Source organism: Pinus tabuliformis, chromosome 2_1 (assembly GCF_031772625.1).
Source record: "Pinus tabuliformis cultivar Carrire ecotype Pingquan chromosome 2_1, CPIR1, whole genome shotgun sequence".
NCBI classification, from domain to species: Eukaryota; Viridiplantae; Streptophyta; class Pinopsida; order Pinales; family Pinaceae; genus Pinus; species Pinus tabuliformis.
The window spans coordinates 322,872,596-323,016,774 of NC_142299.1; the positions used below are offsets into that span (position 1 = coordinate 322,872,596).

The 144,179-nt window shown below is 38.3% G+C and overlaps 1 protein-coding gene and 1 long non-coding RNA gene across 3 annotated transcripts; both read right to left on the bottom strand.

Moving 5' to 3' along the window:
* Nucleotides 1-48,381: 48,381 nt before the first annotated feature.
* On the bottom strand, nucleotides 48,382-114,646 carry LOC149200146 (uncharacterized). 2 transcript variants are annotated; one of them, XM_089402614.1, is made up of 4 exons: nucleotides 114,482-114,646; nucleotides 53,357-53,873; nucleotides 51,397-52,489; nucleotides 48,382-50,612 (listed from the first exon to the last, which is right to left on the bottom strand). In XM_089402614.1, exons 3-4 carry the CDS (start codon nucleotides 52,468-52,470, stop codon nucleotides 48,894-48,896), a joined length of 2,793 nt encoding a protein of 930 aa, XP_089258740.1. In that variant the 5' UTR covers nucleotides 52,471-52,489; nucleotides 53,357-53,873; nucleotides 114,482-114,646; the 3' UTR covers nucleotides 48,382-48,893. The 2 variants fall into 2 exon arrangements, with proteins under 2 accessions (XP_089258740.1, XP_089258739.1); XM_089402613.1 differs by lacking the exon at nucleotides 53,357-53,873.
* Nucleotides 114,647-128,535: 13,889 nt separating this feature from the next.
* On the bottom strand, nucleotides 128,536-129,304 carry LOC149200147 (uncharacterized). Its single transcript, XR_016253340.1, has 3 exons — nucleotides 129,209-129,304; nucleotides 129,031-129,106; nucleotides 128,536-128,930 (listed from the first exon to the last, which is right to left on the bottom strand). It is a non-coding gene; the product is annotated as an uncharacterized LOC149200147 (long non-coding RNA).
* Nucleotides 129,305-144,179: the final 14,875 nt, after the last annotated feature.

Here is a 144,179-nt window from a genome sequence, read left to right on the forward strand (position 1 = left end):
AACAGGTCATCATCGACTTTTTGCTATAACTATTTTTCTACGAGGTTTCCAAATATGAAATTAAAACCCATTTGAACTGAAATCTTAATGAAACTCGGTTCTGAATTTCCGATCTTGTGTTGCTATATTGTTGGAGATATGATCCAAGGAAGTTAGGGTTTTTGTAGGCTCCCGAATTATATCTCAAACATGTGACCTGGGGAAAATAGTCATAATTTTCTCTCTGAGAATCCGGTTAAAATTTCATAAAAAGTTTCATAAAGAGTACAGACTGTGATCTTATTTGTATCATTTCTTGTTTCGAAGGTCGAAACAATGACGTGTGGAACTTCGTACAATTTCGCTCTGCTGAACTGGTCTATAATCAGACCATCATGGGATATTTAGAATAACTCTTTCTTGGAGAATACAATCTTGATCAGACTTGTGGGGTTGGAAAGAAGACTCTTTCGGACCTTGGAAATCCCAAATTACAGATATACAACAAATACAATATCGAGCACCTACAAAGCGAAAAAGGTGCGTAGTCTTTTTAAAAAATTTCATAAGTTTGGTTTGAAAAATTAGTTTGAAGTAATTCAAAGGGAATATTGAAGCATAATTATCATTAGTTGATGCCCTGAAGAAAGAAAATGGAAACACCTAGGAAGCAACCTGAAAGCTCTACCATGAATCATGAAGAAGATGAACAAATGCAACATGATATATCAAAAAACAAGACCAAGTGCAACAAATTTTACTCTCACAAAAAGTAACAGAAGCTAAGATGGATGATTTAAAGAAAGGCGTGGAAGCTAAGATGAATGGTGTGGAAGCTAATATTGCTAGTGTGGAATTTAATGTGGATGGTTTAGAAGTAATCATTGAAGATTTTAAGAAAGACATGGAAGGTTTGAAAGGAGGTTTGGCAAAGTTGCTTCAAGAAATGCTTCCTAATGGTGAAAAGGTAGTAGAGGAAACTCATCATGAGAACAAAAGAAGTGTTAATTTTGATCCATAGAATCTAATGTTGTAGTTAAGACCCACCATGTTACAAATATCGATATGAGGAAGTTTGATGGCAAGGATCCCGTAACATGGATACTACAAATCGAGCAATATTTTGATCTCCATAATGTGCAAAACACACAAAAGGTAGGCATTGCAACTTTATATTTAGAACCCAATCAGTTTGTATGGTATTGATGGCTTTTCTCTTGTAAAAAAATTGTCACTTTGTCAATTTTTATGGAGGAAATGATAGCACATTATGAGGATACAAAAAGAAACACCTTCTTTAGCCAATTGATAAATCTCAAACGAAAGGGTTCAATGATGGAGCACATTGAGGAATTCCAAAAATTTAATATAAGGGTAAAAGATATTCCATAGGATCCTATAATTGATGTGTTCATAGGGACTTTAAAGGATAGCATCCAACATGAGGTTCACCTTTGGGAACCTGATTCATTGGAGAAGGCATTCAGGTTGGTAAGAAAAATTGAAAGCAAAATTATGGAAACAAGGAAGTATACCACTCACAACTATAAAGATGGAAGTGTTGCTTCCCCTATCCTTCCACAACCTACAAGGTTGACACCACAAAAATTGCAAGAAAAAAGAGCAAAAGGGCTTTCTTACAGTTGTGATACCAAATACACTAAAGGTCATAAGTGTGCTGAGAGGAAATTATTTTACATAGATAGAAAAGGAATAAGAAACATCAAAAGAAGAGGATATACACTAGGAACCAACCCTAAAGAAGGAAGAAATGAATCCGACCATATCTTGTAATGCATTGGCAGGAATTACCACTCCTCAAACTCTCAAGATAGAAGGATATATCAAGAAGAAAAAGGTAATAGTGTTAATTGATTCATGTAGTATGCATAATTTTATTCATTGTAAGATAGCCAAGGAATTGATTTACTTCCTATATCCAGAACTAGAGTGTCAAGTGATGGTTGCAAATGGAGGAATCATAAATTTCTCTGGAAAGTGCCATAATATCAAGCTATCCATGGGAGAATATGCAATGAATAGTTCAATGTTTTCCATTCCAATGGGTGGTGCTGATATTGTATTAGGAGTCCAATGGCTACAATCTTTGGGTACGATAGCTTTTAATTTTCAAGAAATTTTCTTAAAAAAAATTGGGAAGGAAAGGAAGTTGAATTAAGGGGTATCATATGGAAACTGGGAAAGATAATCAATTCTAACATCATGACAAAGCTTATAAAGAAAGAACAACGGGGCGTAATTGCACAATTATGTTCACTAGAGGTTCCCACATCGAAATCATCTATTTCTCCAGATCTCCAAAAAGTTTTGGACAATCATTTCAAGGTATTTGAGACTCCCAAAGTCCTCCCACCTATTCGTGATCATGATCATGCTATTCATTTGATTCCAGGAAGTGTTCCCCCAAACACCAGGCCTTATAGATATACATATGCCCAAAACAATGAAATTGAATGTATGGTTGCAAAAATGATAAAAGTTGGTATAAGTCAACCTAGTCAAAGTTCTTTCTCTGCTCCAGTGGTATTGGTACACAAGAAGTATGGATCATGGCGCATGTGTCCGGATTATAGGGAGCTAAAAACCCTTACTATTAAACATAAAATTGTCATTCTTATCATTGATGAATTATTGGATGAATTACATGAAGCAATTTACTTCACCAAGTTGGATCTTTGTTCAGGATATCATCAAATCAGAATGAATATTGAAGACATTCCAAAAACTGCATTTAGAACTCATGAAGGTCATTATGAATTTTTGGTCATGCCTTTTAGCCTTACCAATGCAACTTGTACATTTCAAGGTTTGATGAACTCCATTTTCAAACCCTTCCTTAGAAAATTTGTGTTAGTATTTTTTGATGATATACTAATATACAACAAGTCTTGGAAGGATCATGTTGACAGGGTGCTCAGACTCTTGGAGGAGAAACAATTATATGTAAAAAGCTCCAAATTTTTCTTTGGAGTACAAGAGGTGGAATATTTGGGTCATATTGTATCTCATGAAGGTGTTAACGTAGACCCTAGCAAAATTAAATCCATTAAGGAATGGAAAACTCTCACATCCATAATGCATCTACGAGGATTTCTCAGGTTGACAAGGTATTATTGGAAGTTTGTTAAGAATTATGGGAGAATCGCAACACCTCTAACAACATTACTAAATAAAGATGCATTTACTTGGACTCTCAAAGCAACGAAGGCCTTTGAAAATCTTAAAGAGGCAATGTTCCAAGCTCCGGTCATAGCTACATCAAACTTCACAAAAACCTTTATTGTGGAATGTGATGCCTCGAGAAATGGAATTGGTGTTGTTTTAATGCAAGAAGAAAGGCCCATTTCTTTCGAAAGTCGTCCAATTAAAGGAAAGTATTTACACAAATCTATTTATGAAAAGGAAATGTTGGAAATACTATCTACAACTAAGAATTGGTGACCTTACCTAATGGGAAGACACTTCAAGGTAAAAACAGATCATGATAGTCTTAAATACTTTTTAGAACAAATATTATATTTAGAAGAACAACAAAAAATGGTCACAAAGATGTTGGGTTATGGCTTTGAAATCATCTACAAAAAAGGGAAGCAAAATGTTGTTGCAGATGCACTCTCAAGAAAGGATGAGGATATGGAAGTATTATTTTTTGCCATTTATATTATCCAACCAAATTGGATAAACGAAGCAAGGGATGAATGGAAGAATGGCGAAGAAGTGTGGGCACTCATTCAAAAGTTGTAGCAAGATCCTAGTACATCTGACACATTTAGATGGAAAAATGATTTGTTATGGTTCAAATATCACTTATACCTCTATAATAATTCCCAACTCAAACAAAATATTCTTCTAAAATTGCATACCTCTCCCTTAGGAGGGCACTCAGGATTTTTAAAAACTTACCATAGGGTTAAGAAGGATTTTTTTTAGGATGGCCTTAAATCTGATATTCAAAAGTTTGTGGCAGAATTTTTGGTTTTCCAACAAAAGGAAGTTGAGACAATTAAGACCCCAGGTCTGTTACAACCTTTATCCATTCCAATTCAACATTGGGAGGAGGTTTCAATGGATTTTATCATAGATTTACCTAATTCTGAAGGAAAGAATGTCATCATGGTGGTAGTTGATAGACTTACCAAGAATGCACACTTTTGTGCATTATCTCATCCATTTAAAGCTAGTACAATTGCTATTGCATTTATGGAAACAATTGAAAAGCTACATGGAAACCCAAAGATTATTGTAAGGGACAGAGATCCCATTCTCACTGGGAAATTTTGGAGAGAATTATTTTCTTCTCTGGGTACTCAATTAGCTCATAGCTCATCTTATCATCCTCAATTTGATGGGCAAACTGAGATAGTGAACAAATATTTGGAAGGATATCTTCATTTCTTTGTATCTGGTAAACGGACATAATGGGTCAAGTGGTTGCCTATGGATGAATGGCAGTATAACAATTACTTCCATACTACAACAAAAATGACTCCATTTATGGCACTCTATGTATATCATCCACCATGCATCACATCATCTTTAAAAGAAAATTATAGGGTTCAAGTAGTAGAAGATCACATCGAGCATCAACAACAAGTTCTCAAACTCTTAAAGGATAACCTCACTTTGGCGTAGAATAAAATGAAACAACAGGCAGATCAACATCGCAGCGAAAGAAGTTTTGATGTAGGTAACTGGGTATTTCTACAACTACAACCATATAAACAAATGTCCCTCAAGCAAGCTAAGAAGGATAATAAATTATCATCAAGGTATTATGGTCCGTACAAGGTGTTACAAAAAGCATACAAATTGGAGCTTCCTGCATCTTCCCAAGTGCACCCAATTTTCCATGTTTCATGCTTAAAGAAGGTTATAGGTGAGAAGATCCCAGTTCAAACAATATTTCCAAAACTTGATGAGGAAGGAAAAATCATATTGGAACCAGAAGCAGTCACAAAAACAAGAAATCGACAGCTACGAAATCTATCAATTTTAGAGTATCTCATTAAGTGGAAGAAATTACCTGTTGAATATTCCACATGGGAGGATGAGAATTTTACATAAGCATCAATAACTACTCAAGTGTTGAGGACAACACTTTTTGAAGGAGAGGGGCATGTTAGGTCCCTATACTACTAGTGTAACCCCTTATTGTTATTATTACAACCCCCTTATTACACTATTGTGCCCATATAGTCCCCATGTTGTTATTATTGTGCCCCATAGAATCCCTCTATTGTTATTTTTGTGCCCCTAAAATATTATTGTTATATAGGCTCTGATTGTATTGGGAACCCTTAGACACCTATATATAGAAAGGATGTCTTATCATTTGTATCATCAAAGAATTGTTCATTTGTGTAATGTTAAGGAAATTTCCCCCTCGAAGAGGCCGATTTTGAAGTCATTGATCTATCTTTTCTTCTATTTTGTGAGATGGTTGCATAAAAAAAGAGGAGTCTTGCAAAGATCCAAGGTTTTTTGTAGAGAAGAAGTGAATGTGTTCAAGGAGGAAGGGTGCATGATTGGGGTCCTAGAAGAGGAAAATTTATGGACTTTGTTCGCAACCGAGAGGAAGGGTAATTATAGTGTTGGATTCCCTATGTTACTAGTGAGCAGATCATATGCCATGTATTGGAAACTTGTGGTCTATTGGAGGGAAGCATGCGAATGGACCAAGTGTAGGCCTAAGAGAGGAAATTTGTTGGAGCTCATAGGTCTGATCAGCTAGAGGAGAAGTTTGTTATACCATGTGTTCATCATTGGAGAAGCACCATTTGATGGTGATAGGTGGCAGACCTCCTGCCCTATGTTAGACTTCATTAGAGTAGCGTAGGAAGACTATAGTGGGAAGAAGTCTCTGAGTAGTCGAACAACTCAACAGGAGTCTCGATGTGTTGATGCATTGATGGATGAACGATCAACGAGAGAACAGATTGTTCAATCGAGATTTAGTGGCTAGATGGAATTGGAATATTGATAGAGGTAGATGTTGGAGATGGGGAGCCAAAGGACCTGGCTTATGTGTACAAAGTACGACCAAGGTAGCTATGAGGACATCTACATCAGCTAGACGGTAAAAGTATCTTGGATTGGGTAGATTGGTGGTCATTATGACAAACACCAAGCCCTAGTTGTTGTATTATTTTACTAGTGGATGTATGAGGGATATTATCCCTGGTACGAGAGTCATTGACTATTGTATTATTCAGTTGGATTAATATAATGAAGTTGGGTTATTGTACATAATTTGTGTAAAAAGTTGTGCACATTTTTTGCACTAATAGATTTACTACAGTTTATGTTTCGTTGTGCAAAGTAGACTCATTTTGATACTTGGTTTGGTAGTGCCAGTGATTTAATATTCTATCTTAAACACTCATATTGTGGAAAAACAACATACTACGTGCCACATCTCTCACAATTTGTGCTTCCTATGAGTTGTACAATTTCAAACTAGTGTGTTAGTGTTGTGGGAAATCTTTTCTCAAATGTTTTTCGCCACATATCTTGCACCTATATGGGCCTTCCCATAACTCTTTCCTCCTTCATGTGTAGAATAGTATTTTCCAAGAGTGTTGAGCCTTCATTGATTCTCTTGAGTAGCAGGGATTGTATGTGATTCATTAATCATTTTTTGCCTCTTTCATTTGAACTCGGAATTGTTTTTAGACTTCTAGTCAAATTTAAACTTGGGCCTACACTTGAACTGCTCATAACTATGTTTCAACTTTCATATTTCATCCTCCAATGTTTTGGGCATGTTGTAATCAATCTTATCCTTGAAGTATGGTGGCAGTCCATTGACATATCTTGGAATCTTTGATTTTCCTCTTTAACGTAAGAAACATACCTTAATAGTTCCAAAAATTTGGTGGTGTATTCATCATTTGTCATATGGCCCTATTTAAGCTCATAGAATTCATTTTCCTTGCTCTCAAAATATCTCTCGGATATATACTTTTTCCTGAAGTAATCCTTGAACTCCTTCCACGACAACTCCTCTTCTCTTGCGCCTTTCACATTATTCAAGTCTTCCCACCAGATGTTGGCCTTGCCCTTTGGGCTAAAGGTAGTGATCTTGGCTTTCATGTTCTCTGAATAATCTTGGATTCAAAAGAATTTCTTCATTCGTACCATCCAGGCTTCTGCATCCTCAAAATTATTTATTTTACGATCAAATGTGGGAGGTTTGGCTTTCTTGAAATCCTTTGCATAAATTCCCTTCCTCTCTTGTCTCCTTGATGATTATAGTGGTGGCGATGATGATGATGTGGCCTCTTGTATTTATCTTCATATTGTTGTGTATGGATGCTTGAACTCCTTTCAGGAGTTTACAAAAGAGTGCCTCATTTCACCATGTCTTCACATGACATTTTGTGTCTCTTCCTTAAAAGACTTTCATCTGCTCCATTAGTCCTTTCCTCTATGCAATAGACTCTTCCTGTCCCCATGAGAAGTACCCAAGGCCTATGGCCTTTGACTTTGCAAGTATGACATGATTTTCAATATGCCTGTGTTAACTTTTGCATGTTTATCCTATGATTGGACAAGATTTTCATTGTCAACCTTGTATCTCCTTATTTTTGCCCTCAAAATCCTCGAGGTACCCATCAGGTCAAGAGAGTTTGCTCCTCCCCCTTGGTCAACTAATATTTATTCTTGCCCATGTTGTGTGTAATCAAAACTATATCCAACCATCTTGATCTCCATTTCTTGGTCTTCAAAATTTATGTTGTACCATCCTATGTTGTTCTTGGTGGTCTTCATCTGATGTTATGCACACACACACACCCGTGTTAGACTTAAGAAAATCCAATATACTTAGTGAAAGTTATCACATTGATTCATCTTAGGAAGATGTTGATATTTGGTTGGCTGAAACTATTCCTATTAGATTAGAACATAAAACCATGATTGATCATTAACACATATCACAATAAGATCAGGTCACACATTAGTATCATGCTACATAATTAAATCGCTAGGTAAGCATATCACTACACAAGAAATCAATCAATCAAACACTGAATTTTAACACCTAAACATTTGTTTTATCCATTTTCAAAAATGTAATATGGAACCCCTATGCTCTGTTGGCTCTGCAATAGAGCATCAACTTGCTCCCAAGGTCTTGGGAAGAACCTTACTGTTATTTTTCCCGTGATAGAGCCCATTTAGTCCAAGTGTTAAATATGGATTCTCTGATACCACTCTGTAACATAGCCCTTACCAATCCCAACCCCTGCTAATTTTAGAAGGAGGTATTTACTTTGATGACCCGACTCAGAAAGTCACATCATGGAAATGGGGTCTAAATTTTTGCTTTCTTTTACCTTTCTGAAATTCGAAACAAATGATGCCATTATATTCATATCATCGAGATGATTCCGATGATATAATTTTTTTCCCAACTCAGCTCCTAGATCATAAAATATGGTCGATTGAGGTAATAGCCAATTAAATAGCGTCATGACACGTGGTGCCCACACAGCCCCCATGTGGAACCCTTGCGGCTACCCATGTCATAAGTCACCTATTAGTTGTCGACTCATTCATACTCTGGGTCACAAATTGACCCATCTTTTCAACTCATAAGGCTCAATGGGAGAACTTAAAACACAAATATAAATTCATTTGAAATGCACGGATGTGGGCCACTCTTGCCACCTCACCCCTAGACTTCAATCTCGGGCATTCCCTTATAATATTCGTCCAAATATGCCGATATGACGAGGATCAGGCATATGTGGCAACTAACAGATGTGGAAAAGATGTTTTATGTATTAAATGACAATGGGATGATGAGCCTATTAGAATGCCACAAATCGTTAGAAGACAGGAATGGAAACTTTCTCGTCTCCCCGGTGTATGTCTCTCAAATGGTTCAATGGTGTTCGAAAGGAGACTAGTCGAGGTAACTAAACATCTGGGGGGGGGTGTGTGGTGTGAGGGCCTAGTTGTGTTCAGGAAGGTCAGAGATTGAACTCCAAATGGAAGCAACCCCCAACACTTCTCATGTCATCCTAGAAGGAGATCCCCAAAAGGAATAAGAGTGCATTTTTACGAGTAGATCGAGGTTACGAGGCTCTAGGCTCACTTGGAACGCGAAGCATGAACACCCAACAGAAACCACTGAGAGAGGCCATGCAATATTTGAGTTGTCTAGCCGCTTGAAGGAATAGCCAGGATGGGGTAACGTGTCCCAAAGGGCCACGATCATGGATCTTGGTCACATGCAATTGGAGTTAAGGCATCACGGGCACTGAAGTTAGACTCCAAGATTGTATGGCACAACCAAAGGAGCCATTGAAAGGAACTTTGATAAGAGATAAGGTTGTAATACTAAGCCCACACAATGGTTAATAGGTATAAGGAATTCTTCCACCATGCTCTTATATGAGTGCTCTTCTTGTCCCATAGTCATGATTGTTGCCAATATGAATGGTATTCAACCCATAATCGGGTGAAGGAAGTGCCTGCATGTAAATCATATGTAAGTGTATAAATTCATGTACATAACCACATTCACAAGAACATTTTCCTTCCAAAGCTTGAGAAAGGAAAAAATGGATAGGACTTACAACAATTTCTATAAGAAATATGGAAAATAGGATAGGGACTTTCCCATTCATAATCTCTAAGGCTATTTAGTTGAAATTAAAGCTTGCAATAAATCAGAGGTATGCAGGTATCTTAGATTGATAATAATAAACAAATAACAAGTTTGAAAAAGTTTGGATTTTTACCAGCCCCCTTGGAATGATAATAACATAAAATGAGCTCGTGAATGCATACAAGAATCCCTTCCATTACCCAAATTTCTTATATGAATTCAACACTCCTCAATGATGGAAGCAATCGCATTCCTTATTATGTCACAAACATAAAACAACACATTAAATCAATAACAATACAAGCTTTAAGCCAACACAGTAAACACATTTGAACATCAAGTGCAAGAGCTTGAGTAACACTTATCTTATGGTCTGAAAGGTATGGAAACTGATATCAGGACTGCAACTCTCCACCCAACCATAACAAGCTACAAATACTATAACTTGTAGTTTTCACCCCCAAGCCAGACGCCAAAACTTGAGGTGGAGTGATTTCAGAGGACCACACTACTGAAACAGGATATCACAAGGCCACACTACCTTCATCCACCAACTACACACACATAATCTTTCACATTCTTCAAACATATTCACATCCATGCCAACATACCCAATCGTAAAGAACTTCAACTCACTTTTAGGAGAAGAGAGTCCACAATAAGGAAGGTTCGTCAATGTATAATTTATGGATGGGTAAAGAGATCACTCTCCATATGGTTTGTCAGTGATTCAAACACCAAAGCTTCATCCCCAAGGCAAATCCTAGTGGTTCTTCAACCCTCACAAGCACCAAAGTGACTCTCCCCAATCAAATAAATTCATCAATCCAAGGGCTCCCAATGGGTTCTTCAACCCTTCAAGAAATCCACTACTCTCTATGATGCTTATGCCCAGCAAGCCTCTAAGAAGGTTTTTCAGCTAGTGTTTAAGTTCTCTCCAACACTTATCAACAACAATTTGAGATGTTGCATTCTCTATGATCTTCCACAACAATTCTCGATGCTCTTCTCTGCATTTTTCCTTCCTCTTTGTAGCTGCTTCTACAAAAGAGAGAGATATTACTCTGTGTGTTCTCTTTTTTTTGTAAAAATCCTCGCGTGATTTTTCCTTTCTTATTCAATGGCTAACTTCCTACCTCTTCCCTAGTTTCCACACAACCCATACCTTGGTCAACACAACCCATTATAAACTTGAATTATTTTGTCTTCTATTGTTTACTATTGGAGTCTAAGGACACTTGGGCTTATCCTTTTTTTTTTGGTTAAACTTATTGCACAATCAACTCATTTAATACCACTTCAACCAACCCGTGTCTTCCATTAAAATAACAAACTCCTCAAACAATATTCCTGAAGCCATCTCCTTCCTCAAGCGACAGAATTTATGCCCCTCTCTCAACCACTTAATTAATTACAATTATCTACAATGAGAGAAAATATTGCCCAAGGGATGTCACAATTCTTTCATTTTTCTTTCGAGTTTTTTTAGACATAATTCCTTTACCATTTTAGCATAAATTGGAATATCTTTTATTGCTTGAAGTAAAGGTATGTTAATTTTCCACGAAAATTTTGCAATTTCTATGATGAACAATCTAAAACTAATTTCTTTTCACCAAGACACAAAATTTCTTAGCAATAGATAAGCAATGGAATAAAACACAAAGATAAAGAACACAGTCACACAAAATACACAAAACTTTTCTCGGGAGAACCCACTTCTTGCTGTAGAATTTTATTGATAGAGTTTTGAGAAATTAGATCAAATACAAGGAAAATTGTTTCACTTGAAAACTCACTCGTTCTCACTGCTAAACTAGCTAGAAACACCTTGCAGAACCTTGACCTCTACTCCTACTTCCTTGCAGCCTTTCTAGACCAATTCCTTGTGAAAATATCTTCCTATGTCCTAGCACAATCTGACCCTTATTATTTATGACAAAACTCCTAAATCATAGTGTAAGCTTTCCCTATTTCTTAGCACTGATCTCCACAAGAAATTCTCTCTATTCAATGTTGTGTATAGGCTCCTCCTAGATACATTGTCACAACATGACTCTCTCACACACAAACTCGTGCATACAATAATGAATAAATATATGCCTTCTTTTATAGCTTTGATCCATGCTAAATTGGGCTAGTTCAAATTTAGAACTCAAGATCTGATAGTGAGTTTGAGAGTGTTACTCGCTTTCCTTCCAATCATCACTAGAGTTGTTAACTCATTCTCTCGTCAATCAACATTGAATATCTAATTCACTCTTCCTTCAATTAAGATTGAAGACCCAACTCATTCTAATTGAACTCAATCTACCAACCATTCTGGTCATTAAACTGATGAAGACTTCCACTTAACTGAAGCTCCAACTCTACACATGAACTCATGATGATTATGCCCATAAACTAGAAATGAACTCACCACAACTGAAGTCTATCTCCTGAGGATAACTTGAGGTATTCACTAGCTAAGACACAAGCCATAATACCTTGTTCGCTACATTTTCAACACTCCCTCTTAGCGAGGAATGTAATTCTAGAAGAACCTATTCCACTTGGATCTATCTTCAACACTACTACATCCTTCATTTTTGCAGTATCTCCCTCTAAACCAGAAGACTTCCCCATGGAACACAATCTAAAGACATGTTCTTTCTAACCATGATCTATAAGTCTATCACCTCAGTCATAAGTGCCATGTACCTTGTTTATCTCTCTAGCTACTTACTCTAGTTGAAGGTGGTACGGGAGATTCAACTCTCTTCTGATTCTCCCTAAGAAAATATTTTACACACTTGGATCAAACTCTCCCCATATTGGGAGTCACTGACTGGGTGAATGCTTGCACTCGCCCTAGGCTAAGCTCCTCATCATCCTACTAGTTGGCCCAATTTCCAACTAGTTGAGACTCAACCTGAGATACTAGCTAAGGCTCCATCTTGAGAGCTCTATCTTGCTCTCACTCAACCATCACTTATCTACCCTGAGAGATTATTTGCTTACTTCTCAAGGATACACCCATATCAACCTGTAATAAGCACATATTATTCTTCCTTACACTTATTTGCTTCTTACATCCAGAAGCTAAGTGCTAGAGGTAAGCCTTACCTTTAGAGGAGATGACATCATAACTCTTGTCCTCAAGGGTAGCTACTGAAACAAGATTTTTCTTAAGGCTTGTAACATAGAGGAAATCTCTTCGATGAAGAGGATTACCTGAATCCCTCTTAAAACTGACAGTACGAACTCCTCTAGTTGCATACATACCATCATCTCCAAGCTCGATCTAAAACTACATGTCCTTCTCCTTTAGGTGTTTGAAATACTTTTTGTCCTTAGTCATATGGAAGGAGACTCTTGAAGCAATATATCACACTTTGTTTTCTATTGATATTTCCATGCAAGCAATCAATGAGAAATCTTTCTAGAACTAGGCAAAAAAGGCATCTTCCTTTGTTGATGCAGCTACATGATCCTTTCTAGACTCCTCCTTCCAGTTGGGACATTTAGTAGCATAGTGCCCAAACTCATGGTAATGGAAGCACTTGATATTACTTAGATCCTTCTTCTTCTTCTCTCCCTTCATACTAGACTCGGCCTCTCCTTGGCTTTACCTGCCAAGGCAAAGTTCTCCTCGTCCTCTATCTTTGTTGATCTACCATATCTGGTCCCTCTCTGGATTTCTTCTTGAATGCAATCACTCCATAACCTTTCCCAACTAGGAAAATTCTCTCTATCACTGACTGCATCCTTGAATTATGCCAGGACTTATGAAGTCCTAGTAATGCAAGACTCACAAGGTCACTTTCTGGTAAAATCACACTCGCACCACCTAGCTCATCTCAAACTTGAGTGAAATTTGAAAGATATGTGGTGATGGGCTCATCTTTTCTCATCCAAATACTTCTTAGCTTCTCTTTGAGAAAGCTTCCTCGCATCATTGGAACCGTGATACATATCTAAGATGGCTTTAAACATCTTATATGTTGTCTTCTTCTCATGGATATGAAGAATAATATGGTCTCTAACCCCCTCTAGACTAATCCTCTTCACCTTGGTGTCATTCTTAGTATGTTGGGCCAACTATTGAGTACCTTGAGGTGGCATTATCACTTTCTTGATAAACTCCCCCACCCCATTATCTTCCAACACTATTGTGATTCACTCCTTCAATGCATAGAAATTTGAGGCTCCCTCTAAACTGTGATCTAACCTTAGTCCTAGGAAAGCCAAACTACTATCTAAGGAACTTCTCTGCTCTTCTCTTCAAAAAACTCACAAACTAATCTATTTTCTTCACAATTTTATCTCTTTTCTTCACAAACTAATCTCTGTGTGCTAGTCTTTATGTTGATCCCTACTCTAATACCATGTTAATTTTCCACGAAAATTTACTGCTATGATGAACAATCAGAAAATAATTTATTTTCACCAAGACACAAAATTTATCAACAATAGATAAGCAATGGAATAAAATATAGAGATAAAGAACACAATCACACAAAAGACACAAAACTTTTCTTGGGAAACCCAATTGGGAAAACCCATTTCTTGTTGTAGAATTTTACCAATAGAGTTTTGAGCAATTAGATCAAATACAAGGAAAAGAATTTCACTTTAAAACTGACTTTTTCTCACTACTATACTAGCTAGAAAAACCTTACAAAACCTTGACCTTTGCTCCTGCTTCCTTCTAGCCTTTCTGGATCGATTTCCCTACGTTCATATCTTCCTGTTTGCTAGTGCAATCTGACCAATTTAGGACAGACCTCCTAAATCCTAGCACAAGAATTCCCTATTTCTTAGCGTTAATCTCCACAATAAAGTCACTCTATTCATTATTGCGTATAGGATCCTCCTAGATACTCTCTCATAGAAAGTTTATCACACGCACAAACTCGTGCATACAAGAATGAATAAATATGTGTATTCATTCTTTTATAGATTCGATCCATGCTAAATTGAGCTAGTTCAAATTTCGAACTCGAGCTTTGAACGCGAGTTAAATGAGAGTGTTACTTTCTCTCCTTTCAATCATCATTGGAGTTGTTAACTCATGCTCTCTCTAATCAACTTTGGAGATCTAACTCACTCTTCCTTCAATCAAGACTTAAAACCCAACTCATTTTAACTGAACTCGATCTACCAACCAATCATGTAGTCAAATTGATGAAGACTTCCACTTAATTGAAGCTACAAGTCTACACATGAACTCGTGATGATTATTCCGATAAAATGGAAATTTAATAACAACAACTGAAGTCTATCTCATGAGGACAACTCGAGGTCTTCATTGGCTAAGGCATAAGCCAGAAGACCTTGCTTGCTACATTTTCAACAAGGTATACAATGCAATCATTTCTTAACTCATCCAAAATATCAAAATCAGATGGTATTAATTGTTGTTATACATTTAATTGTTTCTCCACATGTAATATTTTTGGAAAAGGAGGATCTTTAGACGTAGAGAACTGATTTACTATAGGGATAGAGGAAGTATGTTTTATTGTTGGATCATCTATTACTTTAATGGGAATTTCTTCCTCATTTTTCTCTTTAATGATTATAGGAGATTCTTTATTAAGTACCATTTATGATATAAGATGAATGTCATTTAGATCTATAGGGGTAATCATGTAAGTTGGAAAATTATGTAACTCACTATTGTAAGCGGGTTGAGCTACTTTATTATTTGGATTATTTGGATTCAAAATGGCTCGTGCAGATAGTTGATTGGGTCTATGAGGAGTTTATGTAGAATGAAAATGTAATTGTTGTGGTTGTGGGTTTTGTGTTTGCAGAGGAAGTTGATTTGGTTAAGATTTCTAAGGGTGTGGAGGATATTGAATATGATATGGTGGATATTAAATATTTTGGGGTTATTTTGTGGATATTGAGGAAAATTTGGCATACCTCCATAATAATTCCCTCACCATCCTTGTCGACAAGGTTGGTTTGTGTTTCGTGGTGGTCATGTTTGCCAAGGTAAAGGGGTATTCCAAATTTGTTGTGTATATTGCTAATATGGATTAAATTGCTAAGTAGGATCTTGTGTAATACTTGGTTGTCATGATTGCCATGGTCTTCTTGGTGTGACATAGTAAATCTTCTCTGCAATCTCATTTGCTCCATTGTCCTTTTGAAACTGCCTTTACTCCTGGTAAGGATGGGAAATCCTTTGTTGCATGATTTTATACACATATAACACATATTTCAATGTTATCTAAAGGAAATTCACGAAAAGGATGTTTTTTCTACATCTTGGACAAAACATTGACAAGCCTATATTCTTAAATTTTTTGTGTACTATGGATTTTTAATGTACCTAATTGCTCACTAAGAGTACCAAGAATATCAGTTTTAAAACTTTCAAATAAGTTACTCATTTCAACTCTACTTACTCCACTAGTTGTTTATTTAGTTATAATAGAGATGTTGGTATCTCTGGGTCCCTTACCATATTTGGATCTTCCTCTTGAAATATGTTTGAATAATTCACAAATAACTGCAAATTTTCTCCATTTCCCATTAGATTCAAAATATCTATCCACTCATCTCTAATTCCTCTCAGTAAATGAATTTTTAAAGTATCAAGACTTAAACTATGTTTCTTATCTCTTTTGAAATTATAATCAAATCTTTCTACATAATCCTCAAGAGATTCATCTTATTTTTGACTCATTTTAAAAATTTTCTCTTTAAGATCATGATCTATGCAGTGGTCTTTATATTTTTTGAGAAAAGTCGATGCATGTAACATCCCTGGTCAATAATCCATGTAAAAATATATATGACCAAGGTCATGGGACACATATTCCAAGTTGAATGGTGGAACAAACATCCTAGTGGGATGTCACTTCAGTTTATTAATGGCTAAGGAAATTGGCAAAGACAATGGAAAAGGCTTTGGAAAGGCATGAGGCATTACATTTTATTTATGAAAATAATAGAAATTAGGAGAAAAGGAAGGTGAAAGGTCACATGTTGCATGTGAGGAGGAAATTGAAGGAAAATAATGGAAAATTGAAGAAAATAGAGGCTTCATTAATAAAAAGGCTTCTAAGTATCAGTTGACATACTTTTGTCAATTCATTTTTGGAGCTATCTCCTATTCTCTCTCTCTCATACTCTTGGACACTTAGAGTTTTCTTGGAGCACTCTTGGAGGATTGTGGCATACTTGGAGTTTTGGAGCAAGAAGGCAAAGGAAGAGCATGAAAGCGCAAGAGGACACCGGGATCAGCAACTACAACAGGTTTTTCTTGCAAGTACCGAGTTTCATGTATGATTCCCTTGCTATTTTTGGCATGCATGGCATATGCATGTGGTTTCTTGGTTATGATATGTCATTGGCATGGAGGAATTCATGGATTGACGGTGTGTTAATTAGCCTTTCCATTTCCTAGATAGCCATGGTGTTTTGGGTTTCTTTCCTTTTGTTTCTTGGTTGGTTCTCATGTTCCTTTGGTTGTGGTTTGAGTTACTAGTTCCTAGAAGCCTTGGTTGGAAAAACAATTTGGAAGCCCTTGGTGGGTTGAGTTAATAGTCCTGGAAGCCATGGTTAGACAAATGCTATGGAAGCTTGACGACAACTATGGGTTGAGTTACTAGTCCTGGAAGCCCTTGTTGGAACAAATGCTCTAGATCCCTAGACAGCTTGGGTAGAGACAATTCTAGTGATGGTTAGTGATGTACGACCATGAGGTGGAATCATTGGTTGAGGGTTGAGGTGGTTGGCCTCTAGAAGCCCTGGTTTGGTTTTGTTGGATTTGTTCCATGAGATACCACATTTATTCTTGGAATATGGAACAAAGGTGAATGGCTGAAAGAGAAGCTTGGTTTAGCCTAGTCTATGGTCAAGTGGTTCATGTAAGTCCCAGACCTAGTTTCATTTTGCATATGTTAATAAGATATTCCTTCCTCTTGTATTTGATGGCTAAATAGACTTGTTTATATGTGGTTTTTATGGCTATTATATCCTTGTTATTTATGTTGATTATATGTTGGTTATGAGCATGTTTTATGATAATGATGATGTATGTCTCTCATCATGTTTTGATTTGTAAATGAATGAACAATGAATATGTGACCTAATAGATGATAATGCAGCTAGTGTGATAAGGCATCAATGTTTCTTAGCGATTCTCAAATAAGTATGAGACCCCTACGCTCAAATCTATTGTTATGACCTATAGAATGCATATTTGTGACATGTTTGATGAAATGTCTGTCATGGCTAGTAGGGGTCCAGTAAATTATTTGTTCAAGCATTTGAATTTGTATCATTATTACTTTTTATTTATGGAAGTTTCAGGAAGTTTTGGGCAATGATCTGAGTCCTGGCCCTGAAAAAATGGCATAGATTATGGGGTCGCAGGCTCTGAACTAGCTGAAAAAGACCCCAATTGCTCACATGACCTTGCTATGAAATCAACTAGAGGGCCCCGGTCGCACACATGCCCATGTCATGGGAGTGACTGTGGCTATAGGGTATTGAAGTGTCAAGTTGTCTCAAGGGTTGATCACTTGGAAGGGTTGGTTGGCTCCTATAGGTTCTGTGACATGTGCAAAAGGTTAGATTGGTTGTGTTGTGTCGGTTCCACTTCCTTAACTGTACATGGGGAGTTGAATCATATCGCAATAGCCTCTCATCACATCTTTACCCCAATGGACCAGTTAACTTGGGTAAATGTGTGAGGAGGGTGTTACAGAGTGGTATCATAGCATGGTTCAACACTTGGACTAGATGGGCAAAGTTTGTTTGTCATGTATGCATGTAGGTTTTATATGTGTTTGTTATGTATGCATGTTAGTGGTCATTGTTATAGTTGTGTTGACATGTAGGATTTGATGTTGTTGTTGATAGGATGTGGTTGTCATGAGTATATATCGGTTGTATACGCATTTGTTATGCATGTCAGTTTTTTTTTTTATGTTGTTATGCGTGCATTGTCATGGTTATAGTTATGCATGTATAGTAGGTAAGATATGCATTGTGATGGTCATTGTTGTGGTATTCTGTCATCATGATTCTATTGGTTGTTATGATGCTTATGTGTTGACAAATATGAAGCAAGAGATGCAGATCATCAAAGTGAGGTTGCAACACTAGACTTTGGGGTATGAATAGATCATCATATAGGTTTGTATGTTTGGCATGTAGGTATGTGGTTAATGGTTGTCATAAGAATTAGGGTCACTTATATACATGTTTTTCATTTTATTGTAGTTGTGGTTACATGTATGATAAATTATAGTTGATTAGTGTAGTCATATGCATGTGTCAGATAGTCAAAAATGATAGCAACTTCTTGATATATGCATTGTTTTTTTTTATGTTAGTTAAATTGATTATTATGTTATATGTTGTTGCTGAGTATGCTATATATTAACTTGTTGATGTTATATGTTAGTTAACTTGATGATTAGGGTTATTGCATTAAGATTTTGATGTTATATGTATCGTGTTGATCTGGATTGGTTTGTGTCAATGGTTATGGTTCTGACATCCAGGTATGAGATGATATACTTGTGATGTTGTGTCGTATTAATCTGGACTGACTTATGCAGATGTGATAGCCTCCCTTGAGATACATTGAGGTATATTTTTGATTATGTCGTCAATTTGGTTTATCTAGCATGGCATGTTTACAAGTTGATTGAATGTTTGATTAATTGCATGATATGAGTATGTGTCTATAAGATTGCATGAAGGAATGATTTTGTTTTAATATGGTTATACTAGCACATTATGTGCTAAGACAGTTGATATGTACTTGAGTGCAAGTGAGTGCTAGTTGGAGTGTTATGATTTATTACTATGAGTTTATTGTTGATTATGCCATGGTTAATAGTCTTGGTAAAGGATGATTTCAATTACTAGATATAATGTCTTGATATTTGGAACATGTGGTTGACATGTGTGAGCAGTTGCACGAAAACATGCTTGGCATTAGTGTGACAAGGTAATAGTTGATTTGTTTATATACCTAACAGTTAGGTGAGGTGACAGTACATTGTTAGACTCAATTGTAGCAAGGAAAAGGTAAAAGAAAGGAATTGGCTGAAAATTCCTTTGGGCCATGTTTGGAAACCACAATTCAAAATGAATGAATGCTTTAAATGCAGGAAGTCTTCTTAACCCTAATCGTGTCTGAAATTATGTGGATATATGCTATATTCATGGACATGTATTTGACACATATAACAATTTGCTTCCAGTTATAGCTTGATTTGTCAAGGAATTGGAATTCCTTGAGAAGTGTACGTGTTCAGTTACAAGGCAGCGTGTTTGGTGCAACAAGGTAAGGTAACAAGTGTATTGTTATGTTTATTTGTGCAATGACAGTTATGTGTTTATGGCAGTATAATGCAAGGGATTTTTTCGGAAAGGTTGAATTGAGTTCAACCAAGGGTGAAACTGATGTTGTGGTTGAGGTGAATGGTATGGATAATATTGATATTGGTACTGAGGATAGTGAGGGAAAGATTGAGGATATGGTGGATTTCCTCTATAATTCCCTTGCCAACCTTGTTGCCAAGATTGGTTTTGAGATTGGGATTGAGATGGCCAAGGTTGCCAAGGCAAGGGTGTTTGCCAATTACTTTGAAATTATTGTGCATATCCCTGAAATTGCGAAATAAGATCTTGCATCATAGTAGGTTGATGAGGCTGCCATGGCTTTCTTAGAGCAATATAACAAGATTGTTCCAGTGTTTGATATTCTCCCTGGTAAACTGCTTTTAACCCTGCTAATGATGGACAATCTTTAGTAGTGTGTGATCCTGCACAGATTCCACAAATTTTAATGTTATCAAGTGGACATTCATGAAAATCATGTTTCTTTCTAAATTTAGGGCAAAATATAAATGAAGTAGCATTCTCAACTTTTTGTTGGTTTTGCATTCTTAGCATACAAACTTGTTTATTTAAATTACCAATAATATTTAGCAAATTTTTAAGTTCAGTTTGACTTACCAATCCTGATGTCGATTTACTTAATCTTGTCTTAACTGGATCTTGAGGGAATCTTCCATATTTTCTTTTCCTCTTGATAAGTTCTTGCATAGTTCACAAATCTCTTGAAAATGACAATTGATAGACATCTCCTTTTCCCACCAGGTTAAGAAGATCAATCCATTCATCCTTTATAGCATTTAGTAGGAGAGTTTTTAATGTGTCTGATCCTAAATTATGTAATTTATATCTTTTGATATTATAAGTAAATATCTCCACTAAAAATTCTAGGATTTCATCCTCTTTTTGGTTCATCCTAAAGACTTCATTTCTAAGGTCATGGTGTATGAAATAATCTCTATATTTTCCCAAAAATACTCTTTTCATATAATCCCATGTCCTTATAGAATTTGTTCATAAAGTCATGAACCATCTAAGAGCTTTATCCTTCAATGTTGCCGGAAACAGATTCAGTTTTTGAATGTGTAATGAGTAGCCATAAGATCTACAAATTATTTCAAATTCAAAAAGAAAGGTTTCCGGGTCTTCTAATCTCATACCTTTGAAGTTAGGAAGTACGGATGGATGGATGTTCTTCATATAAACATTGATATCAATTTCTTGAATGGGAAAATGAAAAGGATCTTCCTCATTATCATCATCTTCAGTCATTTCTTCTAATTCCTTTGTCACTTCTTCTTCTACCTACAAAACTAGGAATTCATGATGTGGATGTGTGGCTCTTACTGCACCACATGATATAGTGGGGGTGGTAGGTGATTGAAGTTGTTGTTTTTTTTTTTAAGAAATAAAAAGGCTCCTATTTACACCTCCCTGACAACAATGCCAAAATGTTTGTCAATTTAATTGTCTTAAATTGCTTACATAAATTATCGACCAGAGTTGGTAAACTTGTGAAGTGTAAGTGCACTATATATGCTAGAAGCCTCTTTTATTCATTTATTTTATTGATGTGATGATTGAGTTTTTGGAGATTACTTCTAAAGATGCTTATATTTTTATGTCCCTAATAAAGTGAATGGATTCAATCTTATGACTAAATTCTTAATCTTGATGAAATTAATAAAAACTCAAAGCAGAATCTAATTATCCAATCTAATGTTAGTTGTTAAAAGCAGAATTATTCTAACTAATGTCCTAGCATTCTTTTGCACAAAAATGGAATTGAATTCTATTGATGAAAACCACACATCTTTTCTCTCATACTTCCAAAATGGAATTTTCAAGAAATGAAAACTTGTAAAGAAATTACTCTTTATGGTAGAAAGAAATCACCCATAACTAATCACTCAAATTTTTGAAAATGAAATCACTCATAACTGGCAATAAAAATTACTCTAATTGTTGAAAAGGAAATCACACATAACCTATAATGAAATCACTCAAAGACTTGCAATCAAATCATTGATATTCTGAAAGGAAACTGCTCATAAACTGAAATGAAACTTATGAAGAAGTCTATAAAAACTATTATGCATTTAACACTTCAAGATAAAATACTTAGAAAAATAAAAATGATTCCACATCGTGTGAGAAACTACATTAAAAGATCAAAAGGAAAGCTACAACAACTATGTCAAATGATGAAGGAAACATGTAAAATTGGCTAATTCAAACACATAAATAAAAACATAGAAATGGACCTTCACTGTTTGCAGGGGCCCTCCACAAACAGGAGGTTTCAAAGCACTACACAGCCAATCAACTATGCATCCAGATCCTCAAAAGCATTTCTTCAATTAAAAGGATGAAAACAGAGTTTTAGCATGTCATTGTTGCATTCAAAAATTACACACACCTCTATGTTTCAGTGGAGTGTTTATATAGTGATTACAATGTAACTTCATGGAGATTCATATGGCTAAAGATCAGAATTGAATGGGAACCTGGTTTCCATGAATCTGATGAAGCACATTCCATTCCAGCCTTTGTTTTCTTGACTCGGTGTTTATTAACACATGGGTGCAATGTTTGCTCACACAACCCACAAAATAGGGCTCCAAAGAACCTGAAATATCTCCCAAATGGTAATGAATTCAGGAAAACTATTCATAGAGAACTTAATTGGGCCTGTTCTGAACAAAACTCATGTTTTTGTTTTCCAAGATTCGCTTTCATTTGCTCAGAAAACATGTTTGAAGTTGATTGGTCTAATTTGTTGCTATTTTCCCTTGATCTTTGCCTGGAGGTCCACACGTGCAAGCTGGGTGGAATTTGACCAATACAATTCCATATTGGAGCTTCTAGAAACCAAGTCCAAGTGTAGGATTTCATTCTAGAGTGGTTCTACTACCTCAACCATGGAGGTAGCTACAGAAACTTGACAAATTTGTAGCAACTTGAACTTGCTAAACTGTCATTAGTAAAACCATGCAAATTTCTTCTTAATTAATTAAAAATAATGGAAATAATAATAATAAACCATGTAAACATGTATGTGGGAATTTGGTGCGTTTATGAAGAAATACGGTTAAAAATGATGACAATGGGTGAATGGGATGGTGCGAAAATGGATGGTTTCATCAACAAAATTATGACAAATTGGAAGCCCAACAAGGTTACATGGCAAAGAGACTGCCATGAAATATCGAAGAAGGCTTAGGTTGAGATTTCCCTTGGAAGCGTTGGGAACCCATGGGGATTGAGTCATGGTGTTTGTTGCTAGTCTTGTGCTTTCAATGTTTTGGTGATTTCTTGCGCTCAATTTGCAATTTTGTATGTCTGGTGCATGGCCATGCCACTTTATTTGTGGTGTCGTATTTCTATTGGTTTTTCATGGTTTCTTTTCGTTCTTCCCTTTTATTTTTTGATGGCCTTGAGTATGTCCCTATGAACACATCAATCCTATGCTCCTCTGGAATATCTTTTACCCTTATATTCAGTCCTCAATGTGCTCCACCATTGTACCCTTTTGTTTGAGATTTATCAATTAGCTAAAGAAGGTGTTGCTTTTTGTATCACCATAATGTGCTATCATTTCCTCCATAAAATTTGACCAAGTGACAATTTGTTTACGAGAGCAAAGCCATCAATACCATACAAACTAATTGGGTTCCAAATATAAATTTGCAATGCATACCTTTTGTGTGTTTTGCACATTATGGAGATTGAAATATTGCTCCATCTGTAGTATCCATGTTATGGGATCCTTTCCATCAAAATTCCTCATATCGATCTTTGGAACATGGTGGGTCTTCAATCCAATGTTAGATTCTACAAAATCATGATTAGCATTTATTTTGTTCTCATCATGAGTTTCCTCTACTACCTTTTCGCCATTAGGAAGCATTTCTTGTAGAAACATTTCCAAACCTCTTTTCAAACCTTCCATGTCTTTCTTCAAATCTTCAATGTTTACTTCTAAACCATCCATCTTAGTTTCCACGCCATTCATATTAGCTTCCACACCATTCATCTTAGCTTCCATGCATTTCTTTAAACCATCCATCTTAGCTTTTGTTACTTTTTCTGAGAGTGAAATTTGTTGCACTTGGTCTCGTAATTTTTATTTATCATGTTGCATTTCTTCCTCTTATTCATGATTCATGGTAGAGATTTCAGGTTGTTTACTAGGTGTTTCTATTTTATTTCTTCATGGCATCAATTAATGATAATTATGCTTCATTGTGCCCTTCAAATCACTGCAAACTAATTTTTGAAACCAAAATTATGCAAATTTTTAAAAATACTCAACATCTTTTTTCGCTTTGTAGGAGCTCGATATTGAATCTGTTGTATCTCTGTAATTTCAGATCTCCAAGGTCTGAAATTTCGTCCTGTGATATCCCTTTGTGTACTCTTTCCAAAACCACCAGTGTGATCAAGATTTGATTCTCCAAGAAAGAGTTATGTCAAATCTCCCACGATGCCCTAATTATAGATTGGTTTAGTAGAGCGAACTTGTAATACATTCCACGTGTCACGTTTTTGAACTTCAGACCTAAAAATAATACACAGAAAACTACAGTCTGTATTGTTTCTGTAATTGTTTACAAAATTTCAATTTGATTCTCAGAGAGAAAGTTATGACGATTTTCCCAAGGTCACCTATTTGAGATGTAATTCGGGATATTGCAAAGACCCTAGTTTCCCTGGATCATATCTCTGAAAATATAGCGAGACAAGATATGAAATTCGGACCCAAGGTTCATAAAGATTTAGGCTCAAATGGGTTTTAATTTTAGCATCTGAAACTTCGTAAAAAATAAATTATAGCGAAAATTCCACGATGACCTGTTTGAAGCAGCGAAACCCTAGAATCGAAATCTCTGATACCAAATGTTATGCAACCAGCTCACAAAATAGAAGAAAAGAGAGATCAGCGACTTCAAAATTAGCATCTTCGAAGGGGAAACTTCCTTTACATTACACAAATGAACAATTCTTGGATGATTCAAACGACAAAACCTCCTTTCTATATATAGGAGTCTAAAGGGTCACAATATAATGAGAGCCGACATAATAAAAATAAAGTAAGGCACAACAATAACATAGTGGGCTTCTATGGGGCACAATAATAACAATATGGGGACAACATGGGCACAACAATAACAATAAGGGGCAACAATGAATATAATAATAAGAGAATACACTAGTATTATAGGAACCTAACATATGGTGTTGTGTGCATGATTGTACATGTAGTGTTATGTGCATGTGGTGTTGTGTACATGTTGTACATGGGGTGTTGTGTGCAAGTGGTGTCGTGTACATGTCATGCATGTGGTGTTGTTTATGTTGACATAGATTGTCATTGATGTCAATATGGCAATATTCGAGGAGCAAACAGAACTATTGGAGGAGCCAAGAGGAGCAGACAGAGCCACCAGAGGAGCGAACAAAGAAAACAAAGGAGCAAACAGAGCAAATAGAGGAGCGAACGGAGCAAACAGATCAAAACAGATCTATCAGGAGATATCGGGAGCTATATAGTGTATATGCATGCCTCTACACTATCAGAGGCCAAAACCCATACATATATGCATTTAACACTATCGGCGGCCAAAAACATAGTTATATGGCAAATACACTATTGAGCGCAGAAACACTAAGTTATATGGAAAATACACTATCGGCGCAGACTCATAGCAAATACACTATCGGCAAATACACTATCGGGGCAGAAGACTTAAGTATAGTGGAATACACTATCGGAGCAGAGAAGATTATGTATATAGGCACATATATACATATATATCGCCGACAGTGCTAATCGACGGTTCGGCTATGCGCCATCACCCCAAACCCCCGACTGCGATACATATATGCAAACTCGACGACATATATGTCTGGATATATAAACAATGTAGTCCGGGTAGTATTTCATATATATGGTTATGTATGTGGGCCTTAAGCAATTGCAACATATATCTATATATATATATATATATATATATATATATATATATATATATCTATATATATATATATATATATATACATATATATGTGTATGTATATATATATATATACATATACATATATATACATACACATATATATGTATATATATATATATATATATATATATATATATATATATATATTATATAATGAACCAGCTGCGCATTATGATACATTGTATTATATATCGTGTCTGCCTATCAGACCTTCCAAAGCGCCAATTGCGATAAATCATGTGGACCCGCCTAAACATTGTAACATGTCTTCATATAATATCGCATCCAGTGGAAGATCGGCCGTCGGCAATCAGCGATGCCATGGTCTCGATGTATAAAGGACCCCCAGAAGCCTTGAGCGCCGATTACGATTATACTGTGGAACCGATACAGTATAGATGAGGGTGTATTGATTCTTGAAGTCCTCCCTTTAGCTTTTTTCCTATTTTTGCTCATATTTCCTTTGTATTTGTATAGTTGGCTTACGCAGGGTTTGGAGGCAGAAATATGTTAAGGAATGCTCCCGATAGTTTAGAAGGCAAGAATCAAGCTGATTGCGATTGCGATTGGGACATGGCATGCCCGTTCAACATTGTTGTCTCTGTGAATGTCTATTATCATGAAAAAAACGGGGCTCTATCATATTTTTTAACACACAACAACCGAAAAGCCAGGAAGCTGAATGGAAAGCCAGCGCAGAGGAAACCAAAAATCCAAATCAATGGAGAAGAGGGAAGGACAAGCCAGCGAAGAGGAAGCTGAAGCGAGCATTGAAGAAGCTGAAGAGTCAGTGGGAAGCAGAAACGAACAGTCAGAGGCTACAGGAATACAAAAAAAAACAGGAAAAACAAGGAAATCTGTGCGAATAATTAGAGTGAGAGGAAGAAAAATTTTAGGCAGAGGTAGGAGAACAGGAGTGAAGCAGAAGCTGAGTAGGTTTGGGAGCAGAGATCTACAACAAAAACAGTTTATACCAGGTTTGGGTTGGAGCCCACAGGGTTGGAGCCTCAAAACTGAAAGGATTGGAATCCTTGGGAGTTGGTGCTCCTAAGTGCAAAACTATTGCCTTGGAAGAACAGAGTTGGTGCTCTGGAGGTTGGAGCCTCACAAAAGTCCAAGTTGGTGCTTGGCAACTGATTGCAACCAGCTATATATTGTATTTATTTCATTGCACTGTTTGTGTTAATAAAAGCATTCATTTCAGCTATCTATTTCTGTGTTCCATATATATATATATATATATACATATATATATATCTACATACATATATATATATATATATACATATATATATATGTATATACATATATATATATATATGTATATATATATATATATATATGCTTTGGTGATAAAAAAAAAATACTGATTCACCCCCCTCTCAGTATTTCCAACAATTGGTATCAAAGCGGGCTTCTTCATATTAGCCTAACAGCTTGAAGAAGGATTCATAGCCATGATGAGAAATCACGAAGCATCAGGAAGACCTCCTCTGTTCGATGGCACTAATTTTGGGTTCTGGAAAAAGAGAATGACCTACTACTTAATGTCCCTTGGACCTGAAGTCTAGCATTTCGTTCAAAATTAGTACCAAATTCCTCCCACTCTTTCAATAGATCAAGACGAGAGGAAAGCGTACATTGCAAATGCAAAGGCCTTAAACTCCATCACTAGTGGAATCACTGATTCCGAGTTCACAAAAGTCATGAATTGTAACTCTGCCAAAGAAATGTGGGATAAGCTAGTTGGCTTATACGATGGAGACTCAAAAGTCAAGAAGGCAAAGCTTCAAACTCATAGAAGGCAATTTGAAAGTCTGAAGATGGAAGATGAAGAAGATATTTCATCATACTTACTCCGATTAGCGGAAGTGGTCAACTCCCTTAAAGGATTGGACGAAAATATTGAATAAAGTACCATTGTTCAAAAGGTATTAAGATCTCTTCCAGATAGATTTGACTCCAAAATAAGTGCCATAGAAGAAGCAAAGGATCTAGATACTCTCAAGATGGATGAACTCCATGGAATCCTCATTGCCTATGAGATGAGGAAAGGTGGCCCAAGCTCCAAAGATGCAGCATCCAAGGCTTCAAAATCAAAGAAGGGGAAAGAAAGGAAAGACTGTAGTGATGACTCTGATGTGGAATCCGAATTGGATCAATTTGTATGAAAACTGAAGAGAGGATCTAAGCTAAAAGGTAAGTACCCTCTTCTGTTTCAAATGTGGAAAAATAGGTCATTATGCTGCAAAATGTCCTCATAAACATGATAGTGATGAAGAAGGAAATTCTAAAAGAAGGGTATACAATAAGAAAGGGACCAATAAGAAGAACTTCTTCTTGAAGCAACATGAGTCTGATGAGGATGAATTTGTAGTCATCAAAAGGAAATCAAATGAGGAAAGTGACCATGATGAAAGCCAAGAAACATTATTCATGGCATTCACAAATGAAGATGACTCAGGGCTAGAAGGAAATGTAGATGAAATTTTAATAAGTGCCATTGAAGAAAATGAGAAATTACGGAATAAAATCATTTCTCTCAAGGTAGAAAATGAGGAAACAAGAAGAAGAGAAGATCTCTTGGAAACAAAGCTAAAAGAAAAAGAAGAGACTTGCAAAGAAAGTGAAGCCAAAATAGTATCTCCGAGGAAAGAATTGGAGCAAGTCAAAAAGGGTTGGAAAAGCTCTAAAATACTTGAGTCTATCCTAAAAAGTCAAAAACCTCAACATGACAAGTCTGGAATAGGCTTTAAAGGAGAATCATCAAGCACTAAGAACAGTGTGAAAAGCTATGTTGATGCACTTTCCAGCAACCCAAAAGAAGAAAAAGTATGTCATCAAAGGCACATCCCAGATCCAAAGAATGAAGAGAGAAAAACACCAAAGAAGAATGTGGACTCGAATCATGGATACTACAACAAATACAATCCAGTATTCCATCAAAGGCCCATCTCAAATCCAAGGAATGAAGCGGGAGTAATTCCAAGGAAGGAAATTGACTCAAACCTTGGCTACTACAATAGGTACAAGACTATCTTTCTTGGACATTGTTTTCATTGTAAAAACTTTGGTCATCAAGCCAGACATTACATGGCTGGCAAGAGTGAAACACCAAAGCTAAAGGATCAAATAATCAAACCATATGGCCACAAAAGGCAGGGACAAATCAAAACCTTCAATTCGTTTAATCCCTTGACCAAATTTGATCTGATTTGCTCATTATGTTACAATAATGGACACTATGAACAAAACTGCCCACTCAAAAGGAGAAAAGCAAGGAGTGAGAGTCCCAACATGGATAAATGCGACCTGGCTCTATATGCTCAAAATAATGAAAATCATTGGTTTGTGGATAGTGGGTGCTCTAGACACATGACAGGGGACAAAAGGAAGTTTGTCTCATTAAGCAAAAAGGAAGGAAATGTGTCCTTTGGAAGTGGATCTAGCAGAATTGCAGGAAAAGGAACTGTTACCCTCATCAATGGAAAAGGAAAAGCTCAAGATGCTCTACTAGTAGATGGGCTCAAACACAACCTTCTGAGTGTCAGCGAAATCTGTGATCAAGGACATAATGTTGTCTTTAGCACAAAAGACTGTGAAATAAGGAACTCTTCCTCAGGGGAACTTGTGGCCAAAGGGGTTAGAACACCAGACAACATTTACATTCCGAATAAGATTCAAGAGAATAAATGCTACCTGAGTCAGACATATGAAAGTTGGTTGTGGCACAAGTGACTTGGACATACAAGCTTCGAAAATCTGATCAATGTCAGCAAGATTAAAGTTGTACGAGACATCCCAAGGCTATTCAAACCAAATCGAGGAGTATGTGGTCCCTGTCAACATGGAAATCAAACTAGAACCAGCCACAAGATCAAAGAGCTCTCTACATCAAAGCCCTTGGAGATCATCCATGTGGATTTATGTGAACCAACTAGAAATCAGTCACTCCAAGGAGAAAGGTACTTTTTTTTATTTGTGGATGACTATACTAGAATGATGTGGATATATTTTGTAAAATATAAATCTGAAACATTTGAGTGTTTTAAGAATCTAAAAGCACTTGTATAAAATGAAAAGGACTCAAAAATTAAGTGCCTCGGAACAAATAGAGGGGGAGAATTCACATCAAAATAATTTAATGAGTTATGTAACATACACGGAATTAAAAGAGAATTCTCGGCTGCTAGAACACCCCAGCAAAATAAGGTAGTTGAAATAGGAAACCGAACAATTCAAGAAATGGCAAGAAAAATGTTATTATCATCAAACTTGCAGCCAAAATTCTGTAGAGAAGCAGTCGAGACAGTTGTCTATACTTTGAATCGAACTCAATTAAGACCGAATTGTGAAAAAACTCCTTATGAATTATGGAAAGGAATACCTGCTTCAGTAAAATACTTTAAGATATTTGGAAGAAAGTGCTTCATAAAAATAAATGATGGCTCACCAGGAAAGTTTGATTCTCAGGTTGATGAAGGGATATTCCTTGGATACAAACACTTAGCAAAGCCTACAAGTAATACAATTTTCGACTAAAGAAAATCGTGGAAAGCATTGATGTAAATATTGATGAATACCTTCCAGAAAAATAAATTGAAGAACATGAAGATGATCTTCTCATTGAAGAAGAAGAACATAAAGAAGAAGAAATAGATGAGAAGGAAGAAGAAGAGGAAAAAGAACCACCTCATACCCCTTCAAAGATGAAGTTTATCCAGAAATATCATCCAGAAGAGCAAATTATTGGCAATAGAGATGAACGGATGAAAACCTGAAGAAGGATGACAATTACACCAAAGAGAAATGTCATTGCTCTTCTATCCATGATAGAACCAGAAACATTTGCACAAGCAAGGATCCTCATTGGGTAAAATCCATGGAAGAAGAAATGTCCCAAATTGAGAAAAATGAGACATAGGAGTTGGTACCTCGTCCAAAGGAAAAAAACATAATAGGAACCAAGTGGGTATTCAAAAATAAAATGAATGAAGAAGGACAAGTTATCAGAAACAAGGCAAGGCTTGTCTACAAAGGCTATTCACAAATTGAAGGAATTGATTTTGAAGAGACATTTGCCCCAGTAGCTCATATGGAAGCTATCATGTTAATTTATGGTATGTTCTATGCTTATAGCAGTTTACTTATCTTTCTTATTATTATCCACAGATTAGCAATCACATGTACATAAAGTAAAGTGCAGATAGAACATTAAACAACTGACAGAAAACAAACCAAGACAAGAGACACAAGATGTGGCGGCTAGCCAGGGACAAACCCCAATGTGGGGAAACCCTTTGATCAAATCTTCCTTTATCTTCAATAATTCAGTAGAGAGAAATAGTACATAAATCTGATTTACATCAGCAGTAGCAAACCCTAGGTCAGCCAAACTAAGACAAACAATATCTTGAAAACAAACCGTCAGATCGACTTGATTCCTTCACCAAAAAATGCAGCCTTCAGAGGAGATCCAGATTCACCTACAGCGCAGTTCTAAGAGGCAGACTGATGGTCAACGCTGGTCAAACTTTGGTTCTGCAGTTGCAGCCCTAAATTCTGCACCTTCCTTCCACATGTGTGAGAGAAGAGTCTCTTTCTGCGCAGTAGGAGAAGAGCCTCTTTTCTGCGCAGGAGAGAGAGAGATGTGATGAGTGAGTGAGTCCAAATGAGGAAAAGACCTCCTGTATTTATACACAACTGTTGATGATTGAATAGATGCGATTGTTGGGCTTTTGAGCCTACATGAGTTGTAGGTGGGCTTGATAATTATTCCATAATCAAAATAAATTCATATCTCCATAAATACTTATCAGAATCGGATGAGATTTAGATCAATCCTACACCTCTCGATGAGAGGAATATAATAAAAATATTATCAGCCATGAATAAGATGACCCATATGGAGTTTGGACCTAGTTGCCAATTTTAACATATCAAGATTTTCTTGGCGTTTGCTTGCTCAAAAGGATTCAAAATCTATCAAATGGATGTAAAATCAGCATTTCTAAATGGGGAACTCAAGGAAGAAGTCTACATGGAGAAACCAGAAGGGTTTGATCTAACAAAAGGAAAGGACTTAGTCTATAAGTTGAAAAAGGCTTTATATGGGTTGAAACAAGCTCCTAGAGCTTGGTATGCAAGATTGGATCACTATCTATAGCAACAAGGCTTCAAAAAGGGAGTGGCTGGAAGTAAACTATACATAAAGACAGATGAAGGTAAGTTACTAGTTACTCTTGTTTATGTCGATGATCTGATTTTTGCTAGCAATAATGATGAAATGAGCCATGAATTTTCTCAAAACATGTCAAAATAATTCGAGATGTCAATGATAGGTGAGCTATCTCACTTCCTTGGAATTCAAGTATCTCAAACCAAAGCAGGATTATGTATATCTCAAGTCAAATATCTAAAAGACATGCTCAAAAGATATGGAATGGAGCACTGTGCACCCATGAGCACACCTATGACCACAAACTGCAAATTGAGCAAAGATGATGACTCCCCTCCAGTAGATGCAACTCATTACAGGTCAATAATTGGAGCCCTTCTGTACTTAACTGCTACAAGACCCGACATAATGCAGGTAGCAGGAATGGTGGGAAGGTTTCAATCTACCCCTAAACAATCCCATTTGTTAGCTGTAACAAGAATTATCATATATCTGAAAGGAACTTCTAATTTCAGTCTTTGGTACCCTAAGAGTTCAACACTGACTGTAACTGCATACACCGATGTTGATTGGGCCAGAAGTGTGGATGATCGGAAGAGTACTAATGGAAATGCATTCTTCCTGGGAGGCTGTTTAGTATCCTAGCTTAGCAAAAAACAGACATCCATATCATTATCCACCGACGAAGCCAAGTATATAGATGCAGCAAACTATTGTACTCAAATACTATGGATGAAGGAAGCTCTAAAAGATGTCAACATAGGTACAGATCAACCAATTACCATCTATTGTGATAACACAAGTGCTATCAGTCTCAGCAAAAATCCATTGATGCACTCAAAGACCAAACATATACCAATCAAGTATCATTTCCTCCATGAACAAGTAGCTGAACAAAACATCACTTTGGAATATATCAATACTAAGGAGCAGATAGCTGATATTTTCACGGAACCTCTTCCTCGAGAAGCATTTGAACATCTTCGTCAAAAGATGGGGGTTATTTATTTAGCATCACTTAAGATCATTCATAAAGATGATGCAAGACAGGGGGAGCAGTTCTACAGGGGGAGTAGCTCGACAAGGGGAGTCTATATGCATTCCTTTGCCATTGATGTCAAAGGGGGAGAAAAGAAGAATATTTCCATCAATAACAAAGGGGGAGATTGTTGACATAGATTGTCATTGATGTCAATATGGCAATATTCGAGGAGAAAACAGAACTATCAGAGGAGCCAAGAGGAGCAGATAGAGCCACCAGAGGAGCAAACAGAGCAAATAGAGGAGCAAACAGAGGAGCGAATGGAGCAAACAGAGCAAAACAGAGCTATCAGGAGCTATTGGGAGCTATATAATGTATATGCATGCATTTACACTATCGGAGGCCAAAACCCATACATATATGCATTTAACACTATCGGCGGGCAAAAACATAGTTATATGGAAAATACACTATCGAGGGCAGAAAGACTGAGTTATATGGCAAATACACTATCGGCGCGGACTCACGACAAATACACTATTGGAAAATATACTATGGCAAATACACTATCGGGGCGGAAGACTTAAGTATAGTGGCATACACTATCGGAGCGGAGAAGGTTATGTATATAGGCGCACATATACATATATATCGGTGACAGTGCTAATCGGAATTTCAGCTATGCGCCATCACACCAAACCCCCGATTGCAATACATATATGCGGACCTGACGACATATATGTCCAGATATATAAACATATGTAGTTCGGGTAGTATTTCATATATATGGTTATGTATGCGGGCCTTAAGGAATTGCAACATATATATATATATATATATATATATATATATATATATATATATATATATATATATATATATATATATATATAACGTACCCATTGCGCATTATGAAATGTTGTATTATATATCGCGTCTGCCTATCGGACCTTGCAAAGCGTCGATTGCGATAAAACATGTGGACCCGCCTAAACATTGTAACATGGCTTAATATAATATCGCATGCAGTGGAGGATCGATCGTCGGCCATCGGCAATGCCATGGTCTCGATGTATAAAGGACCCCCGGAAGCCTTGAGTGTCAATTGCGATTATACTGCGGAACCAATACAGTATAGATGCGGGTGTATTGATTCTTGAAGTTTGCCCTTTAGCATTTTGCCTATTTTTGCTCATATTTCCTGTGTATTTGTATAGTTGGCTTGCGCGGGGTTTGGAGGCAGAAATATGTTAAGGAATGCTCCCGATAGTTTAGAAGGCAAGAATCAAGCCGATTGCGATTGCGAAAGGGACATGGCATGTCCGTTCAATGATGTTGTCTCTATGAATGCCTGTTATCATGAAAAAAACGGGGCTCTGTCATAGTTTTTAACACACAGCGACCGAAAATCCAGGAGGCTAAATGGAAAGCCAGCGTAGAGGAAACCAAAAAGCCAAATCAATGGAGAAGAGGGAAGGCAAAGGACAAGCTAGCGAAGAGGAATCTAAAGCGAGCATTGAAGAAGCTGAAGAGTCAGTGGGAAGCAGAAACGAACAGTCAGAGGCTACAAGAATACAAAAAAAAACAAGAAAAACAAGGAAGTGTATGCGAATAATCAAAGTGAGAGGAAGCAAAAGTTTAGGCAGAGGCAGCAGAGGCAGGAGAACAAGAGTGAAACAGAAGCTGAGCAGGTTTGGGAGTAGAGATCTACAGCAAAAACAATTTATACCAGGTTTGGGTTGGAGCCTCAAAACTGAAAGCACTGGAATCCTTGGGAGTTGGTGCTCCTAAGTGCAAAACTATTTCCTTGGAAGAACAGAGTTGGTGCTCTGGAGGTTGGAGCCTCACAAAAGTCCAAGTTGGTGCTTGGCAGCTGATTGCAACTAGCTATATATTGTATTTATTCCATTGCATTGTTTGTGTTAATAAAAGCATTCATTTCAGCTATCTATTTATGTGTTCCATATATATATATATATATATATATATATATATATATATATATATATATATATATATATATATATATATATATATATATATATATGATTTGGTGATAAAAAGAACAACATAATAAAAAAAAATATTGATTCACCACCCCTCTCAGGATTTCCAACAGTGTACACGTTGTGTAGGTGGTGCTATATACATGTGGTTCTGTGTACACGTTGTGCAGGTGGTGTTGTGTACAGGTGGTATTGTTGTACATGTGGTATTGTGTGCATGTGGTACATGCTATGTTGTGCACATGTGGTATTGTGTGCATGTTATACATGTTATTTTGTGTATGTGTGGTACTTTGTATGTGTATTGCGAGGTCGTGGTACCATGACATGTGTATTCGTTGCGTTGTACTCGATGTACGTATATGTATTGTGTCGTGTTGTACACCGGATGTAGGTGTATGTATTGTGTTTTGTTGTACACTAGGTGAAGGTGTAGGTGTTGTGTCGTACATCATATGCATATTTATGTGTTGTGTTGTACATCGGGTGTAGGTGCATGTATTGGATGGTGTTGTATGCCGTGTGTGGTTGTATATGTGTGATGCACACTATGTGTATATGTACATGGTTGAAGAGAAGGCACTGGGTGTTTGTTGAGTGTGGCAACCGATCCGATGTGCCTACGAAATGGACATAAGATAAAGGTAGAAGCTAAGGATCGATTAAAGGATAAGTATCAATATTTTAGTTTAGTTTTAATTATGCATGTAATCTATGATTCTGGTTTATGATGATTACATGTGACTTATGACTCTGATTTATGATAGTTACTTGTGATCTATGATTTTGATTATGATAGTTGTTTTTAAGCTAATTGGATGTGATATGTTTATATATGATGATTTAACAAAACAACTAATTTGACTTGTGACAAGAAGTGAACTAATTGCAGGTGTACCTTATCAACGAGCCACCAATGAGGTATGATTTGAGTTTATTCTAATTCGTTTTGAGTCTAATGGAATTTATGTGCTTGGTATTGGAAAGCATGAAAATGCCTGGTTGGGTGGTTGAATCCGACTGTAAGATTAGTAGCATCAGTGAAAGGAATTGAACAAGAAGCAATATGTTGGTAAAGCACTTCAAGAGTAGGGCCATTGTGGGCCACTAGTGCCTAATAGTGTCCATTGATTTCCATGAGCATGCTATGACAGGTATGATGGTTTTGAGGAAGGGATATGCCTTGGTTTTTCGACCTTCCGATGCAAGGAAACCTTGCCAAGGGAGGGGTCGCCCGAGGGATTGTGTAACAAAGAAGGGGATGCACGCAGAACTTGGAAGGTGTATGACTACATGGAAGGGGGTGACAGGATTGCTCAAGGAACTATGTAGCAGAGAAGGGAAGGCCGAGGATGGATTTGTTTTGGTCATTAGCATTGCTAGATGGAATCATATGCACATTGGAAGTGTGCCCTCAAACAATGAGTCGGTAATTGTTCACTCATAGGACAAGTGGTGCAGGATTGTAGCGCTAGACATTGGATGCAACTTTGACTTTGGTGGTGGATTCTGGACTTCCCGGGAAGAAGGTGAATCTTGATATTACTTTGAGAGTGGAAGTGTGAGCCTCTAGATTCCCTTGTTGCAGGTGCAAACATCGTATCATTTTATTTGTTGGTTGAGAAAATGTGCATATGTGTGTGTGTATATTATTGTAAATGTTGTATCAAGGTGGATTTATAAAGCTCCATAGACAGTATGATTAAATTCTATTTCAAGCAAATGTGTATGAGCGTATATGTGGTTATTATTGTAAATATAGTAATGAGTTGTGTTATAAATCTCTAACAAATGGTATGATTGTCATATCTTTAGCAGTGGTCATTTTAAATACTGCAACGAGCTGTGTTATAAAGCTTCATAGGCAGTGTATTTTGTTTTCAGTGGTTTGTTGGTTTATAGGTGTCATTGAACATTGAGGACGGTGTTCCCCAAGGGGGAGGGTTCTGTAACAACCCTGGTAAAAAATCCATGTAAAAATATATAAGACCAAAGTCAAGAGACACGTATTCCACGTTGAATGGTGGTAAAAACATCCTAGTGGGGTGTCACTTTGGTTTATTAATGGCTAAGGAAATTGGCAATGGCAATGGCAAAGGATTTGGAAAGGAATGAGGCATAGATTGACATTTTTTATGAAAATAATGGAAATTAGGAGAAAATGAAGGTGAAAGGTCGCATGTTGCATGTGAGGAGGAAATTGAAGGAAAATAATGGAAAAATGAAAAAAATAAAGGCCTCATTAATAAAAAGGCTTATGAGGATCAGTTGACAAACTTTTGTCAGTTCAGTTTTGGAGCTCTCTGTCATACTCTTGGACACTTAGCGTTTCATTGGAGCACTCTTGGAGGGGTGTGGCATACTTGGAGTTTTGGAGAAAGATGGAAAAGGAAGAGTAGGAAATCGCAAGAGGACATCGGGATCAACAACTACAATGAGTTTTCCTTGTAGGTACCGAGTTGCGTATATGATTTCCTTTCTAGTATTGGCATGCATGGAATATGCATGTGGTTTCTTGGTTATGATCTATCATTGACATGGAGGAATGCCTAGATTGGCAGTGGATTGCTTAGCTTTTCCATTTCCTGGATAGCCATGGTGTTGTGGGCTTATTTCCTTTTGTTTTCTGGTTGGTTCTCATATTCCTTTGGTTGTGGGTTGAGTTACTAGTTCCTGGAAGACTTGGTTGGACAAATGCTCTTGAATCCCTGTAACAACTTAGGTTGAGTTACTAGTCCTAGAAGCCTTGGTTGGACAAATGCTTCAAAAGCCCTTGGTGGGTTGAGTACTATTCCTAGAAGCCCTTGTTGGACAAACACTTTGGAATCCCGATGGCAATTGTGGGTTGAGTTACTAGTCCTAGAACCCTGGTTGGAACAAACAGGTTGGAGCCTTGACAGCTTGGGTATAGATCAATCTGGAAATGGTTAGTGATGTCTAACTGTGAGGCGAAATCACTGGTTGAGAGTTGAGGTGGTTGGCCTCTAGAATTCCTGGTTTGGTTTTGTTGGGTGTGTTCCATGGGATCCCACATTCATGCTTGGAATATGGAATGGGGGTGATTGGCTGAAAGGGAGGTCCAGTTCAGCCTAGTCTATGGTTGGGTGGTTCGTCGAAGTCCCTGACCTGGTTGCATTTTGCATATGTTAATAAGAGATTCGTTCCTCTTGTATTTGATGGGTAAATATACTTGTTTATATGTGGATTTTATGGTTGTTATATCCTTGCTATTTTTGTTGATTATATGATGGTTATGAGCATGTTTTATGACGATGATGATGTATGGCTCTCGTCATGTTTTGATTTATAAATGAATGAACAATGAATATGTAACCTAATAGATGATAATGCAGCTAGTGTGATAATACATCAATGTTTATTAGCAATTCTCAGATAAGTATGAGACTCCTACGCTCAGATATGTTGTTATGACATGTAGAATGCATATTTGTGACATGTTTGAAGAAATGTCTAGCATGGGTAGTAGGGGTCTAGTTAAGTATTTTTTCAAGTATTTGCAATTGTATCATTGTTTCAATGTTACTTTTCATTGTTGGAAGTTCTTGGCAGTGGCCTGAGTCCTGGCCCTGAAAAAGTAGCACGAATTCTAGGGTCGCGGGCTCTAAACTAGATGAAAAAGACCCTAGTCACTCGCATGCCTTTGGTGTGAGAGTGACTCGAGGGCCCCAATCACATGCATGCCCATGTCATGGAAGCGACTGAGGCTCTAGGGCATTGAAGTGTCAAGTTGTCTCGTCATGTTTTGATTTATAAATGAATGAACAATGAATATGTAACCTAATAGATGATAATGCAGCTAGTGTGATAATACATCAATGTTTATTAGCAATTCTCAGATAAGTATGAGACTCCTACGCTCAGATATGTTGTTATGACATGTAGAATGCATATTTGTGACATGTTTGAAGAAATGTCTAGCATGGGTAGTAGGGGTCTAGTTAAGTATTTTTTCAAGTATTTGCAATTGTATCATTGTTTCAATGTTACTTTTCATTGTTGGAAGTTCTCAGCAGTGGCCTGAGTCCTGGCCCTGAAAAAGTAGCACGGATTCTAGGGTCGCGGGCTCTAAACTAGATGAAAAAGACCCTAGTCACTCGCATGCCTTTGGTGTGAGAGTGACTCGAGGGCCCCAATCACATGCATGCCCATGTCATGGAAGCGACTGAGGCTCTAGGGCAGTGAAGTGTCAAGTTGTCTCGAGGGTTGATCACCTAGAAGGGTTTGTTGGCTCCTATAGGTTCTGTCACATGTGCAAAAGGTCAAATTGGTTGTGTTGTGTCGGTTCCACTTCCTTAACCGTACATGGGGAGTTGAATCAGATTGTAGTAGCCTATCGCCACATGTTTACCTCAACGGACCAGTTAACTTGGGTAAATGTGGGAGGAGGGTGTTATAATGTATCGCATCCCAAGTTCTAACAGAGTTTGTACATAATCCCATAAACCATCATAAAGAACCATCTTTAAGAGTAGCAAGAAATAACTTTAAATTTTCATAGCTTCGACACTAACTCAAATTCAAAGAGAAAATATTCAGGATCTTTAGTTCTTAACCCATGAAAATTTGGTGGCGCAGAGAGTGAAATATTTTACATGATCACATTAGTTGTTGGATCCTAAATGGGGAAGCCAAATTATTCTTCCTCGTCTTCTTCTTCTTCTTCTTGATGTACTTTTCTTCTTCCATTTCCTCTAGCTCCTTTTCTAGTTCTAGCTTTTGTGCCAGTTCCAACTCATGTTTCTCCTATCCCTTCTCGCCTATTTCATCCATTGATGATTCTGATGTATGAGAGTATGGTGGTTCTTAAACTGGATTTTCTATAATTGATTGCTCTTCAAATGAACTTTTCCTTGTTATAGTCTCTTCAATTGGTATCTCCAAATAATGTTCATGAAGTACCTTTCATGTTGGATGTGAGTAGAAAAGCATTGCTTCTAGTGAAAATTATTCTTTTTCTTGAATTCTTTTAGTTTCCTCTAAGTACCTACTTCTACCTACAAATCTAGGGATGCGTGATGTGGATGAAGTTGTGGCTCTTACTGTGCAATGTGTTGAACTAGTTGTGGTGGTAGGTGGATGAAGTGTTGAAGTGATTCTACCTCTAACAAATCTTTTTTCCTATTCATGCATCCTAATTTTCATGCTCTATTTATGTAGCTAATTTTATGCCTAAATTAGAAACCAAAGTCTATGTACACTTCGCCAACAACAATGCCAAAAATGTCAGTGAATTCTATTCCTTGAGAATTATGTTACATTTAAATCATCAATCCTAGTTGGTAAACTTGTTAAGTGTAATACACAATATATTTAGGTTCGGGTTTCTAATAATCTATTGAAATTTTACGTGAAAGCAAAGTCTAATCTATGAAGAGTAATTGCAATTTAATTCAACATAGTCATGGTCCTAAACACTTTCAAACACTCGCCATGTAAAAAAAATTCATGAGACAATCATAAATTCAATTGGTCATATAACTTATAATTTTAATTCTACAATTGAATATGAACAAATCTTTATTCAATCAAATGATTCATATGAGTAACCTACACTGCACTGACACAACACACCAAGTTGTAAGTAATGTAAATGAAAGTTGTATATTAACAAGAAGTTAAAGCAATGGAAATTCACTGCAATAAACAAGAACTAAAAACATTAACTAAGTAAAGGAAATTAAAACTCATTATAATGAACAAAAATTAAAAATATTAATGAGCGACACCTCAATTGGCGATCGTCTTGTTATGAAGTATGATGTAAACCATGAACTTCAAAGTTCAAATCCCTCGGGGTGAAGCCAACAAAAAATAGAAAAAATAAAAATATTAACTAGCATAAAAACTAACTACAATTACACAAAAATGAAAAGGAAAAGAGCAATGCCTTCCCTCACACATGGGGCTCTTCTCAACTTGGTTGTGCACTGCTATGAAAGTCGTATAAACCTTGGAATTGCTACAACATTACACTATCAAATCATTTATAAACTAATAGCAACACTTGCACAAGGAATTACCTATCCACCAATAGAGTTTATAATAAAAATATTAGAATGTTTCCCATAACAAAGACATACCTCCTATCATTGAAACAATGAACATTTATACAACTTGAAATAGAGATCATTGAGATCTTTATTGTGGGATTTTAAAACAATGAACCATAATTTGGATCTTGTGGATCCATAAATTAAAGTTGTCAACTATTATGAGAAATTCATGGTTACACAAATGAATTCTCATATGTAATCTTGAGATCCTCTAGTTTGATTCTCATGGATTTAATCCACAGCCTCTGTCGAGAACTTTGTTCCAAATTGTGTGTCCTGCCACCGTTGCGACTTACTCTACCATTGCCTCACTATACCTTTGACTTAGCTCTCGTTCTAACGTGGAAAGCGTCAAGTATGATAGGCAGAGGAGCTGGGGATCACCATTTTCCACATCTTCCAACTTATGCTTTCATTATATCATTCGTGCAACTATGTATACCTACGACTCAACTATAGAATCAAAGACTAGCTATAAAATGATCTTATTTTTGTAGCTACAACATTTAAATTGTTTTCTCAAAAGAATATATGAAATTATAGAAAAATGGACACTTATGTATTGAATTTCTCTAATATGTAACCCTTCGTAACTCAAGACGTGATTTTATACTAAAATGATAGCATTGGATTGTGAGATGATGAATATGGCAGACTTCTAGACATGATAAGCAAAACAAATGGTGAAAATATGACAAAATGAGTTCATTCTTGAGACCCAACAAAAAATTATATTTAGATGGATGTATGACCATTTATTAAATCTTTTGTCAAAATAAATATTCATACTTTTTATATCAAAAAGATGTAAATATTTTTAAGATTGGTGAATGCATGAGCATGTCTTTAATATTTGTGGATATACTCTCCAAAATTTGAGGGGATGTTGTAGAGATCTTTGGTATCCTCGATATTAATGATTTTACTCATATATATATATATATATATACACACACACACACACACGATTAAATTTACATAATAAAACATCCCTCTCTATGTAAAATTAATCCCGAATTTTGAAATTTATAAGCAATAAATGCATCAATATTCATGATTTAATTGATCCCAACCCCCCCCCCCCCACACACACACACACATATAATTTGAAGAGTTGTATTCAATGAAAAACCTCATGTTGACGTTAATTTGAGTGCATTCGTAATATATTTGAAAACTTGCTCTCCATAAAATTCCATCATTAACCTTGGTGTTGCTATTATTGAACTATTGACACAATGAGATTAGTGTTCAAGTGAGTTAAACAGCGAAGAAATTAGATTAGGAAGAACCAAACACTTTTTATTTGATTTATGAGGAAACAATATTATTTATTTATTCGGATATTAAATATTTATTTGACTTTTAGACTATTAGAATAACCATATGTACACAGTTTTAATACACACACAAAAGATGTGGGACATATACACAACCACCACAAGCATTAGTGAAAACCATCACACTAAAAAATGTAGGTTGTCTTATGCCAAAACCCTTAGATACATAGTGTTGTCATATTAAGTCCAAACTAACATGCACTAAAGTCTAGGAACCATAAGGTACATAGTTGATCATAAACACTAAGAAATAATCATCCAAACAATTGGCAGGTAAAGAAATATAAGAAAACAAAAGAATAATATCATAGACAATGACACTTGTGGAAAATGTTTTAAGCCATAATGTATATTCACAATTGTATATTGGTATTCCAGTGATACAAATATATAATACAATGATGATACCACCTCATATGTTCTCACTTTGACACCTCACAAAAGAGATAAAAAATGATAAGAGAAATAGGATCTAGAAACTCTAGAAACATACCTACGATAAAAACTATGTCCTAATATGTGAAATGACTAAAGGTGGTACATTAGGACTTAATGATTATTTAATTAAGAGGCTAACATCCACACCCCGACCCCCCTCCCCAATTATAAGCCCATGCAATAATACCAGAAACACAATGTAAACTAGTATTATCTCCAAATATTCATACTAAAACTCATGTGTTGAGTTGCAATGAAGAATTGCCTGAAAAACCACCAAACTAGATGTTAAAAACTTCAATATGAAGAGAATGAACCAAGAGAAGCGAATCGACTACAAGTTTGATACATCCCTGAAAATGCTTGGCCATTCAATCTAATGCCAAGTTGCAATGCAAAAGGATACATCTATCCATTGTTAGGTCGAATGACCATCCAAATGAACAAAAATGTCTACAATATTGCTCTCAATCATATATCCAATGTATGATTCAATTGCTAAATATTGAACCATAGCTTTTGCAAAATTTACTTGCCCATTTGGCAAATTTTGATGACCACTGGAAAATTTGATGCCCATTTGGCAATTTCATTGTGTTGTTGTCGAAACTTTCAGCCTAACAACCATCTTCAATTCCCCCCTTTGTAAGTTGAAAGGAGAGACCGCAAGCGGTTTTTGTTTTACCACTAACCATTTGCATTTGATTTTTGGACTCCCCCCTTAAGATGTAGGAGGGTGTCGCCATTGTACTCCCCCTTCCAGGCTTATGAGAGTACCATTTTCATTTCACTTTTCGCTGCACCATGTCTTTACTCGAGATTGAATTCTTCGGTAAGACTTATATAATCGTTTGATTGTTGACGACCACTCAAAATGATCAATCCATCCATAGTCAATCTTCAATCTTGCATGTTTTTTTCTTTTGGAGCAACTCTCTAATGGATGATTCATCTTGCCATAATGGTGACAAGGATGGAGATCAAAACAATGAACTTCAATGTGACCAATGCAATTGCAATGTTTACAATTATCTTTTTCCTCATTGTTGCTTGATGTTTTTTTTTCCAAAAAACCTCCACTAACAAACTTCATTGGCCTTGAAAATTTGGAATATCCAATTTGTTGTTATCTTTGTAATATCTTAACCCATGTCAATTTTTGTTGCACTAGATTTCTTCCCATGGTCTGATGATTTTCTTGCAAAGAGAAACTGGATATTCATCATGTACAACTTCCAGAATGCATTAAGGTTTCATCATTGGTCATTAGAGGTGGGGTCTCATCCAATCAACAAGGGATCCTCATCCACAATATGCTCCTAGCCATAATTAGTTGGGTCAAGAGGCTTTGGGTTCCCTAAAATGGCCAGTCCTAAATTCATAAATTGATATCCGTTTCTAGTTGTTGAAAGAGGAAAATATATCCACACTCCCACCTCTAAAATTTACTTGCCTACCAAATGTTGAGCCCTTCTATCACCTTAGTAACATTATGCTCATCGAGGCCAAGAATGGCAAGTGGTTCCCTACAATTTTGCAAGGGGAGACAACCCCAAAAGTCCAAAAGTAGTTGTAAATGCTTTATCTTCCTTCGAAGCTTCCATACTTGCACAATAATCTTAAGGATAAGTTGGAACATGTTAATACATTATCATATCACAAGAAACTCCATGAAATATCTCTAGCATTAAACAACACTTTGTTGTCTAAGTTACCGGGAACGCAGATCCCCGTTTTCGAAACGGAAACAAAATATGATCCTTGTCTGAAACGTCGTAAAAACGCTTTTTGCATCGTTTCAAAAAATCAAAAACTTCGGATTTGGAATTGTATATGTTTCCAAGGGTTTTAAATGGATCCACCAAAATCATGATCGGAATCCATCCTTAAAATGTTAAAAAGGATTAAAAATTGTATAGCCATAAATAAATAATAAAAATGAAAAAATCAGATTTGCAAATAAACTCACTATAAACACAGTCTCATAACGTCTCTTCTAAATCTTTAGAAACAACACTCCATATATTTATCAAGGATTCTTACTACTCATAAAAAGATAGATGTTCAAAAATACAAACATAAAGATTTGATGAATGTCTTCGTAAAGAGATTTATTTGAGCAATTAATTTTCAGTTTTGTTAATTGTAATTGATTTTGTTCTTGGTTTCATTAATCCCTCCAATATAACACATCTTCTCTAGCCAATCTTTTGTTTGCATATAGTCAAGAGACCAAGTTGACATTGAGAAGATTGAAATGTTCAAATAGGTCTTCACATAATATCCCAATGGTCCCATGGGCCTTTTAATTGCCATGCAAGGAACATAGATACCATCAGCCATGCATGACACGTTATTTAAAGGAGTTGGATCCGAAAGCACAAAGGTTGTAGCATTTATGATTACATTACTAATGAAGATGATAATATGTTGAATGTTATAATAATCACTAATGATGGTGATAATGTTAACGTTGAATTGATGATGAGATTAGTTTATATTGAATTCATGATGATGATTATGTATTTTTAGATATAGAATCTAGATTCTAAAAGATGAATGGTAATATGAAATTCTTATATATGTCGTTTCCTTGCCATATTTTATCCCAATTTTTGAAAATTTGCCATATCTGTTCCAAACCCCGTATCTATATTTGTTTCAATGCAACTTAGTTTGTTGTGCTTCTTCCATAGAAAAAAAAGCTTCAACTCAAACTAGAATCTAGGGAGAATGGATTTATATCACCTATAGGAGATAGTTGCTTAACAAGAAAGTTTTCCATGAAATGGACATATGGAGACATCATTGACATAGAGACTATAACTAGGCCCTTGTTGACTTGGCTCAGGTACAAACCAAATGGAAATGTTTAAGGTTTCATTTCCTCACATTGGGGGCAACATAGATTTTGCACCTAAGGATGTTAATCATTTATCCTCAAACCTCCCACAATAAAGAACCATGTAAAGAGCTTTCTTCAGCTCCAAGGTTGGCTTCAAAAGGTTTCACAAGAAACACAACCATGTTTCCTTCTTGGACCTAAGTCACCAAAGCTTATTGAAGCTATTTTCTAATGCTAGTTTGAGACAAATCTATTTGTAGCCTAGAGCAAGCTTATAGTTAATGAACAATGTGGCACCCTCATTTCCAATCTCACCACCATGTTTGCAGAACAAGAAGGCCCAACATAGGAGGAGTATCACTTTGAGATTAGGCTTTGTAGATTGGCCTGTCTGATTTTATGTTTATTTCCATCTAGGGGATCCAGTCTCTGATTTTGTTGTTGAAGAAGTCCTTGGCTGTCTAAATAGCCCTTCTATACATTTGCAAGGGTAAAAATCATGAAGACTTCACTAGGAGCAACTCATCATGGACAAGGGGAGACTACCATAAACAATGTTCATTTAATGACAAGTCAAGGTCATAAGAAGACATCTCTCCATGTTAGCCTCCCAGGTACTCTGAACCACAAACATATGAACTATCTTAACATGCATAGGAGTGTCAACCAAGTTTTGCAAGGAAATACACTGCCAGACACACTTGCCTAGTGGGAAACCTTGACTAATGGTATGTTTGAGTATAACTTTCAAAGCCTTATTCCCACTCATGCCCTCACCAACCATTTGGCACAAGGAGCTTGGCCCTGAATCCAAGTTTTGATAAATCCCCAACCAGCATATTCAGGAGTGTCACATATATCCCAAGTAACGCTATGAAACGCTTGGCCATTAGCATTGTTGGCCCAAAAGATGTACCTCGGAGCCTTTTCCATGCACTGTTGCCCCAACATAGAAAATACCCAAAACAAACAGTAATGAACGTGAGCCACAGCCAAAAATTTTGTTCAAATTTGTAACTTAGCTAATATCACCAAAGGATTTGTGACCCATTCATCGATTTTTTTCAACACTCTGCATCACCACTTCTCATAAGTCTTTGAAACCCTGAAAAGAGAAAAGAATACCGAGGAATTTAAATTTCTGGCCCAATGGAAATCAAGACAAATTCTAAACAACGTACTAATGTGGATCTGGGCGTTGACTTTGTCTATATCACCGGATTTTATGTCATCATGTATTTGAGAACGAGGCCAAACAAAATGTATCCAAACACTATATCGTGCAGTCCCAAGAAATCTGATACTCCAAAATAGTAAAAAAGAGTCATCCCCTGTGGTTGTTCACCATCTAGCTATCATTAAGTTCAGGGATTGGATACCTTTAACAAACCCTGCTCCAACCTTATGACAGATCAAATGGCTCAGGACTTTGACAACCAACACATACAGGGTTCGAGCTAGTGGACAACCTTGCCTAATGGATCAAAACAAACCACCTCAGATTTGCATTAATGGACAGGAGCATTCCACAAAGAGGATATCCACAGCACCAGTGAAGGATGAGCCAAAGCACGAGGCCTTAAACATCGGAATGAGGAAATGGCCACTCAACATGGTCACAGGCTTCCCAATTCCACTTTTTTGTTATTAACAATTTTTTCGTACAGGTCATTGTGGGAGATGCATCCAAACCCCGTGGTATTAGGGAACTCCAATGATACTCCAAAACTCAAATAGTACGGAGATGCACCCCTCATGGGGTTGCCATCACATTTCAGACAGTTAATGATATTGGAAACTAAAGTTATGGCTTGATGGATTCAGTACATACATAGTTGTCCACTTTGAACATGAGGTTCTAGAACTCCAACGATACTCCAAAACTCAAATAGTACGGAGATGCATCCCTCATGGGGTTGCCATCACGTTTCAGACAGTTAATGATATTGGAAACTAAAGTTATGGCTTGATGGATTCAGTACATACATAGTTGTCCACTTTGAACATGAGGTTCTAGCTGGGATGAGGACATTGATGATAATGACAGATTTCTTCCACACGGTTAGCAGTAAGCACTATGTAGACGATGTAGAGATCATCATCAATAAAAATGGACTTATCATCAAGTAAGAAAGTGAGAAAGGAGAATATGAAATTTCAAGTTTCTTGACAAAGCCGAAAATGTGTTTTTTATGGCTTAAGTTGGCATGGTTCCAGAGTCCATTGTGCCCGGCTTATACAATTTGGCATATATCAACATGCATGCACATTGCACAACTGCATCTAGTTGGACTCTGTAATGTGGATTCCATATCTGAATCTCCACTGCGAAGAGCCGTTTTCTTAATAAATGCTTTCTGTAGTTTCTATTAATAATAATGTGACAAAATTTATAAGCGTTCATAAAGAACAACAAAGAAAAAATTAGGCAACAGAAAAGCAGATCTTAGAAACTCAAATAAGCGTTAGAAACTGAGTTACAAATCGCTGGCTACAACAGACCAAACCTGGAACGAGAAGCAAAAAGATAAAAAAAAGTCCAAGAACATTAATTTGCCATGCTGACGGTCACTAGAACCAAGGTCCATAACTAATCATCATAAAAACATAAAAGATATGCAGATGCAGGGGGTTCATCTTTATCATCTGTTAGACAGCCATTCCCAGCCTTTGCTTGGTAGGTCGCGCTTGAGAACAGTGAATTCCCAGCCATCATCGTTCTGCTGCTGTTCTTCCAGAGACTTCTCTGCTTCAGAATTTCAAGTGCCGATGGAGGGAACCTGTCCTTCAGTAGCTAGGGAACGAGACTACGTGCAGTCCCTCGCCCGCCTGACCTTTTGTGTGGCCACTCTGCACTCTGAAATTGCTGGGATCAAAACATTTATTCTGTTTCCTTCTACATCTTTTTGATTTTCTGAGTAGAAATATGTCTTTGGGCTTTCCCTCAAAGGGTAGTTTTACCCATTTGTACATCACCTCCGACTTAACACCTACTTGACTGTTACTGTGTCATCATCCTCGACAGACTCCAAACTAGTATTCTAGTGACCTAGAAGAATGTCACTGTTTTCTGAACTATGAGTATTCGGAGAACGCATTAGGTCATCTTGAACCAGCCTGGAGATAGATTTCATGCGGCAACCATCTGGATTCAAAGTTTTCTCACTACCCTTTCTCCGCCGTTTAGGAGAGAAAAAACCATAAGCAAAAGCCTCCAATGCTTTTGTAGTCAAGGGGCGGACCCTTGTGCTTTGTCTTCGTACATTTTCCTGTAGAGTACTTTCATTCTTTTCTTGTGGCTTGATAGAATGGCTTTCATCTGGATCAGGACTTGAGGACTGTGCAACTCCTGGATTATTAAACACTTCCTGAGAATGCCCAGAATTTGCCTCAGAATAAGAAGTTTCTTCAGACTTTGAAGCTTGTGACACTTGACTGCTTATATCTGAGACAAAATTGATCGTCATGTTTATTGGTTGATCATGGGGTAAGTTCAAATCAGGCACTATATCAGGTGTCAATTTGCATATCCTAGAATTCTGAGAATTGTTGTTGATCTTATTTCCATAAAGCGAATCTGTACTCAGAGAAGTAGCATTGATGCTTCTCCCGGCACTTGCTTGAGTTGAAGATAGTAGGGATATGCTTAATTCTGATGGACTGGCACCTAAAAGAGGTTCAGGCTTAGGAGATTCTTCCTTGGGGTCAAATTTCAGCATTGTTGTTTGATCTTTTGACTCACAATATTCTACCAAACTAGCAGTACTTTTATCGTCTTTGTATTTTATACAGGTAGTTAGTTCTCTCTGCTTCAAGGGAGAGAGCAGGCAATCCCTCTGATCAGGGGTTGGTACCTTGCACATTCCAAAAATCTCATTCCTCTCACCCGAGCTTTCATGATCAACCACAACACGGGCTGGCTTTTCCAAATTACAGTTCAATGAATCCCCCTCTGCGTAATGTGTGCAATGTTTCCATTGCTGAGATGGTAGTATTCCTAAATTGTCTGTATCTTCTGTTTCCCACGACACAGTTTGAGACCTATCAGAGCCATCATCCAGAGGCAATGTCACTCTTTCTCGTATCCTAGGTGTTCCTACTCCTTGTGATGTTAGACTGGTGTCAACAACTGTAAATATAAAGGATTGTACTTGTTTAGGTTGAAGATAGGAACAGGGATGGCCTGCATGCCCATTTTCTTTATCTGCATTCTCAGAAGTATGGAAGCATTCTGGCTTCACTTCGACTCCTGGTATACCATGCGTGTCTAGTTCAAGCAGCCTTGGATCTGATGCCACCCAGCTTAAAACCTCACTAACAGAATCAAAATAATGAATTCCTCTTGTTAGATCTTTTCTTGAAAACTTCTGTACACCAGGGATCAGAAACACTAAAGGCTGCCTCAATTCATAGGCAGCTTTGTCGGGTTTCTCAGAATGCCATCCCTTTGCCAAGAGACGAGGCCACACTGCTTCCCAAAATAAGTCATATGCTTGAGCTTTGCTAAGCCTAAAATATCCAATTACAAACTTAATAATCTCTCCGGTAGAAAGGCTGGAACATGCCTTGCCTGTAGGAAATTCATAATGAGAAGTGCTGACTGGGTTTGTCTTTGTTGGGTGTATGACCACCGCAGTAAGATCTTCCTTGCCTTTGCCAATTCCCACGGCTTGAACAAGTGCATTTGGTCCTGCTAATGCTTTCAGCTTTGCAGCAAACTCTTCCATTGAAACTCTTCCATCATTGAATGCCTTTGTTACCTGTTTATCAGAAAAACCTGTGAGACCCTATAGCTGTAAGAACATTCAAAATATCATAATAGCAGTAAGGCAATATACTTTGCAACTGGGAGACTTTTTTTTTAAATGTGTTTCATAATTGTATTGAGCAAAAACATAAATCGAGAATATTACGAAAATAAGGACAGCAGATGGCTATCACTACAAAATTGGATCAAGGGATAAAATATTAAAAGACAAAGCCCAAAATCTAAAACCAGACTCCCAAGAACAGCAAATCCCAATGAGAGACAAAACATGGGAGAGGCAAATGAGCTTCCCTTTACAAATCCCTGGGATTTCATACAAGGAAGAAGGCTGAGCCTGGAAAAATTAAACAAAAACATCCCTTTACAGCTTCTTGGGCAACATACAAGGGAGTAGCATGTGCCTACGCAAGAAAATTCCTTAAAGTTCATAACGCAGATCTTAAAAAGCAACTCTTCTTACTCAAAGAATTGAGTTCACTTTTGTGAATGCTGTCCACATGTTTCTCATCATAGGTTAATTTGTCATTTAGGTTAAATCTATTGCAGAACCAAGAAGATTAATCTGGTCCAACTGGATTATTAAATTCAGTTCATATCTATCAGTTACAAGATGTATCATCACATCATAATGCAAACTCTGTTTGCACCTCATTTAAACTAAATTGGTGTCATGGAAATTAAAATGTCATATCAGCATTCCATTGATGTATGATTAACGACAGCAAACCATTTTTACATTTACACAACAAATTGAATTTTTGATGAGAAAATTTTACCTCTGGGATCTCATGTTTCAAATGCTCAGGTATGTCAGGAATAAGGCGTGCCAACAATTCCTGTTGCCGCCATCCAGAGAAAATGCGCTGGCCTTGGATACACTTTCTGCTTCTTGTCTTTCTAGATTCTTCCCATCTGCAATATGACTCTGTATTGAAGAACTTGCCATAATAGTGTGATAATATATCCCCCATTTCTTTAGTTTCCACAAATCCTTTCACTGCTTTAAGATTTTTCCCAAAAATATACAGCCCAAGTATGAATAAATCTTCCTCACTTCTACTCCAGGATGCACTTGGGCTGCCAGGCACTATCATGTAACCTTTTGAGCTTGCATCTTCCCCCATATTATGTATTCCTTTCTGCTGAACCTGGCAATTGGAATCAATGCAGTGCTTGTTTAAGTCCAAAAAACCAACTTTCATCTTCTTGACCATCTTCCAACCAACCCTACCCCTTTTTCTTCGACACCCATGACAGCAGGAAGAAGTATCAAGCACGGTCTTAGCTGCCCCAGTAGATTCTGTCAGGGTGTCCTCTGGTCTTAAGAAATCTGTCTTCAAACCTGTAATATACCTATTGTCTTCTCTGAGTTGGCCACTGTTACTGATCGCATGGGTACATTGATCATTTTCCAGTTCAGATAAATCAACCTGACACAATTCACAATCTTTTTTTATGGCTCCAACTGGGGAAGACTGCTTTGAAGGGAACTCATTATCTGAGAGTGTTCCATTTCCAAAAGGTGAAAAACAACTTATCTGCATTACTGGCACAGGTAATCCCTCCACAAACAGTAGCTCAAATTCATCAGCCTTGTCATCCTTATAGTCCCTACTGTAATTTATTCCCAGTTGATCACAGCCCATTTGCAGCTTAAATGGTGACACTTTGACTTGATAATTATCTCCAATCCGGGGGGTAATATGTGGACTATCAGAGTCATCACTGGAGTAAGTAGATGCTGATGACAGTAATGGACTTCCACATATTTCATGAATTGGCTCACTCCCATCATTGCTTTCATGAAGAGATGACTGCATTTCCTCTATTGTGAAAGCCAGTCTCTTCATCTAATGACAGTATAGAGATCTGAACAGACAAACAGTTTTTTTTAGGAGCCCAGCATTATCAAGTTCAAGGCCATAAACAGCAGTAGCGACACACTCAAGTACTTGAAATGGGAAATTGCTGGATAACAGAATAGACAAACTTAGATTCAACACATCAAACAGTGGTTTCCTTTTCCTTTAGTCCTAGCCAAATCTGAAAGCATAATAATTGAGTTCAGAGTTAATCTACGTTTGTTTCATCATTAACATAAGATAAGCTTATTATGGTACAAATGTAAGGATCAACTCAGAAATTCCTCTAATTGATTGATTGCACAGCTCATAAATCTTGGATAGACTGAGGAAATTCAATACCAAACACTGCTGTAAAAGAAGAAATTCATCTTGACTAGTAACCATGATTTCAATCTTGCAGATGACTTGGAGCTAAGAGATTGAGGGTTCTGTTGAAAATTGAGATACATAGACAGAGGTTTCAGTATTAGGGTTGGGTCCTCGGAATATAAACCCATGTCATGATTCATATGACTCCATAATAATGTAATGTCCTAGGGTAATTTTAGCCATTAGGATTATATGTTTATCAGGGTTACAATAATTCAACAAGATTATACAACAGCAGTGTTCATTTTTTCAATAGTATACATCATTGAAATAGCACAAATATTTCCACCGTAATAAATATCTCTAACAGCAATATGATTCCTAAGTTAGGGATGAATGCCCAACAAAACAGTAGATTCTTCCAAACAATTATCACAATATAATTCTGATTTTCAAGATCAATACTCAGCAATTCAACTACTTATCCAGTCTTACTGTGACTACACCAATCATAGTCACTGCCTAATGTCTAAGAGCAAACAGCACACTAATTACAACTCACTGTTTGATGCCCTTGGCCAACTGTGATGGTATGTGCTGTTCCAGTGGGATCCGAATTACTGCCACAGAGATGTGGCTCCTTGTTCTTTACTCCAATGACTCACAACATATCATATCTCTGCTGTTTGACTCGCTGTGACATTAATCGGAATTAGGGATGACGGCAGCTGGATTTCACTGGCTCATTGTTGCTGGAGATGGCTGCCCGAACTTGACTGATTGTAGAAGACCCTAGTTCATCCTTGATCCACAGAATCTGAGTTGTCCCCTGAACATAGCTGCAGAAACAGTCTGTAATAGGATTCGGCTGTCTGAGGATACCTGCAACATAAAATTTGTCCCTGCAGCCTGGAGTCTGCCTATGGCCCTGCGGTCTGCAAACAAAATCTCAAATGTCTTGCTGCTGTACCTCAGACTGGATCTCAGTGCCCTTCTGCTGCATTGAGACTTCCTCAGCCAGAAATCATGGTAACCAGCCCACCGAAATTCACAGAGAGATTTGCTGCATATGAGTCTTCCTAGAGAGATTTGATAACCAGATAAACCATCAGACCAAAATCAGAGATGCTCCAATGCTATTGTTGTGCCAGAACAAGAAAAAGAGGTGTCTAGGTTTACCTTGATAAATAAATATAAGGGAGAGAGAGAGAGTTGTTCACTCTCAACATGAGGTGGGATTGTGAAGCAAAGTACTTGAACAAGGTGAAATAAAATATGCAATTGGGAAATTGGGTATAATCTATAAGCTCATGCCTTGAAGTGCTTGAGAAGTAGAGGATACTAGAACTTTAGAGAAAGGATCTCATTTGGTTAAAAGGAACTTACCCAACCAAAAAGAAAAGGAAGTTTGAAATTTTTCTTTAGTTGAGTCCATGTGATCCAATCTTTTGCTTCTAATGAGAAAATGTCCTGGAAGGTTCTAATTTCATTAAAAAAATGCACAGACTAGAAACAAGGGTTATTATAGAGAGGATTTCCCTCATCAAGAATGACAAGTCACCACTAACGGGAGTTGAAGTGGATGGAAGGTCCAACTCTGAAATGGTCCCCTTTTGGAAGGGCTTGACAGTTTATGAGGCTTTCCAAATACTCTTTGCAACACATGAGCTTTCAATTTTAGAAGTAGATGGGGTAATGAGTGCTTGAAAGTTAAGGCTTCACCACACTTTTTGTTCCCATAGGAATTTCCTTGAAATGTAGTTGTGAAGCAACAGCTTCCATTATCCATCATTCAAGGGAAATGATTATCCATTTGAAAAACAAATCTAGACCTTCTTTGAAACCAATGATGATCCCTAAGCCTCCATGATCCTTTCATGTGAAACAAAAACTCCAATTAACCTAATGGAATCATCTTTTCCCTTTCTACTTAGCACAGAGAAAAGCCCAAAGAAGCTTCTCTCTTCTTGCATAAATAGCAATCAAAGGCACCCAACAAGAGGAATAATAAGCATTGGTCACCACTAGCACCTTGGTACAACTCTAATACCACATTTCTAAGAATAAAGGCCTTGTTACCCACCAAAACTGGGTGATCCCTAGGAAAAGATTTTCTCCTATTCATCTCTTCCAGCTGGCAACCAGCGAACCCTGAGACCCACTTTGTAGTTGATGTGATGTGCCATTTATATCTCTTCCACCTGCATCAGTCATGTGTCCCCTTGCCCATTTGTCAAAAGCGCATGTTGGAAGGTGGGTTTCTAATCAATAGGTTCTTTATTCATTCAGCAATCAGGTGCTTATGCTTGTTTGTATTTGGGCATTTTGGCATGGATTATGGGGTAACTTGGAAGAAAGAAGGGTCTTGGCCATAGTCTTGTTCCCTCACCTTAAATGGGGGATTAATTTTCAATCCTAGTCCAGTGCAACCCCCCCTAATGGCCCTTGGCTTTAGGAAAGGGCATTGGGAAACCATGATTGAGATAGCACAACCCCATCTATCCCTATTCCATACTTACCACTTTCCATCTTACATTATAAGCCCTTATTCCACCTCCCTTCTTTGGGTCAACTAACCATTAGTTCTCTGGGATTTGGCACCCACACATCTTTATACCTGGGTAGTGCCTGGAAATGCACCTTGGGAAGTTGATGCATTTAAAAGAAATAAAAAAATCATATAATGGCCGCAAGAAAAATGAAAGAAAAAACAAATGCAAAATATGTCTAGGACTTACAAATTAGCACGTGGGCAAAAGCCATGCATGAGCTCTACCTCTATCATATGGCCATCAACCAGTTCCTAGGCCAATATTTCCCTATCTCATAGAAGACAAGGAACCCTTGCATGTCCCAACCCCTGATGGGCAATGCACTGATTCATCATAAAGGGGGTAATAACTGCTATACATCATACAAAGAAAGCTCTCATTCCTCGAGCTACAAGTAGTAATACAAAGAAAAATCAAGAAAAAGTAAAAGGCAATATAAAGGGGTGGAAAAACAAAGGCCGAGGTAACTCATGCATCCATGATTTCTCCCTCCTCACATCCATACACCCAAGATGAGGTATTCCATCATAGCCAATCCCTTTGACCATGGCACTTGGCCATCGAGTTCTTTCCCCTCTGTTCCATCATTATTCACATGGCACCTATCGATTGATGGGTAGACCAAGGACAAGTCATTTCCCTTTGGAGGTTGGAAACACATGATAGGGTCGTCTATTAACGTCCTCCAAAGGAACATATTGACACCTATAGGTGATGCATTAAGAGCCATGGGACTCCAAACAATTATAGAGCATCATTCATAGCCATGGGCACCTTCAGCACCCACAACATTCCTGCATTTTCTTTATTATTCATGGAATTATGCACTCTGGACTAGCATACCCCTAGCCGACTTAGCAGTAATTACATGATGTGGCAATTGATCCTGGGCCTAGATGAGGTTTGTCTCATGCCTTGAGACATGGGAGGGCTAGCACCATCTTTTGTTACCTTAATGTTGGAGCAGATTTAGGCTTATTCATCACTTGGAGACCCATGAGGCCTAGTTTTGTGCCCCAAACCCACATTTGGGGGCTATAGGATGATTTGCAGAGAGATTTAGGGGCCAACCCCTAGACCTTGATTTTAGGAGCCCTCTACACTTGTCTTGGCACTAGAGGAGCTCAACGCATGCCCTAGAAGGGCTTACGATAGCATGACGTCAACATTTCAACCCTCTTATTGGAGATTTATATTGTTTTTACATTAGATACAAGGTTGGCTTGTGACCTTGACTATTGATTGCCCATTATTTTATTATTTGAGGGGCTTGTAGGCTATAATAGACATTAGTAGGACTTGTATATATTAAAGATCATTTCATTTGATCTGTCATCATCATCACAATTGGAATTTGGCCTATCTAGTGAATTCACACTTGTTCTCTTGTGGAGGATTTGGATCTATTGGATGCATTTTGACATTTGGAGCTTATTCTTGGATATTTCTTGGAGCTATTCTTTGGATAATGGAAGGAATTCTTGCATGTTGTCTTGTAAGTGCACTTTATTGTTGAATATCTATTTTTCTATGTCTAATGTATGGAATTATTGATTCTAGGTCATGGTAAAATTGTGCCCTAATTTGTTGAAAATTAATTGAATTGCTATCTAGATGAATATTGCATACATTACTCATGTATAACATGTGATGAATAGTCCTAGTGGTGAAGTCATTGTAGATCTCCCATAAAAATGCATTTTTCATTGAGTGGGTAAATGCTTGAAATTTGCTTGCTAGGGCATTAAATTCCGGCCTCCTTAAAAACAAGTTTAGCTAACCTAAATCATCCTAGACTCCATTCTCCCAAAGAACAAGGCACTGCTCCAAGTGACAGAAGTATTCCACGGTGAAGTTGCGCAGGGGTTGCGCAATAGCTTCAGTGAGCAGTTTGATTCAATTGAGAGGAATCTCGATTCAGCTTCCAAAGGCTGGAAAATTTTTCCAGAGGGCTCGAAAGTTACTTCTAGTAACAGAGACAGGTAGGAAAGATTCATCAGAGGATGAATAGAGCCACACATGCGAGGGGCAACGCAAGGATTTCCCAAGGGTTTGGATGGACAGTATTTCTGAGGTAGCCAGTGCTAGGATTGCTTGTGGAGAGAGAATTTTCTCTTTAGTATTTTTATCAGATATTTGTTGATTGGATAGGCAACTGGGCATCCATAGATTGTACTCAGATTATTTCATTGTTGCATAATTATAAAACCCTCATATGTTGTACCAGTTTTCTCGCATTGGGTTTTTCCGAGGACATTTTCCCAAAAATAATTGTGTCCAATTTTTGCATGTTTGCTCTATATTTCTCAGTTCCAACATTTTTATTTTCCGCAACATTTTGTAGTGAAAATTGCAGTTGTGATTTTATCCATTGATTATCGTAGCAAATAAACTACACTTAATTTTTAATTAGTTAGAAGAATAATTTCCAGTTGCTACAATATATTAGAAATTTCACATGGTATCAGAGCAAGTTTGATAGATCAGAGACAGAGAGGGAGAACTTTCGCAATTCAGGGGGAGTCTGAGCGAATTTCTTCTGGGTTTAAGCAAAGGCTGGCCAAGCAGTTCGAATTGCTAGACAGGGGTTCGATTTGTTCATAAGCAGTTCCAGCAGGCAATAGTGTAGCTGGGAAGCAGTTCTGGTGAGCAGAACAGATAATTTGTGTAGCAGATCTGGGCGCAGTAATTTTGCAGCAATGATTGCAAAAGAAGAATCAACACCAAGAGGAAGATAAATAACACACACAGAGATTTTTCTCAGAGGGTTTCTAGGTTCAGTTCTCTGGAGGAAATCCTTGATTTCTAGTTGCAGGGGGCAGTAGCAGCTAACAAAACTGCACATTCCAAGAGTGAGTGCAAGTAGCTGAGCAAGCAACTGAGCAGGAAAGGTGGAGATTCCTGTTTATTTTCCCAGTTGTGAGTTTTGCAGAAAATGGCCTCGGCAAGACTTCGAGATCAGGATAGGCTGGATGGAGCCTCGAATTGTTGTATCTGGAAAGCTAGGATGACTTTCCTGCTAGATGAACATGGTCTGAAGACGTATGCAGAGAGAGATGCAGCCATACACACAGACCCACAACAACTAGAGAATTACAATAAGGAGATGGCCAAGGCAAAGCGGTTGATCCTTGATGGCATTCGGGATCATATAGTCTCACACTTAGCGGCCAAGAATACGACCAAAGAAATGTGGGATGCTCTCACATCACTCTACCAAAATCCTTCTAAGAATCAGAAGATGTTCCTGAAGGAGAAGCTGAGAACCACTAGGATGCAGAAGGGAGGAGTTACTCCCTACCTCACCAGTATTCAGGATGTCCAGAATGAGCTTGCCGCAGTTGGAGAGACACCTCAAGACAGTGAACTGGTGCGTGTATATTGGTTAGCTCTTCTTTTGAAGTTAGAATTCCTAACATAGAGATAAGGACTCCCCAAAATTATTCCATAAACATACAATGGAATGATATATGTTTCTACCTCATCAATGAAGTTTGCACTAATAGAAAATTTGAACCAACATTTTTTGCGGCACAAACATACAAAGGAATGACATATGCTTCTACCTCATCAATGATGTTTACAGTAATAGAAAATTTGAACCTTTAATACTTGTGACTTCATATACTGCATATCCATCCCAATGGGTATGGATAAGGATAATCATGCACCTCTAGTACAGTGTTATCGAAGCCGATGGAGCAAGTCAGCCCAACTATTCTACTACCTAAATCAATCTAACTAATGGCACAAAACGTGGAAAATATTGTTTCATTATTAAACCAGCCTTCTTTCACTGAATTGGTCGACTTTGTACAAAACCATCCAGATTATACAATGCAACCAACTACCCTCTCAATGCAAATTTATAAAATAAAAAAAACAGTGGGGCAACCAAATATTCAACCCTATTAATGCTCTATAATTAATGGTATGTTAAATTCTTAAAGTAAAAGTGTTGAGAATGCCACTTTTACTTAAATTTTTAACATTACCATTAATTGTTTCACGATGTTTCAGTGGTTCCAACCTCATTGAATTTCATATGGAGAAAGTAGAATTTTAGATCCCACTAAAAATACAACAGACTTGACAGTTTTTAGGATTTCAAGATTGGTGGGATTACAAAATTTCCATTGGATTGTCATGTACGAGGGTATGGGCCCAACATTTAATCAAGGGCACCAAGCCCTCCATGTACCTCGATATTAGTGTCATTGATTGTTAAACTCCTTGATCATGACCTAGTAAAAATGTACCAATCACTCAAACAAAATCTCAATTTGACATTTGTTTGCCAGCTACTATGGTGGTCAGAATTCGAAGAATTCGAGTTTAGAATTTCATACACAGTCTGTAGAAATTTTGAATAATATGACACTTATTCACAAAGATTATCCCGATTATACACTATTGTGGAATACATGCATTATACATAACCTCCTCTACGTTGATCATCAATTTAGCAACATTAAAAACAACGAAACATCAATCGCATGCGCACATTAACACAGTATGTAACTCAGGGAAAGCATACAGCTGAAAACCCCACACTATCTGTATATTATAATGATTGAGAACATGTAACAATACATAGTACAATACTCCTCACAAGTACTCAGTACTATCTCCACCTGTTACACACAAAACTAGCTCAGATCCGAACAAGTCACAGGTTCAAATCTTCTCCGCTGCTGTGCCTGCCTCCACTGCACAATCCAAAGTGAAAATCACGTGAGCACAAGATACAATTGCCTTGGTATTGGCCCACACTACACAATCCTCATTGGCATTACTCAATCCATGCATTGTGCAAATCTCATGCACAACTGATAGTCACAACTCACCCTTTCACTTACCTCTAACACCTGTCTCTGTTGAACTGTCCATGCACTGAGTTAACTGATGTATTCTTTAGTTTCTTTATGAGTTAATAATTAGTGAATTAATTAATATTTAATTCACACAACTCATCACTAGTGTATTCTTTAGTTAGACTAAATACAACTAGTTCAACTAAGTCAAACTGAACACAACTCCATCAACTCCACATCCAACTCCACAGAACTCACATGCATGAGTTCTAACTGAAGTCCTCCATGCAATAGTTCAACTAACACATAAAAAACCACGTGATTCCTTTTGTCAGCTGCATGTGCCACATCTGTAGCTCGAACTGAAGTGCTCCAAGAGAATAAGATAATGTTTAAAGTCCAAATATTACTAAGGTCTAATATTATTTGACTGTTTCTATTTTTAGCCTGGCAGTCTAAAAATAGACTCTGATCACTCCGCTGTGAACCAAAAATAGAAGTCCATCTATTTTTCCCAACATGACCAATCATCCATAAATAGCATCGTGCAACTCATAGACCATGATCCATATGTCTTAAAATAGACTTTGTGCCAAAAATAGCCTACGGGCCCACTTAGTGAAGGCGACTCCTTTCCACTAAGCTCCATCATCTTGTTGCATTTTCAACACTCCCTCTCAACAAGATATGGATTATCAGCAACCCCTATCCTGTAACTCTGGAATGTTCTGCATGCAACACATTTGCCTGGTCCACTTGCTCCAACAACACTTGGAACAAAAACACTTCCAAACGACCACTATGTTGGGCTAGAAACATACTCTGATGCTGAAGCTCTACCTGCTACTGACAAGTGCTCCCTCTCTGACATCTGTACTACTGCAACATCTCCATGCATCTCGCACCATTGCACACCTCTCTGTGCCACCTAGCACTGTGCAAAACACTTGTGCCTCTCGCATTGCTGCAGCCTGCTAGCTATGCGTTGTCCTGGGATTCCCTACACTGTCGCTCTCTCTGCTGCTCCATCCGCATCTGTCTCTACCTAATCAATCAGTTCCTGCTACTCCACATCAGGGCTCCCGTAGCAAGGTCTCATCCAAGAGGTTGGGTACCTCAAGGATCCTGCCCCTCCTCCTTGGGACGATCAATCCACATCACCCCACCTCCTACCTGGAGGTATGGCTGCATGCGATCCCTCAGCCCACTTGACTCGAAGTTTCCCCCTACTGGAGGTCTCTGCATGAGTAGATGTCTCTACTCGATCTCCTCTCAGCGTCCCTTGTTGTGGCTGCTCCACAACCTCCTGAAGTTGTTGCACCAATCATGGCTCCTCCACAATCGTCTGAGACTTCTTCTGGCTCTGCATGTTGAGAAGTAATATACGCTCCCTCTCAACCACCAAGTCTCCATCAGTTGCCTCGCTGCTCAAGGCTTTGCATGCATCTTGAACCTCAAGAGCATACAGGTTCTTGACTCGTGAACCAATCTGCTTCACCTGTCTAGTGATGATGTGTCTAAGGAAAACCTTTCCCTTACTGAAGACTACATCACAGCCTCTGTCTTCCAGCGTCGCGATCGACACCAAGTTTCTCTTCAGTCCTGGTACATACTTGACATCAGTCAAGGTAAGGCGAGCTCCATGCTCCCTCTGAAAAATAACCGTGCCTACACCTAAGACACTATACTTCTCATCATTACCCATCACTATGAGTATCTGGAGATTTTTCTCCTCCAAAGTACTGAACAAACTCTTGTCACCGGTCATGTGGAAAGAAGCTCCACTGTCAAGAAACCAACCACTTCCCACCATGGATGAAACCATGCATGCGAAGAGTGTGAAATCCAACTCAAATTGTGAAGCAAGTGCCTCACTTTCAAATCCTTCCCCGGATCCCTTCTTGGACTTCTTCTTTGGGCAATTAGTAGCATAATGGCCCAACTCATGACAACGAAAGCATCTCACCTTCGACTTGTCAACCTTCTTCCCATCATTGGAAGAACTAGATTCGGAAAGAGAACCCTTCTCCTTCCCCTTCTTCGCCTTACTCGCTAAGGCACAGTTCTCCTCATCATGCATGCATGAAGAACTGTCTCTGGTGCTCCGTCTGGTCTCCTCTTGCACAAGATCCGACCAAAGTCTCTCCCATCCTGGCAATTTCTCCCGACCATTGACAGAGTCCTGATAGGAATGTCAACTCTTCAGAAGACCAAGGAGAGCCAAGCTCACCAAGTCCTCATCATCAACAGTCACCCCCACACTTCCCAGCTCATCCCGGCACTGGGTGAACTTCGTGAGATACCTGGGCATATTGTCTCCATTCTCACACTTAATGTTTCTGAGTTTATCCTTGAGCGCCAACTTTCTCTGGTCGCTCTTGCTTTGGAATAGATCTGTCAACGCTTTCCACATCAAGCATGGAGAAGCCTTTCCATGCAGGCTGGATACAATGTGATCCTTCACGCCCTCCAACAGAATCCTTAGACACTTTGCTGTCTTCTTGTGCCAAACCTCAGCTTCGGCAGCATCAGTAGGCTTTGGGACCTCAGCCTCTATGAACTCCTTCAGCCCATTATCATCTAAAACCGCCTCCATCCTGTCCTTCCATGCAATATAGTTCAAGCTGCCCTTAAGAGCATACTCCAATCGCAATCCGTTGAAAGACATTGCAACGTTGACACCAAGAAAACATTGCTGCAAATTCGAATTCCACCAACTCAACAACTCAACCGCCTCTGATCTAGAATTCGTAAGAACAAAGTATTTCTTGTACAGAGATTGACTGTATGGGCTTTTACCGAATATCTCACCTTCCAAAGGAAGGATGAATCCAGAGGCTACCTGGCCCGATTACAGACTCTGCCTGAAGAAATAAAATGTAAACACTTTCTGAATAATAGATCTGATGATCAACAGCTCCGATACCATGTAGAAATTTTGAATAATATGACACTTATTCACAGAGATTATCCCGATTATACACTATTGCGGAATACATGCATAATACATAACCTCCTCTACGTTGATCATCAATTTAGCAGCATTAAAAACAATGAAACATCAATCGCATGCGCACATTAACACAGTATGTAACCCGGGGAAAGCATACAGCTGAAAACCCCACACTATCTGTATATTATAATGATTGAGAACATGTAACAATACATAGTACAATACTCCTCACAAGTACTCAGTACTATCTCCACCTGTTACACACAAAACTAGCTCAGATCTGAACAAGTCACAGGTTCAAATCTTCTTCGCTGCTCTGCCTGCCTCCACTGCACAATCCAAAGTGAAAATCACGTGAGCACAAGCTACAATTGCCTTGGTATTGGCCCAAACTGCACAATCCTCATTGGCATTACTCAATACATGCATTGTGCAAATCTCATGCACAACTGATAGTCACAACTCAACCTTTCACTTACCTCTAACCCCTGTCTCTGTTGAACTGTCCATGCATTGAGTTAACTGATGTATTCTTTAGTTTCTTTACGAGTTAATAATTAGTGAATTAATTAATATTTAATTCACACAACTCATCACTAGTGTATTCTTTAGTTAGACTAAATAAAACTAATTCAACTAAGTCAAACTGAACAAAACTCCATCAACTCCACATCCAACTCCACAGAACTCACATGCATGAGTTCTAACTGAAGTCCTCCATGCAATAGCTCAACTAACACATAAGAAACCACGCGATTCCTTTTGTCCGCAGCATGTGCCACATCCATAGCTCGAACTGAAGTGCTCCAAGAGAATAAGATAATGTTTAGAGTCCAAATATTACTAAGGGCTAATAATATTTGACTGTTTCTATTTTTAGCCTGGCAATCTAAAAATAGACTCTGATCACTCCACTGTGAACCAAAATAGAAGTCCATCTATTTTTCCCAACATGACCAATCATCCATAAATAGCATCCTGCAACTCATAGATCATGATCCATATGTCTAAAAATAGACTTTGCGCCAAAAATAGCCTGCGGGCCCACTTAGTGAAGGCGACTCCTTTCCACTAAGTGTTTAGTCAATTTAGTGTTTCTAAATTGATGTCATTAATTGTCAACCCGGGGCTCGTAAGCTGATGAAGTGAAGGTGTACTATATGTACTTAAGCAACCTCTTAGAGCTTTTGTCATTTGGGGTGTTGTTTGTGGTTAATTTATATTCCTAGGATGGAGTGATGTTTTTATGAACAGATGAGTGATGGTGTGTGTAAGGTGAATTCTAGATGAGTGAGAGTGTGTGTAAGTGGTTTCTAACTACTTGCTGAAAAGGAAAAGCTTGAATGAAATAAATAACTTGAAATGACTTGAAAGCAAAGAACCACTTTCTAATGGCATTAGACACCATTCATGCTGCTGCAAATAAAAGGTAAGAAAATCACTTAAAAGACCAATGATAATGTTTATCTCTTCCTAACTCTCTGCCTTTAACACATAGTACTGTGTAAGACACGATTAGGGAGTAGCTAAAGATAAGTCTAAGAAATGATAAAAAAATGAGAAAATCTACTTTAAAGACTAGTTATGATGTTCAGCTCTCTCTAACTCTCTGCCTCTACCACATAGTACTGTGTAAGACACGATTAGAAAGTAGTTAAAGATTAGTCTAAAAAGCACTCAAAGCCAGCTGCAATGTATCAGTATTCTGATCTCTATAAGATAGACAATTTATGATAAAGAGACCATTCATATGTTAGCAGACAACTGTGAGAAATAAAACTAAAAATCAGCTATGAAAATAAAGTAAAGGCAGCAACTTGAATCTGTCAACTGAAACTACCACTAGATATTTAAGCAAATACACAAACACAAAATCAATCCCGGGCTTAAAAACCTGCAAAAGAACAATGCTGATCAGCGTAAAATAAAGGCTGGAAATGAAATAACAAGAAAGTAAAGCAAGCTGTACATGTTTCAACTAAAAGAAATGCTGAATAGAAATAAGGAAATGCTGCACATAAAATACATAAAATATTTTACAAGGCTAACATGAACAGGGGCCCTCCATTCATATCATCCAAAAGAGATTCAAGGAATTGTAAACTTCAAAACAGCACTGTTTCTATTACTCCATGTGCAGAAAAATACAGTCCAGAGTGCTAGAACAGCACTATAAAAACAGAGTCTTCGAATGCTCTAAAATAACAACAAGTTTATAAAATGCAGCAACTAAAAGTAACCTTCAGCGTATGCAAACGCTAGTTTTTATAGGCATCTGAAGAACAGCCTAATGTGTACAGCTAAAACTGGAAAACTAACTAACTGTCATGCGTAATTAAGGATCAAAACACGTCATAAGTCTGCGTGGATGAGCTGGAGGTTCTGGTCGTTATGGGCATTGAATCCAGAGTTGGATTATGTCCCCCACGGCCTGCATAAGACGGACAAGTCACCTTTTAAACTGACGTGACCCAACAGCTTACGTATCACCGTTAAGCTGCCTTTGTTGACCGTAACTTGACCCTCGTTGACCGGAGGTACAGATGACGTGGATGGCTGAACAGATAGCACAGGAACCTCGAGCACCTTGATTCCTAAGTGCCCATGTGGTTCATTTGACAAAATGACACGTGGAACCTTGAGATTAACAAAAAGGCTGCGGGATCATCAGATGGCTGCGGAATCAGCAGATGGCTGCGGAATGCCTGTAAATACGTCAAAATCTAAACAAAACAGTCACACATTAGCAAAATCCCTAAATCATGCTTAATGCCATCATATGTAATGATCTTGGTGAGTTTATGCAGCAAAATAGAGCAAAAGGGAGAGATGAGTGAGGGAAAACTGTAGGAAATGATGGATAACCAAGTGTAGAGACTCTACATACCCCCACTGCGAGGGTATTGCATGTCCTCATGCAATCAAAAACATGGTTCAGTCCACCTGCTGGGATGCCTCTGCTAGGACATCCAGCCTTCTCTTCTTTCTCTGTGTGGCCACATTGACCCTTGGTCTTTTCATTAAACACCTGAATTTCAGATTGATTAAAGCTCTGTTTAATTTGCTGCATCTCTTCTTGAGCTTTTTGTTTTCCTTCTGCCACAGGCCCATATGAAGCATGGTGTTATCTTGAACCATCTTGTCCACATTGCTCTGTATCTTCAGTTTTTCATTTTCTTGTTTGATGTGGCGATTTAGTATCTCTAGCTCAAATATTTCCTGCTTCAGTGATTGGACTTGCTGCTCCAAGGGTTGAGCAGTGCTTGGCCCAGCAACTGCTTGCTCCAGCGTCTCCAGGTAATTATAAACTTTTTGTTGATCAGGGTCAACCTCAGGTGACCGCCTTGGGCTATGCTCATACTGAAATTCGAATCCTTGTTCAAATTCAGGCTCATGCTCAAATGGACTTTCCTCACGTGGAGGACTGGTCTCAACATACTCAGCGTGTGGAGAACTTTTCTCAAAGTCAAGTTTTGTGGCACCTTTTTGAGGTGTGCTCAAATCAATGAAGACTGACTTTTTGTTCTCTGTGGCCCCCTTTTTGTTTTGTAATCTGCTGCTCCTTCTCACGGAGGGGGTACTCTGTTTTTCTTTTTGTGCTTTTTGCTTTTGTTTTTCCACCTTTTTGGAAATGGCAGTTTCATGGAGTTGAGCCAATCTTTGTGCTAAGGGCTGAGTGTCTTCCTCACTAGAATTCTCAGGAGTGAGGTAAGTTTCTTGAGCTATGGATTTCCCTTTATCTTTCTTTTGTTTCTTCTTACTCTCTTTTCTCTTTTGAGCAATTTCTTGGGCAAGGTTTGAAAGAGTTTCTGTGATAATTCCTTGAGCTGTTTGACCAATGTCCACAGCAGGCTCAGGGTCAATCTCATGTTCAGAATGATGTACATCAGTTTCTTCTACAATCTGCTCTTGAACAGTTTCCTCTTGGACAACAGTTTCCTCTTGGACAACAGTTTCAGGGGTAACCTCCTTTCGTTTTCTTCTACTCTTTCTAGGCACAGAAGTTTCTCCTGCTTCTTCAAAATGGTTTCTCACAAGAAATTTCTCCCAGGTATCTCTTTTTGCTTTCAACTGTTCCTCAACTAGCATCTTAACAAGACCATGATGGTACAGATGTGGTTCAATGTTATTTGGGTTCCTTTGGGCAATTGAACACATTTTTCTAAGACTTGAGAGTAGAAAATATGGAAGGTTGATATCATCTCCTAAGAAATGCATCATAACTTTGGCATGGTAAACATATAAAACTCCAAACCTTCCCTCACAAGTAAAGAATTTTTGCACTAATAACAGTAAAGTTGTCCATTCTTCCTTGACATAAGTAACAGGAATCCCTTTTGTAAAAATGCTGGTATCCATACCTGGGTTCTTCAAGATTTGCTTCCACTGTTGGTCTTGTACTGATCGGTTTTTAAACCATCTTTCCCCAGTTTGTGGGAGTGAAGTGGCTTGTGCTATACTGCTCTCAGTGACTGTAAACTTCAGGTCCCCTATCTCCACTTGATTGTCTTTATCTCTAAAGGAACGTGCAAAGGCCTTCGTAACCTCTCTGTGGTAACCTTTGAATTTCTGGATGCATTGGAGCCAGTTTGCTTTCTGCAAAGCGTCTTTAACTTGAGGATATCCCTCCAGAAATTTTGAACCCTCGGGTTCTGCCCTTAAAAGTTTACCCATTGGCTCTACGGCTCTGTTCTTAAAAACTTTTGGAAAATGAAGGTTACACGGCTTCAACAGTGACCTTAACACAGTGAAATTACGGCTCTGTTCTAAATCAAAAGGCTACACGGCTTCAACAGTGGCCTTAACACAGTGAATTTACGGCTCTAATGTAACATCCGTAACACTGATAACCTGAATTAGCAGAGAGGAAGACGTAAAAAAAAACAGAGTATGACTGAGGTAGCAGCGTAGTGAGCACAGCGGAATAAGGGAAATGAGGAAATGAAACAGCGTGAATGGAATGGAATGATACGAGCGTATGAGGGTTATGAAATGATGGGTATAAACGGTTAGGTCCTTAGGCTTCGGTCATAGGTCTACACTTGGCTGCGGGATTATGACTTAGAGAGACGTAGTACAGCAGTCTACGTCACTTAGGTACGAAAACCTTAATGGAAGAGCAGCCGCAATCCAGTTTCAAAATCGTGATGAATCATGACCGATGAGTGGGGAGATACGTGGATTTTTGGTCGCATGATGGATAAAAACTGGTAATCATTACATTAAATGGCAAGAAACATAACCCCGGAAACTTTGCAAAATGAGATAACCGTAAGTTTAGGATTTTAGATCATACCTCAGGTCCGCGCTTGGATTGCCTTTGATTATTTCCCACTAACCCTTCATGGTTTTATTGTTGTTGCATGACTCTTTTCCACTTATTGTTGATGACTTTTGAACTGTAAATTTCTTTTCAAACAGGCTGTGTTTTTTTTATGCAGGTGCAGAGAGCTGCGGAATCGTTAGATGGCTGCAGAATCTTCAGATGGCTGCGGAATCTGCAGTAGTACCCTCCGGCTGCACAAAATAACTTTAGTTGTCTAAAAAAAATACTTTATTGATGGAATGAAATGTAATGGATGGATGGATGGATGGAAAGAAATGAGGTGAAGTGAAAGTGATGAGATGGTGAATGAGGTGGATGAAATGGCGAAATGAGATGGAAGAGAGAGAGATTTCTTTTTTTGTTGGAAAACATGAGGTGTCAGGTGACCCTGATTTTCACCTCAGGTTTTCTGCATGAGACTGCCAATCAGAGATTGGTTTTCAGGCTCATACATTTATTTATTTATTTTTCTTTTTTTTTTCTTTTTTTTTTCTTTTTTTCAAAAACCAAAGATTAGGCTGATGGAGGAGAAGAATCCTTCTCCACCAACCTGATTGCAGAATCTTCTTTGAACAATTTGAAAGAACTCTTCTTTTGAGAATGGCTTTTGGTAGATTTTTAAGCGATGGCCATTCACAATAAGAGGAGTATGAAATTCATCAATAGTTTTCACTCGAACTGCTCCATTGCTAAAGACTTCATCAATCTCATATGGCCCAAGCCAATGAGTTTGAAACTTTCCTTTGAAGTCTTTGAATTTTGAATCAAACAATAGAGCCCAATCTCCTCTCTGAAACTTTCTTTCTTTGATATGACGATCATGCCATTTAGATCTTTGGTGCTGAACTAGATCGGTCCTTAGAATTGCATCTTGTCTTATTTCATCTAGCTCATTTAGCTGGTCCATTCTGTGTCTTTGGGCTTCTGAGAGGCTCATTCCCAATTGGACTGCCATCTTGAAGGTCTTGATTTGGAACTCAATGGGGAGCAGGACTTCCTTCCCATAAACAAGTTCATAGGGAGAATGCCCTGTTGTATTCCTCCATGTGGTTCGATAGGCCCATAAGGCTTCAGGAAGCCTTTCCGCCCAATCTCTTCTATGAAGATGAACATTCTTGGTGATAATGCCTTCAAGAACTTTATTGGTAGATTCCACTTGGCCATTGGATTGCGGATGGTAGGGAGTAGATGTTCTGTGCTTGATCTTATATTCCTCCATCAGCTTCTCCATCAATCTAGATGTAAACTGGCTGCCCTGATCTGTCACAATTTCCCTTGGGACACCAAAACGAGTGAAAATATCCTCAAAAAGAAATTGAACAACTGAATTTTCAGTGGCAGAAGGCAATGCTTTCGCCTCTACCCACTGAGTAACATAATCAGTACAAACCAGTATATACTTCTTTTGCTTTGATGGAGGATTAATTGGTCCAACGAAATCTAGAGCCCATTTCTCAAAGGGTTCGATGCATACCTGAGGCTGTAGTGGCATTTCATTTGAAGGAGTTGGTCTCCCAACTCTTTGGCAGCTGTCACACCTTTTAACATACTGCTTTGCATCTTTAAAGAGAGAAGGCCAATAATATCCTAAAGAAAGGATTTTATAAGCTGTCCTCTTGTCCGCAAAGTGCCCGCCGCATGGTTCATCATGACATGCCTTAAGGATGTCAGGCATTTCATCTTCCCGAACACACCTTCTGATTATACAATCTGGCCCTGTTCTGAACAATTCATTAGAAATCCAAGAATAATGTGAACTCTCCTGAATGATTTCCCTTTTTTCATTAGGAAATAAGTGTAGAGGAAGCTTTCCTGTAACTAGATAATTAGCCATATCTGCATACCAAGGAGTCTTGGTAGTTACTGCAAACAAGTATTCATCTGGAAACTTATCTTCTACTGGAGAATCCTCATTAGTGTTTTGGATTCTAGACAGGAAGTCAGCTACTGTGTTTTGTTTTCCAGGTCTATCTACCACAGTAATGTTGAATTCTTGCAAGAGTAAAAGCCATCTTGTAACTCTACCATTAGTGACAGGTTTGTTCATTAAATATCTTATGGCAGAGTGATCAGTGTGGACAAAGGTTTCATAGCCGGTTATGTAGTGTCTAAACTTATTGATCGCATGTACCACAGCTAAGAACTCTTTTTCTGTAACAGTATAATTTAACTCAGTGGGAGTCAAATTCTTACTTGTGTAATAAATGGCATAAGGGATCAAATCCTTTTGTCCCAAAACAGCTCCTAGAGCTGTATCTGAAGCATCAGTAGAGATGTGGAAAGGGAGTTTCCAATTTGGCCCCCTTAAGATGGGTGCTTCAGATATTCTAGTCTTTAAAGCTTCAAAGGCAGATTGACACTCAGGATCCCATTTAAACTCACAGTCTTTGGTAAGCAATTTAAAAAGAGGAGATGCTATCCTAGTGAAGTTTTCAATAAATCTTCTGTAATATCCCGTAAACCCAAGAAAACTTCTAACATCTTTCTGGCAATTTGGAATAGGTAACTTAGAGATGACTTCCACTTTGGATTTATCAACCTTAATTCCATCTCCCGAAATATGATGTCCTAAAACAATCCCTTCAGTAAACATCATAAAACACTTTTCATGACTTAAAGAAAGATTTGTTTCCTTACATCTTACCAGTACTTTTTCCAAATTTTCCAAAGCTTCTTCAAATGTATTACCATAAACTGTGAAATCGTCCATGTATACCTCTACACAATCATGAATCAGATCTGAAAAGATTCCTAGTACAGCCCTTTGAAATGTAGCAGGTGCATTGCACAATCCAAAAGGGAGTACTCGGTAGGCAAAAGTTCCCCAAGGACAAGTGAATGTGGTTTTGTCTTGATCTTCAGGTGCTACCTGAATTTGATTGTACCCACTAAAACCATCCAAGAATGAGAAATACTTTTTACCTACTAAAGTGTCTAGGACCTGATCAATAAAAGGTAGAGGAAAATGATCCTTTAAGGTTGCCTTGTTCAATTCTCGATAATCAATGCAAACTCTCCATTTACCATTCTTTTTGGGCACTATAACCAAGGGAGAAACCCATTGGCTGTCTGAAATGGGGTAAATGAAATTTACCTTGAGCAATTTCTGAAGTTCTTCTTTCACGATTTCCCTAAGGTTTGGATTCATCCTTCTTTGTGGTTGCCTAATAGGTCTGTTGTTTTCTTCAATATAAATGTGATGAATACAAGTCTTAGGATCGATTCCTTTCATGTCAGTGTATTCCCATGCAAAGGCAGTGGAATGTTTTTGCAACAGTTTAGTTAATTCTTCTTGTTGTGACCTTTCCAAGTTTTTGTTAATGTTTAATGGTTTTCCTGGAAGGATTTCAACTGTAGAACTACCAAACTCTTCCATTGAGAAGAGAGACATCTGTCTAGAGGAGAGATATTCAATGTCTGCATCTATCTGAAAATGTGTAGAGTCATATTCTAAAGATACTTCAAAATTTTCTAATGTATTTAGAATTTGACTGTCTTCACTAATCTCAGAGATGGTTAGAACAGGTTGAATAGTATCTTCATCCTCTACCCATTCATCTTCTCCTATTTCTGTTATAGCTTTTGCTGGGGGATACAAGTTGAATTTCTTGGTGGAATTACCATCTGATATATACATGTCTCCAGACCTACAGCTTATGAAAGCATCAGCTGTGGCCAGCCAAGGTCTTCCTAAAATAAGAGGATGTCCTCCTAGATTATTCTTGGGAGTTAAAATCATAAAATCAACTGGATATTCCCAAGAATCTAGAGAGACTGGAATATCTTCCAATACACCATCAGGTTTAATGATTGATCTATCTGCAAGCTGCAGCAAAGTAGGTGTAAAGAGAAGGTTAGGAAGTTTTAACTGATCCATGGTCTGTCTACTCATGATGTTGATCGCGGCTCCTAAGTCAATCAGAGTATTTGGGATCTCAACCCCATTAATATGAGTTTTGACAATAGGGCTACCGGGATCCACATATTTTTGCATGGTAATCTTACCCATCATAATGTCTGCAATTTTTCCAACTAGATGTATCCTTTTGGTATCTCTGGTTCTTTTTCCTGTTTTCTACAAACTCAACTCCTTTATTGTCTTCGCTAGAATGGGAATTTCCTTAATGGCTTGTAACAAGGGGATCTTGATACATACATTCTTCAATTCATCTAGGAAGCTATAGTCAGGCATCCATATCTGCTTTTCCACTCCTTTGTCGATTTGTAGTCTTTCAGGGAAAGGAGGTGTAGCTACAGGTGTAGGTTGCTCAACTATGGGAGTTGTAAAGGTTGATTCTTTTTCTTTTTCTTTTTGGATATTTTGGTTTTGAAGTGATACTTCAGAACCTTTATTGACTTTGAGAGATTCCTCCTCAGAAATGCTTGGTTGTTGAACACTTGTAGAAGGTTGATCTAAGATTCTACCTGATCTGAGTTGTACTTCATTAAGAGGAACAACCATATAGGTAGGGAATGGTTGACCTTCCATCATGTAAGCATTTTGAGGGTTCCTATTATTTGGATTTGGTAATGGCTGAGAGGGAAGTTGATTTGATTTCTGCTGGCATTGAAGCGAGAGTTGAGAATTTTGATTTTGTGGAGGAGGTTGTTGTTGTTGAGGGTATGGCAATGATAGTTGTTGACCTTGGTTTGGAAGTTGTGGAGCTTGCTGATTCTAAAATGATGGAGGATATTGATAGAATTGAGAAAATCTCCCATAAGGATTTTGCATGCTTTGCATCCATGCTTGGAAAGTATTTTGAGGTTGAGGCCAAGGTTGTTGCCAAGGATTCCAATTTGGTTGGGATTGAGAATTCATAGAGTTGTTAAACCCTTGATTCTGTTGCCCTTGCCAAGGTCTCCTTGCAATGAAACAGAGAGATTCAAGTGTACTTGGATCCTCTTGAAACACTGCTTTGAGGCCAGGTATTGAAGGACAATCCTTAGTCTCATGAGTTTCTGAGCAAATTACACATGTTTCTACAACGTGTGCCTCTAAGGTACATTCCCTTAAAGCATGCTTTTTTCTACATTTCGGGCAAAAGATAGCCAAAGCCTCAGCTTCTGCTTGTTGTTTATTGTGAATCTTAAGGGTATCAAGTTGTTCACTAAGACTCCCTAAGATGTCAGTTTTAAATTCATCAAGCATATTGCCGATTTCAGCCCTACTTACTGATCCTGTTGCAGATTTATTTGCCTCTCGAGAGATGGATACAGAGTTCTGCTATATCATTGAGTGAAAGTTGAGAAATATCCCCTTTCCCCATCATGTTTAGGATATCTATCCATTCATCCCTAATGGCTTTTAATAAGAGGGCTTTTAAGGTCTCTTCATCCAAGGTATTCATTTTTGCTCTTTTTAAGTTATACTGAAATCTTTCAAGTAAATCTTCTAAGCTCTCATCTTCTCTTTGCATCATTTTAAAAACCTCGTCCTTGTGATTAGTAGGCATACAATAGTCCAAATACCTATCCAAAAATGTCTGTTTCATTTCATCCCAAGTCCTAATGGATTGAGTGAGTAACCCCATGAACCATTTCAAGGCTTGATCCTTCAGCGTTGAGGGGAACAATTTTAATTTCTGGGAGTCATCCAGGTAGTCATAAGTTCGACACACCACTTCGAACTCAAACAAAAATGTTTCAGGGTCCTCAGTCCTTAACCCATGGAAATTTGGGAGGACAGATGGTGATATGTTCTTCATAGTAGCTCGGGAATCCTCATTAACAATGGGAAACCCAAATGAATTATCCTCATCTCTATTTCCTCCTCCAAGGGGACCTCTACCTCCATTATTATTGTTATTGTTGTTTCCTCCTCCTCCTCTACCTCTACCTCTACCACCTCCTTCTTCCTCGGCCATAATGGTTCTCCTAGAGATTTCAAAATCTTCTGGTTCCTCTACAAAAGGTGAATGAGAAGAGATTTCTCCTTCTTCTTCAGATGATTCCAGTTCCTCAATGACAATTGGTCTTCCTGTAGGAGAAAGAGAAGAGTTTCTTCCTAGTTCAAACTCAATAGAAGGTGTAGGAGAGTCAACTTTTGGCTCTTGAATTCCAGGAGTGCTGGTTGGAGATAAGGGAGGTGTCTCTTGTCTTTCCCTTGAAGCAGATGGACTTGTAAAAATTGAACTTCGAGCTCTAGCTAAAAACCTTCCTCTAGAATCTCTAGCTCTATGCATGTCATTTTTTATTTTTTCCTTCAATTCAAGTTAATAGTTCTTTTTCTGATCTTCCAGTTCACTCTAGGTGCAAGAAGAGAGCATACTCAAGAAACTATCAAATCAATAACTTTCTCTTTTCTGATCCTCCAGATCACCTTGCAATGCAAGAGGAGAGCATACTTTGATAGGTTATCAACTTCTTTCCTTGAAATCTTTTTTTTTTATGTTTTTTTTTTCTAAGAATATGGCTACTTAATTTCACTTCCCCGGCAACGGCGCCAAAATGTTTAGTCAATTTAGTGTTTCTAAATTGATGTCATTAATCGTCAACCCGGGGCTCGTAAGCTGATGAAGTGAAGGTGTACTATAAGTACTTAAGCAACCTCTTAGAGCTTTTGTCGTTTGGGGTGTTGTTTGTGGTTAATTTATATTCCTAGGATGGAGTGATGTTTTTATGAACAGATGAGTGATGGTGTGTGTAAGGTGAATTCTAGATGAGTGAGAGTGTGTGTAAGTGGTTTCTAACTACTTGCTGAAAAGGAAAAGCTTGAATGAAATAAATAACTTGAAATGACTTGAAAGCAAAGAACCACTTTCTAATGGCATTAGACACCATTCATGCTGCTGCAAATAAAAGGTAAGAAAATCACTTAAAAGACCAATGATAATGTTTATCTCTTCCTAACTCTCTGCCTCTAACACATAGTACTGTGTAAGACACGATTAGGGAGTAGCTAAAGATAAGTCTAAGAAATGATAAAAAAATGAGAAAATCTACTTTAAAGACTAGTTATGATGTTCAGCTCTCTCTAACTCTCTGCCTCTACCACATAGTACTGTGTAAGACTCGATTAGAAAGTAGTTAAAGATTAGTCTAAAAAGCACTCAAAGCCATCTGCAATGTATCAGTATTCTGATCTCTATAAGATAGACAATTTATGATAAAGAGACCATTCATATGTTAGCAGACAACTGTGAGAAATAAAACTAAAAATCAGCTATGAAAATAAAGTAAAGGCAGCAACTTGAATCTGTCAACTGAAACTACCACTAGATATTTAAGCAAATACACAAACACAAAATCAATCCCGGGCTTAAAAACCTGCAAAAGAACAATGCTGATCAGCGTAAAATAAAGGCTGGAAATGAAATAACAAGAAAGTAAAGCAAGCTGTACATGTTTCAACTAAAAGAAATGCTGAATAGAAATAAGGAAATGCTGCACATAAAATACATAAAATATTTTACAAGGCTAACATGAACAGGGGCCCTCCATTCATATCATCCAAAAGAGACTCAAGGAATTGTAAACTTCAAAACAGCACTGTTTCTATTACTCCATGTGTAGAAAAATACAGTCCAGAGTGCTAGAACAGCACTATAAAAACAGAGTCTTCGAATGCTCTAAAATAACAACAAGTTTATAAAATGCAGCAACTAAAAGTAACCTTCAGCGTATGCAAACGCTAGTTTTTATAGGCATCTGAAGAACAGCCTAATGTGTACAGCTAAAACTGGAAAACTAACTAACTGTCATGCGTAATTAAGGATCAAAACACGTCATAAGTCTGCGTGGATGAGCTGGAGGTTCTGGTCGTTATGGGCATTGAATCCAGAGTTGGATTATGTCCCCCACGGCCTGCATAAGACGGACAAGTCACCTTTTAAACTGACGTGACCCAACAGCTTACGTATCACCGTTAAGCTGCCTTTGTTGACCGTAACTTGACCCTCGTTGACCGGAGGTACAGATGACGTGGATGGCTGAACAGATAGCACAGGAACCTCGAGCACCTTGATTCCTAAGTGCCCATGTGGTTCATTTGGCAAAATGACACGTGGAACCTTGAGATTAACAAAAAGGCTGCGGGATCATCAGATGGCTGCGGAATGCCTGTAAATACGTCAAAATCTAAACAAAACAGTCACACATTAGCAAAATCCCTAAATCATGCTTAATGCCATCATATGTAATGATCTTGGTGAGTTTATGCAGCAAAATAGAGCAAAAGGGAGAGATGAGTGAGGGAAAACTGTAGGAAATGATGGATAACCAAGTGTAAAGTAGAGACTCTACACTAAGCTCCATCATCTTGTTGCATTTTCAACACAGTCATCATTTTTAATCGACATTTTGAGCCCAGAACAAGACCCGCCATGTAATGTTCCCAATTTTGTGAATGCAAAATCACTAAGGAGTTTTGCCAATTTTTGGTAATATTAAATAAAAAGGGGAAATTATTATTTTGTGGGAGAAAGGTGGAAATTATTATTTTAATGGAGAATGGCAACAAAATAATATTTTGTTGGAGAAGGGAGGAAAATTATTATTTTAATGGAGAATGGCGGCAAAATAATATTTTATTGGAGAATGGAGGAAAATTATTATTTTATTGGAATGGCGACAAATTATTATTTTATTTAAAATGGCGGCAAAAAGTCTCCTAGTGGAAAATGGCCCCCACCAATAAAATAATAGGAAAAAGGAGAATCTAGAAGCTAGAGGGAGGCTCCATGAAGAATTATAAAAGGAGGAACTCAATTGCAAATCATTCTATTCCTATCTATCTCTTGACATAGAAAAGAAGCTCAAGTGAGTTTCAAGAGTTTCAAAAAAAACTCAAAGCTAATTTTTGTAGACTTCGAGTGCCACCCGAGTTAGCTACTTCGGAAGATTATTTCAGATCATCCATTGTGTTTATTGCAGGGATCTAATTATCATTGTTGCAGGAGGCTCCGACATTGTGGTTATAAATTGATTGTAGGACTATAGAAGCTACAAGAAGGCTAAGCTCATCACCATCAAATGGGACAAATACTAAGGGTTCAATGATTAATTTCTGAGCGAGAATCAAGGCCAGATTTCATCCAATCCATCACAGATCAGCTGGGCCAAATAGAACTGGCTAAGGCCATATTGTCTGCCATACTAGAAGGAAGTCGAATTACTCAAAACTAAGGAGAAGGTCCTGCAAGCCATTTCCAAATTTAATCTTTCTCAGAGATCAGAAGCACCAAGGGAAGCGTCTGTATTTCTCCTTTGACAGTTCATTGAGGCTATTAAAGGGACTATGTCATCTTGTATCAGCATTAGAAGAGCCGAATTTAATTTTTACTTGCTGGAGGATCGAAGTGATAAGGAGGAGGCTGTATTTCTGATTTAAATGTGCTCAGAGTCTTCAGGATGACCAGGACGAGTTTCTATCCCAAAACTAGTGCCAAGACCGATTTTGATTAAGGAGAAAACTCATTGAAGTTGAGGCCATATACTCATTCTTCTTATTTGCATATTTTCCAGGAGTATAGAAGCCAAACTCTTGTGCAAAGGAACTTGAATTCTGTCCTAGTTCTGTCCTAGTGGAGAGCTGAGTTGCCTATAAAAAGGGAGGATTGATCTTCTAGTCTACACACCAGATTTCCAAAGAGACCGAATAGTATGTTTGTAGCAGTGATCATAGCTTCCAATTTAATAAGGGAGACCAAGTTCTGAATTGAAGGAGGCTATCGTTATATTCAGTGTACAGATTTGGAGACTTTTGCCAAATCCTGTAGTAGCTTGCCTACTCAGAAAGTCGAGTTAATTTCAGAGGTGCCTACAATCAGTGAGTTAATTTCTTACCAGATGGAGCTTGTTCCAGGTGTTTCCTTCCCAATGGCATTGTAGAATTTGGAATGTTTGCCCTTAAAAAAGATCAGACTTTGCCTTGATAAACAGTGACTTCGCTCTCAATTAAAGCTCTGATTTGCTATTATATCAGTCCACTAATTAATAGTTTATCACTGTGTATTTCTGAATTGATTATCTCTGTAAAATGCCTAGTTTGATTTGGCATGGTACCCAATAATAATATATTCATTGCTGAAGTTAAATCTGAAGTTTATTTTGTCACCTGAAAGAGTTTGGGTGTGCTTTGACAGTACTATAATAATGCATTGGGAATTAAGTGAAGAAAATGAACCTACAGCCTTATGTTTCTAAACTGTTTGATGAAACTCATCTAAGACAAATTTAGTGAAACCAAAGATTTCAGTGGCAAAATTGGGAATTTTCCAAAGGGGAACATTACACATCATCAAGATAGATTCTAGAATGATTGACATGCAAAGTTTTTTCTATCTTATTTTAATGCTTATAGGGTGATATTGATGATGAGGATCCCAATATACGCAATGATTTTGATGATACATAGGTATTTGTTGTAGCATGATTTTTTATTTTTTTTACTCTAAGACCTGTTACCGCTCAAACTAGGAGGGGTCCTATGGAGCTACTACTAGGCCAAGTGGCAACAATGGAGCAATAGCCCACTGTCACCTCAGCTACAACTCCCTGCTCTTTACGGACTTTCACCAATGGGAGGAGACCTGATATAAGAGGAATTACAAGGATAAATAGATCAATGAATGGCTGGAGAGTGATTCCTAGAGCCTATTTACAAGAGAGACTCAATTAAATGGTTTACTTGCTTAAGAAGCAAGGTGGCGGGCTCTCTAGGAAGGGGTAAGAGGATACTTAAGCCCAGGCTTGGAGAATATCCCTTGACAAGAAGCTTCCTTGACCTAAGAATCCTTGTGGAGAATTGGCTTCTATGCAATCCTTGTGGAATTTGAGTTGTAAAGTTATGGGACCACAAAGAACCAAAGTGGACCCAAACTAGGTCAAGGATATGGAGTTAATCAATACTATATGGGCTTGACCTGTTTAGGGATGAGAATAAGATCAAAGGACAAATTTTCTTTGATATTGAAAAGAAATAACCCAAGTGAGGACACTAACCCAAATCAACCTGGGGAAAGAGATGGTCTTATGGCTAGGGTTTGCTATATCTCGAGATTCCACCGTCGGATTTTCCTCAAACATGAAGGACCTCTTAGGAAAACCCTAGCGCAGTGGTGGACCAAAACTCAAGGGTTTTGAATGGCTACAAAGGATTTCGTTTGATGCCCTAGGGTTAGGCCTAGAATTAGAAGAGATGAAAAAAAGAGGGGCAATTTAGACCAGCAAAGGGATGTGAGGATCAGTGCCTTGCTTCTTGGGCTTAATGGAGTCAAGATACACCTAGATCAAGAATTTTCATGTGCTAAGGAGTCCTAGGTGACTTTCACTAGCCTTTCTAGGTGCAACAACAAGGGCATTTAGGGATTTATACTTCGAATTGCGTAATTGGTGAAGTTTCAAGGCTTTCAACCTATGAGGCGCCACTAGGAACATTCACCCACTCCCTCAAAGAGCAACGCATGCACTAAATCACTTATTCAAGGTCTCCAAAAGAATTTCACATTATTTTAACCCATACAAGAATAATGTTAACAATACCATGCATTAGACAAGTAAGATAACAAGAATAGCATTAAATTTCAATTACATGAGAGAGAGAGTATATCCATTCATCAACTTTGCATTACAAAGAAGCTCCAAAGACAATAGAAAAATTCCAAACATCATAGTGCATCAAGAAACTCCAAAAATTTCGTCCCAGAAACAAGTGCAAAAATCTCTCAAGAGATACTAATCCAATCCAAGTGATGATGAGAGAAATGAATCACCTCATTAATTTATACCATCTCTAATGAGTTCGATTTGGCTAATTGGCCTAATTAAGCCCCAAATAATAAAATAATGTGCAATGATAACATCCCTTGGTGACAAGCCCACCAAGATAGCTCAATAACATAAAAATAAGCCTCTCAAGAGAGCAAACTAATTAACATGATGAGTCGTTGGGCCATTGAGAAGGCCTAATGAAGTCCAAAGTGTGCCATGGTGAGAGAATAGACTCCAAACATAGTGGACAAGGGGTTGGCCCTTTGTTTTCCAAGCAAGTCACTGTGGTGCTCCCAAGTGGGTGTGGGGTACAAGGACATCCTCATGGATTTCCAAGTGGATCGAAAGTGCCCGCAAACCATCTATAAGGGCTAGGATAATGACATAAGCCCTCCCTTTGTCTCCTGTAGTGAAACACATCCTCATCTGAACCCTAGAACATCTGCCAAGTGTATGGTGCAAGTGTGGAGCCGGCTGGACATGGTGAACCAGGTGCATCATCCTCATCCAAAAGGTGGAACACGAGCAAACGATGAGTGGTGTTGGGGATCCATGAAGTAATCCCTGTTATGGTGGAGTAATCTCTATTATGATGAAGGCCCATGGCTCTCAACCCTCACCCTACAAGTACCAATGTGGCCCTCTAGAAGGCTAAGGCCCCGTATAGGGAAACCAAGCCCCAAATGGAGACCCACCTGCAATCCTACATAAAATCTAGTGTGTCCCCTTGCCCTTCAATACAACAAATCATTAAAATAATCAAGTAAAAGAGCTTACAATTCATGGAACCAATGGGGCACTTCATGGTGGCATGCCCATAGTGGGCTTTGGGATGTACAAGTGTCTCCAAGCTCAATAAGGGAGTTAATCAAGGACCCTATTAGGTAGTTTCAACCTTTAAAGGGGGTGAAATGTCCATGGTACATATATCAGGTGGTCAGTGGCAAATGATATAGTGATGGAACTGAATGGGGATCAAGGTAATGCTCCAAGCCACATGCCATGGTACAAGGCTAGCGATAATAAGGGCATCCCACACTTGGGTATATGAGTGTAGGAGGGAGAAAATCGTGGTACATGTGTTACCCTGGCCTTTGTTTTTCCACCCTTCTTCATATGCCTTTTCCTTTGATTGATTTTTCTTCATAACTACTTGGGGCTCCAGGGGATGAGAGCATGATGTGAAGTATGTAATAGTAGGTACCCATTTTTAAGGTGGGGCATTTCATTGCCCACCAGGGGTTGGGACAATCATGGGTTCCTTAATGATGGAGGGGGCTCATCTAGGGCCCACAGGAACCAATGTGATGGCCATGGATAAGGGGTGGAGCTCATGTTTTGCTTTGCCCACGTGCTAAATTTGTATGTCCCAACCATCTTTTGCATTTTGTGGTACATTTCCTGTTGAGAGTGGCAAAATCATGCTTTTTCATTTCGTTTTAGCTGCAACAACCTCTGAGGCATCGTTCCAAGCCTAACCCAAGGTGTAGACAAGGGGAGGGGGAGACTAACCCTATGTGGACACATGTAGACCCGAATGGCAAAAGAGATGAATGGGGCTAAATTGAGTGGAAGGGAGTGATCTATATGGTGTCGGGAAACGGGACCATGCAACCAAAATCAGGATTTCCCATGTAGTGTCAACCCTTAAGCTAATGGATAGTAAAAGAGATCCCATGGGACTAGGGTACAAGGCTAACCATGAAATTGGTCAGTGGAGAAACGAGTACAGACCTAGCCCACTCTTTCCGTCGAATCCCCCACCAATCCATGCCCAAAAAGGCCCATCACAAGTAAGGAAAATTAATCAACTATACCAATGAAAAGCCATAATTTTGGGGTCTGGAGACCCACCTTGAAACATACAATCATAACAAATGGGCAAGGGACCACATGGTTGGCTCAAGTGGACGAGATAACGGCACATTGAACTATCTGGTGGTTGCAAGGGGCTGCTAGTTGCCAACTAAGGATCATCTAGAAGAAAAAAATTCTCCTATACAAACTATCCACAAGGTAACAAGACCATCTAGCCTCTTTGATGATGTATTTTTAGTTCAGAGATGTATAGCACTAAGTGCTATTTTTTTTATATGCACTCTTATTATACAAATGAGAACTTTTACATATTTGTGTATAAATGGTTTGGATTCATATGGATGCACATGAATATATATGTTTTTCTTTAAAATTTGAATTTTTTATGTATTTTTTGGTCGACTAGTTTTTTGGTTCGATTTTTTGATTCCAAACTAGTTCCCAGTTCGCGGGGTTGACCAATTTGATGACAGATTCAATTTTGATAACATTGCTCCAATCCAAGCTTCTCAATCAACCAAGCTAAAACCAAATTTGACTATGATCCTAGGTCAAAGTTTCAAACAAGCAATATATCATAGTTTAATCCACTTGAATCTAAATGTGAAAGAGTTAAGTCATCTCTCTTTCCTCACTTGGGTTGATCCTACTCTAGGTTACCTCTCTTTAAATAATAGCATAGGTCACCTTAGCTCAATTTCTAAGTTTTCGTCCACCCTTTGATCCCCATATACAACTAACAAAGTCTTTTGTTCTTCTTCTACTAATGTTTTGACTATTTAGGCCTCAAGTCAAGATGTAGTTTCCAAAATTTCTCCTCTATGAGGCCATCCACATTACAATGCTTGTTAGGGTTTTATTTTTCTATTGTAACTACAACTATCTTCTTTCCTTTACCTTTCCCCTTCTTTCCACCTTTTAGGTGTTCTTGCAGCCATATATGTTTTGGCCCACTAAACTATCATATCTTCTTATCTCCTTCAACTTATAGTGGTTGCACACAACTTCATCAATGGTCTCATCTTTAAATATCATTACTTGTATCCTAATGTGATTGTGCAAAGCTCCCAAGTACTTAATAAGCACCTTGGACTCTTAAGATATATCTTTAACTAGATTGCTCTTTTTTCAAAACTCCATTGTGAATTCTTGATCTAGTCGTCCTTGTCTTTGTCTAAGGTAAAGTATCTTACATTTTGTTCCTCCATATATCTAATAGGATAGAAGTGTGACTTAATCATGTACACCTCCCATTGTCATCGATGGACCATTTCATAACCTTCTAGCAATGGAAATACTTTCCTACCATGGCAGAGCATTACCTTCTAATTTTAAACAAGCAAAGGAATTTTTTTGTGTTTCATTAACCTCATGCACATTAAGATCAGCTTATAATTGTTGCAAACATTGATTCAACTTATGCATCTATCTCACCTCATATGGATTGATGTCAATCTTTTCCACTAGTGTAAAAGGTGCTTGAGTCTCATTACATTTCCTTGTCGTCTTCTTTGGTTTCTCCACTTTATCTTTTTTGTCGCCTCCACTGTCTTCATTCGAACTAGAGTTGATTCTTGAAGCTTCTTTTCCATCTTTATTTCTACCAATGTGGAAACCAAGTTAACAACATTATTATTCATATGAGTCACCCCTAACACCATCTGATACATATCCACGACCAATTGGGTCATTGATTCTCCAAATAGCTTATCCTAGATTATCCTATGTTGGGTCTCATTGGTCTCTTTTTTATAAACCACGGTCTAGTCTTGAGTTTGTTTTCTTCCTCAACTAGAACTGATTACAGGTTTTAAGGGAAATAACTCCATCTTCTTTCATCTTAATTAGTTTTTTCAACATTCATTTGTAAATCTCCCCAAGGTTAGGAGTTGCATTGTAATACCAATATGACCCATAATCATATGGCCTATGGCCAAAACAATTCATCAATATAGATTTTGAAATATGGAAATAGATACTGTAAAACACTATCAATATTTACTTCTTGTTCATTAATAGTGACTATTATTCTTTGACTATGTCAGCAAATCTATTACACAATCACACAAACACAAAAAGCACAAGAGATACGTAGGAGAAACCCAAATGGGAGAAATTCAACTTTGAAACGCTTATTTCCTTAATATTGCTTTTACAATTACAAGGCTCTCTGGATTATAAAAACTAATGAAAATACAAACAATACAAACTTCCAAAAATTACTACTACTATCTGATTGTTCTTTCCATCTTCTACAAACCATGTCAAACGTGGTGCAATCCAACATGTGGGTTCTTCTATTGTTTCTTTCATATATTAAACCTTTACTGCAACCTCTACTAACTTCAAATGTAGAGACCCTCTTCCATTGCTCCATGCAACCTATATCATTGTGCCTATAAGCAAGTGGAAGGCCAACAACCTCAAGAAATGGTTCAACACCATCTCTGCAAGAAGCAATTGCAATATTCTTCCTAACCAATTACAATCTTATTGGTTATTTTAAAGTTGATTTTGTTAACATAGTTTTTGTTTTGAGGCTCATTTTACCTCAAAATTTCCCTAATGAAGGACAAAGGGCTATATGTACATGAAATACCTATGCATTCCTAGAATCCCATCTGATAGTTATGTGTTGTAAAGGGAGAATAGGATATCACAAATGAGCTTGACATAAAACATGTGTGTGTAAGGAATTCTCTTAAGACTAGAACATCCTCCGATGCTACAAAAACTAACATCATTCATATCATTGTGTTCAATCTTACATTCACTCTTGAGTTGAGATGTGACATAGAGGAGTACGCATTAGTCTTCTATCTTGGAGTCGCTAGGGTTTCTTGGTCTTTTTAGAGCAACTTGGAAGCCTATGGTAAGGGTTTACTAGTGTTCCACGAAGATGCATCCCCCAGAGTAGGGAGCACGCTCCCCACGTTTCCCATGCACCTGGGATGGTTGGATGCCTTGGGAAAAGCTTCCCCATGCCCCTCTTCTGGGGAAACTCACAAACATTCAGGGGGAAACGCTTCCCTAATGTGGGGGACATGTTTTCCAAAAATGGGTGCTTATGGACGTCCCACACCTCAAGAAGGGCTTGGTGCCCCCCTGAATTTTGTCTAAAAACAAGAATTTATGATTGGGAAAGCCTATTATTCAACCCTATGCCCCTACTAATGCTATGTAATTTATGGTAATGTTAAATTCTTAGAGTAAAAGTGACTTAAATTTTTATTACAAATAATTGACTCAGTATGTTTGAGAGTGGTTCCAACCTCATTGGATTTCATATGGAGAAAGTAGAACATTAGACCCCACTCAAAATCCAACAGACTTAATAGTTTTAAGGATTTCATGATTAGGGGATTGTAATGTTTCTATTGGATTATATAATGTATGAGGGTATAAATCGAAGATTTAATCAAGAGAACCAAGCCCTCGATGTGTAATGTCCCCATTTTTTGTTTCACTTATGATGCGGTTAGGGTGGATTCCCAGGGTTTGTGTCAGCGATGTCACAGGAGCGAGTTATATCATCAATGGGCCCAGAGGGTTTTGGAGGAGTTTTATGGGGTCTGACGAGGTTCGCTTGCTATATTTCATCATCAAGGTCAGTTTCACACAGTTCATTCTTGGTTCCATTGCATTCTAATGACTCTTGTAAAACAAGGTTATTATCAAGCATATTTTAATTAAATAGGCTAAATGTGTTATTCAGAGCGAATTATTCAAAGAAACACCTTAGTGTAAAAATCCTTGGAACCGAGAAGAAGAGATCTACACAATGGGATGATGAAAAGTGACTTTTAGTGGCCACGGGAATCACAAAGGCAGATTAATCATTTCATGGGATAAAAAGAGACTTAAATAAAATAAATGAGAGTCACTTAAATAAAATAAAAGGGAGAAGCTTCTAGAATGAAAATGAAATAATGTTGAAGACAGATCCATCAAGTCTTTAAAAGAGGGGAAAACAAGTATTGAGATATCTTGGATTTGGAATATTTTCTTTTGGGAAGTTTGAGAACTTGGTTTCAGGTTCAGAGAGCCCTATGACAAAAACCCTTGGGTTTCTTGTGTTGGAAAATCAAGGTATTTAAAAAATTAATATTGCTTCTCCTTACTTGATAATTATTTGTGATATTTGTTGGCATTTTATTATTTTGTTTTACTTCTTCATCAAGCAATTATCAAAAACCTGAAGATCAAAAAACACAAGCAACACAAGATATAGGCTTCACGCCAGGGCAAAACCCCACAACTGGGGAAAACTCGAACAATCCTCTTCTTATAGAATCAGATCAAAATGAGACCTCCAAGACCCAAAGACCAAGTCCAAGACCTCCTCAAGCCTCAAGTAGGCGCTCCAAATGATCTCCTCCAAACAAGACAAAATCTACTAAAGTCTCGATCCTGCAACTTTAGGTTTGCAATTCGGCCTGCAATTTTCAACTTGCCCAAAACACCCTAACTTCTCGCACATGTGAGAAAAGATAATTCAATTTCCATGACTTCTTCCTTCGCGCTTGAATTGTCCTTCTCTCCTTGACTTTTGTTCTTGAAAAATCTTCTTATCTTACTATAGATCGAACTTGTGCAAGTGCTCCAAATAAGTCGAAGTCTCATGCTATATATACACTCTTCACGAGGTCGACAACCCTCTTCTAGGCTAACTTCGTCTTGGTAGGGTCGACTTGGTATTGGGAGTCCAAATAATGTTTCTTTCTTAATACAAATTTGCCCAAAAGGGTCTTTTACATATGACAATAATTCTTTTGACTCTTGACAAACTCTAGGAGCATGAAATGCATGCTTAACGTAGATGACCATTAAATGGAGCATGAAACCCATGCCTGAAAAACAATATTTGCTTTCTTCTTTTGCTTGATACATAAAATATACATAATGACATAAGTACAAAGACAATTATGAAGACCAAACCTAGTTACTTTTCCAACATCTTGGTGTGTTGGACAAAACACCAACTCACTATTGTGGAGATTTCATTCACAAATCTCATAGAGCTTCATCGACCTCAGTTGGTGAGCAGATCGGAAGCAAATATTTGGGTTGCAAGTGGTCATCAACCAAATCTCAAATTTGGGCTTCATTTTCAGTGATGTAATGGAAGATCAGGAGTTATTGTCAGCAATTTGCTGGTATTTGTAACAGATTCTCAGAACCCTATTTAATATAATAAGGCTGAATTTTGTTGAGTTTGTTTTCATTTCTCATGTGTATTTTTGAGTTGCAGCATTTCATTTAATTTCTGGGTTTTTATTGCAAATTTGATTAATTTGTTGGCAATATCTATCGTGTAAAATTCTACACATTTTGTGGTGTTTTTGGATGTAATTCATAGAATAATTTTGTCGAGGTAAAACCCCTAACATTTTAACGAAAATGATAAAAAAAGGATATTACAGTGGTATCTGAGTTGGTTTTGCTGCTAGCCTTAGGGTTTTCTTGTCAATTTTTTGGGATCTATCAATTGTTGCAGGAGTCAAAACCGAATTCTTTGAAGCCAAGTTGCAAAAGTTGTGGTTGATTTGTTGGGCTAAATTCATTTGAGGACGATTTTTATTCCAACGGCTATGGTAGATCAAAGGTGCTGAGTCGGGTAATTCAACGTCAACTGACCATATTCTTGGCAAAGACACAAAAACAAGACATTCCAAATCAAGCCAAGTCTCTAGTTTTCACATCAATCTTGTCATGCCCTATGTTTTTTGTTGGACGCAATTCATTTTGTTGTGCATTAACTCCATGATCAAAGTGTGTTAGCAATGACAAAGCAAGAGTATGGTGAAATAATGCAAGTGAAAAGTGCATTAAGTCTCTCGTGAAAAGATGTTGTGTGCATTTGTGGCAGAGGTTGAGTTTTTGGTAGAGGCCAGATGCAGTACCTGTGGTGCGATGGTGAAGTCTGAATATACTTGTGCATTGGTTCAAAAGTGCTACAAACAGAGACTATGGAGTATTGTGCGCATGTGCTGAGCACTGAGAATTTGGTCTATCAGTATGATGTATGAGACAACTTTGAAATGACATTGGGTATTGAAGTTGCTGCTAAATGTTATGATTCAAAGTGTGTATTGATGTTAGAAGCAGAATTGTATTTGCATTACAGGTGTTATATTGTTATAGCCATCTTATGCTACACATTTTTGGGCATGTATTTGTCATAGTATTGTCATGAGGGGTTATCCATCTTAGTTGTATGGGCAAAGGTCTTGCAGAGAGTTCATTGCCAGTGTTGTCATTATATGTTAGGATTTCAAGCATGAGCCTCGTATTGTCAATACATTATTGTTGAGTGCTGACAAAGATTTTGCTACACATTAAGTAGGGAGCAATACAATGAATTTTGGAAGGAATTTTAATGGATGTTAGCATAAGAGGAATTTGAAAATTTGCAAATTTATTGGCTCATGGACAATGGCAACAAGCCTTAGAAGGCCTCACAAAAGCCATAAATAACTTGGAGAGAAAGCAACATCAGTTTAGTACATCAAGTGTTTCTTTCAGCAAAATGTAGCAAAGAATAAAACAAATCAGTAGACCTTTCTCAAGAGGATTCCATGTTATTCTACAACTAGAGTAGCCAAGGGATATGCAAAAAGAAAAGAAAAATAGGAAATTTTCTTTTTGCACTTGGGTCAGACTTGAAGATCATGAAAATTATAGTGAATGCCCTTCTTAAATTGGGGAAATTAGACTCACATAGTTTTGAGGTGAACCAATCAGATTGGAGGAGTTTAAATTGGGCCCTAAAACCATCCATACTTGCCTTGATATAGCACAAGTTCTTGGAGCACCCTTGTGAATGAGTAAGGCTTATGGTTGCTTACTGTCTTAATGAGAAGATAAGGTTAATTTAACCTATACCTCCTTATAATGATGACATTATGAGGAAATTTTTCCAGTTGATAGTAGAAAGCTTTCAGGGATCGCATAATACCATGGGTCCTACATGGGGAAAGAGGCTCAATATTTTAGAAGTCATGGTCAGAGCTATGGGTGACCATGATGCCATTTGCAAGCCGCTACAATCCAAGTTATTGGCCTTTTTGGAGGGAGGACCAGATTGTCTCACCTATTGCTTATGAACTAGCAAAAAGGTTGGTTGAGCAGAACATAAGGCTAATCAAAAGACAATTGACCAATGAGGAACTAATGAGGATGAAGGAGCAAATTTGTTCATCTAATCACTTGAGTGGTGTTGGTGAAGACAAGGATGCAAAGGTTCAAATAGGTAGCAAGAACAAATTAAAGAGGAAAAATCTTTGCTTCAGCTGCAAGGGACCTTGGGAGCCTAATCACTCATGCTTGGGTAAAATGTAGAGATGACAAGGGTAGAACAAGAGGGGATTCCTTTTGATAATTCTGATGAGAATGAGATGGGTTCTTCTACTATAGTTGAGTCCATTGATCATGTTGACAGTAGTTCACTTATGCATCCATGTTTGATAGTTAAAATGGCTAGCATGAGGAGGAGATAAATGAAGCTCCTAGTGACCAACAGATTGTTCCCATGTGTGAAGAAGGCCAAGGAGAAGACACTAAGGAAATCCCAACCATAATTCATGATGAATGATAGTGGGGATGAGCCACTAATGATGATCAAGCATCAAGAGCACTCAGAGGTGAATGAACATGAGGAGTATGATATACATAGTGTGCATTATGAGTCATCTTTGAAGAGCCCGTTGAAGGCTCAAGTTGGAGCCATGGTCGAGGGAGTTAAGCATCCATCTTTGGGGCCAGCCATTGATGAGGTGAAACTTGAAAGTAGATGCAGAGGCATCTAGCATGACTACAGAACTTCCATATGATAGCCCCAAAGGAAGATTGAGAATTTCAAGACAGATCTTATGGCGATGAAGAAGACCTAGACACTCTAAGGCACCATCTTGCAATAGATCTGTAACATAAGGAGCTTGGAGTTGTGTGTACCAAGTCAATGACCAAGCTGTCTAGCATTGGGGAACAACTAACGTCCCTAACTAGGCAGCCAGGGAAGCATATTCTAGAGTTTCAACATAGCCCTTTTTAGGAGTACATAGACAGGGCTTATAACACTATCATCCTACCTCTGTACATTCGAGAGAGAGGAGCAGAGTTTTCTAAATGGATCTTATGGGTTGACCAGGCGAAGCAACATGAGTTGAGCATGGGGCAACATTGCAATAGTGGACTTGTTCCATGTACAGGTGTTCATGCATTCTATCCTTCCCACAAGATGGATTGGTGAGAGATTATGAGTTGGTATTCTATTGATGGGGCGATTTTGGGGAGGATATTGTTAGTCAGGAGCATAGCATAGCAGGATCCCTTAGACATGAGGGACACGAGATGTCCGAGTTGGCATTGGGATATAGGTCGACTGTTCATCAGCGTTCCAATTGCACTAGCCCAACATCAACATGGTGAGATTGACTCTTGCATGAGAACTTATGCATAAGGTCCATGTCAGGGGATGGATTGGAGAGAAGTGATGCACTGGTATCCTACTGAGTGGATAATTTATGGAGCAACATCCATAACCAGGGACAAAGTATAGTTGGAGCCATGGGACATGGGCGATGATTGATGGCCAAGGTGGCCTTGAGATCCTGATGGATCTATTGGTGGCATGATGAGTCAGAAGTTTGTTTGGGATCTAGGTATCGAGGGATCCATTCATGATTGGGTGGGACAGAGGCATGATGCTACACAATGGTTCATATGGGATTATGGTATTAGTGTACAAATGCCTTTACAATTGACAAATGTGGATTGCTTGAGGGTATGAGGATTTGTAATATCCCCTTTTTTAGTTTCCCTTATGATGCGATTAGGGTTGATTCCCAGGGCTTGTATCAGCCAAGTTACATGAGCGAGACTACACCATCAGTGGGATCAGAGGGTTTTGGAGGATTTTGATGGTGTCTAATGGGGTTCGCTTGCTATATTTCATCATCAGGGTCAACTCCGCACAACTTGTTCTTGGTTTCGTTGCATTTCAACAACTCCCATAAACGGGGTTATTATTAAGCATATTTTAATTAAATACACTAAAGGTGTTATTTGGAGCAGATTATTTGGAGAAACACCTTAGTGTAATAGCTCGTTGGAACCGGGATGAAGAGATCTACAGGATGGGATGATGAAAAGTGGCTTTCTATGGCCGAAGGAAACATAAAGGCAGATTAATCATTTTCCAGGATTAAAACTAACTTAAATAAAATAAAATAAAAGAGTCACTTAAATAAAATAAAAGGGAGAAGCTTCTAGAGTGAAAATAAAATAATAAATTAAGAGCTTTTAGAAGGTTGAAGAGAGATCCATCAAGTCTTTAAAAGAGGGGAAACAAGTCATTGGGATATCTTGGATTTGGAATATTTTCTTTTGGGAAGTTTGAGAACTTGGTTTCAAGTTTAGAGAGCCATAGAATGAAAACCCTTGGTTTTCTTAGCGTGTTGGATGAAACCCCAACTCACTATTGTGGTGATTTCATTCAAATATCTCATAGAGCTTCATTGGCATTAGTTGGTGAGCAGATATGTGGGTTGGAAGTGGGGATCACGCAGATCGCCAATTTGGGCTTCATTTCTAGTGATGTAATGGAAGATCAGGAGCTATTGTCAACCTTTGGCTAGTATTTGTAACAGGTTCTTAGAACCCTATTTAATATAATAAGGCTGAATTTTGTTGAGTTTGCTTCCATTTCTCGCATGTCTTTTTGAGTTGCAACGCTTCATTTAATTTATGGGTTTTTATTGCAAATTTGTTTAATTTGCTGGGAATATCTATCGTGCAAATTCTGCACATTTTTATGGTGCTTTTGGATGTAGTTCACGGAATAATTTTGTCTAAGTAAAATCTCTAATATTTTAACAAAAAATGATAAAAAAGGATATTACACTATGTACCTCAATGTTGGTGGCATTGATTGTTGAACTACTTTATCATGAACCTAATAAAATTGTTCCTATTACTAAAACAAAATCTGGATTAGACATGTTAAGCTTTTTCCATTTTATTTTAATGTTAAGAGGGTGATATTAAATATGAGGATCCCAATATAGGTAATGATTTGATGATATGTAGGTATTTTTTGTATCATGAATTTTGTTGGACTATAGAATCTACATAGAGCCTCTTTGTTGATGTATTTTTGGTTCAAAGATGGATTGTACTCGGTGTTATTTTGGTTATATGCACCCTTGCTATACATATGAGAAACTTTACATATTTGTGTATAGTGGTTTGGATTCACTTGGATCCACATTGTAGTGCCCTGCTCTAGTTGATAGGAGATTTACACCATCTTGTGTTGGGTTTTCCATAGGCCCTAGATCCGTTACAAGCACTTTGCACAGTAGAAATCTACAACAATGAAATCAATAAAGTACACAGAGATATTGAGCCCAAAGCTCGATTTTTTATTAGTCCATCAATAAAGGAATCACGGGGCTCCCTTACCAAGGATCATGGCCCTTCAAATCACTAGTACAACTAGCACACATAGTATACAAATAGGTTAGGGATTGAGGTTAGATCCATTAGATCCTCAATTTGCCCATCACATCAAAGAACAAATTCTTGACTTACTTGCCATATCAGTCCCTTGCTTGCAGCCCTTTCTGTCCTCTTTTCTCTTGATGTACCTGGTTGTCCTTTGCCTCCATCACATAGAGAAGTAACTCCTTTAACTCCTCTGCGTAACCAACTGCTCAAAATGAGTTTAGCCCTTCAAAAACACTGCATAATCAACTCTAGAACTTACAAGTACACATAGTGACTTAGATCGTTTAAGGTCATTGTATAATCAACCCTTTAACACACTGTTCACAACTCCATTAGTGAACAAACTTCAGAAATCCATTTAAGCAATTCATCTTCTTCACCATATCAATTTTTCATACTATCCTACTGCCTTCTCTCTCTTCCTGAGGTCCTCACTACTTCTATTCCAAGTCTAACGTCAATTTCGGCCTCTCCTAAGGCTCGACCTTACCACAAAAATCCAGCAAACCTTTTGAGGCCTTTCGGCCCAACACAGTAGGTGAACTAAGGTTTGTTAGGCCTCTTTCAAGGCTCAACCCTCCTCCCTTTGCACATAACAGAACCCTAACTTTAGACAATTTTCATTGCCTTCCTACCCCTCGTTCTGGCTCGGACAGAACCCTCTTAGAGCATAGATCATCCACAAAATTCTCGGCCTATCTACTTGGGAATGTTGAATTTGTAGCAAGGAATGGCTTCTTTGACTTGTGGCTTAGTCAAAGTTGCTAATTTGAATTCAGTTTCATAGTTTCTTGAGTTAGCTTTTAGTTAACATGTGTGATGTAGTCTATCACTGAGTTGTTGTCATTTAATTTGAGTTAGATGGTATGCAGTGAGTTGTGGATTAGTTGATGGCATGCAGTGAGTTGTGGACTAGTTGATGGCTGAAATTAGTTATCTAGTGGAGTTAAACCCTAGTGCCTTTCAGTTAACTATCTCTAGTTCTAGAATAGAGATAGACTTGAGTTCTTGAGTTTAGTTAGTTTGACTTTTGTTAACACAACTGACTCTCATTGAACTAGTTGCAAGTTGCAGCTACTAAATTTAGCCCTAGTAGGTCATGCATTTCAAATTGCCTATTGAGATTGAATGAAGGCACATATCTATTTATTCATTGTACACAAGTTTTTGTGTAGAGAGACTTGAGGATCAAGCAGAGCAATTTCTCTTGGGAATTGCGCAAGGAAATAGGAGGAAATTCCTATCTTTTAGGGGTTGAATTGCGCAAGGAAATAAGAGCTTCCTTGCAAGTTTATTTGGCTAAGTGTTGGGCAGCCGTGTGTAGAGCTGATCAGTATTGCAAGGGCTTCAGGCTTGAAGCATATTCTTTGTAATATATAAAATTGCTCAATTGATTTAATATAAGCAAGAAAGGTTTTTCCCAGTTGGGTTCCCCAGATAAATTTCTATGTGTGATTGATCTATGTGATTGTGTTTTTATTCACTATTTTCTTGCTATGGAATTTTGGTAGAGAAATCTTGTGTCTTTTGTGATTAGTTTGCTCTCTTTAGCAGTTGCAAGGTTACAAGGATTTTCCACATAGAAAACTTAGCCTCTTTCCAACACAAACAGGCCATAAACTTTTGCTCCTTCATGTTGCGACTTCTCTTGTGATTTTGCGTCTCATTCTTGGGCTAATGCAGACACAAGATGAGTTGTTCTTTTGGTTATGTTCTCACTCATGGAAACCCTTTGCCCTCGGCCCTCCATAGATATTTTTTTCACACACAATGAGGCATTTGGACTCCTTCAAGGGTTACAATAGCAAGGTCGGATCTCCTTTGTTGGCCTAGACTAGGCCCTAAATCAAGCTCGGCCTGATCTCTAGCTCTCCAAGACTTCGACCCTCTTACTGCTCCTCTAACCTTTGACTCGACCCTCTCAGAATAGGAGTTGTGGTCTTCTCAAGGGTATCTCGGCCTCCATGAGAAGAACTTGGCCCTCCACTAAGGCACACCCTACACAAGAGAAGTCACATCTCTCTTATGCAAACTGGACCTCTCCTTTGGCTCCTTTATTTATTATTTCTCTTGAGTCATTTAGGAAACCTCTAGACCTTAGGATTTTAACCTCTCAACCCATTAGAATAAATAATTAGTTTCTTTAGGTCCTAAATCTAGTGCTTTGGGTCAAAAACCCCAAATTTGGGTAAATTTCTCAACAAACTCACTTTGATTGGTTTCCTTCTTTCTGAAATACCTTCCGAGCTACCCAAAATTCTAACGCTCCCTCTTAGTGAGGAAGGTATTTCCTTCACGCTTCCAGCTCCATGACTTTCCTTGCATGCCCATGATCGTCCTCACATGAGTCATGACTTTCCTTGTGTAGCCATATCTATCCTCGTATGTTCCATGTCTTCATTATACTAGGCCTAGCTTTGCCTTGCATGGTGCATGACTGTCCTCGCATGCAAAAATGTATTTTCTTTGCACCACCATGAATGTTCTTGCATGGTCCGTCACTATCCTTGCATCGATTGAGAACTCCTCTATCTCGTTATAACTTGAAGATTCAGAGTTCCATAGGGCAATTGACAATCCTTCACAGTCTTCATTTGAAGCTAGACTCCCTCTAAGCCTACACAACCTCCACTGGCTCACTCTGCTTCCTGCACACACTCTGATCCACCTGCCTTCAAAGTAGCTCTGATACCATGTTGGATTTTCCATAGGCCCTAGATCCGGTTTATCGCTAACCAGTCACACAAACACACTAGGAATCCCCAACTTACAACCACTGTGCACAATTGAAATCTACAACAGTGAAATGAATAAAGTACACATAGATATTGAGCCCAAAGCTCAATTTTTTATTAGTCCATTAATAAAAGAATCATGGGGCTCCCGTACCAGGGATTATGGTGTTATTTTTTGGATAGTATGGTAGCATCAGATAGGTGTTCTAGTCTCAGATGGTGCTGAGAGGCTAAGGAACACAAGATCTTCAATACCCAGAAATGGTTTCGCAAGATATGGCTCTGAAACACCTTAATTAATTAATTATCCAATAATTAAATTATTGCGTAAGTCTAACTTAGGAAAATTGGTTAATTAAAGTTAATTAATTAAGGATGTTTGAAATTTCTCTAAAGACTTTCATTGATCAAGTCTAATTGATCTTAGTCGTAGATGAGGATTTAATATTGCTCGTTGAAGTCTCAACAAGAGACTATAAGAATAGCTCGAAAGAATGGAGAGAGACACATCAAGCATCAATTTTCTTGGCAGGTCAAGCTACCCAATTCACAGTTAGTGAGGGCACAGTTCGAGCCAAAGAGGGAGCAACCAAAAATTCAGGAGGATTCCAGGGAATTTTCCAGTGTTTCTCCAGTGCTAGATTGGTAGGAGAAAGGAGGCCGAATTATCTATAGAGAGGGTCGTAGAAGCCAATGTGAGTTACCAGAGAGGTTCATTTTAGTTGTCGGAGGTCGAGAGATCATCTAGAAGGCAGAGCGAATATTATCCAGGGGCAGAGGGAGGCTAGACAACTCACTTAGAGCTAGCTATCAGGCAGTGCGAATTATCCACGCCAAACAGTGCAAATTATCCACACCAAGCAGTGCGAATTATAGGCAGAGCAAGTTTGTTAGTGTGGGGTTCGAGCAGGCTAGTGGAGGCCAAATTGATTACTTTAGGGAGAAAATTTCTCCATTTTATTATGCCAATTGGGCATCCATATTATTGTACTCTCAAGATTTGTTGCATAATAATAAAAATAAACCCTCATCTGTAGCACCAGTTTTCCCTTTGAGGTTTTTTCGGGGACTTTTTGTGCAAAATAGTGTCATTTTTATTTGTGTGCATCTAGTTCTCGGTTTCTGATATTACTTCCGCAATGTAATTATTTTGTGAAGAAATGCGGTGTGATTTATTTGTTAATTGCTATAAACAATTAAATTGCTAATCAATTAGGAGAATAAATTCTAGTTGTTGCAATTTCAGGGAAATTCCACATGGTAGCAGAGCATCTTTTATCAGATCGGAAGCTCAAAGGCAAAAGATTAATAGATTGTGTAGTTTTAGAGGGAGATATGAAGCACATGGCTCAGATCTGCACAGGCCAGGCATGGAGTGAGAATTGTAGAGGCAGAGGGTTCGATTTCCAAATCCAATCAGGAGAAAAATTCGATAGCCTCTGAAGCAAAATTTGCAAGCACTGTGGTTGCTGAGAAGCAGTTCCGATGTGCATATTAGTTGATTTGTTGAGTAGATCTCGACGCAGAAGATTTGCAACAAGGGCTACAGTTGCAGATCTACGCTAGGTAGGAAGAGAAAAGCACATGACAAGTTTTACCCAAGACTTCCCCATTAAAATTCTTAGAATTCTCTAGTATGGCCGCAAAGAGAATTAACGTTCAGGAGGCTACATATTTGTCTTCCAAATTGGAGGATGAATTCGCTTAGATAGCTTGCCTCTCTAGCTCAACTTCACAAGGTGTTTGGTATATAGATAGTGGAGCGTCTGCTCATATGACAGGAGTTAGAGAATACTTCTCCAACTATAAAGAGGAGCAAATGGACTTCCAAATCTAGATGGGAAACAAGAATAAATGTACTCCAATTGGAGTAGGTACCATCAAGATTCAAAGGGAATCAGGAGCAAGCACCAGTGTTACAAATGTGTTGCATGTGCTAGGCTTGGGCATGAACCTGATTTCAGTCTCAAAACTACAAGACAAGGGATATGATGTCCACTTCATAGGGAAGAAGTTGTTCATTAAACACCGGGACTGGAAGAAGAAGATGAAACAGATTGGAGTTCGAAGCAACAAGTTATACAAGTTGCAACTTGACTCTCGAAAGGCACTAGTTAGCAACAACAATAGTGATGACATTAGCAGTGGGATAGACCTGAATGAATTATGGCATAGGAGAATGGGAAATTTACACCATGGAGCACTTAGGATGCTCAAGGAGATAGTGACAAGTGTTCCAGAATTAAGCATGGAACACGATGATGTGGGGTTCCGTGCAACTAGGGTTCCTAGAATAGTCATTGATGAAGGTATACTTCCATCTGGTTAGTTATATCTCTAGCAACGCAAATGGGATGGCAGATTCACTATTTGGATGTCAAGACAACTTTCTTAAACGGGGTGATAGAGGAGGAGGTATACATCAAACAACCAGAGGGCTTGGAGACACATGAGAGGGGGACACGTGTGCACACTGGAGAGAGCACTATACTAGCTCAAACAAGCATCCAGGGCATGGTACACTCAAATTAACAACTACTTGCAGCAGATGGGATTTGTCAAGAGTGATGCAGATCCCAACCTTTACTATCTCATGGTAGAGGGCGAGCCACTCATCCTAGTATTGTATGTAGACGACCTCTTTCTAACAGGGTCATCAAGGCTCATAGAGGACTGCAAGAGGAACTTGGCAACAGAGTTTGAGATGAAGGATTTAGGACTGATACATTACTTCCTAGGCCTAGAGGTATGGCAGAGGGATGGGGAGATCTTCCTTCATCAAGAGAGATACACTATAGAGATTCTGAAGAGGTTTAGGATGTAGGATTGTAGGCATATGTCTACGCCTATGATTACCAACTGGAGGAAGATAGATGAATTAGAGGACAAGGACGTGGACTCTACATTGTATAGACAACTCATTGATTCGTTCATGTATCTAGTTAACACTTGGCCAAATATCTGCTTCGTGGTCAACCCTCTCAGTTAGTTTATAGTGGGACCGAAGAGAGTGCATTGGACAACAGCGAGGCATACTAAGGTATTTATGTAGCGCGATCGAGTATGGGTTGAGGTATATTCTAGGTGATGGTGTCAAGTTATGTGGTTTTACAAATGCAAATTGGGCAGGCAATTCAGTGGATCGGAAGAGCACATCAGGGTGTTGCTTCAACGTTAACACCTGATTTAGTAGGATGCAAAATTTTCTGGCATTGAGCTCTGGAGAAGCAGAGTACATGGTAGCTAGCATGGCCACTCTGGAGAAGCAGAGTACATGGTAGCTAGCATGGCCACATGTGAAGCTATTTGGCTTCGGAAGTTGTTAGTGAGTTTGTTCAGTTAGAAGATGGAGGCAACTAATATCTACTACGATAATCAAAGTTGCATCAGGATCTTTGAGAATCCAGTGTTCCATGATAGGCCAAAGCATATAGACATATGATACCAATTCATCAGAGATTGTGTGTAGCGTGGGTCAGTCCAACTATAGAATGTTCCCAATAGTCCCACAAAGCAGCAAATTGCTGATATATTCACGAAATCTCTAGGGAGAGCTAAGTTCATCTACTTTAAAGAACAAATGGGCGTAGTGGAAAACACCTTCCTTGCTAAAAGGGAGTGTTAGTTTTTAGATGGTATGGTAGCACCGAATAGTTGTTCTAGTCTCAAATGGTGTTGAGAGGCTAAGAAACACAAGATCTCCAATACCCAGTAATAGTTTCACGAGATATGGCTCCAAAACACCTTAATTAAACTAATTAGCCAATAATTAAATTATTGCCTAAGTCTAACTTAGGAAAATTGGTTAATTAAAGTTAATTAATTAAGGATGTTCGAGATTGCTCTAGAGACTTATTGATGACGTCTAATTGATCTTAGTCATTGATGAGGATTTAATCTTGGTCGTTGAAGTCTCAACAAGAGATTATAAGAGCAGCTCGAAGGGATGGAGAGAGACACATTGAGCATCAGTTTTCCTAGCAAATCAAGCTACCTAATTCGCAGTTAGTGAGGGCACAACTTGAACCGAAGGGATAGCATTGGAGAGGAGTAGTTGAAAATTCAAGAGGATTCCGGGAAATTTTCCATTGTTTCTCCAGTGTCTGATTGGTAGGAGAAAGGAGGTTGAATTATCTGTAGAAAGGGTCGCAAAATCTAGTGCAAGTAGCTAGAAACCCCAGTGTGAGTTGCAAGAGAGGGTTTGTTTCAATTGTCGGAGGCCAGGAGATCATCCAGGAGGTTGGAAAATGTAACTAGGTTCGGTCTTCATTTTATGTATTTGAATCATTTTGTAATGTACTTGTCAAAAGAATAAAGAAAATAATTATTATTATTATTATTGTGACTTATTAAAGCATGGGTTTCATGCTTGGGTCACCATGTTTTAGGTCAAAGTCCCCATTGAGGACTTCTAGGATTTATTCTAAGTTGATAGAGTCATTGTACTTTTAAAGAGACCCTTCTTGGGCTTTTCAATCATGCAAAAAGGTTTAGTTTTGAGTCAAAGATAATTTATGTATCTTCCACACCAAGTCAGCCAAGAAGAGATCAAGTCGGCCTAAGGACATCAATTTGACCTCCCTTAAAGCCTATAAATAGAAGCAAGTCGAATTCATTTGGAGCATATCATCTCAAACTAGTTCGATATCTCTAAGGAAGTCAGAGAAGTGCGAAGTGGGTCTAATGAAGCCAAATGAAGTGCGAGTTGGGTGGAGTCTAAGGAGAAGAAGAAAAACAAAATTTTGGTGCCTCTCTCTCTGTTTCATGCCCTAGTTTGGGAGATCGAAGTCTTCCAAGTTTCGTTGATGTCAGAAGCTACCTGATGTCAGAAGTTGTTACATAGTCAAAGTTGTTGGAAAAAAGGTTGAATATTTGGGAGGCTGACTTGGTGTGGAGGGAAGGTTTGGTCTATTTAAGGTGAAGAGTCTCAAAGAATACTATTGAAAGGAAGAGAATTTTCACTGGGTTTTCCCTTCGAAGGGGGTTTTGCCCTAGCATAGTGCCTATATCTGGTGTCCATTGTTTATGTGTTATTGCTTGGGTAATTGCTTGATGAACTAAAAGAAAGAAGATATAAAAAAAACTTAATAAGAAGTGAAGAACATCACAAGTAATTATCAAGTATAAGAAAATCTTTCTGCCTTTCTAATTTTCTAACATGGTATCAAAGCTTTGATCAAAAAAGAAGAAAAAGGCAGTCTCAAGCACTTGATCAAGGAACCATTCAAAGAGATTATCTCAGGGAAGAAGTCTACTATATTCAAGGAAGATGTCTCAGTCCAACACAATCAAGGGAGAGAAGGATTGACCTCATCCTTGAAAAGAACAAAGTATTTGACTTGGTCAAAGGAAAAGTAAAGAAGCCTACATATGACTCTAGTGATGCTGACAAAGTAAAGCTCAAAGAATTAGAATTGGTGGCCATGACTCTAATGGTAGAAGGAATAAAGGACAACATTGTCCCATTTATAGCCAATATCAATCATGCTCAAGAAATAAATGAAGCCTTGTCAAAGTTATTCGCTATTAAGAACATTGGTCAAGTGGCAAGCTTGAAAAATGAACTAAGGACCACAAAGATGACTAAAGAAGATACAGTGGCCCCCTTCTTTGTCAAGATAGCAAGAATCAAAGATGATCTTTTGGCCATTGATGAAATTGTTCCAGACAAAGAACTCGTGATCACTGCTCTATTAGGATTGCCACCTACTTGGGGTGCATTTGCTGTAGGATTTAACAGTTAGAAGGAAGCTCCCACTTTTGAAGAACTATGAGCTCTTAACTTGTCAGGGTTGAATGATATTTGTCTGAGATCTCGAACGTTTGAAATTTTGGAATAGTAGGGTTTGCATTGCTAAGTTATGAAACCCTAGATATTTAGGGTTTGATTGAGCCTATAAGAAAAACCTTTGTTATGTTTTTAAAGTAAGACCCTAGGAATGAAGCCCTAGGCATATATATGTGTACATTTGGTCAAAACCCTAGCTTGGTCTAGGTCAGTACATTTCTAATGTATTAATGTTGTCTAACATATGATATGCTTATGCATGTAATGAATTCCTAGATATTTGTGTTGACCTAATTATTGATGGTCATAAGTATAATATAAGTCCTTGTCTGATATTCTAGGATGATGATATTTAGAAATCTAAGGTTTTGCAGTTAAACCCTAGTAGTAGGTAAATTCTCTAGTATGTGTGATATGACAATTTGAGATCTATTTATATAATGATTGTTGAGATTGTGAAAATAAAATTCTAGTGTTTTGGAGTTAAACCTTAGTAGAATTAAAAATCTCTTATGTATGACGACAATGTGATAATTTGAGATTTGTATAAGATTGTTGAAATCTGAGTTTTAGTTGTGATTGATGGTTGATTGAAAAATCTAGGGTTTGCAACTAACCCTAGTGGAAGCTAGTCATGTTGATGACTAAGTTGTGATTGGTTTTGATTGATTAATACTCTTGTATGAAATCTAGGATTTGTATGAAACCCTAGTGGGAAGTCTAACATATGAATTTCGAAAGTAGTTAGATGCCTTGTAGATCTACATTTGTTTATATGGTTTGCTATATGTTGCAAAAGGGTATGTCATACCTTTGGAAGAAACATTGAAACCCTAGATGTAATGAAAGTTGTTATGAAGTAGTCTAGGATTTATGACAAAGTCCCTATCAAGATGTTGAAGAGTATGTATCACCTACTTATAATTAAGTTTTGGTATCTGATATATATAAAGTTGAAATGCTTCCATAATTTTGATATGACTAACTTCATGCTTCTATAGAATTGGTTGTACTTGCAATCTATGTTGCATAGGTACACAATCTTCAATATGGTGAAGATGTTCATTGATGTGATAAGCATGATGTGGATGATGATAACTCTAATGAAATGGTTGGATGCCACAAAAGATTCTCCAATGTCGAAGAAAAGAAGTTGATCTCCCTGGGTTAGGAGGGAGCCTGAGTAAGAAAGATCTCCCTGAGATTAAGAGGGAGTCTGGATAAAAAGATGCTCCCTGGTTGAGAGGGAGGGCATAACATAGTTTTGATTGGAGAATGAATTTTGAAGGATATGTTGCTGCATGAGAAGTAGGAAAGGAAAGTGTATGATGAAGAAATATTTTGTCAAGGATTCAATCGATAGTCCTACTGTGTTGAGAAGCAACATCTGAATGACCCCAAAGGTTTGTATTTGATTATGTACATGCGAAAGTATATTATTGATTGGGGTTGTGTTTGTACAAGTGAATCTCTCGAAGGTTTTTGCTAACATGTTGGTTACCAATCAGTTTGAGTAGGAGAGATTAGTTATCCTTGATCTGTTGTTTCAAGGAGTGTTGAGGCTTTGTGAGTGAATCATTGCCTGGGAAGACATTTGGTCGACACTTTGTGTTGATGTCTAGGTCCTGAAGTTGAAAAAGGTGGTGTTGGTTATAGAGCTTTGTTTTTGGATACACACCTAGATCTTTGGGTTGGTGGTTAGCAAGTAAGCCTGACGGTACCTAGAGAGGCTGAAAGCTTGAATCCATTTTATTCCCACTCGGATAGATTTCCTTGGTCAAGAATCTAATCTGTGGCATTGCGGTGCCTAAATTTTTGAGAGATGTAAAGACCATAAACAGATGCAAATACAATAAAGGGATTTATATCATGAACCTGTAAACAATTTCCTGAAAATCTTACAAAAATCAACTGACAGAACCGCTGAGGTACCTACCTGTTCCCTGCAGTTGAAGATGCCTCCAACTACGCTGCTACAGTTACCAAAAGACCGAATCCACCCAGCCAAACTGAGCAGAACCTGGCTGCTCAATCCAGTAAGCTTCTTAGCAGAAGCCGACTGTTTCCCCCGTGCCCAGAACCTCAGAACAACTCAAGCTCTTCCTGTGGATGATTTCCGTACATGACGTTCCTCCTCCTTCCCATCTTCTTCCCTTCGTTTTTTCCTCCCTTCCCAAATCACTGTCCTGTGGTTTTATCCTGTTGTTTGGTGGTGGCCACTCTTCCTTCTGCAGCCCACCACACAGTCTGCTGGTGACACGCTCCTCCCTTACATATTCTTCCCTTATCTCTTTTAAAGGTCATGAATGTATATGTTTTATATTTTAATAAATCATATTATGTTTTATTAAAATATTATTTTTTAATATAAACATTATATCGTATATATGTCTTATGTTTTAATATATCACATTGTGTTTTATGAAAATATTCTTTTAATATAACATTATAACTTTATACCTAGTGCCCTTTTTAATTAATTTCTTATATATATTTTAAAATTTATTTTATTAATTTATTAATATAATTTTTATCAATAATCTGGAATATATATAATTTATATAGTCCTCTTTTAATATTTACCCATACATTAAACAATATTGATGGATGAGTAGAACCTCTATTTAAAGAAGTGTCATGGTATTTAGCACTTATAGTTAATTTAGTATATAATACTAGTGCGATGTATGCGACACATGCATATGTAGCTATCATATGCATGCACCGTATGCCTGCTATTATTCTTGCGTTCTTGATATTTATAGATAGGTCATTACAAGAGACCAATGGATAGATTGCCCTCGTCAAAAATATAGTCCATGGCATTGTGGTGCCTAAAGTTCTTCATGGTTCATATAGTTGAGATCTTCCTTGTACTTGTATAGGATGCATACCTCCCTAGTTAAGAGGGAGTGTTGGAAAATGTAACTAGGTTCATTCTCCATTTAAGGTATTTGAATCATCTTGTAATGTACTTGTCAAAAGAATAAAGAAAAAAAATAATATTATTATTATTGTGACTTATTAAAGCATGGGTTTCATGCTTGGGTCACCATGTTTTAGGTCAAGTTCCCCATTAAGGACTTCTAGGATTTATTCTAAGTCAAAAGTGTCATTGTACTTTTAAAGAGACCCTTCTTGGGCTTTTGAATCAAGTAAAAAGGTTTAGTATTGAGTCAAATATAATTTATGTATCCTCCACACCAAGTCGGCCTAAGGACATCAATTCGACCTCCCTTGAAGCCTATAAATAGAAGCAATTTGAATTCATTTGGAGCATATCATCTCAAGCTAGTTCGATATTTCTAAGGAAGTCGGAGAAGTGCGAAGTGGGTCTAATGAAGCCAAATGAAGTGCGAGTTGGGTGGAGTCTAAGGAGAAGAAGAAAAACAAAATTTTGGTGCATCTCTCTCTGTTTCGTGTCGTAGTTTGGGAGATCGAAGTCTTCCAAGTTTCGTTGATGTCGAAAGCTGCTACATAGTCGAAGTTGTTGGAAAAGAGGTCGAAGATCTGGGAGGCTGACTTGGTGTGGAGGGAAGGTTTGGTCTTTGTCTAAGGTGAAGAGTCTCAAAGAATACTAATGAAAGGAAGAGAATTTTCACTGGGTTTTCCCCTCAAGGGGGGGTTTTTCCCTGGCATAGTGCCTATATTTGGTGTCCATTGTTTATGTGTTATTTCTTTGATAATTGCTTGATGAACTAAAAGAAAGAAAATATAAAAGAAACTTAAGAAGAAGTCAAGAACATCACAAGTAATTATCAAGTATAAGAAAATCTTTATGCCTTTATGATTTTCTAACAAGAGGCAGAGCAAATATTTTCTAGGGGCAGAGGGAGGATGGACGACTCACTTGGAGCCAGCTAGCAAGCAGTGCAAATTATCCACGCCAATCAATGCTAATTCCAGGCAGAGTAAGTTTGCCAGTGTGGGGTTCGAGCAAGCGAATGGAGGTCGGATTGATTGTAGAAGGGAGAAATTTTCTCCATTTTATTTTTCCAGTATATTTTCTGGAGGATTGCTACTTGGGCATCTAGATTATTGTACTCCTAGAATTTGTTTCATAATAATTAAAATAAACCCTCATTTGTTGCACCGATTTTCCCTTCAGGGTTTGTCCGGAGACTTTTTAGTCCAAAATAATTATGTCATTTTTATGTGTGTGCATCGATTTCTTAGTTCTTGATTTTACTCCCGCAACTTAATTATTTTGTGAAGTATTGTTGTGTGATTTTTTCGCTAATTGTCGTAAACAATTAAACTACTAATCAGTTAGGAGAATAAATCCCAATTGCTGTAATTTCAAGGAAATTTCACACATGGCCCTTTAGATCACTAGTACAACTAGTATAAATAGTATACAAATAGGTTAGGGCTTGCGGTCATATCCATTAGATCCTCAATCTTCCCATCACATCAAAGAACAAATTCTTGACTTACTTGTTATTGCAGTCCCTTGCTTGTATCCCTTTCTGTCCTCTCTGCCCTTGATGTATCTAGTTGTTGTTTGCCTCCATCACACATAAGTAACTCCTTTAATTCCTCTGCATACCCAACTGCTCACAACGAGTTTAGTCCTTAAAAAACACTACATAATTAGCTCCAGAACTTACAGCTACACAAATGACTTAGATCCTTTAAGGTCACTGTATAATCAACCCTTTAACATGTTGTTCACAACTCCATTAGTGAATAGACTTCAGAAATCCATCTCAGCAATTCATCTTCTCCAGAAAATCAACTTTTACATATTGTCCCAATGCCTTCTCTCTCTTCCTGAGGTACTCATTGCCTTTATTCCAAATCTGAGGTCAATTTCGTCCTCTCCTAGGGCTTGACCTTACCACAAAAGTCCAACAAACTTTCTAAGGCCTTTTGACCCTCCTCCCTTTGCACAGAACATAACCCTAACTTCAAACATAATTTTCAGTGCCCTCATGCTCTTTGTTTTCACCTGGATAGAGCCCTCTTAGGGCACATACATCATTCTCGTCCTATCTACCAGGGCAGACTTGGCCTCTTTCCATCACAAACAAACCATAAACTTGTGCTCCTTACTGCAGCTGCTCTTGAGATTCTACATCTTCTTCTTGGGCTAATGCAAACAAAAGATGAGTTGGTATTTTGATTTTGTTCTCACTCATGGAAACCCTTTTCCCTCATGCCTCCACAAATCTTTTGTTCACACAGATTGAGGCATTTGACCTCCTTCAAGGTTTACAGTAGCATGGCTAGATCTCCTTTGTTGGCCTAGACCGGGCCCTAAATCAAGCTCGGCCTAATCTCCAACTCTCCAAGACTTTGGCCCTCTTACTGCTCCTCTAACCTTTGACTCGACCTTCTCAGAACAAGAGTTGTGGTCTTCTCAAGGGTATCTCAGCCTCCATGAGCAGAACTTGGCCCTCCACTAGGGCACACCCTACACAAGAGAAGTCACATCTCTCTTACGCACATCTAGATCTTAGTGTTTTAACCTCTCAACCCATTAGAATAAATAATTAGTTTCTTTAGGTCCTAAAGCCATTGCTTTGGGTCCAAAAACCCAACTTTAGGTAAATTTCCCAACAAACTCATCTTATAGGTTTCCTTCTCTTGAAAATACCTTCTGAGCTACCCAAAATTCTAACATCTTGAGACATAATTTGATTTATATATTATTCTTTGATGACATCAGCATGATGATCCACACTTTTTATGTATTTTGAGACATGTATTCATGATATTATGATATTTTACCTTCATTCTGATGATGATGTTGTTGATTATGGCCTTTATATGTGATCATTTATGATGCTTATTGGATGATAGTTATATCATGTCTATCAACTTTTACTAACTACTTCCTCTGTGTGGTAGGAAAAGAGGACTATGGACACAACCCATACTATGATGGTTTGAGTCACGTTCTGATTTATATTTATGTTTTGATATTTGATATTGATGCAAATAATGGGTATGATTATATGGATTATACTGAGGGATGTTCTCACAAATTTCTTTTCAGGCATTATGAGTGTTAACCGAATGACCCGCATAAGGGTAGTGGGGTTGTAGGTGAAGGAGACCAAACATATTTGGAGGGGTATGATCAGTCTCCTCAGTTATACTTGCTAGCACTCCAGTCGTGGCTTAAGATGAAGTACGGGGGTACTTATCCTTGGCATTGCACGATGTCGTGAGGGTTGGACCATGGATATGGTCACTCACAAGGTATTATTGAGGGGTGCGCATCGAGGAGAGCCTTGATCCTCAGTGACCATGGAACTATCAACAAAAGCGACAACAAGACTATTGAGTTTCCATTCCACTAGTAATTATTTTTCCTGCTTGAATCACAAGCATTTGATGGTTAAACTGTGGCACCCTTGGAATGTGCGGTTCTTGAAGGGCATGAGAGTTGGCACCCTTGCACCAAATGGAGGATAATGAAATCTATGATTTGGTTAATTCATAACAAGAGAGATCCATCAAGTCTTTAAAGTAGCTCTCATCAAGTCTTTAAGGGATTGATATGCTATTGAATATCAAGTAAATCTAAAGTTGAATAAGTGATAACAAGAAAACTAAACTAAAAGAAATTGCCTAACTAATGTTAGCAAACTAATACCTAAAAATGGGTTTAATCATAATGTAAGTTAGAGCTAAGTAAATGATAGATACAAGGTTAATTACAAGATGTCATGTTTAAAATGGAAAATAATCTAAAGTTAAATTGATGTGGACATAAATGCATTATTAAAATAGATGGGTGCAGAATTGAATTATTAAAATAAGTAATTCTAAGAAACTAAAATCAAAAGAACCTCACCTAATTGAGAAAATTCTAAAAAGATAACAAAATTTGAAAAGGAGAAATTAAAGGGAGTAACTACAACTAACTGGGACTCTTGGTAGGCCACAAGAAACAAGTTGCAAAAATTAAGGGAAAAAGGGGCATAAGGGAACATCTAGGAGTAAATTTAGGAACATGTGTATCTTGGGTGAGAGAAAATCTTTAGTTTAAATAAAATAACAGGAAATTGCGTGAGAGCAAAATTCTAGATAGGACATGTCGCTGGGTGATAATCAAATTTATGAAATTTAATAAATAGTTATTTTGCATGTGAAAAAAATTGTCACGTCTAATCCTCGCCTAAAAGACTCTATAAAAGGAACACATTCTTATGAAGGGGACATGTTGGAGCTCCTTAATGTTAGATGGGTGTCATAATGGCATTCTAAGTTTTCTAGTGAGAACCTGTGATTTTTTGTAAATTGGTGATCTTGAGCATCGTTGATAGTGTGGCGGGCCCAAATTCCTACTGGCTAGTGTTATTCTCTCCTCCTACCTACAACCCCACTACAGCTCGAGCAGCCAAAGGGAAGAAGAGTACCTTGCGTTGGTAGGGTGGACAACCAAGTGGGTCAGCAAATTCAGTTAAGCACGGTGGGAATTGCAAAAAACGAATCATTGCAACCACGATGAGAAAGGAATGAGGATCCCGACAGCGTGCATTGAGGATTCTAACTTCTATTGGGTGAATAGTAACTCATGTAACTTGTTTTATGGGTTAATTAGTAAAATATTTGACCATTCTTCATTATATTTCATGCATTATTGTTTTGTATGTTGATGTAGAATTTAATAGTGACAGTGTGCTTAAGTATTGAAGCTGTAAAGTTTTGCAATTATATTTATAGATGTATTTCCCTGTCCTTGAAAAAAAAATGAGCAAAAAATTGGGGCCATATGGAGCGGCCCTACACACATGAATGTTCATTTATTTTTTGAAAAAATTGAATGTTTATGTATTTATTGGTCGATTGGTTTTTTGATCCATTTTTCTCCGGTTCCTAGTTTTGCAGTCAATTGGTTCGATGACGAGTCCAATTCCGATAACATTAGTTCATTGTTCATTTTCAGTATTCTCATAACATTGGTTCATTGTTCATTTTCAATTTTAACTTTTGAGTCTTGACTCTAGATACTGTTGACTTTAGATCTAGTATTTGACTCGTCACTTTTTACTATTTTTGAGTTTGAGTAATTTCAATTTACTATTCTAGTCTTCAAAATTTATTATCTACTATTGAATCGTTTATGATGTATGAATCATTGTCTTCATAATTTGTTGAATTTTAATTTTAATCATGTTTATAAAAGCCCCAACATCCCCACATCCCCCCTGAATTTCCCTAAAATTTGCAGGTGCTCCAACATATCCCCCATATGCGTCTTCTCGTTCCTGTGCCCCCTATCTTGGAAACTTGGTGGAACATTGGGGTTTACCCTTGGAGGTTTGAGATAAGGGTATTTTAATAAAACCCTAGGGTAGCTTTGGTGGAGAAGAAGAGAAAAGAATGCATTTTCTTGGAGGATTGTTGGAGTGATTATTGCATGTTGGAGCTCCTTGGTTGAGATCGGATTTTCATTGTTTTCCCTAGCTAGGGTACTGGAGCACTAGTGGCTTGTACTAGCATTGAGAGAAGGCTATGGAGCCTTTATCTTGAGCATATTAATGAAGCTTCCAACTATCCAAAACTTGTGCAATTTCCATATTTGATTTTCAGCCATACACGTTCTTCGTGTATCTTTATTAACAGCTATATATGTCTTGATGATTTGACATAAGTAAAAGGACAATTTGTTGAATGACTTGACATCATCATTGAAGAACTTAAGGGGTTTTCTGTTGTGGTCATATCTGTTGTTTTACCACTATTATAACTGTTGCCAAAGTGAATTTTCAGATCTGCTTTATGTGTGATAATTTGCTCTAGAGGAATGAAACTTATCTAGACAGTATGGTATCTTATCTCCTTGGATTACCTAGAAAATTGCCTTGTTTGAGAATAAAATATTGTGTCTTTTCCGTTGTTCTTTTATATTCTATTACATGACTGCCCTAAGGCTGAAAATTCAGAGAGTTGAGATCTGAGAAACCTCTAGTCAAAGAGATGAAATTTTATGTTTTGTACTAAAACTCCAATTTGGAAAATTTCTATAGTAGGTGGATTGGTAAGTTCAATTTGAGACTCAAGCTATGTGAGGAGGTTGAAACTAATAAGACTTAATTAGTCCCTGAATTTGTATTAAAGTTAGTTAGGCTATGTATTTAATTGTAATTTACACATTACACTGTATTATTCTCTTATCTCATTGTTAAATGTGATTACTCGCCTTTTATTGTATTTTATTAGAAACTTAGTCAAACTTCATCACTCTCCTATAATGTTGTACTCCCATATTGAGATAATACAAATGAGTGTACAACAAAGTGTACAGTGCAATAATCTCCTTTCTACTTGCATGTTTATTCTTTCTCTTGGGATTTTGCTCTTGTATGTGAATATCCAATAGCTGTCACGTGCCCATATCAAACACTCAAGGAGATAGCATGGGTACATCCTTAGACAAGGTCTATTAATGGCCTTTGAGGGTGTAGGTGGATTGGCAAACTAGGTTTGATGTCCAATCTATGTCGTGAGGTTGAAACACATGTGGGTAGGGTGGGTGCATTCCTAGAAATTTTATCACAACTAGACTAGTTATCAAATCAATCAACTCCAAAAACCAGAACCAAACAAATGCTAGAAAAAAATAAATATATATTGAAGTACAAAACCAGTCGATCAAAAACTACATAAAATATTCAAATTTTGAAACAAGAAATAGTTTCATAACATTCATGTGAATCCAAACCATTATAATTTGCATATACTTGTATATATGCAAAGTTTCTCGTATATATATCAAGTAGCTATGCATACAACCAAAATAGCATTGAGTGCAATCCATATCTGAACAAAATACATCAACAAAAAAGTTCTAAATGGCCTCTAGAGTCCAAAAATAAGCATAGTACTAATTAATAATTGTAGTCTCGAGACTAGACTATACAATCTAATCATATGAGAGATGCCTCAAAATGACTAAATCCAAAAATGGGATTCTAACTTGATGACCCTGGCCTTAAAGGTACCCATCCAACTCTCCAAATCAATCCTTCAATCAAGCTCTTCAAATCAGCCCAACAAATTCTTCTAATCAACCCTTCTCTCCAAATCAACCCAAGAAACTCAACTGAAAAATTCCAAATTGCTCAAATGAATTGTGTGAGTGAAATGGAAAGTGGGGGGCTCTTTAAGATAGCATTGAAGGGGACAAAGTTTTAGGTTTAATGTTTCACCTTTTTATTTAATTGATTTAAAAAAAAATGAGTTGAAGTGGTTCCCATCATTGGTTGTACAAAACCAACTGGTTTTGGCATTTATAGCCAGCGCAATATGAAATCAGTTGGTTTGGTACAAAACCAGCTATCACCATTTTGAAACTCAACCAGATCGATATAACCCTAGAACTGGTCCAACCGACCAATTTTGACAAAATCGATCCAATTACGATAACATTGGTCCCTAAAATGATATCAAAACCTAATAGCATAAGTCAATTGTCTCCTCAAGGGTTTCAATACCCAAGAGTGTAGGGTGGGTGGGTCCATGCAAGGGGGGTCTCATGTGCCAACTTTGGTACAATGAATAGGGCATGACCAAAAGAGTTGTCTCTACAAGCTACACTTAAAGTAAATCTTGCATGGGTTTTTGTCCCCTTTCTGATCAATAAAAAGGAGATTAGCCACTAATATGTCCATTGGGTTGGGGCAAGTTGGAGAGCTTTTAAACCAGTGGGATTGTTTCCCCATAATAACACCATGGTTTTCTAAACCAACAAAGTACTTGAAACCAGTTACAAGTTTTAAGTGATTTTGACAAAATATATAACCCTTAGTGATGGCTAGTAGCTAAAGGTAGTCAATGTGTATGAAGTAGATCTTGCATGGAATTCGGTAACGAGAAAAGCTCACCCCGATATAACTTAAACACTTATGTTGCTTTGATGCAACTTCAATAAAAAGGAGTTTAGCAACTAATATGTCTATTGGGCTAAGGCAAGTTGGAGAGCTTTTAAACCAGTGGGCTTGTTTTCCCATAATGTAATATCCCTTATCAGGAATATTCCTCAAAAACACACGAACTCCAACCAGAGATGGACTGGGAGGGCATTTACCAGATATGTTGCCTCTAAAAAGAGGACGAGATCCGGAGGCTACCTGGCCCTTTCCAAACTCTGTCTAAGAGTGTAGGAGAAAACACACAAGTGGTATAATAGCCGAAAATGCTCAAAGAGATAAAAATAACAATGGTGCAACATATAACAATATAACCATAAGCAGATACTCAAGAAATGCAGAGAGAAATGCTAAGTCATTTTATTATATTGAGTAATAGAATGAGTACAGGTGGTGATCAGAAAGATGGCACCTCGACTTGCACAAGGCAAGTGAAGAAATACACTCAAAATAGCAGAGGAATGGCCCCTCTCTAAACTGTGTCCAAGCTACTAGAGAACTGTCGTGCTACTGCTGCTGCTGCCAGAAATCAAATGAAGATTTGGGGCTGCTCCCCTCTTCAAAAAAGGCTGAAATTCTGGAATCGGACTCTACTCAAGAAACCTAGAAAAGCCCAGAAAGATTTTCTAAAATGGCCGACCCCCGAAAATCACCCCCTTGGGGTTCTGCACAGTCCCTCAATGCTCTGTGCTGCCACTGAATGAAACCCTCCAGAAATCTGCCTAAAACCCCTGCCAAAACTCTCCAATATGCAAGGGCTGATCCCCTACTCTATCTCTCAGCACAAATCCTCCTGCAAACCCTCAACCCAGACTCCTGCCAGAAAGAATTGCGTCCCCCTCTCAGTGTTGCGCAGTCCTCCAAAACACTGATGAAACTGTTGCTGAAATGTTGATGAAACTATTGCTAGAATGCCAATGGAAATACCTTGCCCGAGCAGGCACTCGAAGTCCCCTAGGGCTAAGGGTGAGATCTCCGAACGGAGACACTCAATGCACTAAACAGTGTTGCAGACTAGCTAAACAGCCAGCGTGCTCTAAGTCAAAATGACCATCACAAATGCTCATAACTAAATTATCAAAATGAGGGGGCTCCTCTCTCTTTTATAGCCTTTGCCTCTCTCAATCCCAAGGCTCACCTCCTCCTGCGTGATTCCTCTCTTGCCACGTGTTTCTTCCCTCCTGCGCAGTCCCTCCATGTGTCTATGTGGGCTCCATTTCTACGCCCCCCTTTGGCCCCCTTGGCTCCCCTTTAAGTCACAACATTGTGCTACTAGGAAGTGACTTTTTATTTTAAAAGTGTGTTATGTCCCCCTTCCTCACTTTTTTATTTACAAATAATTATAGAAATCAAAAATTGAACAAAATTGAATATTCCAATTAGCCATGGATAATTAGGAATATTACACATAATAACACCATGGTTTTCTAAACCAACAAAGTACTTGAAACGAGTTACAAGTTTTAAGTGATTTTGACAAAATATATAACCCATAGAATTTTGGCAATGTAAAGATGTGGAGTAGCATGTCATGTGCATTGTTAAGAGGGGATCTGTAGCTCCCATGCACCTCCAAAAAGAAACACAATGATATACTACAATAAATTCATACAACACCAACCAAACAATATGTATTACCATTAGCGATCTCCAATGGAAGTCTCTACAAAAAAATATTGATGTCCAGGATATCCTCGCTTTTGTTTCAAATCGAGACAGCGAAAGCTAACACTTATACTCAATTAACAAACCTATCCTTAGAAATCCAGTATATTTATGAAAAAACACTTTCGAAAGATAAAACCACCGTTATGAACAAAAGGAACTGGCAATATACAAATATCATAACTGCCCATAAATTACAAAATAGTTTAAACCATTTTGTAAATCCACGGAAGAATCTTCTGCGTCCATCATATCTCAATACTCTAATAAACACTCGTAGCACCTTTGCCCAGCAACAAAGTGACAGGAATTTGACACAGTGAATCATGGTTCCAATCAAGGGAATATAGGAAAACACAGTTATTTCCATCCCACTCTTCTGATGCAATGGGCACATTCCCTCAAAAACTAAAAAGAGTATTTATATTATATAAATTTTGGCCAAAGACAAATATATTAAGAATTATATAACAATTTTTTCAAAATTTCTATTACTTTTCTCTTATCCGAAAAATATGTTAAACCTTTTTCAAAATTTCTATTACTTTTCTTAAAGATATGCTCAACTTTCTTGAGAAGAATACTCCGGCCTTTTCCCCTCATCTAACAGATATGCTAAACTTTCTTGAGAAGCATACAGCGGCCTTTGGCCATGCTTTATCATACATACAGTATACGACGGGATTTCGATCCAGACGATGAGGATCTAAGCAAAATATGTGAACATGATAGTAATAAGTGGGGGGATAAAGTGGTTTACGGACTAATCCAGGAGTAAACAACGACGAAGCAGCGGCTGGTTCGAGGATAGAAAACAAGATATATGAAGTGTGGACGATTGATTGACCTTGACTTGCCCACAACGGAAAATACAAACACGCGTGTTAGAACTAGAAAAACAAGCGGAGTAGATCGCGAAAACAGAAGCTGACCTGCCTGTGATATATCTAGCCGCTCGCCCCACAGTAGTCTCTTCTTTTATCTGACTTCGCCGCTGCGTCTGGCCAGAGCGATGGTGACGGTGATTATTGCAGAATAACGCACAACAAATGAAGCAGTAAAGCGAGTGAATGGATGTGAAATTTACTTATGAGTCGGGGCACTACGTTGGGTGGGATATATGTTTTTTTTTCAGTTTATTTTTGGGGAGTCCACACCTTTTTGGAGAACATGAAAATCGTTTTACTATTTTAATGTTGTTAAATATTTTAATATTTTTTGGGGCTACTTGGCTGGTTTTGAAACGTTAAACACTGTTGTCCAGGATTAAAAACTTAAATTTAAATGATATTTATATTAATTTTAATTATTTTTTTTATTTTACTAAATAGTATTTCTTTTAAAATTATTAATATTTGCCCTAGATGCATATCATATTTATTTTAAAAGTTTATTTGATTTTAATTTTAGTATTTCATATTAAAAAAACTTAAATATATCAATACTTTAAAAGTTTATTTGATTTCACTTTTATTATTTTAGAGGTTAAAAAAAACTTTTATTATTTTATAGGTTAAAAAAATTCTAAATATAAATAGGTATGTGTTGAATTTAGGTTTTTAAAGATTATTAAGATGTTTTTTTGGCAATAATTACATTGAAATTTATTTGTCGAAGCGTTTAGAATCAACCAACAAGTGTGGTTCATTCTCAGGACTAGATGAAGAATCAGATCATGGCCCCAAGTTAAATAGAGAGACCCATCATTCAACTAACAAGTGTGGTTCATCTAAGAATCAGATCATGTCCCCAAGTTAAATAGAGAGACCCATCATTCAACGGCTACTTTAACAGCTACAAAGGATAAGGCAACAACTACATTTGACTAGACCAAGAGACAAGGAAAGAAGTAAAAATTATTTAATTTATTAATTTAAAATTTAGTTCGTTAAAACAATTCATTATTATTTTTATTTTTAACCAACAAATTTGTTTACAATTAACTAAATGTTTTAAAGAACTTAAAACATTTAAAACTATCCTAAGATTTGTATTATTAAAAGACTATTATAAAACTAAAATAGTTAGTTAATTAGTTAACATGATCATAAGTTCATTTATTTATTTTCTTTTACTATATATATAATTACCTAAGTAATAGGATAAGGGTAAATTCTAAATTGAATAAATAATTAGCTAAATTAAATATTAAAGGTATCATGGTCTAAAAGTTTATTAAATAACCCACAAATTAGTTAATAAGACTATATTTAAGTTTTATAAGAATCACAAATAATAAAACATAGATAAAGGTAAGGCTATAAGAAATTAAATCTAATAAAAGTAAAAGAGAGACTTTAGTAACCATCAATTAATAAAAATAAAATAATACTAATACTAATTAAATAAAAAATTAATGAGAATCAAAATAAATAAATGAAAACACTAACAAAAGTAATAAAGGGGAAATAAACAATACCAAAGACAAGGGAGAAAAAACCAGATAGAAAAAATGCCACAATGGAACCAACCAGGGGAAGCGGGGTATGGTGGATACAGGGAAAGGAAGCGGGGTGTGGTGGATATAGGGAAAGGGGCGTGGATCCGACAACTGATCAATATATTTATATTATTTTTTTAGATTTAATAAAAGAAATGTTTAATTTCATTTAATTATTTCATAGGTAAAAAAAACCCTAAATATAAATAGATATATTTATATGACTTTTTATATTTAATAATTTTTAAAAACTATTATGATTAGTATTAAACAATTTTCACACTCTGCCTGCATCATTTATAATGAAATATAATGTTCACATGTTCATTTCAAATTATAAAAGAAATTTGTTTATTTAAATCATAAATTATTTATTTTCTTCAAGTTTTGCACTCAAAAAGGACATTTGCACCTTAAGAGATTTGATCCCTAAAAAAAAGGTTTGCACCTCAAGGGATTTGGTACCTCTGGTGGCTTGATAGATCCGGAGTTAAGATAGATCTAGATCTACCCCATACTGGGTTTTCCGTTTAAGTTTTTATTTATTTACAATACCTCTTTTTTTAGTGTTCGTAAACCTCTTTATATTTTAAATTTATATTGTGTTTGTACATACTAATAATTAGATTGATCTTTACGTTTACATTTAGTTTACATTTTCATTTATTTACCACACTTCTTTTTTGAGTCTTCGTAAATCTCCATATATTTTAAATTTATATTGTGTTTATACATACTAATAATTAGATTGATTTTTAAATAGGATTGACATTAGATTAAAAATGTTAAATGTTAAACATGAAGTTTACATTTACATTTACATTTTTATGTTTTTATGTGAGATCTACCCCCAATGCAACAATACTATTTTGAATTTTATTTAAAAATTTGTCAATGATTTCAAAGGATTTCATTTTGTATGGCTATCCAAATTAATGTTAAGTGTTAATGTGGCATAAGGTAGATACTATACTATCCCCAAATGCTTTTGATGCCTTAGATACTACTATGTGGTGGCTTCTTATACCATAGGGTTAGTTCAAAAAAAAAAATTAAAGATTAATTTTTGTGATTGAATACCCCTATTATTTACAAAATATTTATATGATAAAAAAATAATAATAATAAGGGGTGGCAGGAGAGGGGTATTTTGTGGCCTCAAGGAGGGAAAAGTGCTTACATACTCATGGGGTATAGGTCATATGGCAAATAATAAAGCACATATATATGGTCTCTACTAGAAAGGTTTATTAGCAAAAAAAAAAAAACATCTAGTGGACACATTTTCGATTATGGGAAATTGTCTCATCTAGTGAAAGGCTCCCTCCCAATGAGTAGCAGAAGATATCATATCCAAAGCATATTTCCATGTTCTAAGAGACTTCAATTAAAAAGCAAACAATTATGCTAACAAGGGGTGTAAATTGAAGATAGGTGAATTAAAAATTAATGGCCAAATCAGGCCTGCTATAATTCTTTAATGACAGATGAAGTCTATTAAAAAATAGTTTTCTAAGATATTCACTTACGAAACCCCTATTTTTGTTGCTCAATATATATTTTCCTTAAGAAAATCATATGTTTGTATGGGAAAGGAGAAAACAAATGGAAAATTCTAATTAATTAACTCTGTAATGCTTAATGTTATTTGTTGCAAACCATGCACAAAATTATATAATACAAATGCTCTTTCTAGTTTATATATATATATACAACAATGATGAAGAAAAAGATAAATTATTTACCATTTCTTTTAAATTATAGGTTTTCATGGATCATCATCCATAATTTATTTCCACATAAAATTGTCTACATTATTACTTTTTATTTTAAAATATTTGTTATAATATAAATTTTCTTAATTTTTCAACTTGTTAAAAAATTATAGTAATTTTATATTTTCTAAAGTTTTTAAAATATAAAATATAAAATACTTTTATAAATAAATCAAGTAATTTTATCCAACATTATCATTATTAAAGAATATATTCAGTAAATTGTTTTAATATATAAGGTATAGTTTATATAAATTATAGTTAATGTTATTTATTTATCTAATAGTCTAAAATAATTTAATTCATATATTAATTTTTTAATAATAATAATAGTCTAAAATAAATTATAATTTAGGGTTTTTTTTTAATCTAAATATCTTATTAGGTTTTAGACTTTTGTGATCTTTATTGTGAATAATATTGTCTTTCGGCTTATTCGAATCAACTAATGTGGTTCATCCTCCGGACAAAGGTACATATTATTATTGACACTTAACCAATTAAAATGATCTTTTAATCTAATGTTTATAAATTGATTTATATTTATATTTATATAGACAATTCATATTCTATATTTAATTATGTTTAACATGTTTTAATATAGTAAATATCTTTATTATAAAAAGTAAGAAAAATTTTGGTAAAAATCACATCATCGCAGAAGCTTAAATTCAATCTTAATTATAATTATTTCAAATAAATATAATTGGTTTATTAAAAAATAATATTATAATATTTTATATTAAATAATGTTATTTATTTATATTTAACATAAATATTTATTGTAATGGTTTGATCTTCAGACGAAGATCAAATAGAAAACAAAGGGTTCATAAATCTAGGTTCATCATCACCCCAGGATGAGGAGCAAGATCAACTGATCTTTAATATATATATTAGAGATTCAACGGTAAATTTCCAACAGTAAAAAAAATAGTAAAAAAGAATGTTAAGGGACAAAAATCAATTTATTTATTAGTTAACTTTGAATTTTATTTTAATTTAATTTATTTTTCAATTTTAATTATTCACAAAAAATGATAAACTTTAACAACAATTTCTAATATTTTATTATATAATCTAATAAGATACACATATATTATCAATTAAAATTATATTAATTTTAATAATTATTATTTAAAAATATAATCTTTATCTATTAATAAAAGAAAATTATATGGTAAAAATATTATTACTAAAAAACTAATAAATACAATAATTATAATAATACAACAATATTACTGTAATAACCTCGGTAACTTGTAATTCCCGGTAATTGCTGTGGTAAAAACAATATGGGTGACAACTTGTTTTATTAAAAGACATTATTATTTTGTTGAAAGTAAATATAATGAACTATTTTGCACATGTGTTGAATGAAATGCTGGCAGCCTCCAAAAGGAGGATTTTCTATTAAAAGAAATTAATCAGTTATGGAACTGAAAAAGAAAGACAACTGCCTCTCACCCAAGGAGGAGGTCTTGGGGAGGAAAAACCTCTGGGCTGTTTGGGAACAGGCAGAGGAGAGATTCCAAAAAGAGAGTAGCAGAGTGAAAGAAGGGGGTTAAGTCTGGTTGTGATCAGATAACCCAGCACCGTGGTGCATAAGTCTTGTTGAGGGCTGCAGGCCTGCAAGACGGCTCGGGGGGAGAATCCAGTGCAGTGGATCTCAAGGTTGGGAGGTTAAGAGCAAAAACTCTACAGGTGACTTCTGAAAGTAAGAACTTCAGTGACAGAATACCAGGTACGCTTCTTCTAAATTAGTTAAGGAAAGCTCAGGTATTGAAAGTACTCGGTTGTATCTTTTCTTTTAAAAGTTGTTGTGGTAAGATAATTAGAATAAGATTACGGTTTTACCAGAGAAAATGGAATGGGGGATGTGACGGTGTCACATGGGTAGAATACATTCACCCAAGCTTACACAGTTAATCTGTGTATAGTTAGTAACAGCTAGGAATTGCCGAAAGATAGGAAGCTACAGTACCCAGTAATAGTAGGAAGACTGATTTCTGAGATAAACCGAGTCCATGAAAGTGCTCAGTTCTACAGTATAAAGACCTGAGAAGATGAGAGAAGCCGAGCTGGCTATTTAACCGTAGATTGACTCTGTAAACTGATAAAGAATTCATTATAAAGGTCAGTCTGAACATATAAACTCATTCTGTATGCAATCACTTAACAGAATAAACAAGAGTAAGTTGAAAGACGAGATAATGTGAAAGGGGTTGATGCATGTTTAATCCAGCCTTAACAAGTGCTGTGCGAATATGGAACCACACATGGAATTGTAAACTTAAAACTTACATTATCTTTCCGAGTACGTCTGTATAGTAAACATTGAAAGGCAACAGTGACGGAAAGCGAAGTGTTCTTTTAACATAAATAATGATGTACAGCAAACCCTAGCTTCAGGGGTGGAAACGATATCAACCATAGGCTACAAATCGAGCAATGAAACACAGTACAGAAATAAGAATAAACTTGAACCAGATAATAAGTATTGTTACAGGCGAGTGACCGCCGTAAACCTGCTGGCTGCATATGGTCAAGCCTGTGCGCAGGAGGATAGACAATACATTCACGAGACGAATGCAAGACTACCCTCGTCGCTGCACAAATAGTATACAAGAACGAGAGCTGTGCTGTGGGAATCAATTGATGAAGAAACTTATCGTTTCCATAGCATTGAAACCCTAAAGTAAAAGAATGCCATAACTGTAATGCGAATGAATAATAGAAAACGGCAGCATAATATACTGAACATCAATTTAAACTTAGAAACTCTTGGCATTAGAAATGTTATATCCACAGATACTACCCAGAATTAGAGGTAGCGACGGAGAACGCTCCAAATATCAAAGGTAAATGAAGTAACCCTAATACATGACCATTGCCGTAACTATGTGTAATACCAAACGAAAACAGAAGTAGTAGCTGCAAACTCTGTATATTAACTTTGCATATATAAATCAGAACGAAGGTTGAATGTCCATTAACCGGTGGCGGCACTTACATATACAGATAAGGAAGAGAAGGAAACATTATGAAACGCAGATGGTATACCATTGACCATATAGAAATCCAGGCCGAGCCAAAACAACAACAATCCGCATATGACAAATATTGCAGTGATTTATTTAACTATGCAAACTTTACATAACTGCCGAAAGCTCAAAGGACTTTTCTAAATCAGGTAATGCTAAACAAAACAGAGTCCTTAGCCAAGTTCAATAGAGAATAGATAACTAAGGCACCGAGGCCATAACCTAGGCGCAGCTGGACAGGCCGCCAAGTAAGGCCGCCAAGCATAAATCGCACAAGGGTTTGGACCGGTATTTAACCTGAGACAACAGGTAGAGGACAGGCCGTCTCAGCTGTAAAACAAACCCTCAAAATGCAATCAAACACAGTCAACAGAAACGATAACGAATTCCGACTTACCTGGAAGTGACATAGCAGCTAAACCCTCCGGCGTTCGGTGAAGGTGAGCTATGGCCAGCACCAGAACCCTTCAAAACTGTCAAGCCAACCCTGGAAATGGTTAGAGCATATACAGCAGAAGCGAGAAATAATAAGTTATAAACCAGCTGTGAGAGTAATGAAGAGGTGCGCGGCCAAACCTGAGTGAGGCAGAGGAGCGATGAACCAGAAGAGTGCAAAGAACCCGAGAACTTGCAGACCAAACCATCGAAGGAGCTCGGCTACTGAGAAATGAGCAAATGAACCAAAAGCGAATCCAACAAGACTTTTATATGCAGGGTCAAACCCTAAGTGAGGCTGGACCGTCCGATGAAGGTAAGTAATCACCATCGTTGGATTAGGCGGGAGGCCGAGCGTGAACCCCGGAGCAGGTCAACTCTCTCAGATCACATGGCCAGCACGTGAAGAGGGGCCATATGGCTACGGAGGTTGGTGAGCTGGCGTACTCGCTCTGCCATTTGGCAGCAGACATTCAAACGGATAACAACAATCAACACACATATGTCATGTCATATAACTTATCGAAGGACAATACATTAAGGGTTAAGTAGATATGTAGTGTTATACATATATAACCGATGGTTATAATAACCAAAATCTTAAGACAATCATATTATGCGTTAGACTATATGTGTTTAGGGTTAGTAGGTGAGTAACGTAGGTTAGGAGTTGGTAATAGTGAGTTTCCAACTGTAAAGGTATATAAAAAAAAAAAAAATTATTTACTGTATTCTTTTGGATTATAGAAAAAGGTCGTGACAATGTGGTATCAGAGCAGAGGTTCCAAAACTGTGGCCTCTGGAACAGCAATAGAAACAGAAAGAGAAATTATCTTACACATATATATAGTACAATGCAATTAATTACCTTTCTTGTGTACAACCAGGAGAATATCGAGACACTCACCCGCTGACAGTTATATAGTAAGATGGAGGAAATGCCGGGAGCTGGCGGCATCCCACCAGAAAATGCAGGACTGTGGGTTCAGCTTGGTGCTGAGACACGCAGTACCAATCAGGCGATACTGCAAACAGTTCAGGAACTGAAGGGTGAGATGGCACGCTTGCGAGAGGACAATGCGCGATTAACCATGGAACAAGAAAGAATACTGAAAAGCCTGTCAGATAAACAAAATCCACCCTTACCCAGCCCTAGTGCAGAACAGCAAAGGGGCACTGAGGAGCGGAATTATGCTCCTGAGCTTTCAGAAGAGCAAGAAGACCATTCTGACAATGTGCAAGAGCAGCAGACTTCCAAGAGACAGAAAACAGAATTACAGGGAGAATTTCGAAAAATCAAACCCCCACTTTTCGATGGAGAGCAGGAGGAAGCAGCAGAAGCCTGGCTGATTAATATTAATAAATATTTTCAACTGTATGAATATGATCAAAATCTGAAGGCACGGTTGGCTATTTTCCAGTTGCAGGGCAAAGCCACCTTGTGGTGGGAAGAGATTAAAATTGTGAAGGGAGTAAGTGAGCAAAGCATAACCTGGGAAAAGTTTCAGAAATATTTTAAGGAGAGGTATTTAACTGAGCGCTTTTATGATGAGAAGGCGCGAGAATTTCACGATTTACGACTAGGACAGCAATCCATGGACGAATTCATAAATCGTTTTACTTCTCTACTGCGTTATGTGCCCTACATAAAAGAGGAGAAGGCCAAGGTGCAGAGGTTTGTGAGTAGTTTGCCAGCTTATATAAGGGAACGAATTGAGTTTGACAACCCCCGAACTATGGATGAGGCAATTCGGAAGGCTAGAATTTGCTACCAGCAGAACAAACAAAAGGGAGAAATTCCAAACAGGAAATGGAATGAAAGAAAAGGTAGCAGAAATGCTGGAAACAACAAAGGCAGCCGCGGAAATGGTGGTAAAGGAGCTGGGAAAGGGCAGTTTAACAGAAGCACAAACAAGAGTACTTTCCGGCCTAAGCCAAACGAGAGCAGGATTAGTGAACTCCCTGCTAAATCGGAGGTTGAAGGAACCAGACCTCCAGTTCAATGCTGGGTGTGTGAAGGACCACACTATGCTAGGAACTGTCCACAGCGTAAAAGAACTGATCAAATATCTCAAGTCCATGAAGCTTCAACTGTTGGGGATGTGGCGCGCAGCGTACCAAGGATCAATGCGGCATTAGAAGACCGACAGGCAGAATACCAACCTTCCATGGTGGAATTCGAAGGTAAGATTTCAAACCTTGCTGTAGCTGTACTTATTGATCCAGGAGCCACTTTAAGTTATGTTAGTCCAAAAGTAGTGGAACACTGTAAGTTACCATCAGAAAAGTTCAAAAACCCATGGCTAGTCCAGTTAGCTACGGGAGCCAAAAGGCGGGTTCTAGCGAAAGTTAATAACTGCTCTTTCAGTATAGCTGGACAGCCTGTAACAGCAGACCTGAATGTACTTCCATTGGGCTCCTATGACATTCTTATTGGCATGGATTGGCTGGAAAAGCACTGGTCATTGGTGAACTGCAAAACCAAGACCATATACTACAAAGATGATTTGGGACAGCAGCAGGAATTACAGGGAATTAAACATCCTGTTCAGATCCGGCCTATCACTGCAACTCAGTTAGCCAAATGTATAAGGAAGAAATGCCAGATTTACGCCATACAGGTTGGTTATGCGAATCAGAAAGATAAGATGTCTGCATTAAACGACATACCAGTGGTGCAGGAATTTACAGATGTCTTTCCTGAAGAGATACCGGGTCTGCCCCCAAGAAGAGACATAGACTTCACTATAGAGTTAATACCAGGGGCAGCACCAGTATCGAGGGCACCATACCGGATGAGTATACCAGAGTTAACGGAATTGAAGATGCAGCTCCAGGAACTGCTGGATAAACAGTATATTCGACCCAGTGTGTCACCCTGGGGAGCTCCAGTATTGTTCGTGAAGAAGAAGGATGGGACCCTTCGCATGTGCATAGATTACCGACAGCTGAATAAGCTCACGGTCAAAAACAAGTACCCTCTACCCAGAATAGATGAACTCTTTGATCAGGTGAAAGGGGCAAAGGTGTTCTCCAAAATTGATCTGCGATCTGGTTATCATCAGATCAGGATCAAGGATGAGGACATTGCCAAAACTGCTTTCCGAACACGCTATGGGCACTACGAATTTGTAGTGCTACCTTTTGGTTTAACCAATGCACCTGCTACTTTTATGTGCATGATGAATAGCGTGTTTCACCAGTTTTTGGACAAGTTTGTACTGATATTCATCGATGACATATTGATATATTCTCGTTCCCAGCAGGAACATGAGGAGCACCTTAGATTGGTGTTGCAAACTCTTCGGGAGCATCAGCTATATGCTAAATTTAGCAAATGCGATTTCTTTAAAGAGGAAATTCAGTATTTGGGTCATGTGATTACAAATGAGGGAATTGCGGTTGACCCCGAGAAGATAAAATCTATTATGGAATGGCCTATACCCAAGGATGTTGCGGACATCAGATCCTTCATGGGGTTAGCTGGCTATTACAGGAGATTTGTGGAAGGCTTTTCAAGAATAGCCTACCCTATTACCTCATTGCAAAAGAAAGGAAGGGCATTCAAGTGGACAGCAGAGTGTCAGCAGAGTTTTGACCGCTTGAAACACCTACTCACTACCGCACCCATCTTGAGAATCGCGGATCCTAATAAGGATTACGTGGTGTGCACCGATGCAAGCAAAGAGGGCGTGGGAGGAGTATTAATGCAGGAAGGGAAGGTAATAGCATATGAATCAAGGAAATTAAAAGAACATGAGCAGAGATACTCTGCTTACGATTTAGAGTTAACTGCTGTAATTCATGCACTTAAGATGTGGCGACACTACCTTCTCGGAAAGAAATTTTTGTTGTTAACCGATCATCATAGTTTGACACATTATTTCAGTCAACCCACCTTGAATGCGAGACAAGGCCGTTGGGCAGATTTTCTAAGTGGGTTTGACTTTGAAATAAAACATTTAAAGGGCAAAGAAAATCGGGTGGCGGATGCCTTAAGTCGAAAAGTTCATTGCTTATGTGAACTTTCAGCCAGCCGGTGGCGGAGTTCGCTGGTTGAACAAATAAAAACAGCAGCAAATGACGACTCAGAATATCAGCATTTGAAACAGCAGGTACAGCAATCTGATAATGGAAAGTTACAGCAAGGGTACACATTAGATAATACTGGATTGCTGTATTTCAATAGGAAAATGTATGTACCTGACTCCGGTGACCTTAAGAAACTGATTCTAGATGAATTCCACATCAGCCATTACGCCGGTCATCCAGGGTACCAAAAGATGGTTACGGCACTCAAGAAAGAGTATTACTGGCCAGGGATGAAGAGGCAAGTGGTGGAATATTTGGCAAAGTGTTTGGAATGCCAGCAAATTAAGGCTGAACATCAACACCCAGCGGGACTGTTACAGCCTTTGCCTATTCCGGAATGGAAATGGGAAACCATTTCCATGGATTTTATAACCGGATTACCGCGGACAAAGAAGGGTAATGATTCTATTATGGTCGTAGTTGATAAACTAAGTAAAGCAGCACACTTTATACCCGTGCAGTCTACTTACAAGGCGGTACAAATTGCACATCTCTTTATGCAGAATGTGTTCCGCTTGCATGGAATGCCAAAGGTAATCATATCGGACCGTGATGTGAAGTTCACTTCCACCTTCTGGAAAACATTGTTTGCCGAGTTGGGCACCCAGCTGAATTTTAGCACAGCTTACCACCCACAAACCGATGGTCAAACTGAGCGAGTCAATCAGGTATTGGAAGACATGTTGAGGGCAAATGTGATGCTAAAGCCTAGTCAATGGGAAGAGTATTTGCATCTGGTTGAATTTGCCTATAATAATGGGTATCATACCTCCACCCAGTTAAGTCCCTTTGAGGTCTTGTATGGGCGAAAGTGCCGCACACCCTCAAGTTGGAGTGGGCTAGAGGATAAACTGAGTTTGGGTCCGGAAATGTTAAAAGACATGGAAGATATGGTGAAGAGAGTGCGAGCAAATTTAAAGGCTGCACAAGACAGACAGAAAAGTTTCGCAGACAGGAAAAGAAGATTTGCAGAATACAAAGTGGGTGACCATGTGTTTGTAAGGATTCAAACCAGAAGGAGCACACTGCAGTGGAGCGGGTGCGCCAAACTGGCTCCCCGATACTTTGGACCGTTTCAGATTCTAGCTAGAGTGGGGCCGGTGGCCTACCAACTTGCTTTACCCAGTCACATTAAGATTCACAATGTGTTTCATGTTTCTGTCCTAAAGAAATATGTGTATGACCCTAGACATGTTATTCAATGGCAAGATGTACGGGTAAGAATTGATCCAATTGGTTTGATTATACAGCTATACTTAATAGAAAATTGATTAAGTGCTGGTTGTTTGCAGGTCGAACCGGAAGGCGGGGTCCTAGTCGAACCACAGAGCATTCTCGACCGGAGAGAAGTGCGGCTGCGGAAACGGGCTATTACCCAAATTAAGGTGTTGTGGCAGCATTATGGCCCTGAGGAGGCTACGTGGGAGGACGAGGAACTTTTCAGAAAAGCCTACCCAAATTTATTTAATGAGAATGGACATCGGGACGATGTCCAATCCCAGGGGGGGAAGATGTAATAACCTCGGTAACTTGTAATTCCCGGTAATTGCTGTGGTAAAAACAATATGGGTGACAACTTGTTTTATTAAAAGACATTATTATTTTGTTGAAAGTAAATATAATGAACTATTTTGCACATGTGTTGAATGAAATGCTGGCAGCCTCCAAAAGGAGGATTTTCTATTAAAAGAAATTAATCAGTTATGGAACTGAAAAGAAAGACAACTGCCTCTCACCCAAGGAGGAGGTCTTGGGGAGGAAAAACCTCTGGGCTGTTTGGGAACAGGCAGAGGAGAGATTCCAAAAAGAGAGTTGCAGAGTGAAAGAAGGGGGTTAAGTCTGGTTGTGATCAGATGACCCAGCACCGTGGTGCATAAGTCTTGTTGAGGGCTGCAGGCCTGCAAGACGGCTCAGGGGGAGAATCCAGTGCAGTGGATCTCAAGGTTGGGAGGTTAAGAGCAAAAACTCTACAGGTGACTTTTGAAAGTAAGAATCACAGTGACAGAATACCAGGTACGCTTCCTTTAAATTAGTTAAGGAAAGCTCAGGTATTGAAAGTACTCAGTTGTATCTTTTCTTTTAAAAGTTGTTGTGATAATTAGAATAAGATTACGGTTATTAGAAGAAATGGAAGGGAAATGTGACAGTGTCACCTGGGTGGCACACATTCACCAAGCTTACACAGTTAATCTGTGTATAGTTAGTAATAGCTAGGAATTGCCAAAAGATAGTAAGCTACAGTACCTAGCAGTAGTAGGAGGACTGATTGCTGAGATAACCGAGTCCATGATGGACTCAGTTTTACAGTATAAAGACCTGAGTAGATAAGAGAAGCCGAGTTGGCTATTTAACCATAGTTTGACTCTGTAAACTGATAAAGAATTTATTATAAAGATCAAACTGAATATACAACCTCATTCTGTATGCATTCACTTAACAGAAATAAGAAGAGTAAATTGAAGGACGAGATTATGAGAAAAGAGTCGATGCATGTTTAAACCAGCCTTAACAAGGCTGTGCGAATATGGAACAATACATGGAATAATAAACTTAAAACTTACACTATCTTTCCGAGTACGTCTGTATAGTAAACATTGACAGGCAATAGTGACGGAAAGCGAAGTGTTCTTTAACATAAATAATGATGTACAGCAAACCCTAGCTTCAGGGGTGGAAACGACATCAACCATAGGCTACAAAACGAGCAATGAAATACAATACAGAATAAGAATAAACCTGAATCAGATGATAAGTATTGTTATAGGCGAGTGACCGCCGTAAATCTGCTGGCTGCATGTGGGCAAGCCTGTGCGCAGGAGGATAGACAATACATTCACGAGACGAATGCAAGACTACCCTCGTCGCTGCACAAATGTTATACAAGAACGAGAACTGTGCTGTGGAAATCATTCGATGAGGAAACTTATCGGTTCCATAACCTTGAAACCCTAAGGTAAAAGAATGCCATAACTGTAATGCGAATGAATAATAGAAACGGCAGCATAATATACTGAACATCAATTTAAACTTAGAAACTCTTGGCATTAGAAATGTTATATCCACAGATACTACCCAGAATTAGAGGTAGCGACGGAGAACGCTCCAAATATCAAAGGTAAATGAAGTAACCCTAATACATGACCATTGCCGTAACTATGTGTAATACCAAACGAAAACAGAAGTAGTAGCTGCAAACTCTGTATATTAACTTTGCATATATAAATCAGAACGAAGGTTGAATGTCCATTAACCGGTGGCGGCACTTACATATACAGATAAGGAAGAGAAGGAAACATTATGAAACGCAGATGGTATACCATTGACCATATAGAAATCCAGGCCGAGCCAAAACAACAACAATCCGCATATGACAAATATTGCAGTGATTTAATTAACTATGCAAACTTTACATAATTGCCGAAAGCTCAAAGGACTTTTCTAGACCAGGTAATGCTAAACAAAACAGAGTCCTTAGCCAAGTTCAATAGAGAATAGATAACTAAGGCACCGAGGCCATAACCTAGGCGCAGCTGGACAGGCCGCCAAGTAAGGCCGCCAAGCATAAATCGCATAAGGGTTTGGACCGGTATTTAACCTGAGACAACAGGTAGAGGACAGGCCGTCTCAGCTGTAAAACAAACCCTCAAAATGCAATCAAATTCAGTCAACAGAAAACATAACAAATTCCGACTTACCTGGAAGTGACATAGCAGCTAAAACCTCCGGCGTTCGGTGAGGGTGAGCTATGGCCAGCACCAGAACCCTTCAAAACTGTCAAGCCAACCCTGAAATGGTTAGAGTATATACAGCAGAAGCGAGAAATAATAAGTTATAAACCAGCTGTGAGAGTGATGAAGAGGAGCGCGGCCAAACCTGAGTGAGGCAGAGGAGCGATGAACCAGAAGAGTGCAAAGAACCCGAGAACTTGCAGACCAAACCATCGAAGGAGCTCGATCACTGAGAAATGAGCAAATGAACCAAAGGCGTATCCAACTAGACTTTTATGTGCAGGGTCAAACCCTAAGTGAGGCTGAACCGTCCGATGAAGGTAAGTAATCACCATCGTTGGATTAGGCGGGAGGCCAAGCGTGAACCCCGGAGCAGGTCAACTCTCTCAAATCACATGGCCAGCACGTGAAGAGGGACCATATGGCTACGGAGGTTGGTGAGCTGGCGTACTCGCTCTGCCATTTGGCAGCAGACATTTAAACGGATAACAACAATCAACACACATATGTCATGTCATATAACTTATCGAAGGACAATACATTAAGGGTTAAGTAGATATGTAGTGTTATACATATATAACCGATGGTTATAATAACCAAAATCTTAAGACAATCATATTATGCGTTAGACTATATGTGTTTAGGGTTAGTAGGTGAGTAACGTAGGTTAGGAGTTGGTAATAGTGAGTTACCAACTGTAAAGGTATATAAAAAAAAAAAAAATTATTTACTGTATTCTTTTGGATTATAGAAAAAGGTCGTGACAATGTGGTATCAGAGCAGAGGTTCCAAAACTGTGGCCTCTGGAACAGCAATAGAAACAGAAAGAGAAATTATCTTACACATATATATAGTACAATGCAATTAATTACCTTTCTTGTGTACAACCAGGAGAATATCGAGACACTCACCCGCTGACAGTTATATAGTAAGATGGAGGAAATGCCGGGAGCTGGCGGCATCCCACCAGAAAATGCAGGACTGTGGGTTCAGCTTGGTGCTGAGACACGCAGTACCAATCAGGCGATACTGCAAACAGTTCAGGAACTGAAGGGTGAGATGGCACGCTTGCGAGAGGACAATGCGCGATTAACCATGGAACAAGAAAGAATACTGAAAAGCCTGTCAGATAAACAAAATCCACCCATACCCAGCCCTAGTGCAGAACAGCAAAGGGGCACTGAGGAGCGGAATTATGCTCCTGAGCTTTCAGAAGAGCCAGAAGACCATTCTGACAATGTGCAAGAGCAGCAGACTTCCAAGAGACAGAAAACAGAATTACAGGGAGAATTTCGAAAAATCAAACCCCCACTTTTCGATGGAGAGCAGGAGGAAGCAGCAGAAGCCTGGCTGATTAATATTAATAAATATTTTCAACTGTATGAATATGATCAAAATCTGAAGGCACGGTTGGCTATTTTCCAGTTGCAGGGCAAAGCCACCTTGTGGTGGGAAGAGATTAAAATTGTGAAGGGAGTAAGTGAGCAAAGCATAACCTGGGAAAAGTTTCAGAAATATTTTAAGGAGAGGTATTTAACTGAGCGTTTTTATGATGAGAAGGCGCGAGAATTTCACGATTTACGACTAGGACAGCAATCCATGGACGAATTCATAAATCGTTTTACTTCTCTACTGCGTTATGTGCCCTACATAAAAGAGGAGAAGGCCAAGGTGCAGAGGTTTGTGAGTAGTTTGCCAGCTTATATAAGGGAACGAATTGAGTTTGACAACCCCCGAACTATGGATGAGGCAATTCGGAAGGCTAGAATTTGCTACCAGCAGAACAAACAAAAGGGAGAAATTCCAAACAGGAAATGGAATGAAAGAAAAGGTAGCAGAAATGCTGGAAACAACAAAGGCAGCCGCGGAAATGGTGGTAAAGGAGCTGGGAAAGGGCAGTTTAACAGAAGCACAAACAAGAGTACTTTCCGGCCTAAGCCAAACGAGAGCAGGATTAGTGAACTCCCTGCTAAATCGGAGGTTGAAGGAACCAGACCTCCAGTTCAATGCTGGGTGTGTGAAGGACCACACTATGCTAGGAACTGTCCACAGCGTAAAAGAACTGATCAAATATCTCAAGTCCATGAAGCTTCAACTGTTGGGGATGTGGCGCGCAGCGTACCAAGGATCAATGCGGCATTAGAAGACCGACAGGCAGAATACCAACCTTCCATGGTGGAATTCGAAGGTAAGATTTCAAACCTTGCTGTAGCTGTACTTATTGATCCAGGAGCCACTTTAAGTTATGTTAGTCCAAAAGTAGTGGAACACTGTAAGTTACCATCAGAAAAGTTCAAAAACCCATGGCTAGTCCAGTTAGCTACGGGAGCCAAAAGGCGGGTTCTAGCGAAAGTTAATAACTGCTCTTTCAGTATAGCTGGACAGCCTGTAACAGCAGACCTGAATGTACTTCCATTGGGCTCCTATGACATTCTTATTGGCATGGATTGGCTGGAAAAGCACTGGTCATTGGTGAACTGCAAAACCAAGACCATATACTACAAAGATGATTTGGGACAGCAGCAGGAATTACAGGGAATTAAACATCCTGTTCAGATCCGGCCTATCACTGCAACTCAGTTAGCCAAATGTATAAGGAAGAAATGCCAGATTTACGCCATACAGGTTGGTTATGCGAATCAGAAAGATAAGATGTCTGCATTAAACGACATACCAGTGGTGCAGGAATTTACAGATGTCTTTCCTGAAGAGATACCGGGTCTGCCCCAAGAAGAGACATAGACTTCACTATAGAGTTAATACCAGGGGCAGCACCAGTATCGAGGGCACCATACCGGATGAGTATACCAGAGTTAACGGAATTGAAGATGCAGCTCCAGGAACTGCTGGATAAACAGTATATTCGACCCAGTGTGTCACCCTGGGGAGCTCCAGTATTGTTCGTGAAGAAGAAGGATGGGACCCTTCGCATGTGCATAGATTACCGACAGCTGAATAAGCTCACGGTCAAAAACAAGTACCCTCTACCCAGAATAGATGAACTCTTTGATCAGGTGAAAGGGGCAAAGGTGTTCTCCAAAATTGATCTGCGATCTGGTTATCATCAGATCAGGATCAAGGATGAGGACATTGCCAAAACTGCTTTCCGAACACGCTATGGGCACTACGAATTTGTAGTGCTACCTTTTGGTTTAACCAATGCACCTGCTACTTTTATGTGCATGATGAATAGCGTGTTTCACCAGTTTTTGGACAAGTTTGTACTGATATTCATCGATGACATATTGATATATTCTCGTTCCCAGCAGGAACATGAGGAGCACCTTAGATTGGTGTTGCAAACTCTTCGGGAGCATCAGCTATATGCTAAATTTAGCAAATGCGATTTCTTTAAAGAGGAAATTCAGTATTTGGGTCATGTGATTACAAATGAGGGAATTGCGGTTGACCCCGAGAAGATAAAATCTATTATGGAATGGCCTATACCCAAGGATGTTGCGGACATCAGATCCTTCATGGGGTTAGCTGGCTATTACAGGAGATTTGTGGAAGGCTTTTCAAGAATAGCCTACCCTATTACCTCATTGCAAAAGAAAGGAAGGGCATTCAAGTGGACAGCAGAGTGTCAGCAGAGTTTTGACCGCTTGAAACACCTACTCACTACCGCACCCATCTTGAGAATCGCGGATCCTAATAAGGATTACGTGGTGTGCACCGATGCAAGCAAAGAGGGCGTGGGAGGAGTATTAATGCAGGAAGGGAAGGTAATAGCATATGAATCAAGGAAATTAAAAGAACATGAGCAGAGATACTCTGCTTACGATTTAGAGTTAACTGCTGTAATTCATGCACTTAAGATGTGGCGACACTACCTTCTCGGAAAGAAATTTCTGTTGTTAACCGATCATCATAGTTTGACACATTATTTCAGTCAACCCACCTTGAATGCGAGACAAGGCCGTTGGGCAGATTTTCTAAGTGGGTTTGACTTTGAAATAAAACATTTAAAGGGCAAAGAAAATCGGGTGGCGGATGCCTTAAGTCGAAAAGTTCATTGCTTATGTGAACTTTCAGCCAGCCGGTGGCGGAGTTCGCTGGTTGAACAAATAAAAACAGCAGCAAATGACGACTCAGAATATCAGCATTTGAAACAGCAGGTACAGCAATCTGATAATGGAAAGTTACAGCAAGGGTACACATTAGATAATACTGGATTGCTGTATTTCAATAGGAAAATGTATGTACCTGACTCCGGTGACCTTAAGAAGCTGATTCTAGATGAATTCCACATCAGCCATTACGCCGGTCATCCAGGGTACCAAAAGATGGTTACGGCACTCAAGAAAGAGTATTACTGGCCAGGGATGAAGAGGCAAGTGGTGGAATATTTGGCAAAGTGTTTGGAATGCCAGCAAATTAAGGCTGAACATCAACACCCAGCGGGACTGTTACAGCCTTTGCCTATTCCGGAATGGAAATGGGAAACCATTTCCATGGATTTTATAACCGGATTACCGCGGACAAAGAAGGGTAATGATTCTATTATGGTCGTAGTTGATAAACTAAGTAAAGCAGCACACTTTATACCCGTGCAGTCTACTTACAAGGCGGTACAAATTGCACATCTCTTTATGCAGAATGTGTTCCGCTTGCATGGAATGCCAAAGGTAATCATATCGGACCGTGATGTGAAGTTCACTTCCACCTTCTGGAAAACATTGTTTGCCGAGTTGGGCACCCAGCTGAATTTTAGCACAGCTTACCACCCACAAACCGATGGTCAAACTGAGCGAGTCAATCAGGTATTGGAAGACATGTTGAGGGCAAATGTGATGCTAAAGCCTAGTCAATGGGAAGAGTATTTGCATCTGGTTGAATTTGCCTATAATAATGGGTATCATACCTCCACCCAGTTAAGTCCCTTTGAGGTCTTGTATGGGCGAAAGTGCCGCACACCCTCAAGTTGGAGTGGGCTAGAGGATAAACTGAGTTTGGGTCCGGAAATGTTAAAAGACATGGAAGATATGGTGAAGAGAGTGCGAGCAAATTTAAAGGCTGCACAAGACAGACAGAAAAGTTTCGCAGACAGGAAAAGAAGATTTGCAGAATACAAAGTGGGTGACCATGTGTTTGTAAGGATTCAAACCAGAAGGAGCACACTGCAGTGGAGCGGGTGCGCCAAACTGGCTCCCCGATACTTTGGACCGTTTCAGATTCTAGCTAGAGTGGGGCCGGTGGCCTACCAACTTGCTTTACCCAGTCACATTAAGATTCACAATGTGTTTCATGTTTCTGTCCTAAAGAAATATGTGTATGACCCTAGACATGTTATTCAATGGCAAGATGTACGGGTAAGAATTGATCCAATTGGTTTGATTATACAGCTATACTTAATAGAAAATTGATTAAGTGCTGGTTGTTTGCAGGTCGAACCGGAAGGCGGGGTCCTAGTCGAACCACAGAGCATTCTCGACCGGAGAGAAGTGCGGCTGCGGAAACGGGCTATTACCCAAATTAAGGTGTTGTGGCAGCATTATGGCCCTGAGGAGGCTACGTGGGAGGACGAGGAACTTTTCAGAAAAGCCTACCCAAATTTATTTAATGAGAATGGACATCGGGACGATGTCCAATCCCAGGGGGGGAAGATGTAATAACCTCGGTAACTTGTAATTCCCGGTAATTGCTGTGGTAAAAACAATATGGGTGACAACTTGTTTTATTAAAAGACATTATTATTTTGTTGAAAGTAAATATAATGAACTATTTTGCACATGTGTTGAATGAAATGCTGGCAGCCTCCAAAAGGAGGATTTTCTATTAAAAGAAATTAATCAGTTATGGAACTGAAAAAGAAAGACAACTGCCTCTCACCCAAGGAGGAGGTCTTGGGGAGGAAAAACCTCTGGGCTGTTTGGGAACAGGCAGAGGAGAGATTCCAAAAAGAGAGTAGCAGAGTGAAAGAAGGGGGTTAAGTCTGGTTGTGATCAGATGACCCAGCACCGTGGTGCATAAGTCTTGTTGAGGGCTGCAGGCCTGCAAGACGGCTCAGGGGGAGAATCCAGTGCAGTGGATCTCAAGGTTGGGAGGTTAAGAGCAAAAACTCTACAGGTGACTTTTGAAAGTAAGAATCACAGTGACAGAATACCAGGTACGCTTCCTTTAAATTAGTTAAGGAAAGCTCAGGTATTGAAAGTACTCAGTTGTATCTTTTCTTTTAAAAGTTGTTGTGGTAAGATAATTAGAATAAGATTACGGTTATTAGAAGAAATGGAAGGGAAATGTGACAGTGTCACCTGGGTGGCACACATTCACCAAGCTTACACAGTTAATCTGTGTATAGTTAGTAATAGCTAGGAATTGCCAAAAGATAGTAAGCTACAGTACCTAGTAGTAGTAGGAGGACTGATTGCTGAGATAACCGAGTCCATGATGGACTCAGTTTTACAGTATAAAGACCTGAGTAGATAAGAGAAGCCGAGTTGGCTATTTAACCATAGTTTGACTCTGTAAACTGATAAAGAATTTATTATAAAGATCAAACTGAATATACAACCTCATTCTGTATGCATTCACTTAACAGAAATAAGAAGAGTAAATTGAAGGACGAGATTATGAGAAAAGAGTCGATGCATGTTTAAACCAGCCTTAACAAGGCTGTGCGAATATGGAACAATACATGGAATAATAAACTTAAAACTTACACTATCTTTCCGAGTACGTCTGTATAGTAAACATTGACAGGCAATAGTGACGGAAAGCGAAGTGTTCTTTAACATAAATAATGATGTACAGCAAACCCTAGCTTCAGGGGTGGAAACGACATCAACCATAGGCTACAAAACGAGCAATGAAATACAATACAGAATAAGAATAAACCTGAATCAGATGATAAGTATTGTTATAGGCGAGTGACCGCCGTAAATCTGCTGGCTGCATGTGGGCAAGCCTGTGCGCAGGAGGATAGACAATACATTCACGAGACGAATGCAAGACTACCCTCGTCGCTGCACAAATGTTATACAAGAACGAGAACTGTGCTGTGGAAATCATTCGATGAGGAAACTTATCGGTTCCATAACCTTGAAACCCTAAGGTAAAAGAATGCCATAACTGTAATGCGAATGAATAATAGAAAACGGCAGCATAATATACTGAACATCAATTTAATCTTAGAAACTCTTGGCATTGGAAATGTTATATCCATAGATACTATCCAGAATTAGAAGTAGCGACGGAGAACTGCACCAAATATCAAAGGTAAACGAAGTAACCCTAATACATAACCATTGCCGTAACTATGTATGATACCAAACGAAAACAGAAGCAGTAGCTGCAAAACTCTGTATATTAACTTTGTATATATATCAGAACGAAGGTTGAATGTCCATTAACCGGTGACGGCACTTACATATACAGGTAAGGAAGAAAAGAAAACATTATGAAACGCAGATGGTATACCATTGACCATAAGGAAATCCAGGCCGAACCAAAACAACAATAATCCGCATATGACAAATATTACAGTGATTTATTTAACTATGCAAACTTTACATAACTGCCGAAAGCTCAAAGAACTTTTCTAAATCAGGTAATGCTAAACAAAACAGAGTCCTTAGCCAAGTTCAATAGAGAATAGATAACTAAGGCACCGAGGCCATAACCTAGGCGCAGCTGGACAGGCCGCCAAAGTAAGGCCGCCAAGCATAAATCGCACAAGGGTTTGGACCGGTATTTAACCTGAGACAACAGGTAGAGGACAGGCCGTCTCAGCTGTAAAACAAACCCTCAAAATGCAATCAAACACAGTCAACAGAAACGATAACAAATTCCGACTTACCTGGAAGTGACATAGCAGCTAAAACCTCCGGCGTTCGGTGAGGGTGAGCTATGGCCAGCACCAGAACCCTTCAAAACTGTCAAGCCAACCCTGAAATGGTTAGAGTATATACAGCAGAAGCGAGAAATAATAAGTTATAAACCAGCTGTGAGAGTGATGAAGAGGAGCGCGGCCAAACCTGAGTGAGGCAGAGGAGCGATGAACCAGAAGAGTGCAAAGAACCCGAGAACTTGCAGACCAAACCATCGAAGGAGCTCGATCACTGAGAAATGAGCAAATGAACCAAAGGCGTATCCAACTAGACTTTTATGTGCAGGGTCAAACCCTAAGTGAGGCTGAACCGTCCGATGAAGGTAAGTAATCACCATCGTTGGATTAGGCGGGAGGCCAAGCGTGAACCCCGGAGCAGGTCAACTCTCTCAGATCACATGGCCAGCACGTGAAGAGGGACCATATGGCTACGGAGGTTGGTGAGCTGGCGTACTCGCTCTGCCATTTGGCAGCAGACATTTAAACGGATAACAACAATCAACACACATATGTCATGTCATATAACTTATCGAAGGACAATACATTAAGGGTTAAGTAGATATGTAGTGTTATACATATATAACCGATGGTTATAATAACCAAAATCTTAAGACAATCATATTATGCGTTAGACTATATGTGTTTAGGGTTAGTAGGTGAGTAACGTAGGTTAGGAGTTGGTAATAGTGAGTTACCAACTGTAAAGGTATATAAAAAAAAAAAAATTATTTACTGTATTCTTTTGGATTATAGAAAAAGATCGTGACAATGTGGTATCAGAGCAGAGGTTCCAAAACTGTGGCCTCTGGAACAGCAATAGAAACAGAAAGAGAAATTATCTTACACATATATATAGTACAATGCAATTAATTACCTTTCTTGTGTACAACCAGGAGAATATCGAGACACTCACCCGCTGACAGTTATATAGTAAGATGGAGGAAATGCCGGGAGCTGGCGGCATCCCACCAGAAAATGCAGGACTGTGGGTTCAGCTTGGTGCTGAGACACGCAGTACCAATCAGGCGATACTGCAAACAGTTCAGGAACTGAAGGGTGAGATGGCACGCTTGCGAGAGGACAATGCGCGATTAACCATGGAACAAGAAAGAATACTGAAAAGCCTGTCAGATAAACAAAATCCACCCATACCCAGCCCTAGTGCAGAACAGCAAAGGGGCACTGAGGAGCGGAATTATGCTCCTGAGCTTTCAGAAGAGCCAGAAGACCATTCTGACAATGTGCAAGAGCAGCAGACTTCCAAGAGACAGAAAACAGAATTACAGGGAGAATTTCGAAAAATCAAACCCCCACTTTTCGATGGAGAGCAGGAGGAAGCAGCAGAAGCCTGGCTGATTAATATTAATAAATATTTTCAACTGTATGAATATGATCAAAATCTGAAGGCACGGTTGGCTATTTTCCAGTTGCAGGGCAAAGCCACCTTGTGGTGGGAAGAGATTAAAATTGTGAAGGGAGTAAGTGAGCAAAGCATAACCTGGGAAAAGTTTCAGAAATATTTTAAGGAGAGGTATTTAACTGAGCGTTTTTATGATGAGAAGGCGCGAGAATTTCACGATTTACGACTAGGACAGCAATCCATGGACGAATTCATAAATCGTTTTACTTCTCTACTGCGTTATGTGCCCTACATAAAAGAGGAGAAGGCCAAGGTGCAGAGGTTTGTGAGTAGTTTGCCAGCTTATATAAGGGAACGAATTGAGTTTGACAACCCCCGAACTATGGATGAGGCAATTCGGAAGGCTAGAATTTGCTACCAGCAGAACAAACAAAAGGGAGAAATTCCAAACAGGAAATGGAATGAAAGAAAAGGTAGCAGAAATGCTGGAAACAACAAAGGCAGCCGCGGAAATGGTGGTAAAGGAGCTGGGAAAGGGCAGTTTAACAGAAGCACAAACAAGAGTACTTTCCGGCCTAAGCCAAACGAGAGCAGGATTAGTGAACTCCCTGCTAAATCGGAGGTTGAAGGAACCAGACCTCCAGTTCAATGCTGGGTGTGTGAAGGACCACACTATGCTAGGAACTGTCCACAGCGTAAAAGAACTGATCAAATATCTCAAGTCCATGAAGCTTCAACTGTTGGGGATGTGGCGCGCAGCGTACCAAGGATCAATGCGGCATTAGAAGACCGACAGGCAGAATACCAACCTTCCATGGTGGAATTCGAAGGTAAGATTTCAAACCTTGCTGTAGCTGTACTTATTGATCCAGGAGCCACTTTAAGTTATGTTAGTCCAAAAGTAGTGGAACACTGTAAGTTACCATCAGAAAAGTTCAAAAACCCATGGCTAGTCCAGTTAGCTACGGGAGCCAAAAGGCGGGTTCTAGCGAAAGTTAATAACTGCTCTTTCAGTATAGCTGGACAGCCTGTAACAGCAGACCTGAATGTACTTCCATTGGGCTCCTATGACATTCTTATTGGCATGGATTGGCTGGAAAAGCACTGGTCATTGGTGAACTGCAAAACCAAGACCATATACTACAAAGATGATTTGGGACAGCAGCAGGAATTACAGGGAATTAAACATCCTGTTCAGATCCGGCCTATCACTGCAACTCAGTTAGCCAAATGTATAAGGAAGAAATGCCAGATTTACGCCATACAGGTTGGTTATGCGAATCAGAAAGATAAGATGTCTGCATTAAACGACATACCAGTGGTGCAGGAATTTACAGATGTCTTTCCTGAAGAGATACCGGGTCTGCCCCCAAGAAGAGACATAGACTTCACTATAGAGTTAATACCAGGGGCAGCACCAGTATCGAGGGCACCATACCGGATGAGTATACCAGAGTTAACGGAATTGAAGATGCAGCTCCAGGAACTGCTGGATAAACAGTATATTCGACCCAGTGTGTCACCCTGGGGAGCTCCAGTATTGTTCGTGAAGAAGAAGGATGGGACCCTTCGCATGTGCATAGATTACCGACAGCTGAATAAGCTCACGGTCAAAAACAAGTACCCTCTACCCAGAATAGATGAACTCTTTGATCAGGTGAAAGGGGCAAAGGTGTTCTCCAAAATTGATCTGCGATCTGGTTATCATCAGATCAGGATCAAGGATGAGGACATTGCCAAAACTGCTTTCCGAACACGCTATGGGCACTACGAATTTGTAGTGCTACCTTTTGGTTTAACCAATGCACCTGCTACTTTTATGTGCATGATGAATAGCGTGTTTCACCAGTTTTTGGACAAGTTTGTACTGATATTCATCGATGACATATTGATATATTCTCGTTCCCAGCAGGAACATGAGGAGCACCTTAGATTGGTGTTGCAAACTCTTCGGGAGCATCAGCTATATGCTAAATTTAGCAAATGCGATTTCTTTAAAGAGGAAATTCAGTATTTGGGTCATGTGATTACAAATGAGGGAATTGCGGTTGACCCCGAGAAGATAAAATCTATTATGGAATGGCCTATACCCAAGGATGTTGCGGACATCAGATCCTTCATGGGGTTAGCTGGCTATTACAGGAGATTTGTGGAAGGCTTTTCAAGAATAGCCTACCCTATTACCTCATTGCAAAAGAAAGGAAGGGCATTCAAGTGGACAGCAGAGTGTCAGCAGAGTTTTGACCGCTTGAAACACCTACTCACTACCGCACCCATCTTGAGAATCGCGGATCCTAATAAGGATTACGTGGTGTGCACCGATGCAAGCAAAGAGGGCGTGGGAGGAGTATTAATGCAGGAAGGGAAGGTAATAGCATATGAATCAAGGAAATTAAAAGAACATGAGCAGAGATACTCTGCTTACGATTTAGAGTTAACTGCTGTAATTCATGCACTTAAGATGTGGCGACACTACCTTCTCGGAAAGAAATTTCTGTTGTTAACCGATCATCATAGTTTGACACATTATTTCAGTCAACCCACCTTGAATGCGAGACAAGGCCGTTGGGCAGATTTTCTAAGTGGGTTTGACTTTGAAATAAAACATTTAAAGGGCAAAGAAAATCGGGTGGCGGATGCCTTAAGTCGAAAAGTTCATTGCTTATGTGAACTTTCAGCCAGCCGGTGGCGGAGTTCGCTGGTTGAACAAATAAAAACAGCAGCAAATGACGACTCAGAATATCAGCATTTGAAACAGCAGGTACAGCAATCTGATAATGGAAAGTTACAGCAAGGGTACACATTAGATAATACTGGATTGCTGTATTTCAATAGGAAAATGTATGTACCTGACTCCGGTGACCTTAAGAAACTGATTCTAGATGAATTCCACATCAGCCATTACGCCGGTCATCCAGGGTACCAAAAGATGGTTACGGCACTCAAGAAAGAGTATTACTGGCCAGGGATGAAGAGGCAAGTGGTGGAATATTTGGCAAAGTGTTTGGAATGCCAGCAAATTAAGGCTGAACATCAACACCCAGCGGGACTGTTACAGCCTTTGCCTATTCCGGAATGGAAATGGGAAACCATTTCCATGGATTTTATAACCGGATTACCGCGGACAAAGAAGGGTAATGATTCTATTATGGTCGTAGTTGATAAACTAAGTAAAGCAGCACACTTTATACCCGTGCAGTCTACTTACAAGGCGGTACAAATTGCACATCTCTTTATGCAGAATGTGTTCCGCTTGCATGGAATGCCAAAGGTAATCATATCGGACCGTGATGTGAAGTTCACTTCCACCTTCTGGAAAACATTGTTTGCCGAGTTGGGCACCCAGCTGAATTTTAGCACAGCTTACCACCCACAAACCGATGGTCAAACTGAGCGAGTCAATCAGGTATTGGAAGACATGTTGAGGGCAAATGTGATGCTAAAGCCTAGTCAATGGGAAGAGTATTTGCATCTGGTTGAATTTGCCTATAATAATGGGTATCATACCTCCACCCAGTTAAGTCCCTTTGAGGTCTTGTATGGGCGAAAGTGCCGCACACCCTCAAGTTGGAGTGGGCTAGAGGATAAACTGAGTTTGGGTCCGGAAATGTTAAAAGACATGGAAGATATGGTGAAGAGAGTGCGAGCAAATTTAAAGGCTGCACAAGACAGACAGAAAAGTTTCGCAGACAGGAAAAGAAGATTTGCAGAATACAAAGTGGGTGACCATGTGTTTGTAAGGATTCAAACCAGAAGGAGCACACTGCAGTGGAGCGGGTGCGCCAAACTGGCTCCCCGATACTTTGGACCGTTTCAGATTCTAGCTAGAGTGGGGCCGGTGGCCTACCAACTTGCTTTACCCAGTCACATTAAGATTCACAATGTGTTTCATGTTTCTGTCCTAAAGAAATATGTGTATGACCCTAGACATGTTATTCAATGGCAAGATGTACGGGTAAGAATTGATCCAATTGGTTTGATTATACAGCTATACTTAATAGAAAATTGATTAAGTGCTGGTTGTTTGCAGGTCGAACCGGAAGGCGGGGTCCTAGTCGAACCACAGAGCATTCTCGACCGGAGAGAAGTGCGGCTGCGGAAACGGGCTATTACCCAAATTAAGGTGTTGTGGCAGCATTATGGCCCTGAGGAGGCTACGTGGGAGGACGAGGAACTTTTCAGAAAAGCCTACCCAAATTTATTTAATGAGAATGGACATCGGGACGATGTCCAATCCCAGGGGGGGAAGATGTAATAACCTCGGTAACTTGTAATTTCTGGTAATTGCTGTGGTAAAAACAATATGGGTGACAACTTGTTTTATTAAAAGACATTATTATTTTGTTGAAAGAAAATATAATGAACTATTTTGCACATGTGTTGAATGAAATGCTGGCAGCCTCCAAAAGGAGGATTTTCTATTAAAAGAAATTAATCAGTTATGGAACTGAAAAGAAAGACAACTGCCTCTCACCCAAGGAGGAGGTCTTGGGGAGGAAAAACCTCTGGGCTGTTTGGGAACAGGCAGAGGAGAGATTCCAAAAAGAGAGTAGCAGAGTGAAAGAAGGGGGTTAAGTCTGGTTGTGATCAGATGACCCAGCACCGTGGTGCATAAGTCTTGTTGAGGGCTGCAGGCCTGCAAGACGGCTCAGGGGGAGAATCCAGTGCAGTGGATCTCAAGGTTGGGAGGTTAAGAGCAAAAACTCTACAGGTGACTTTTGAAAGTAAGAATCACAGTGACAGAATACCAGGTACGCTTCCTTTAAATTAGTTAAGGAAAGCTCAGGTATTGAAAGTACTCAGTTGTATCTTTTCTTTTAAAAGTTGTTGTGATAATTAGAATAAGATTACGGTTATTAGAAGAAATGGAAGGGAAATGTGACAGTGTCACCTGGGTGGCACACATTCACCAAGCTTACACAGTTAATCTGTGTATAGTTAGTAATAGCTAGGAATTGCCAAAAGATAGTAAGCTACAGTACCTAGCAGTAGTAGGAGGACTGATTGCTGAGATAACCGAGTCCATGATGGACTCAGTTTTACAGTATAAAGACCTGAGTAGATAAGAGAAGCCGAGTTGGCTATTTAACCATAGTTTGACTCTGTAAACTGATAAAGAATTTATTATAAAGATCAAACTGAATATACAACCTCATTCTGTATGCATTCACTTAACAGAAATAAGAAGAGTAAATTGAAGGACGAGATTATGAGAAAAGAGTCGATGCATGTTTAAACCAGCCTTAACAAGGCTGTGCGAATATGGAACAATACATGGAATAATAAACTTAAAACTTACACTATCTTTCCGAGTACGTCTGTATAGTAAACATTGACAGGCAATAGTGACGGAAAGCGAAGTGTTCTTTAACATAAATAATGATGTACAGCAAACCCTAGCTTCAGGGGTGGAAACGACATCAACCATAGGCTACAAAACGAGCAATGAAATACAATACAGAATAAGAATAAACCTGAATCAGATGATAAGTATTGTTATAGGCGAGTGACCGCCGTAAATCTGCTGGCTGCATGTGGGCAAGCCTGTGCGCAGGAGGATAGACAATACATTCACGAGACGAATGCAAGACTACCCTCGTCGCTGCACAAATGTTATACAAGAACGAGAACTGTGCTGTGGAAATCATTCGATGAGGAAACTTATCGGTTCCATAACCTTGAAACCCTAAGGTAAAAGAATGCCATAACTGTAATGCGAATGAATAATAGAAACGGCAGCATAATATACTGAACATCAATTTAAACTTAGAAACTCTTGGCATTAGAAATGTTATATCCACAGATACTACCCAGAATTAGAGGTAGCGACGGAGAACGCTCCAAATATCAAAGGTAAATGAAGTAACCCTAATACATGACCATTGCCGTAACTATGTGTAATACCAAACGAAAACAGAAGTAGTAGCT

Coding starts and splice junctions, on each gene's coding strand:
- LOC149200146 (XM_089402613.1), bottom strand. CDS start 52,470: ATGAAGAGACTGGCTTTCACAATAGAGGAAATGCAGTCATCTCTTCAT. Junction 50,613..51,396: donor TGAAACATGAGATCCCAGAG/GTAAAATTTTCT, acceptor TCTGATAAACAG/GTAACAAAGGCATTCAATGA.